Source organism: Cannabis sativa, chromosome 1, assembly GCF_029168945.1.
Source record: "Cannabis sativa cultivar Pink pepper isolate KNU-18-1 chromosome 1, ASM2916894v1, whole genome shotgun sequence".
NCBI classification, from domain to species: domain Eukaryota; kingdom Viridiplantae; phylum Streptophyta; class Magnoliopsida; order Rosales; family Cannabaceae; genus Cannabis; species Cannabis sativa.
Window position 1 is genome coordinate 45,902,484 of NC_083601.1, and position 138,892 is coordinate 46,041,375.

General features: G+C 30.5%; 13 protein-coding genes, 1 long non-coding RNA gene and 1 other non-coding gene across 24 annotated transcripts; 9 read left to right on the plus strand and 6 right to left on the minus strand.

Moving 5' to 3' along the window:
* The first annotated feature begins 2,265 nt into the window (after window positions 1-2,265).
* LOC115705264 (protein MLN51 homolog) lies at window positions 2,266-7,654 on the plus strand. Of its 3 annotated transcripts, none has more exons than XR_009688539.1 (11): window positions 2,266-3,261; window positions 3,551-3,653; window positions 3,760-3,983; window positions 4,141-4,979; window positions 5,172-5,289; window positions 5,470-5,580; window positions 6,158-6,213; window positions 6,289-6,334; window positions 6,447-6,667; window positions 6,950-7,038; window positions 7,155-7,654. XR_009688539.1 is itself a non-coding variant. In XM_061117739.1 (9 exons), the coding sequence occupies exons 1-9, from the start codon at window positions 2,708-2,710 to the stop codon at window positions 6,472-6,474; spliced, it is 2,079 nt and encodes a 692-aa protein (XP_060973722.1). In that variant the 5' UTR covers window positions 2,273-2,707; the 3' UTR covers window positions 6,475-6,776. The 3 variants fall into 3 exon arrangements, 1 of the variants encoding a protein (XP_060973722.1); XR_009688540.1 differs by having other exon boundaries at window positions 2,273-3,261; window positions 7,180-7,654; XM_061117739.1 differs by lacking the exons at window positions 6,950-7,038; window positions 7,155-7,654 and having other exon boundaries at window positions 2,273-3,261; window positions 6,447-6,776.
* A 1,137-nt stretch (window positions 7,655-8,791) lies between these two features.
* Window positions 8,792-12,729, plus strand: LOC115705265 (uncharacterized). 2 transcript variants are annotated; one of them, XM_030632548.2, is made up of 7 exons: window positions 8,792-9,318; window positions 9,431-9,496; window positions 9,810-10,859; window positions 11,125-11,667; window positions 11,757-11,995; window positions 12,106-12,162; window positions 12,270-12,729. In XM_030632548.2, exons 3-7 carry the CDS (start codon window positions 9,896-9,898, stop codon window positions 12,513-12,515), a joined length of 2,049 nt encoding a protein of 682 aa, XP_030488408.2. In that variant the 5' UTR covers window positions 8,792-9,318; window positions 9,431-9,496; window positions 9,810-9,895; the 3' UTR covers window positions 12,516-12,729. The 2 variants fall into 2 exon arrangements, with proteins under 2 accessions (XP_030488408.2, XP_060973737.1); XM_061117754.1 differs by lacking the exon at window positions 9,431-9,496 and having other exon boundaries at window positions 8,865-9,318.
* Window positions 12,730-12,861: 132 nt separating this feature from the next.
* LOC115705250 (probable disease resistance protein At5g63020) lies at window positions 12,862-16,486 on the plus strand. Its single transcript, XM_030632531.2, has 2 exons — window positions 12,862-13,417; window positions 13,500-16,486. Exon 2 carries the CDS (start codon window positions 13,652-13,654, stop codon window positions 16,370-16,372), a length of 2,721 nt encoding a protein of 906 aa, XP_030488391.2. The 5' UTR covers window positions 12,862-13,417; window positions 13,500-13,651; the 3' UTR covers window positions 16,373-16,486.
* A 1,277-nt stretch (window positions 16,487-17,763) lies between these two features.
* Window positions 17,764-19,313, minus strand: LOC115704626 (F-box/kelch-repeat protein At1g80440). The gene has a single exon (XM_030631828.2). The coding sequence runs from the start codon at window positions 19,162-19,164 to the stop codon at window positions 18,094-18,096; it is 1,071 nt and encodes a 356-aa protein (XP_030487688.1). The 5' UTR covers window positions 19,165-19,313; the 3' UTR covers window positions 17,764-18,093.
* Window positions 19,314-32,456: 13,143 nt separating this feature from the next.
* LOC133033556 (uncharacterized) lies at window positions 32,457-35,883 on the plus strand. The gene is made up of 2 exons (XR_009685689.1): window positions 32,457-32,936; window positions 33,098-35,883. It is a non-coding gene; the product is annotated as an uncharacterized LOC133033556 (long non-coding RNA).
* Window positions 35,884-38,231: 2,348 nt separating this feature from the next.
* LOC115705259 (centromere protein C) lies at window positions 38,232-42,442 on the minus strand. 2 transcript variants are annotated; one of them, XM_030632539.2, is made up of 12 exons: window positions 41,973-42,442; window positions 41,509-41,699; window positions 41,339-41,430; window positions 41,151-41,253; window positions 40,869-41,035; window positions 39,977-40,704; window positions 39,633-39,893; window positions 39,445-39,544; window positions 39,216-39,301; window positions 38,936-39,050; window positions 38,711-38,818; window positions 38,232-38,572 (listed from the first exon to the last, which is right to left on the minus strand). In XM_030632539.2, exons 1-12 carry the CDS (start codon window positions 42,129-42,131, stop codon window positions 38,445-38,447), a joined length of 2,238 nt encoding a protein of 745 aa, XP_030488399.2. In that variant the 5' UTR covers window positions 42,132-42,442; the 3' UTR covers window positions 38,232-38,444. The 2 variants fall into 2 exon arrangements, with proteins under 2 accessions (XP_030488399.2, XP_030488400.2); XM_030632540.2 differs by having other exon boundaries at window positions 39,633-39,887; window positions 41,973-42,438.
* Window positions 42,443-46,997: 4,555 nt separating this feature from the next.
* Window positions 46,998-47,079, minus strand: TRNAS-AGA (transfer RNA serine (anticodon AGA)). Its single transcript has one exon. It is a non-coding gene; the product is annotated as a tRNA-Ser (tRNA).
* A 59-nt stretch (window positions 47,080-47,138) lies between these two features.
* LOC115705294 (DNA-repair protein XRCC1) lies at window positions 47,139-50,195 on the plus strand. Of its 2 annotated transcripts, none has more exons than XM_030632597.2 (8): window positions 47,139-47,309; window positions 47,548-47,966; window positions 48,071-48,259; window positions 48,557-48,668; window positions 48,993-49,075; window positions 49,164-49,274; window positions 49,347-49,433; window positions 49,727-50,195. In XM_030632597.2, exons 2-8 carry the CDS (start codon window positions 47,721-47,723, stop codon window positions 50,051-50,053), a joined length of 1,155 nt encoding a protein of 384 aa, XP_030488457.2. In that variant the 5' UTR covers window positions 47,139-47,309; window positions 47,548-47,720; the 3' UTR covers window positions 50,054-50,195. The 2 variants fall into 2 exon arrangements, with proteins under 2 accessions (XP_030488457.2, XP_060973750.1); XM_061117767.1 differs by having other exon boundaries at window positions 47,158-47,309; window positions 47,712-47,966.
* A 1,639-nt stretch (window positions 50,196-51,834) lies between these two features.
* Window positions 51,835-61,668, plus strand: LOC115705251 (N-terminal acetyltransferase A complex auxiliary subunit NAA15). Its single transcript, XM_030632532.2, has 26 exons — window positions 51,835-52,064; window positions 53,108-53,186; window positions 53,542-53,624; window positions 53,714-53,863; window positions 54,117-54,232; window positions 54,915-55,020; window positions 55,468-55,539; window positions 55,627-55,742; window positions 55,836-55,968; window positions 56,535-56,612; window positions 56,689-56,742; window positions 56,844-56,914; window positions 57,644-57,698; window positions 57,792-57,887; window positions 58,432-58,560; window positions 58,675-58,757; window positions 58,853-59,083; window positions 59,444-59,576; window positions 59,656-59,763; window positions 59,877-60,008; window positions 60,117-60,173; window positions 60,279-60,376; window positions 60,461-60,519; window positions 60,613-60,724; window positions 60,787-60,887; window positions 60,969-61,668. Exons 1-26 carry the CDS (start codon window positions 52,014-52,016, stop codon window positions 61,163-61,165), a joined length of 2,700 nt encoding a protein of 899 aa, XP_030488392.2. The 5' UTR covers window positions 51,835-52,013; the 3' UTR covers window positions 61,166-61,668.
* Window positions 61,669-61,970: 302 nt separating this feature from the next.
* On the minus strand, window positions 61,971-65,350 carry LOC115705287 (E3 ubiquitin-protein ligase At1g63170). Of its 2 annotated transcripts, none has more exons than XM_030632590.2 (5): window positions 65,117-65,350; window positions 63,488-64,367; window positions 63,258-63,383; window positions 62,890-63,181; window positions 61,971-62,650 (listed from the first exon to the last, which is right to left on the minus strand). In XM_030632590.2, the coding sequence occupies exons 2-5, from the start codon at window positions 64,159-64,161 to the stop codon at window positions 62,468-62,470; spliced, it is 1,275 nt and encodes a 424-aa protein (XP_030488450.2). In that variant the 5' UTR covers window positions 64,162-64,367; window positions 65,117-65,350; the 3' UTR covers window positions 61,971-62,467. The 2 variants fall into 2 exon arrangements, with proteins under 2 accessions (XP_030488450.2, XP_030488451.2); XM_030632591.2 differs by having other exon boundaries at window positions 63,488-64,328; window positions 65,117-65,315.
* A 6,034-nt stretch (window positions 65,351-71,384) lies between these two features.
* Window positions 71,385-73,948, plus strand: LOC115705304 (palmitoyl-acyl carrier protein thioesterase, chloroplastic). 2 transcript variants are annotated; one of them, XR_009683439.1, is made up of 8 exons: window positions 71,385-71,586; window positions 71,669-71,868; window positions 71,980-72,113; window positions 72,228-72,341; window positions 73,133-73,304; window positions 73,389-73,457; window positions 73,546-73,808; window positions 73,896-73,948. XR_009683439.1 is itself a non-coding variant. In XM_030632608.2 (7 exons), the coding sequence occupies exons 1-7, from the start codon at window positions 71,451-71,453 to the stop codon at window positions 73,753-73,755; spliced, it is 1,035 nt and encodes a 344-aa protein (XP_030488468.2). In that variant the 5' UTR covers window positions 71,385-71,450; the 3' UTR covers window positions 73,756-73,948. The 2 variants fall into 2 exon arrangements, 1 of the variants encoding a protein (XP_030488468.2); XM_030632608.2 differs by having other exon boundaries at window positions 73,546-73,948.
* Window positions 73,949-83,672: 9,724 nt separating this feature from the next.
* LOC115705334 (auxin-induced protein IAA6) lies at window positions 83,673-86,336 on the plus strand. Its single transcript, XM_030632647.2, has 3 exons — window positions 83,673-84,218; window positions 84,663-84,756; window positions 85,946-86,336. Exons 1-3 carry the CDS (start codon window positions 83,795-83,797, stop codon window positions 86,067-86,069), a joined length of 642 nt encoding a protein of 213 aa, XP_030488507.2. The 5' UTR covers window positions 83,673-83,794; the 3' UTR covers window positions 86,070-86,336.
* Window positions 86,337-104,734: 18,398 nt separating this feature from the next.
* LOC115705343 (auxin-responsive protein IAA17) lies at window positions 104,735-107,903 on the plus strand. Its single transcript, XM_030632660.2, has 6 exons — window positions 104,735-105,009; window positions 105,100-105,284; window positions 105,389-105,500; window positions 105,611-105,673; window positions 105,861-107,623; window positions 107,698-107,903. The coding sequence occupies exons 1-5, from the start codon at window positions 104,816-104,818 to the stop codon at window positions 105,901-105,903; spliced, it is 597 nt and encodes a 198-aa protein (XP_030488520.1). The 5' UTR covers window positions 104,735-104,815; the 3' UTR covers window positions 105,904-107,623; window positions 107,698-107,903.
* On the minus strand, window positions 107,862-111,630 carry LOC115705285 (D-glycerate 3-kinase, chloroplastic). Of its 2 annotated transcripts, none has more exons than XM_030632588.2 (12): window positions 111,220-111,630; window positions 110,301-110,686; window positions 110,026-110,105; window positions 109,890-109,941; window positions 109,769-109,810; window positions 109,595-109,673; window positions 109,331-109,362; window positions 109,186-109,254; window positions 108,903-108,977; window positions 108,701-108,817; window positions 108,570-108,620; window positions 107,862-108,468 (listed from the first exon to the last, which is right to left on the minus strand). In XM_030632588.2, the coding sequence occupies exons 1-12, from the start codon at window positions 111,359-111,361 to the stop codon at window positions 108,325-108,327; spliced, it is 1,269 nt and encodes a 422-aa protein (XP_030488448.2). In that variant the 5' UTR covers window positions 111,362-111,630; the 3' UTR covers window positions 107,862-108,324. The 2 variants fall into 2 exon arrangements, with proteins under 2 accessions (XP_030488448.2, XP_030488447.2); XM_030632587.2 differs by having other exon boundaries at window positions 110,301-110,698.
* A 4,208-nt stretch (window positions 111,631-115,838) lies between these two features.
* Window positions 115,839-120,279, minus strand: LOC115705277 (cyclin-A2-3). 2 transcript variants are annotated; one of them, XM_030632572.2, is made up of 12 exons: window positions 120,035-120,279; window positions 118,947-119,279; window positions 118,468-118,729; window positions 118,114-118,259; window positions 117,886-117,978; window positions 117,607-117,740; window positions 117,346-117,421; window positions 117,017-117,093; window positions 116,890-116,923; window positions 116,646-116,795; window positions 116,422-116,556; window positions 115,839-116,336 (listed from the first exon to the last, which is right to left on the minus strand). In XM_030632572.2, the coding sequence occupies exons 2-12, from the start codon at window positions 119,226-119,228 to the stop codon at window positions 116,280-116,282; spliced, it is 1,446 nt and encodes a 481-aa protein (XP_030488432.2). In that variant the 5' UTR covers window positions 119,229-119,279; window positions 120,035-120,279; the 3' UTR covers window positions 115,839-116,279. The 2 variants fall into 2 exon arrangements, with proteins under 2 accessions (XP_030488432.2, XP_030488433.2); XM_030632573.2 differs by having other exon boundaries at window positions 115,839-116,333; window positions 120,035-120,278.
* Window positions 120,280-138,892: the final 18,613 nt, after the last annotated feature.

Genomic DNA, 138,892 nt, shown 5'->3' on the forward strand with positions numbered 1-138,892 from the left:
AGAAAAATTAAAAATTTATAATATAGAAAGTAATATTTAAATAAGGGTTTTTTCATTTACATTTCAAAGAAGTATTTTTTACATTTTTACAGAAATCCACTTAGCAACCAATAAAGCAGCTTAAATCACAATATAAATTCACATAGCAACCATTAGAGCAACCTAAACTGTAAAAATAATAACAATAAAAAAAAAATTAGAAAATAGTATATGAGATGATTATCGTTTGAACAATCTATTTCACATGCGTATAAAATAAAAGAATTACGCGTTCAATAAACTTTTTGAACTTTGTTTTCAGCGTGCTACATTGTTGCCAAGAAACCACTACCAGACACCGTCTATGTCAACATATCTTTTATTGTTTTATTATTTTGTTTTGTAATAAGAAAATAACTTTTCATAAAAATAAAATAAATGTGTTTATAGACTACCCATTTCAATTGTTGTGCTTTCTTAAATTGCATACCTATACAAGGGTGCAAGTTTTGATCGATATTTGTGGAGTGGATTATCCTCTCAAAAACAAAAATTTGAAGTGATCTATAATTTATTAAGTACTCGGTATAACTCACAAACGTGTACAAACTAGTGCAAACGAAGTAACACGAATATCTCTGGTAGTCAATCTATTTCATCAGCTGGCCAGTGAGAGCAAGAAGTTTGGGATATGTTTGGCATTGCTTCCATCAATCATCTAGACTTACGCCATATATCAACATATTACGGTTTCGAGGGTTATCTATTGCGAGAAGACTTTCCTCTTAGTAGATATGTGAAAGTACATTATGGTGATTAAGAGAAACGTGTGGTTTCTGAATCTATTGAGATGACCTACAAAATTTGCTATTTCAATTTTGCTAGTCCAGAACAACATAACAACAGACAATTAGATAATTTAATAAGAATATGTTCGGGGACAAATCAATAGAAAATGCTATTTGCTTTGGTTGAAGGCCATAAATGGAATGAAATGAAAGAGTTTCACGAGAATTGTCTTGATCGTTGGATATCATTGAGAAATAGGAAGAAGTGTTATCAAATGATTTTTTGCAATTCTTTCCAGCATGGAATTGGTAAAGTACGACAGTCAGCAATCCTGTGATTCGTATGGAGAAATACCAGGTAATTTGTGTAATTTCACGTCGTTTGAGGAAGGTCAAATGTAATAATTTTGAGATTGTATAGGTATGAGACTAAACAATTGAAGAACAACAAGGTACATTTTATTTTCTGGTAGCCCATCACAAAACAACTCCACAATTAAGAGCATCTCCAATGGTAAAACTTTAGAGGATGTTTGGTGAGGTAGAAATATTATGTGGCAAAATATTAAGATGCTATATCATTGGAGAGAAAATAATGTCATTCTAAAAATTTACATGGGTGATATGTTGTGTCATTGATGCTATTCATATTTTTAAATAAAAAATTGAAGCTAAAAAATTATTGTAGTTAAAAATTAAAATATATATTAAATTATAATGTGTAAGATCATAATTATAACATTTTTAGAGAGTGTTATACATTGAAGTATTTTTTAAAGTAAGAGTATCAAAAATAACGTGAAAGAGAGATAAAATAAAATGTTATATTTTTAGATTACATGTAAATTTTTAGCATCCTTGAAAAATATTAACATTGGAAATGCTCTAGCATGCTTGACCTTAATAATTTCAAAATAAATAATTTTAAAACTAAAAGTTAAATTTAATTATTTAAACTTAACTTTTAAATTTAAATTAAATTTATTTAACATTTAATTATTTAAATAACCACTTGGGGCTAGCTCAAGTGGCCATAGGTGGGTGTGTGAGTGTTGGAGGTCCTGGGTTCGAGTCTCAGGTGAAACATGATGTAATATATAAACGCTTGAATCAAAAAAAAATTTAATTATTTAAACAATTAAATTACTTTTTATTTTACTTTTCATAATTTTTAGGATTGTCTACTAGAACAAATTTTAAAAAATAATACATATTTTTTTTCTGTGATGTGTAGTTTTGACATACTACTTTGAGTATGCTGACGTGGCAAATACAATTTGATTGGTTGGCCATTGTTGGACCGTCAGATTAAAATCGAATCACAGACTGAGATTCATTCGAAAATCTCACGTGCCGAGTCCCCCAAAATGGCAAAACCAAGACTAAAATCTAATCTCTCACGTGTTAAAACATGACCAATCCCCAACTCCAATATCTGGCCTTAATTTCCCATAATACCCCTATAAAACTAGATAACTCTGTTTCAACCTTCTAAATTAAATAATAAATTTCCAAGTCATTACCAATACCATCGGATTTCCATTTCTATATTTGATGACGACGCTCCCATAATCTCTCTTCATTAAAAATCTAGGGTTTTTTTTCGCCACGGACTATCCCTAGATCCCAGTTTCATTTGATAAAGCCCTCTAATTGATTCAATTTTCGGTGTGCTTTAGGGTTTTGATTTTGAGTAATATTCTAATTTTGGCTTGCGGAAATTTCGGGTTATTCGTTACGGTATATTTTTTTTCCCTTAATTGGTCGAATTGGGAGTTTGCTTCGCGAGCAAGTTTTGGTTTTGGTTTTGATTGTGAGATTTGGGGCTTGTTGATTTTTAGGTAATTGGCGTGTTGGGATTTAGGGTTTTTGTTATTGGCATTGGTTTGTTGGGGTTTTGAATTGAAGGATTGGGGATTTAGGGTTTTTGTTGTTGGGAGATGGCGACAGTTGGTGGTGCGGAAGAGGTTGAGTATGACAGTGATCCAGAGGAGGCGAAGCGATCCCTTGCGATGCGGAGGAGGGAAGCGAGCGATGATGAGGAAGGAGAGGGAGAGGGTAGTAGTGAAAAGTTGAGGGTTGATCGTAGGGCTGTTATTCATTCTGATGAATCCGATGGGCAGGGTGGGGCAGCCGAGTATGATGACGATGATGATGAAGAAGAATTGGGCTTGGTAGATGATGAAGAGGATGAGGGTGGTGAGATTGACGAAGAGGAAGAATTTGATGAAGAAGAGGTTTATGAAGCGAGTTCCCATGAGCGTGATGGCAGGGTTCCGGCTTCGATATCTGCAATTCCAAAGGAACATGTTGGTGATGTTAGGAGGCCTGTGGAAGAATCAGAAGACGCCCAATTGGGGAGTCAGGCCGAGGGAGAGGTGGAGGGGGAGGGAGAGGAGGAGAAGAAAGAGAACGAACCTTTTGCTGTGCCTACGGCAGGAGCTTTTTACATGCATGATGACAGGTTTAGGGACAATAACGGTGGCCGACACAGGTATGGGATTTTTTTTCTGAATGAGTTGGGATGACATTGTCGAATTAAAAAATCTTAATGAAATAAAAATGTGTATTTTTTTTGTTAATTATTAATTACATTCATTATGACTCGTACACTTCTTATTCTGTTGTGAGAGTTTTGATGATGATTTTTCACTTCCCACATCGTATTTAAGTCAGTTTCCTAATAAAGATGTTTGCTTTAAACTTCTTTTGGAAAGGAAGTGCAATTTTACTTTTTTTGATGACTAATGAGATACAGTGATAATTTATTTCTGTTTATGTAGGCGAACTCAAGGGGGGAGGAAGTTGTGGGAGTCCAAGGATGAGAGAAAGTGGGGCCATGACAAGTTTGAAGAGATAACTTTCCAGGACAGGCATTATCAGGAGGTAATACTGTTTTAATATGTACTGTCAGTTTATGAAACTTGCTCAAGTGTTTATATCTGCACGCCTTTCTTTCTGTTTTGGTTTTTATACCCTATGTAATTTTCAGGGAAGGAGATCATCTAGGAGCAATTATAGAGGCCGGGGTCGAAATTCAAATCGTGGTGTTGACCGTAGTGTTGACCATGGGTATGGTAGAGGGAACAGACCTAAAGCATACAACAACAGTACTAATCAGGGCCATGTACCGAAAGGTGTGAGGGGAAAGGGGCTCAGGAAGTATGAACCTGCTACAAGGAACAACAGTCAGTCACCATCAATGTCAAACAAACAGTGAGTGCAACCTTTTTATGAGCAATCAATTATCGATTGGATAATCGTTTTTTGCTGAAAAGTAGTTTAGATTATGAAAATAATTAATTATTTTTTCTGTATGAAGTTTCCAATATTAATGCTTATGGATTGGTATTCTCTTTGTTGACCTTTGTAGATCTGGGAGGCCTTTTGAGAAACCTTCAAATTCTAATTCAGCCAGAGCTTTCACCCCTGCATCTAATGCTGAATTTGATCAGGTTGCGTCTAGGAAAAATGTCTTCGCATCGAGCTTGAATTCAGCTTCCCCTCCTTTTTACCCTTCAGGATCCTCCAATAAAGAGATCAACCTTACACAGAAAAGGGATGTTCAAACTGGAAATACCAACAGGAATCTTCGCCCATCCAGTGTGGACAGTGCTGTGCTCCGAGGAAAGAATATACCTGAGTCTGTCGGCATGGACAAACTCAACATTGATGATTCGTCCAGTTCAGTTGCTGGGAAGACAGTGAGTAATATTAGTACGCAAATGTCACCTTCAGGAGCGGTGTTGCCTAATACTGTTAATACTGCTCATTCTTCTCAGTCAAGGATTCACGGTAGGGCTGTCATTCCTGGACAGATGGCTTATCAACCAAGTCCTCATAACCAGGCCATAAGAGGTTCCTTATCAGCACAACCACATGCTGCTCAGCGAAGTCCAGTTCAAGGTCGAGGACAAACTTTTGTGCAAGTTTCTGCACAGCAAGTAGGACAGCGTCCTGGTAGTGGTTCTCAATCTTCCTCTCCACCAAACACAGCTCTGTCGGTAAATTCCTTTGAAACTGGTGAAGTGGTTTCATCTTCAGAGGTAAATAAATCTAAAACAGCTCTGGTTGCTAAGGGAAAAGGTGTTATTCAAGGTAATGGAAGGGGCTCTGTTATGTATGGTGGGGCCCAGGTCATTGGGGCCACGGGTAGCATGGGTGTAAGTCATGGAGATCAGAACTTCCCTGGTGCTCCGACCTTTCTTCCAGGTATTGCATCTTGGGCTCATGTGAAAGAAAAATAATTAGTTATTTTTTCATGGTCTCTACTGTCGAGATGGTAGTTTACGTTTGTTAAAACATACTATTATCTGATCCTTTTGAACAGAATTTGAGTTATTAATTCTAACTTTTTGCAAAGAATTTGCAAGACTTACATGGATATTGTTGCTTGTTGGGCAGTCATGCAATTTGGAGGTCAGCATCCTGGTGGTATTGGGGTTCCTGCTGTAGGGATGGCATTTCCTGGATATGTTGCTCAGCCACAGGGTCTTGGTCTTGGAAATTCTGAGATGACATGGTATGTAGCTTTTTTAATATATAACTGCTAGTCTACTGCTACACGGTTGTCTTTTTATAACATAGATGCTGTCCATCTAATAAATTTGAGACTTACATTATATACTGATTTTTATATTTGAAAATATTCAGTAGCTATTTTCTATAATCTACTTTCTGATAGGAAAGTTAATTGTTTCAGGTTACCAGTTCTGGCCGGTGCTGCAGGAGCCTACTGTTCACCGTATCTTGCTGTTGATGGTTCTTACCATGCTCGCCCATCTGGACAGTCATCTTCTGGAGGTGCTGCAAGGTTGGTTGCATGTTGAAAACTGGTTTTGCTGTTAAACCCTGCTTTATTCATTGTCTGCTACTTTTGTTGTTTTTGATGGTGAATTTGTTCATTTTTGTATCTGAAGACTGAAGCTACTAATTAGTGTTATATCTCTAGCCTCTAGATTAATGTGTACGAATAATATGGTCTTGAACTGGGTTAAGGAATTTGTTGTCATGATGTTATGATTCATAATTATTATGTATATGGAAAATGATCTTCTTTGTTGTTATTTGCTGTGTTGTTTTTTCTTATCTACTGCATGCTTATGATATAAAGCTCATTCTTCTTCTTTCCCTTACTTCAAAGAACATTTAACGCAGCGCTTTCTACTTGCAAGTGTTTTTAAAGGGTTGTTTCCCTTCCAGCATTTTTTTTTTTGGCTTATGTTCTTTCATCTTCTATGTTGCTGCTGCTCATATAAGAAAATGTGGCTAATTTTTCGCATCTTTTTTTCTTGTGTTAGAATTTTTGAACTGCAAGCTTTGCATCTTATCTTTTGTGAAATCTTAATTTGATTTGATCGATAACTTTTTGTATCTGTTCTGTTTCTCAGCAAAGAAGATATTGCAAACAAAACCAGTAATGAATGGAAGTCTCCACAAAAGCCTGGTAATCATATCACATCCTTAGCCTCTTTTTTACATTTTTAAATTATTGGATATTGACCAGTTGTTCTGTATCCAGACTCAGTGAATGATGAATTTGGACAGCGTCAAAATAAGCCTCGCAGGCAAGTTATCTTCTCCATCTTATTTTGGAGAACATTTGTGAAAGAGGGCTCTGGTGAAAGAGCATATGCTATGTTTTTTGTATTTTAACATATGTTTGCCCTTAAATTGCAGATATTCAGAGATGAACTTTGGTCAATGAAGTACTTAAATAGGGTGAAGCTTGTTTGAATAAGCAGATAAAAGTTTTGCTTGAATAAAACTGTCTTTACTTTGGGCATCGGAAACTTCTGAGTTGTGAGAAACTGGTATCTCATGCCTTCCTCTAGGTCCTCTGTGTTTTCCGGCTTTATTCTGGGGCACTTTGGGCCGCAATGTGTTACAACATATGTTAGGTATTTATACCAATGCTTTTTTCTTTATTCTTTGGTGTAAATTAATCACTTTAGAGTTGGTACTCTTCAAGTTAAAATAAAACCTTTTTGTCATTGTTTTTTATTTCAATATTTTGTTGTTGAAAAATACTCTATGGGTACTTGTTATCTGATTTTATGTACTGTTATTTGTAATGGTATGGCATGTCCAAATATCCTTTTGTTGCTTTGATAGAAAGGTGGTTTAACAAATTTTACTCTGTACATTCTTCTCACCATTCCGTCCCGTTGTTATTCTTGCAGTTTTGTATGGCAAACGCCTCTCAATGCTGCATTCAGTTTAAGATCAATATTGCAGCTTGACAGGTGGCAGTTCCTCATTAAAATGTGCGGTAGGGATTCTATTCTTACCAAAGATTGTGGTCATTTTTAATGTGGATATTTGAATGAGGCAGATCATCTTTAGGTGAATTCTTACCATCTTTTGGCATTTATCCTTTTTTTTCAGGTTTTCTTGTTGCTTGTTTTTCTAGGTGAAGCTTGTGAGAAATTTAGGCGGGCTTCTCTTTGATCCGTATACCCAAAAAAAGGAAAAATAAGAAAAAAAAAATAAGGAAAAAAAATAGGGCAAGAATGATTGTGCAGAGCTGCTGTTACCTTGGTGAAGCTTTTTCTGTTTCTGAATAATCTTTAGTATAAATGGTGCATATTGTTTTCTTATTCATTTTAGCCTACTTTTGCTGGTTTTGAAATTGAAAGAACTTTTTCTATTTGGGTTGGTGACTGAAAACTTCTATGCTGGGGATTATAAGGAATGGTGGTTAAGAGTGTTCATGTGATGAGGGAACTTTTATAATTTGTTTTGCTGTGATGAGTGAGTTGATGTTTTCATATGAAAGACTTGTGTTTTTTTTTATGCAAATGCAAAGGTTTGGCTATCATGATTGTGGTTGCTCAAAATATATGGAGTAGTACTCTTTATGAATTTAATGAAACTCTCATTATTTATATTCTCTTATCTAACATTACTAACCTTATGTTGTGGAATATGGACCCTTTGATTATAAAAGAATAAAAATAAAAAAGCTAGTAATGGTTTACCTATCTTCTCAACAACCTTTTTAGGTTTTTATTTAATATTTATTTAATAGGATTTGGTGTATATACTTGCCACACATAATAATTGAGGGCGTCATGTGCTTGGAAAAAGGGGTCATACTAGTTGCTGTTTTAAATTGGATCTTTTGTTTATTTTTGGAAGTTGTAACTGTAACAATGACCCCTTTAATTGTAAAAGCAGGTTACAAATTATAGAAAAATCTATATGTACAGACAATTTATACAAACTGAGCAATATTGATTTTCAGAAGTTTAGGCTAAAGTGGTTTTAGGGTGCATTTGGGATCAGCCGTGTAATTCTTAGGTATTGTAATTACTTAAGTAGTAATTTTACCCTATTTTAAAATATGTGTGTTTGGATATGGGTAATTGGATATAAATTGTTATTTTTATGTTTGATAAATTAGAGCATTTCCAATGACATTTTTTATTTTTTAGACAAATTTTATTTAAATAGCTAAATTGTTAAGATAGTGAGGTATAATTTTTCTTCATGTTACTCTTATTTTAATAGTTTGTATGTAATGTGAATTTATTAAATATAAATTAATAAAATAATAAAAATGTAGGAGTGCTTTTTTATTAAAATATTATTAAAAATATTTAGAAAAAAGTAGGAGAGAGTTCCCTATAGATTGTTTATTATAGGGAGTTACTTTTTATATTAATTAAAGAGTATTTAAAGAGTATGGTTGTAGACGATGTTAGTAATTACACAGTTTAATGATATTAATCAGCTAAAAATAGAAATATTTTATAATTATATAGTGTAATTATGCTTAATTTTTACAATTACTTTAAATTATACTCAATTTAAATTGCATAGTAATTTTCGAGGCAAACCATTAATTTTCTTCTCCATAAAGGAGAGAAGTCTGGAGTGGTCAAAAAGCAATTTTTACATTTCTTTTTAGTAAATATGAAATTGGTGCTTAAGAAGCAATTAATAACAATACTTTTTAAAAATTATTATATTAAATTATAAGAGATTTTATATTTATAGCAATGACATAATCCCTTAGATAGCATTTCTCATTAATAAATTGTAAAAGGTGATTAAAAATCCAATGGCAGGGATCAAGTGCCGAGAACCACCGACGGTACAGTAATCTTTAATGCAAATATTAATAAGGTGATGAAGTCTTCATTAAACAACAACACTCTCCACGTGTCGTGACTGTCGTTGACCGCAAGAAAAGGAATCATTGGTCATTGGCGAGAACAGCGTGTTCTTCGGTAGTCAGCGCCGTAGGAGACCACTACCACTACCCTATCTCATCTTTCATTTGCTTTGGTGTAATAAAACTCTGTCTGCACGAGTTGACTCTTGGCACGTGCGAATATATCATTTCCCATTGAAATCAGCAACAGCAACACAAAACTCACTCTCTATTCAATTTCGTTCTTTCATGAACAAAAAAGCTTCTTAATTGTACAGAAGAAACAAACTTTCCCCAAAACCACCCTCTCTCGCTTCAGATCTCACTCTCTCCTTCTTCCTAAACATCTTTCTTAGATTCGCTGAGCTGGTGTCGCTCTTTTGGATTGGAACTGTGAGTTTTTCTCCATCGAATTCTTTGAATCTCTTACTTGTTTAGTTAGAGTGATTATTTATGTTAACCGCGGAGGATGGATGACCTTTGTTTTTTGTTCTGTTTTGATCAGTTCTTGCATTGACTTTCTTATCTGTTTGGTTACTGGAAAAATGCCGGAAAACGATTTGTACTAGTTGTAAGTTCTTGATACTTGTAGTTTATAGCTAATTTATTCTGTTCCATGAGTGTTTTCCGAACTGGTAGTTATGTTGATTATTTAGCTCAATTCTGTTGATTGAATTTGAATGTGGTATTTGCTTCGTTACTTAAATTTTGTTAATGCAAGAAAAAATTTGTTTGCCAAATGCTGAATGCCGATTTAAATCTGAGTAAAATCTCAAATGCTGAATGCTGATTTAAATTAATTTTAGATTTAAGTTAAAATTTCAAACAAAGTTTCAATGTTGATGCTACAAAATCAAAAATATGAAGCTTCTTGTTTCGTGCAGGACTGGAAACTTTGGGGGAGCTGTTAGAGAATTAACATGGAAAGTAGATGAAACTCAACAAGGCAATGTAATATAGTTGTGCAAAGATGGAAGAAGGAAACAATTTAGGTGAGCTTAAGTCATTGAGGATAGGGGGTAGTTTTAAGTCTTCATTGTCTGGTAGATCAACTCCTAGAAGTTCTCCATCCTTTCGAAAAACACATTCGGGCCGCACTCCTCGAAGAGAAGGGAGGGGTAGTGTGAGTGGGGTACAGTGGTTCCGTAGCAATCGGTTATTGTTTTGGTTGTTGTTGATTACTCTCTGGGCGTATCTTGGATTTTTTGTTCAATCCAGGTGGGCTCATGACAATGAAGATAAGCATAACTTTTTGGGATTTGGTAAAAAACCAAACAATGGGAACTCAGAAACTGAGCAAAATCAACGACGAGAATTGAGTGCCACTGATATTTCTGTGGCAGTTAAGAATGAGACTGTTGAAAATCAGGCTACAGATGATAAGAGGATGGATGTAGTTTTGGCCATGAAAGAGAATGAAGTTTCATCACATCGAAAGATAAATTCGAAGAGGAAGAAAGGTAAAAGAAGTGGTAAAATGCGTGGTAAGCAGAAGGCCAACACTGAAGTTAAAAGCCTAGATATAGAGGAACAGGAACCTGATATTCCCAAGACAAATAGCTCTTATGGAATGTTAGTTGGTCCATTTGGTTCATTAGAAGACAGAATTTTGGAATGGAGTCCTGAGAAACGTACTGGAACTTGTAATAGGAGAGGGGACTTTGCACGACTTGTTTGGTCTCGGAGATTTGTGCTAATATTCCATGAACTTTCAATGACTGGTGCTCCTCTTTCAATGATGGAATTGGCAACAGAGCTTTTGAGTTGTGGAGCAACTGTTTCTGCTGTAGCTCTTAGCAAAAGGGGAGGATTGATGACAGAGCTTTCTAGGAGGAAAATCAAGATGCTCGACGACAAAGGCGAGCTCAGTTTCAAAACTGCAATGAAGTCTGATCTTGTTATTGCTGGATCAGCAGTCTGTGCATCCTGGATCGGTGAGAAGCAATCGAAAAGCAGTTAATTTAAGTTATTGAATGTCTTGATATTACTATAGTTACATAGTTGGCCGCTCAAAATGCATTGTTTACTCTCTCTTGAAATTTGTATTCTAAAAGTAAAAGTCATGCATCTATAATGTACATTACTGTCTTTCATTCTGAAATTCTACATTCTTTCAGCTGAAGGAGAAGCTTCTAAGCTTCCTTTTGAGGTTTGAAATGTTATTGAATTCATCATATTAACAAGCCAACTTTGTTTCAGATAAATATATTGATCGTTTTCCAGCCGGTGCAAGCCAAATTGCTTGGTGGATAATGGAAAACCGCCGAGAATATTTTGACAGGGCAAAAGTTGTTCTTAACAGAGTGAAGATGGTAGCTTTTCTATCAGAATCACAGTCAAAGCAATGGCTAAACTGGTCTGAAGAAGAAAATATTAAGCTGAGGTCTCGTCCCATTGTTGTTCCATTGTCTATTAATGATGAGCTGGCTTTTGTTGCTGGCATTGCTTCTACCCTTAATTCTCCATCTTTCAGTACCGAGAAGATGATGGAGAAGAAGCAATTGTTAAGAGAATCAGTTAGAAAGGAGATTGGCTTGAAAGATAACGATATGCTTGTGATATCTCTGAGTAGTATAAACCCTGGAAAGGGTCAGCTATTGCTTCTTGAATCAGCACATTTGGCGACACAGAAAAAGCAAGATGATCCTAAGATTAAAATTCCTGTGAATAAAGGCCGAAACCAGCCTCGTTTGGCGAAAAAGGGTCGTTTGAGAGCTTTATTCAGAAATTCAAATGCCACTGGTGAATTATCAAATTCCTTGCAACATATAATTATTAACTGAATCTCAAAGAAAATAATTCAGTCTAATTACTTTTTGTTTATGATGTAGGGTCTTTGGGCTCCGATGGTGTTAATAAGAAGTTGGATAATAAAGGAATGCAAGAGCAGTCTGTTAAAATTCTTGTAGGCTCAGTTGGATCTAAGAGCAATAAGGTACCCTACGTCAAAGAGCTTCTAGGATTCTTATCTGAGCATTCAAACTTTTCAAAATCAGTTTTATGGACTCCAGCAACTACACGAGTTGCTGCACTTTATTCTGCTGCAGATGTCTATGTCATTAATTCCCAGGTAAGCTAACTTTTTAAAGTTTACAAAGTGTGATCACACTATTTATCTGTTCACTCTAATTCTTGTATGAAAACGGCATATGTTAATTTTGAAAGGGTTTCACTTTTCAGGGAGTAGGAGAAACATTTGGGAGGGTGACAGTTGAAGCCATGGCATTTGGTCTTCCGGTATGACATTTTAATTTTATTCCGCTAATTAAACAAGTTCTCCTAAACACTGATGGATTTGACATTGACAATACAAGCTCTTACTTTCTCTGTATTAAACAAAACAGGTGCTTGGAACAGATGCTGGAGGGACAAAAGAGATTGTTGAGAACAATGTAACAGGTCTTCTTCATCCTACAGGAAGGTCTGGTGCGCCAGTCCTTGCCGAGAACCTTCGGTTCTTGCTTAAGAACCCAATAACAAGGAAGCAAATGGGGATGAAAGGTAGAGAAAAAGTGGAGAGGATGTACTTAAAGCAGCACATGTACAAGAAATTTGTAGACGTTGTAACCAAGTGCATGAAAACCAAATAAGGCTTGTCATTGTGTCATTCTCATTCTTTGATTGCTTCTAAAGTTTTAGGGGGCCGCCGCCGGTACTGTGAATATTGAAACCGATTATTGATCCGATTATTGATAACCCTATGTTTAATTTGCTTTTCTTTCTTTAGGAAATGAAATCCCCTTTTTAGTTGAATTTTGTTCAAACAATTCACTCATTTGGGGTAGCTTGAAAGTTCTTAGAGTACAGAGAAGTTTTTTATCTTTCTTCAAAAATGCTTAAATATTGTATTGCATTACAAATTTGACCGGATACGTTTTGAGATTACAAATTAAGGAATTGGGTACCAAAAATGAATTAGAGTTAATATTAGGTTGGATTGGAGATGATGAAGTTATATGTGCTAGTAATTTTTTCACATGGCGAAGACTAACTGAAGACATAGAAAAAGTGTGGATTAACTCCAAATTCCAATGTTTACTACTTACTACTGTTCAATTTATTTGACGTCTTAGCTTTTTTTTTCTTTTTTCATATTAGGTTATTGTCTTTGATTTGACTGGTATTTTTTTATTTACAAATAAATCATTGATAATAATTAGAGAATGAAAAAGCTGTCGGTGGTGAGAACTGAGATTTGATAAAATTACAACTTTGGATCTTTACTCATAATCTCAGCCGACGCATGCTAACTATAAAAAGTTAAAAATTAAAAATTAAAAATAAACAAGTGAAATCAGAGAATGAAAATTGTGTAGAAATACACACACACAGCTAATTCATGTTGTTTGATTGGTATTTTGTTTTTGTCTTTAGTAAGTAAAGCTATGTTTTATTATTAATTTATTGTGTTTGAGCTTCGGTGGTAGATAGCACCAAACAAATATTGACTCCAATCGAATTGTCTGTCCAATGGAAGCTTCAAGTTTCTGTGGTAATTGATTGCATGGATAAGTAAACCCAACCAAATTCAATGATATTAACTTCTTTTTAACCTAATTTTGTTTAAATTGCAGAGCTCCTGACTCCTGAGGTAGCTGACATGAGATTGATTGAAAGCTTAACAACCTTTCGTTAGAGCTAAAAGAGAAAGAAAAAAGGTTTGTTTTTTGTTTATGGTAAAAGCAAAGTGAATCAACCAGGATTATTATTATTTTGTAATCTCATCATGGATTGCGTGAGCTGCGGGGGTCCATTATTGGACATTGGTATTCGTTTGTGGGATTGCTCGACCAAGAGTATGGATTATTTTCATGAACTTGAAGACAATACTGAGTCCTTAAGTGATGCCATGAACGATCTCAGGAACCTAAGCCAAGATGTTAAAAAAAGAGTTGAATTTGCTGAGAGACAAAGTTTGCAGTGTACAAATCAAGTAAAAGGGTGGTTGGAAAAGGTGGAAACTTTGGAAGAAGATGTGAACCTAATTCTGTTAAAAGCTCGAGAACAACTCCGAACCCGAAACCACAAATGTCTTGGTGGTTCTTCCTGTTTTAGCCACAAGCTTGGAAAGTCTGTAGCTAGAAGACTAGATACTGTGAGAAGGCTACTGGAAAGTGGACAATTTGATGCTGTTTCTGACAAGTTGCCGTGCCTTATGGTGGATGAGATGCCTATAGAGAGAACAGTGGGGTTGGACTTGACATTGGGTGAGGTTTGGAGTAGCATCGAGGACAAAAGTGTGGGAATTATTGGGTTGTATGGCATGGGCGGCGTTGGAAAGACTACCCTTTTGAAAAGGATCAACAATGAGTTGTTTGGTTCAAGAAATGATTTTGATGTAATCATTTGGGTTTTGGTATCCAAAGAAGCAAGTATAACAAGAATTCAGGAAGTTTTTCGTTATAAATTACAGATTCCGGATGAGATATGGAATGCCAATGCAGCAGGAGACAGATCCATTGAGATACACCAGATTTTAAGAGGTAAAAAATTTGTAATTTTGCTTGATGATGTTTGGAAAAGGTTTGATCTTTTAAAATATGGTATTCCTATTCCAAATGATGATAATGGGTCTAAAGTAATATTTACTACTCGTTCCAAGGAAGTGTGTGGCCATATGGAGGCTGATAGGTGCATTAGAGTTGAGTGTTTGACACAAGAGAAAGCCTTGGATTTGTTTTTGGAGAAAGTGGGAACAGAAGCTCTGAATTCTCATCCAGATATACCACATCTTGCCAAGGATTTTGCTAAAGCGTGCCAAGGCTTGCCACTTGCTTTGATTACCATAGGGCGTTCCATGGCTAGCAGGAAAAAACTAGAGGATTGGAAACGCGGGATTGAGTTGTTAAGGAACTCCTTATCAAACTTCACAGGGGTTGTTGATTATGTTTATCTTCTTCTCGAGTTTAGCTATGACAGCCTGCCTAGTACAACTCTTCGGTCTTGTTTTCTGTACTGTTCCTTGTTTCCAAAGGGCTCTAGTGTTGTGAAGAACAGGCTTATTGATATGTGGGTTGGGGAGGGTTTTTTTGATGAGTTTGATGACATACATGATGAACGTAGACAAGCTGAAGAAGCCATCGAAACTTTGAAGTTAGCATGTTTGTTGGAAGAGGGTGAATCAGAACAATCTGTGAAGATGCATGATGTAATCCGCGAAATGGCCTTGTGGTTAGCTTGTGATCGAGGCCAGACGAAGAACAAGTTTCTGGTGAAAGAAAGTGTAAGGCCGGACAAATTTGCGAAATGGAAAGATGCAGAAAGAATATCATTATGGGGTCCTGAAATTAAAGATCTTTCTGGAGTTAAGGTTTCTCCCAACCTTATAACATTGCTTATAACTAGTACCTCCATAATAACATTTCCATGTGAATTATATGAAGCCATTCATGCCTTGAGAGTACTTGATCTGTCAGGTAATCATAGCTTAGATTTGTTACCTGAAGGAATTTCTAGCTTAATAAATCTGCAGTATCTTAATTTGTCTAGAACTACATTGAGAACTTTGCCTGTTGGGATTAAGAATCTCAAGAGATTGAGGTGCTTCTTACTAAATGATACTTATAATCTGATTGATATTCCAAGGGATGTTATATCAAGTCTTTCACATTTGCAAGTGTTTAGTAAATTACAAAGCCCAGATCAAATGCATTACTGTCCAATGTATGATGAAATAGTCTTGTTGGAGGAGTTAGAGAGCTTGGAACACATGGATGACATATGCATCACCATATTTGAAACACTTTCTGTCCAAAAACTATTGAGCAGTACTAAGCTACAAAGGTGTACAAGAAATCTTACAATTATGTGGTCTTTTACTTCACTCAACTTATCAACTTCAGTTCTAAGAAGACTCAAGTATTTGGAGGTTCTTGAGATATGGAATGCTGATACTCTCAGAATTTATCCCGAAAAGCAAAGGATTCAAGGTTCTTTATCAGTTGAAAGACTGCACAGCCTTCGAGTTTTGGTGATTGTTCGGTGTGAAATGCCTGATATGAATTGGCTGGTTTATGCTCCATGCCTTGAGTTTCTTAAAGTGAAAGACTGTTCATCAATTAAACAACTATTGAATGAAGATTTTGGTGATGAAAATGCATTCTCATGTCTCACAATGCTACATTTGCAAGACCTTCCGGAGCTGGAGAGCATCATAAGTCCACAGCAAGCCTTGGCATTTCCTGTTTTGAAGGAGATTGAAGTGTTGAATTGCTCAAGTCTAATGAAGCTCCCTTTTGATTCCAACAGTGCAAAGGAAAGTTTGATTAGAATTAAAGGACAAAGGGAATGGTGGGAAAAGCTGGTTTGGGATGACAATTATGTTGAGAGCTTCTTAAGTTCAAAATTTGTGTCATTGGATGGTATTGCCACTGGCACTGAATATGAATGCCTTCCAAAACTCTCACTTCCTTCAGATATTTATACACTACCATCCTTATCTCCCTAAAATTCATATTCTTGAAATTTATAGAGTTCCCAAGTTAGAACTCATGTAAGATAATTTGAAAATGTATTGAATTGATTAACTTCATTTTGTTTTATTTTTTCTTTTCCTTTTTCACTTTTGTCCCTACAAATCCAGCTCTTTCCAGCCATATTTCTCTTGCCCCATCACATAAACACTCTTGAGTATTCACATGATTTTAAAGACAATCCACAAATTCTAATTACTTGAATATACTACACCTTTTCAATGTTTATTAAACTTTTGGGAAAAAAAAAATAATAAATTTATAAAATATAGAGGGGTATAACCGTAATTACAGAGATTATTTTTCTATTAATAAAAAAATTATTCCAAACTGTTACATAACTATTATAAATAGAATTTTTTTTTTCTTAATAAAAAATGAACAAAAGTTATTGAAAACAACTAGTAAAGATGCTTAAGTTAATCCGTGATATATGGTGTTGTTAACTTAATCATAATTATGATTTGTTTAGCTTGAGAAAAAGGTAAAGAACAAAAGTTATGGATAAAAGAGAAAAGTGTTAAGCCAGCTGAGCTGAGGTGGTGTTCTTACCAATTTGAAAAAGTTGCAAATTGTGGGTTTGTGGTGACCCACAATGTCACAAGAAATTACAACAATCTTAGCTTGAGTGGTAAAGTAAGTGCTGTCCTCATCTCCTAAATTCATATCATCATTTATTGCCTTTATCTTTTTCTTTTCCTTTTTATCTCTCTATAAAACATTTAATTCTATTTCTGTGTTTTTCATGTCAATAGTTTGAATCTATGGAAATGGGATGATGATGCCTTAAGGATTGAGGAATGAATACCATTGGCCTTGTCTTTTTTCTATATTGTTTTTTATTTAAAGAAATACTAAAAGTATCACCGAATCTACCACTCTCTTATTTAATATTATTATTGGTTTAATTAAGTATCGAGTCCTATATAGTTGAGCATTATTATTAGGTACTAGTAGTATTTAGTACTACGTGTCAATATTTAATTACACTAATAGTAATATAACACTGAGGATGATACTAAGTATCAATAATATCTTTTAACAACTTTTAATAAATTTAATATAATAATTTTTAAAAAATAATACAAACTAATCTTCAACACAATATTTTTAGAAGTTAAGCACTTTTGGCCAATAGCAATAAAATGATAATTCACATGAATTAATTATTGTGGTGACTTGGTCTGTCTTTTTTTCCTTACACGCGAGGAAAAAAGAGCCCATATTTTGTTTTTTCTTACATACATTGATGAGGGATTTCAGCTCCAACATGAAACATGCCACGAGAAAACGACAATGGGCCCAAAATGGACGGCCCATAGTATTGATTCCCCCCATAATCATCCAACGACTATCACTGAACGCCTTTCTTTTCTTTTTTGACTTTTTGAATTACTTGTATTAATTCTTATTACTTGTATTTATTCACTACCACCAAAAGTCATTAGTAATAGTTACCAAATTAGAAACAAATAAATGTGTTATGTACTCAAGATCGAGAAGTATTAATTTATAGTTGAATTAAATGCTTTTTTGAAAGCTAAAATTGAACAACTATTATTCAGTTCAAAACAAAATTCTTCGTATGTACACATAAAAAAAAGAAAAAGAAAAAAAAAACTCACAAACTTCAAATGTCAACAACTAAAAACATGTTACATTCTAAAAACCATTTTCTTTTTTCTTTTTTTATTCTTTAAAGCTCTAAACAACACCCTGATTGAACATGAGTCGAGTATTCTTCGGGCACAGCTGTTTTTGTCCACGTGTAATTCTTCGTGTCAAACACGTAAGCAATGTGGGGCTCACCGAAACTCGGGGAGCCAATCACCAGTAGCTTATCTTGCCAGGTAACCACATAAGCGATTTCTCGCATCTCATTAGGCAAACTGCCAATCACTTTCCACGTGTCGTTCTCTAACGCCGCCACCTCACCAGTACGACACATGTACAAGAGTCCGTTGTTACCACCCGAGACACATGTCCTGGGGCATGAGCTGGCTTCCAAGAAGTCTTCGCAGACTGGGTCCCACTTCCACGTGGAAACATCAAAAACTTCAGCACTGCTCTCAAATTGCCCTTGCATCTCGGTTCGGTACCCTCCGATGACGTGGACTTTGCCACGGTGGAACACTCCTTTGCACTCGTCACGCTCTCTTGCCATGTCAGGCATCAAAAACCACTCATCTTTCGCCACGTCATACGCCATCGCTGATTTCAACGCATTTTTCTGATCATCGTGTCCACCCGCAACGAAGACCATGGATTCAGAAGCCACGCAACCAAAGAACGATCTCGGTACACCTGGCATGTCAGTGCCACGTCGCCACTGAGCCTGGACAAAATCGTAAATATACACAGCGGTAGAAGCAGTCCAAGTCCTCGGATCCCACCCGCCCATTATAACAACATCCGATCCGACCCGAACCAGCTGGCAAAACAGAGGAAGACCTTCGGTTAACCCGAACCCAGGTTTCAACTCCGACCAAAGACCCGTCTCCGGTTCAAAAACCGTAAGCCTATAAGTGGGAGTAGCCAAATACTTAGATGCAGAACCCGATTCGCGTCCGGGTTGGACCCGAGCTTGAGCCATAACGATTAGATTCTGGCTTAATCCGACGGCCTTCCTTGTTTGGAAAAACTCCGGGTGTTGAATCTGGGCCATCCAAGCTCGGCATGTGGAAGCTATTGTGGGAAAATCTTGATGTTTGGCTCTAATCAAACACTCACGGGCTATATCATCTGGAAGCCCAGGAATGATTTCCATGATTGATTAAGGATTTGAATGAAATTGAAAAGAGTGAAAGGTGTGTATAAATACTAAATAGGGCTAAGTTTGGCCAGAAAACCTGGAAAAGAAAAAGAGAGAGGGAAAGAGAAGAGGGTATGATATTCTAGAAGCAATTTTTGATATATGAGAAGAGATTGGGTTGTGGTGGGAAACATATATAGGGATTAGGGAGGGGACCCCATTACGAAACAAAAATGTAAAAAGTAGAGATGGAGAGAGAGTGGTGTAGTATTACATTACTACTTGCTAGTAGTGCTTGTTATGATAAGATCCAACTTCATTCAATTCAACCTTCTAGAAGCTTTAGTATTGCACACAATATTACCCTATTCAGATTTAATCATTATTTAATTAATTTATTATTTAACTAAACCTGTTTGAAACGGCGTGTTGTTTTTTATTTTTCTTGGCTTTATTGACGTAACTGCTTTTAAAGTTTTCCTTCTTTTTTAGCTCTAATTAATTAATAATTTTTTAAATTATTTGTTAAATTAAAATATGTAAGATCTATTTTTATCACTAAGTATATATTAATTATTAAAAAAAATTATAATTAAATATGTATTCTTTTTATATAAATTTAATCACATTAAATAATATATTTACTCAATTATTAAAATTCAATTATAAGACTACTAATATAATATAAATCTTCTAAATCATTATGCATTAATAATGTAGAATAGAACACACATATTTTAATTTTTTTTATATAATTATTAAAAAATATACATATTGAAATTTAATTAATTTACAAAATACAAGATTGTAACTATGTAGAAATAGACCTCTATTCGATCTACAAAATAACAAGAAGCTTTTAAAAACAATTATATTATTGGATTTAGGTTGGTACGTCGGTCGATTTTGTCAGATTATGGTACATTTATTCAACTTAATATAAAAATTGAGTTACAAAAATCTAAGCGCAACCGGTCTAATTAAGAAAAAAAAATAGTAACTCGCTCAATAAAATTAGTCAGTTTGTTCGCGTATACCACAATCTCTTTTTATTTTTACAATTGTTATATTTTAATTAATTATGATGATAAAGTAAATATATAGACTGAATTTAAAATTTAAATCAAGCACAATAATAAAATATATTAATTTTAATTTTATATTTTTTAAATAATCATATAAATTATATGATATATAAATATATATAATAAAAATATCATCTTAATTGGATTGGTCAGATTAGTTCAGGTTAATTGTACAAGTTGATATTATTTTTATCTTGCCCAATCTTTATTATATTTTCATCAAGTTTTTTAATTTGTATTTTTTGTCAAATTATTTAATTTGGTTTGGAGAAATTATTTAATTTGAGTGATTTATAAAAATTTATGTAAACCCTAGTACCAAAAACAATTATTGTACCAAAAGGCCTAAAAAGTAAAAGTAAAGAAAAAAAAAACATATATATATTTATCAACAAAAAAATGAATTAGCTGTTTAAACCTTGTGTGTGGGACCACCGGCGTGGCTCGAGAGAGGAATTTTTATTCTTTTTAGAAAGAATATTATTATATATGGCAAAGCCAAACTATATGTGAATCATGAATAGTATGTATAGTATAGTGTGGGTCATGTGCCCATACACATACAAAGTATTCTAAATTTGGACACCCCTTTTTGAAATATATATTGATCAATTAAAACATATTCACAAATTGTTCATTCATGTATGATGTTGTTTATTATTATTATTATTATAACACTTCTTTGGTATCTTCTTATAATTAATATAATTATTATATATAATCCATTTTTCTTTCTCTTCTTAATCATCTTAGTCCTTAATTTAAGTTGGGTTTCAAATGACCAGGGAACAAGAAAAGAAACCACTAAGAAGAAAGAAGAAAAGAGTTTAACAATTGGCTAGAAGCAATTAATTAAACCATAAACCATATTAAAAGCATATATATCTATAGGGATATATTTATGTACCAATCACACCGACTTTTGGCTTGAGTTGATGGAGTTTCACTAAATATAAAATAATTAGAAAAAGACATCTTATTTATAAATATATATTTAAATTAGTTGCTAAGGTCTAGAAATAGATGTGATGAGTCATCAAATTGGTCCCAACATTCTAGAAGCATTTGTTAGATTTTTATGATGAAATTTCAATTTATTTTTAAAGCAAGTTATGGGTATTGTGTATATATGGATGGTATAAATACTATATAAGTGGCTTTGATGAGTCCGTCTCTTTCTCTCTCTCCATTATAATTGATGATATATATGTTCGTCCAAATCGTTTAAGCTAAAGTTTGGATATGTATATATATATATGATATGATATGATCACATTATATAGTGAATATTATTTATTAACTCAATTTAAATTTCTTCCCTCCCACACAGCCCAACTTTATTGACTATTATTTAAATAGTACAGATAGTGACAATACATATATACACAATAAATTTTATATTTTTATCCATATTGAAGTAAAATGAAAGTGACCCACAACTTGTGTTGTGGTGTCATTTTTTTATATGGAAGTTACACTGTCACAAAATGGTCCAATTGGCCATGTTACAATATATGATTGGATTGAATTGTAAGAAAAATCAGGATCCAATCTAATCAGCTGTAGAGTAACCTGAGGTGTTAATTTCTTAATTACAGCGAGTTTAATAAAATCAATTCATTAAAAGTGTCATTATATATAGATATTAAATAACAAAAATTTAGCTTTACGTGTAAACTTAAGGATGATTATTATGGAGTTCGGATTTAATCCGAATTTAATGTCATTTTTTATAATAAGATTTGGAAATCAATAATTTGATAAGGGAAAATAATAAGATATAAGAAGATAGAATATAATATTGTTTGACATTTTAAAGTTATATTACAATAATTACAAGTAATGGCTCACGCATAAGTTAATTAATTTTTAATATCGTTTATTTTTTGCTTAGCTTTTGTTTGTCTGGCTAATATTATTATATTATATATCTATGCACTATGCACATATATAATAATAAGATTAATATATCTATAAATATATATTTATTGACAAAAGGGACAAGTTGAAGAGGGTTAAGATGCATGTTAACATGCATGATTCTTTGATGAAAAGAAACATTTATAAATTATAAATTAAATATATTATATTTATATAATATATGGTGACACCCAAAAGCACATGGATTTGAGATGTGAAATATATGTGAGAAAAACAAGGGATACAATAAATTAAAAATATCAATTATAATAAATTGGGGAATTAATTAAGGACTTCGATAAGAATGAGGCAAGTGATTATTAATGTATTATATATTAATTAAAAAAACAAATTAAATAAACCAATTAGAGTAAAGCATCGCAATTCTTTATTCTAAATTCTTATCTTATATACTAATTGCGAATGTCGAGTTTACGGCCATGAAGTAAGCAAAGATTTTAGAGTTTTATTTTTTATGTACATAATTCCACAACCATTGATTGATTTATTTGTTTTTATATGTGGAAAATAAATAATTATTCATATATAGTCCAATAAATTTGTGACTAATATATATATATATGGCTAGAGAGAATTATTTGATGTGTAAAGGGACAAGAATACTTTTCATATATATGTTTCAATTCATTATGTGTAAGAGGGACACAAATGTATAAATTAAAAGGTTAAATATTATTTTGAATTTTAATTTATAAAAATTATTAATAAGATTTTTTATTTTGTTAAATAATAATAGGAAGTTTTTACATTATATATTAAAATTTTTAATTTTTTTATATTTTTACTGTGGGGTGGAATTTTTTTTGAAAATACTGTGTAAGTTTTATTTGTGTACTGTGTTAAGTTTTTACGGTTCTTCCACGATTGTTTTTAGTTATTTCACTGTTGTTTTAATTGTTCTATTTTGTACGGTTATTTTACATAAAGACAATATTTTTGTAAAAATTCCGTATGGGAAAAAGATTATAAATGGAAAAAATAAGAGAGTAAATGTCCCTTGCTATAATTAACTAATCCAATATATCAAATTACTCAAAACAATTTACTTGTAATTTTCAAAAAGACTATAAAACACAATCATGTTATTATATTAGTTGTTGTCGAAAAAAACTTAGTTTTATTATTATATATATCCTTGCTTTATTTCCTATCTACTCAAAACAATTTACTTCTTGTAATTTTCAAAAGACTATACAAAACAGTCATGTTATTATATTAATTGTTGTCAAAAGGAAATGTTATTATTATTATCACTATTATTATGTTTGCTTTGTTTTTTTCCTAGCTAGTAGTGTTCTAACTATATATTCGAAACGGGATCATGGAACCCAACCAAACTGTAGGAATTTATTAAATAAAATTGAGAAATTTGATTGAACAATGTGACAGTTAGTAGTCCCGTGATCCGTAAGGGGAAACACGGGTAAGCTGTGCAATCCCACACTGTCTGGGGAAGGTCAAGTGGGATGATTCTGAGACTGTGTAGGTATAGGACTACACAGTTGAAGAGGGCTTAAATGGATTGATTGGTACTACCTATATCAACAAGGTGCATCTTGTTTTTCGGTAGCCCATCTCGAAAGAACTCCACAGTTAAGCGTGCTTGGCCTGGAGCAATTTCAAGGATGGGTGACCTCCTGGGAAGTTTTCCCAGGAAACGTGTGAGTGAGGACAAAGCATGTTGGAAACACTTGTGTTGGTCTGTAGGGTCAGTCATCAATCCATGAAGCAGCTAGAGTGACGTACTCGTGTATAAGAGCCATTCATTCCGTGGGTGTAAGGGCCCAATGGAGGCTTGAAGCGGGGACGTTACAAATGGTATCAGAGCCTTGACCCAGCCGGAAGTATGGTCGACGAGGACGTCGGACCCCGTAAGGGGGAGGGTGATTGTGACAGTCAGTAGTCCTGTGATCCGTAAGGGAAAACACCGGGTAAGCTGTGCAATCCCACACCGCCTGGGGAAGGTCAAGTGGGATGATTCTGAGACTGTGTAGGTATGGGACTACACAGTTGAAGAGGGCTTAAATAGATTGATTGGTACTACCTATATCAACAAGGTGCATCTTGTTTTTCGGTAGCCCATCTCGAAAGAACTCCACAGTTAAGCGTGCTTGGCCTGGAGTAATTTCAAGGATGGGTGACCTCTTGGGAAGTTTTCCCAGGAAGCGTGTGAGTGAGGACAAAGCATGCTGGAAACACTTGTGTTGGTCTGTAGGGTCAGTCATCAATCCATGAAATAGCCAGAGTGACGTACTCGTGTATAAGAGCCATTCATTCCATGGGAGTAAGGGCCCAATGAAGACTTGAAGCGGGGACGTTACAAACAATTTATGTAGGGAAAATTAGTTCAACACCTAACCAAATAATTTTGCAAGAGTTTCTAGATCAAATTGGTCATATATCTAATCATATATAACATGTGAATGAAAAAAAAATGTTTTGTTTGCTATCTATATACATACCTATATTTCTTCCTAACATTTAATGTAGAATAGTTCTATAAAAATTAAAAAAAAAAATTATAACTAATTATAAATTATCATTCTTATATTATTATTAAATAATTAGTGGCTAAATATATTAGTTATAAAAATTAAATTTATTGCGATAAAATGTGTTTTTTAGTCACAAAACTAAACTAATAATAACTTGCTGTTGCGAAAATTATTAAACACTACGCAAGTATACGCAATCAAGTAGTAAACTCACACAGGTGAGGTCGAACCACAGGGAATTGGACTAATTACTACTAAATTATACTATTGATTCTATCTGGTAAAAGAATACTTTTATGAATTAAATAAGACAATTCAAAAAATTAAAAATAACAAAGGAAGATTAATCAAGATAAGAAAATAGGGAGACGAATCCTGTTGTTAAGTTACCAATGTTAATGTCTAAATGTTATCCTTCTCTTGAAGTGAATGACAGATTATGAATTAACCTAGCTCTTTTCAGATCTTCTAGGTTCTAAATCTCATGCTCTCTAATTAATCTCTTAATTAAACTAACATGAAATCAGCATTAAGCAATAATCTAAATATCACAAAGGCTATGTAAATACTTTCGTTTCACATCAAAACCTAGACTATCCAATTTTAGCATTCTCAATTCTCACTTTTCAGATTTCGAATTGAGATCATAAAACATGTAAAAGGTGATCAATCTTGCACATGGAAATTAAACACAAATATGAATAGTATTCACAATCAAGATGGAGGAATGGCAATTAATCATTAACTAGGAAAAGCTTAAACAACATTCATCATTCTCCCTAAATAGGAGTTTAGTTCAAAACATCCATAATCAAATCCATAATTAATATTGAAATAGAAAAGAACATAGAAAAATTAAAGAGAAGAGAAAGAACTAGTTGAAGCAATTGATTCGGGTCGCCACAAGCCGCTCTTCTAGCCTCCTCCTTTGTTTCTAGGGTTCCAATTCTGAATAATCCCTAATTTTCACGAACTCTATCTATTTAAACCAAGTCTCATCCTTAAAATTCGCGAAATTATGAAACTGCCCAAAAATCCCGTCACTGGGTCCCCGTCGCGACTAGCAAAGCCCCCGTCGCGACGGGGTTAAGCAGCGAATTCTTGAAAATCTTTCTGCCAGTTCCCGTCGCGACTGGGATATTGCCCGTCGCGACGGGATTTGGCAGCAACATATTTTTTTTTTATTTTTCTTCTCAATTCTTTCACCACTTGTCCTCAATTCTTGTAAATACTTTCTTTAAACACCCGAGGACCTGAAACAAAAGAATCAAGCGTAAAATAGTCCTAAAACTAGAAACAAAGAGTGAAAACTAACCGAAAATACGACCCGAAACTTAGACTAATTTTAGCCTAACAAATTCCCCCAAACTAGATTCTTACTCGCCCTCGAGTAAGATAAATGCTACTAACTACTAATCTACTAACTGCGCTATAAGATAATCACAATACTACTGCTCATGTGTTGTTCTCTTCCATTGCTCAAACTAGAATTTCAATTCCACCAACTCTAACAATTAATTTAGATGCTCAGTTTTTCACATGCTGCACAAACACAAGATGACTTCACAATCGAAACAATGTTATAATGGTTTTACTCTTTCCAACCATTCCACTACCCGATAACTCATATGCTTGCATGCTTACCTCTCTCCACTAATGTTGACAACATCCTTTCGGAATCAATAGGGCTTTTTGAGGTTTAGAAAGTATGGCTTAGATATTTGAAAAATGAAAAACAAGTTTGGCTAAAGATATCATAAGCACAAAAATAACCCATAAGCTTCTTCTAATTTCAAATTTCCCAAAGTGTTCCCACAACTAACCAAGATTGAGGATTTTTTTTTTTCTTTTCCCAACATCACTGAATTTTATTATTTTTTTTCTTGAATAATTTTTTTTTCTTTCATTATTTTCTTCTTTTTTCTTTTTTTTTTTTTCATTATTTTTCAATGATATTGATCTTACTAAATATCTAAATTTTTTTTCTCAATCTTACCAGTTTTTTCTATCTTCTCTCACACCATGCATTTTGCTCCCCCAGACTAATTATATAGCTTATGATATCATTGATAAAATAGTGAGAACAAAATTAACAGTGTGGATACATATTTCGATTCGACAGGTGAAGAATAAAACAAGTTTAGGCTCAAGAGGGTTAACTAAGGATAATCATTTCATGGTAGGCTTGAAAGGCTCAAACTATCCAACAAATGCCTAAATCATATTCCTATTGAATGTTGTCAAGGATTTCGCCTCAAAAGAATAAGACATGCAAGTTCTAAGCTATTCAGTCAAGCTTACCACAAACCATAGTAAAACAATTATAACATATTTCACAGATCATCAAATTGCATTCTTACACATGTTATACGAGCATCCAAACTAATCCAAAGAGTTAACAGAATTAAGCACACAGTTATTTTGCAATTTTAGAGCACATCACACTAATCAGCAGCACACAATTATCTTCTAGCTTATTGTCATTCCTTAACTAAAACAAAAAAACTAAAACAGATAATTAAAATGCAGAATTTAAAAATTTTAAGTCTCTCCCCCCAAACTAAATATGACATTGTCCCCAATGTGACATTAAAGAAAAAGGAAAGGAAACTTACCTGAGCGCCACATCAACAAGCGGTTGACGCCCGTAATAAGCATCATGTTGGACAACTTGAAAGTTGTTTTTAAAAATGCCCTCAAGCTTGGCATGTAATGAGTTTGAACCAAAAACCACACCAATAACACAAGACTTTCGATGATGAGCTTGGGGAGAAGCCTTTCGAAGCTCGTAGAGGATATAATATGGTGTTGATGAAATATATGGATCCATTGGTGGTTTGTTTGTCAATATCATTGATGCAGTTGAATCAATGATGTCATGTTCTTCCTCATCCTCCAATGTCACAGTTTCAACACTTTCATCTAACAACCCTTCTTCTTGTTGCTCACTCTTCACTTGGCTATCCATACCCTCACTTATGATTTCATATTCAATGATTTCCTTTTCACAAGGATCTTGATCTTCAACTGTAGGCTCATTATCTTCCTTGTATTCAAATAATGACCCTTCTTCATTGTACCAACAACTCTCATAACTTTCATCATTGGAGTTATTACATTCTGAATCATGAGTCATTGAATTATCACATAAAGATCTCACCATGTCAGTTAAGCGATTAATCTCTCCTGGAAGTGATTGTAGAAGTGATAGTAGTTGCTCCTCTTTTTCTGTTTGTTGGGATGAATTTGGGCAATAAGGTGGGTATTGGTGACTCCAACCCTGAAGTGATGGATTCCAATGCCAATCGTAATCAAAATCTGCCATATCATTCAACAAATTTATTACGTCATAGCCTCTCATTAATAAAGGCGCTCCCGTTGCCTCTGCTCCATAATCAACCCAGCTTCTTGTTTCATCGTTAAGTCCATTATACAAGAGCCATGTAAAACATCCACTTGAGAAAGTGGGATAACATCTCTCTCCAAGCTCTTTAAATCTCCTCCAAGCAGAATAGAATGGTTCATTGTGTTGTTGGACAAAATCATCAAGATATAGCATCTGGATTTATCTTGCAGTTCAAACTCATAAGTAAAACATTAGTAAAATTAAAAAATAAAACTAAATTAGTACTAAAAAGATAAAAAAAAAAAAAAATTGAAACAACAAAATTAATACTAAAACTAAAAAGAAAAACCAAATTAGAAAAAAAATTTAATTTTTAATAATATTACAAAATTTAATCTAAAAGAAACAAATTAGAAATAAGCAAAAGAATTAACCAAAGTAGAAGTTAGTATAATTTTATGTAATATTAATCTTTAAACAATTTCCCGGCAACGGCGCCAAAAACTTGTTGCGAAAATTATTAAACACTACGCAAGTATACGCAATCAAGTAGTAAACTCACACGGGTGAGGTCGAACCACAGGGAATTGGACTAATTACTACTAAATTATACTATTGATTCTATCTGGTAAAAGAATACTTTTATGAATTAAATAAGACAATTCAAAAAATTAAAAATAACAAAGGAAGATTAATCAAGATAAGAAAATAGGGAGACGAATCCTGTTGTTAAGTTACCAATGTTAATGTCTAAATGTTATCCTTCTCTTGAAGTGAATAACAGATTATGAATTAACCTAGCTCTTTTCAGATCTTCTAGGTTCTAAATCTCATGCTCTCTAATTAATCTCTTAATTAAACTAACATGAAATCAGCATTAAGCAATAATCTAAATGTCACAAAGGCTATGTAAATACTTTCGTTTCACATCAAAACCTAGACTATCCAATTTTAGCATTCTCAATTCTCACTTTTCAGATTTCGAATTGAGATCATAAAACATGTAAAAGGTGATCAATCTTGCACATGGAAATTAAACACAAATATGAATAGTATTCACAATCAAGATGGAGGAATGGCAATTAATCATTAACTAGGAAAAGCTTAAACAACATTCATCATTCTCCCTAAATAGGAGTTTAGTTCAAAACATCCATAATCAAATCCATAATTAATATTGAAATAGAAAAGAACATAGAAAAATTAAAGAGAAGAGAAAGAACTAGTTGAAGCAATTGATTCGGGTCGCCACAAGCCGCTCTTCTAGCCTCCTCCTTTGTTTCTAGGGTTCCAATTCTGAATAATCCCTAATTTTCACGAACTCTATCTATTTAAACCAAGTCTCATCCTTAAAATTTGCGAAATTACGAAACTGCCCAAAAATCCCGTCACTGGGTCCCCGTCGCGACTAGCAAAGCCCCCGTCGCGACGGGGTTAAGCAGCGAATTCTTGAAAATCTTTCTGCCAGTTCCCGTCGCGACTGGGATATTGCCCGTCGCGACGGGATTTGGCAGCAACATATTTTTTTTTTATTTTTCTTCTCAATTCTTTCACCACTTGTCCTCAATTCTTGTAAATACTTTCTTTAAACACCCGAGGACCTGAAACAAAAGAATCAAGCGTAAAATAGTCCTAAAACTAGAAACAAAGAGTGAAAACTAACCGAAAATACGACCCGAAACTTAGACTAATTTTAGCCTAACACTTGCATTCAAATATTATGTTTTAGTCACAAATAAATTTTAATTGTCTCATGATCATATATATAATCTAAAGATTAATTTTATTGGGTGGTTCTACACTACACTTCTAATGTATTGATGTACCTTTTATTTGTTTTGAAAAAAATTTTAGTTTAATTTTTTTTTTTCATATATATTATGGTTATTTAAGATATCCTAAAAATTTGAAAAAATTTAGAATAATTTACCATATAAAAAAATAATGTTTAAATAGTTATTTTATACGCGTTTAAAATAAAATTGCGCATGTAAATAATATTTTCTGCGAGTTAAATTTTTTCGAATTTTTTAAAATTTTGCATGATGTCTTAAATAACTATAATTTACATGATTATGAGAAAAAATTTAACTAAAAAATTATTTTAGATACTAAAAATATATTGCATTATAGAATTTTCTAATTTTTTTCTTAGAGTAAATAATATTTCTATAAATAAAATATAAAAATCTCATACCGGAATATAAAAAATTATCATTCCTAATAAAACATTTTCAAACTTCTTATTTTTGTAAGGAATTTTTTAATTTCTTTTAGTTTGCGGACCATAGTAATTACCAACTATCAATATTTTCCGTTCAGGAGATTTGGTAGTGTTTTGAAAAGGAAGGATTTGTTAATTACCTTCTAAACTTAATTAATAGTGATTCAACTAAACATTTTTCTTTTGAAAAAATGACTTATACTAATTAATAACACACTTAGTCAAACTATTACACTTTTGATCCTGAACGATCGAAGGACCTGAAAGCTCTACAATCTTCTCAATTATATTCTCATAGAATTAATACCTAAAATACCGGTTTGAAAGTTCCATTTTATCAAAATTAAAAACAATTTATCATGGTGATAAGAATTAGTCTTATGACGTGTACAAACAATGACACGTGTCTTTAAATGTTAAGCCAATAAATTTAACATTTTTTAATTATTATTATTTATTTATTCAAGAGAAAGAAAAGATGTTTTTGAATAATATTAATTTGTAATGGAGTGCTATAGTGTTTGTGTAAATTATTGATTTTTTTTAAAAAAAATTACATATAATAAATATTATTATAAAAAATTAAAAAAATATATATTTCAACATGTAATTTTAGGTGTAAAAATTATTTAAAAAATTTTAATAAGAAATCATAATTAGCATGAATAATTTTATTTTATTTATTTGTTTATCTTTAAAAGAAAAAGGCTAATAATTTTGGAGACAAAGAAAGTGTTGAAATCTGTCAATGCGATTTTGGTTCAAAAGATATTAATTATTAAAAGAACGACAGCTACGATTATTTCGAATTTCAATAATTCAACTTCATTTTTTCTACAAAACTAATTAATAATGCTTATGATATATAAATTATTTATATTTTTCAAAATCAATAGCCAACTAAATTAATGTCTTCAAGAGACGAGACGACGACGTTTGTGTCTATCTATTCTATTCTTTATTTAGAGAGACACGTATCACTAAATCTGTTTTTGGTATTTAAATTGATCAAAATAACTGAAACTAATCATTTATTTATTTATTTATTTTATCATGCTCTCAAAGTTCAGGGCATATAGCTTTCATTAATAAACATTTAGTCAAATTTAGTTATATGTTTATTTATACTGAATTAAAGTATCAGCTGTTTCATTATGTGGAATATTAATTACATTGTTTGAAACTTTGAACATGAAATAATTTATAGACCATCATCTTTGCCTAACATGGAATAACAGTAGTTGCTAAAGAAAATTACTCTGACATCATGTCTAAAATATATACTTTTTTTCCTTGGGGCTAATTTTAATTAACATGAAAATTTTAGTTAAAATAGTCTAAACAAATATATCCTTGCTTTGAATGTTATATATTTATTATAATTATGTGTTTTTTCTCGAATTCCAAGTCTAGTCATATTATAGATATAAATATATAAATGTGTAAAAAAAAGCTACTGGAAGAAGAAAACGTGCGTAGTCATATATAAAAATCATATCATATTTACCATCACTTCACTATGATAATTTATATACAATGTTAATCCAAATATGAATATGTATTCATCACAATGACAAACTTTAGCTACAGTTTTTGATTATATATGACATTATTGTATTTGTTCATCACATAATTATGTACTAGCTGCTATTAAAACCTGCAAAGTGTCAGCTCAAAAAAGTTCAGCTATTTTGTTTTAAGTTGAAAATGCTAGACTATTATTGACATAAATTATGTGACCTCAAACTACTGACTTTTCACCTACATAATATATTTAATTTCTTCTCGAAACTTTAAAGCAACGAATGTTGTAGATAGTCTTATTTACTTTTAGACCATATGAAATTAACTTTTCATTTTAAATGTTTCAACAAATAAAGGAACTTGAAAAGAATTATTTGTGACTTGAAATTGTGTTCATATAATTTATCAGAAAAAACAAACCGCTCTCTTTCAACTCAACACAATCCCTTTGATTAAGCAAAGTTGAGATCTTGTACCATATATGTTTTAAAAAAAACAAATTTCCATTTAAAAGATAAATACAATAAAACAAAAATGTGGAACTCCAGTGACTACCCGATACAGGAAATTCAGTTAGATTACAATTTCTTTTAAAATAATTGGTACTATTTTTTTTTCTTAAAAAAAAACCCAAAGAAAACGACAAAACGGTCAATTAACGGCATGTAAAATAAAAATAATATATATATCTTTCTTTATATATTAAAAGTGCCTATCTAACGGCATTTCTTGGTTTAACAGAATATACTTTACAAATAAAAGAATATTCTGTTAAATTTAACCCCAAAAGCTTTTAACGCCGTTAACTTTAACTTTAACTTTAACGCCATTCCGTTAACCATTCTTCTCTTTCACGCTATTTTCAATTGGTCCCAATTAGAATTTTACTCTCAATTCCAATCGAGTTAAACTCAGAATCTGGCGATCGATTAAACTCAGAATTTTACCTTTTTTTTCTATTTTTATGCATCTTTTTCTCACTACTGGCACTATCAACCCACTATTTTATCGTCCTCCTCCATAGGCGGCAACTTTATTGATTTCGGCACCAATAACTTTCTTGGAAGGGTTTCGCGAGTCGATCACCTTGCCTATGGCTGAGATTTCGACAACCGGTCAACCGGCGCCCACCGACCGGTTGTTAAATGGAAGAATCCCGGTTGATTATTTTGGTGAGTTGATAGTCTCTTGATTATTTTCTATTTAGTTAGTGAGAATAATGGTAAAAAAATGTTAATTTTTATCTATCAGAAACGATGCATTTTTCTTCTTTTTTTTTGCTATTTCTTTTTCTCTTCAATAATATATGTCCCTTATAAATTCAATGTTGCAGAAGGATGGTTCTCTGAAGCTTCTATAAACAGGCAGGATAATATATATCATATATAATTGTATATGAAGAATTTAGATAAATGGGTTTATTTAAAATTCCATTAGGTAGATAGTGAGGTTTTGAGAGCTTCCATCTTGGGCAATGGCACCTTTAGATTTCACTCATAATGCGATTCTTAACTATCTTAAGCACATAAGAAGAAACTGGCTTGAAGAACATTCCCGCCTCTCGCCACCCGCAACTATCTTTCTCTACACATTATGCATTTTAAATTAACATGTTTTGACATAATTTTAGAGTTTATAATTGAGAAAACAATGAATCTTGGCATCCATACAATATATGTGTGTTTGTTTGTATTTATGTCATGCAACAACTCTATCGTTTCACTGTTTGCTTACCCTTTTTATTTGGTAAGTGATCTCAGTTCTAGCTTTTCCTCTCTCATTCCATTTGTTTGTTACTTTACTAGCTTCTTATCTTGTGGCTTTGGTATCATTTATAGTGGAGTCAAAGTCCTAGAAAGAGTGTTCTTATTTTGATTCAAACAGTGACTAATTGCTTGTTGCAAGTGAAAGAAAAGATATTGCAACTTGGACAACCATGGTTGCTCTGCTCGGTGTGCTTTCCTTTGTAATGGGTCCTGTTCAAATCATTAAGCTATTTATAGGGCTGCTTTTTCTTTTCTTTATGGTTAATACAGTTGCTTTTACTTTGGATGAAAATTTCTCTTGTTTTTCAATTCTGATACCTTCCAAATACAAATTTGTCATGTGGTTGGACTTGGTCACTTACTTGCATTACTATGTGGCCACGAGGACAAACTTCCATGGTTATTGAAAATGAATACACATACATAAATAATATACATTTTGTTTTAGTACTAAACTACCTCTCTGATTATCAATGTGTTGCTTAGGTACTTAGGTTTATTAATTTTTTGTTTAAGCAAAAAACAGTTATATATGTTGTAGGTGGTATATGATTTCCATTAGTATAATATAAATAGTCAATCAATATGAATATATAAATTTTTACTACTGCTAATTTTATCTAAGTTCAATCTAAACAATAAAAAATGTTGAGCAATTCAATCGATTCTTTCAACTGAGGTTAAAAAAAAAAAGGTAGAGTGAAATGTAGCAGAGGAAAAGGGATGGTGTTGGCCCATTCAATGGGTAAGATGCCTTTGGTAATATCTTAACTTTCACTTTGTTATTTAGTATTTATAGGTATTATATTGCTTTTTTTCTTTTTTGTTCTAAAAATCTCAACTTAATGCTCGATTTGAGTTTGTTAGTGAAAAGGCTTATTTCCTTAATCTAATTTCTTAACTTCTCTTAATTTAGTTGACGATTCACTCAAATGGTTGTTTTTATGTGTTTCTTAATTTGTATTGACTTTGAACTAAACATAACATCACTTACAAATTGTATCATTTCTTAACTGTGAATTAGGGAGTGACTACTTACTGATTGTTTTTGAGTTATTATCAATTGTCACTCTGTAGATAGCCACTGGTTGAGATTCCATTATATCTTAGATATAGTTTTTAATATCTTTATTGAATTAATGCTTCGTAATCACTCCCACTTGTTGCGGAAATGGGTCCAAGAGCTTTCTTATTGATGAAAAAGTATAATCTTATTTTTCTTATAAGCATCTCAACGATTATACCAAGTTTTATAAAAAGAATTTAAAATACATACATTTGAACTATTTTTGGTTCTTAATTTTCATCTTTATTTTTTATTACTTATCTTTATTTTTGATACTGGGTGAAATTTTGTTAGTTTAGATCTCCATCTCTGTGTACTACTCTGTATTCTTTGATTAAGAATGTGAAAGTACATTTGATTTAATTCATCTATTATTCTTTTGCTGAGAAATTCAATTAATCTATTATTGCTTTTACTTTTATTTTTTATTGTTTGAAAATTTAAGGTTTTAATTTCATTGTAGAAGTTAAAGAGATGATAAAACGAAGAATATGCAAAGAATGAGGACCTTCAAAAGATTAAACTGACATCATCATCGCTATTTTTGGGACACTGTAAGTTTGAAATAACCCACTTGGATTTGGTCATGATTTTGATTACTGCCTTTTTGGAATCCCATATCTGATACAAATTTCAATTGACTTTCTAAGTGATTATTATTTGGCTCTTGAGTAAATTTTTAGTGGCAAGTGGTCCGAGAAGGCAAGTGTTTATAGTTTTAGAATTCTTGTCTTTTAAGTAGTATGTGGAAGAAAGAACAATTCTTCCAATAAAAGTCCAAACCCCTGTTGTGCGTATGGTAAGCTCTTTGTTTCAAACATAGGTTAAAGACGGTCATAAATAATGTGATAAAGACCATTATGTAAAGGTTTGGAGCCATTATGGAAGCAGTACACTTGGTGAATTAGTTGATCCAAGCCTAGGAGGTAATTTTCAAGCTGAGGAGCATCTTGGTTGCTCCAAATTGGGCTAATTAGTGTACAAGCCTCTGCTGAGCTACGACCATGCATTTGTTGTGGATCTGCTCACCGAAAATCATGAGATTCCGTAGCCAACACAACCACCTTTTTCTGAGCTCAATCTCCACAGAAATTGGCCATGGCATCTCTTCTAACTAATACTATTCTTCTAGGCGTGAATCTAACACGCAGTCTTCTGGGAACAAGATGAAATGATCATTTATTTTCTTTTTTCTGAATCACTTTGTGTATTGCTTCCACATTCTATACATACAAGGCTCCATTGGCTTTTATTCGAGATGTCCCTTTACTAATCTTTTGATTCTTTCTTATGGTTTAAAATGTTCCTACCTTCTTGTCACCCTTATATGTCTCTTTGCTGTTGCATCAGTATTTATATAATAAAAAAGTTATATAATATTAAATATTTAACATACATAACTCATAACATTGATCACGTATATAAACTTAAATAAATATCAATAATTTTTTTTTTATGATATAATATTGAATTTTTTAACATACGTAACTCATATATTAAAATGATATTAAAAAATCTCAATCAAGCTTTCTATTACATGTTATGATTCATGTAATACAAAAATTATATTCTACAATGACAATGAAGAAAATGAATGTGAGAATCCAAATTGCAGAAAAAGATATTTTCTTACACCACGGTAAAAGCATTATATTTAAATTGACATTTGAACTTAAGTTACATTCATACCAACGTTTACATATTCTGTATGGATCATTAGTGCAAAGATATATGTTCAACTCAACAATGGTACTGAAAAACTAGATGTTGTGATGTTCGGAGATGTTGCAGAAAATATATTATCATGTATTGCAGTTCAATTAAAGTCGTATTCAACTAAGGTATATTTTCATATTTAGTATATCATATATTTTTATATATATATAAATGTGTAATATTTTTTCTGCAATTACAAGCCTACTGAAACTTATCTTAATAATCATAAAAGTAATATTTAAATTAAATTTTGCAGATGCATCGCTTGTTTCTCTAAAAAAAAACTACGGAGAGATTATCAGTCATTAAATGAAAAATTCAGTTGTATGTAGATCCAAAACGACGGATGAGCTCAAAGTACAATCAATTCACCATTTAAACTGCTGAGCCCATAGAAAATTAAGATAACGTTTCATTATGCTTAGTTTTATTTTTCATAAGGTTTTCTATATTGAAACTTTAACTAATAATTCTTTTTCTTTATTTTAAGATGACATTTTTTCATTCATTTCATTACATAATATTTTCTTTAAATTTTCCAAAATACATATATTGATCCTTTTAATTTTCTCGAAACCAAGAGTAAATGTTAAAGTCATGTGTTGATATGACTTATCATAAATTATTTCATCACATTAAGGATAATTATTATATGAGTATGAATATATTGAGATAAATTTACTGGTTATTATTAATAACAATGTGTATATCATATGTTTATATACACAATTATGGCATTCTTAACAACCTTACTTTTATAAAACAAATCGTTTAAAAAATAATTTACAATTAGTTACCGAATTCTTAAACAAAAACCACTAGATCTTAAATAAAACTAATATTTACGTGGCTCGCCACGTAACTTTCATCTAGTATATATCTTTATATATTAAAAGTGTCTCAATTCTTGGTTTAACAGAATATACCTAGAATATTCTGTTAAATTTAACGATTAGGTTTGCTCTCCCGTTAATAAATAAACCCAATAATTAAACCCAAAAAATTAAACAATCTTTTAAATATTAATAATCTCTTTTTAAATTAAAAAAAAAATCATCTTAGCCACATATCTCTCTAACAAACCTAGAATATTAATATTTTTTTTATTTATTTTTTAAAAAAGAAAATTTTTTATATATTATCTAATGTTTTCTCTGGATAAGCATAGGAAGCAGAAATACCACTTATCTTTGTGTGATTGCAGATATACCACTTCTGTCATTGACCCACTTTTTAGCTTTATAAATGGAGATGTTCATATAATATTAACACTTTACAGAATATTTATAGATATAAACTTACATTACAATGCTATGTTAAAAAAAAAACTAAATAGAATAATCTACTACTCCAATAATAAATTTATTTACAATTTTATAATTACACTAATATTATTTTTAATACATTATTAAATAATATTTCAAATATAAATATTTAATTTTTTCAAACAAAAAATTTGTAATCTTTAAAAATAAAATACATTCAAAATCTTAAAAAGACCAGAATCTTAAATAAAACTAGCAATACGTGGCTCGGCACGTACATTCACCTAATATATATATATATATATATATATATATATATATAAAAAAATCATCACAAAGTCGGTAAAGAAAGAGCCAAAAGAAAATGCTCTTGTAACCCCAAAAACCTTGGCTTTTTTTCTTTTTCTTTTCTGAATTTGAGTACACATAATAAAGGAAGTTCTATAAAAAAACATTGAAGAAGTTTTGGTAGGAACAAAAGATGGCGAGAGGCCAAATTGAGACTACGATCGTTGCCAAGAAATAAGTAACGGTACACCATGACTAAATATGCATTTCGAGACTTGCATTTGTTTCCTTTTATTTTCTGGTAAATATAAATGAAAGATCAAGAAAAAGTAGATTTGCTATGCTAGTAAGGAAATGAGTCAATAATTGTAAAAGAAAGAATTTATCTTTTCCCATTTGACACAGTAGTACAGTACACTTTACATTAAGGAAAAGCATGAGTAAAATTAACATCATGGTTCTTAGTAAAAACAAGTTTGGAATTGAGACTAAATTCCACTTGATGAGGATTAGTTATAAAACATGAAACTGTTCAATAGATTTGGTACTCATCTCCTCTAATAATGCAACTCATAAATCCTAATGCAGAGCAGCCAGCTCAAGAAGCTCTTTGTATTCATCAGAGACATAAGACCTAACCTTAAGAGCGAGCTTTCCGTTGCCCTTATCTGGGGAAGAATACTTCAACCCAATAACAGTTGGAAGACCTGAAACATTATACAACAACTTAATTTCTTTTACCTATTAATTTCAGTATTTCTTTTCCTATTTCCAAATAAAACTGAATTTGTAATCTATCTCATAGCATGTAACAAATTTGCTCACACTAAAAAGTGAATACTCACTCTTATGTACACGTCCATATAATAATCTCTCCCCTTTCCAGAACTCCAAAGGTCTGCACCTGATTCTGGTGCTTCGCCTTAACCCAGATTCCCACTTTGTACCAGCCCCTAAGAAGACAACATATGTGCAAAATTATAAACAAAACAATTTTATTGTAATGGCAACAAAAACAGAAGCTGCAATAGAGACATAAGGATATTCTGAATGTGCACAGGTATACATACCTGCAAGGCTTTTCCTCCCAGTTACAGAAATCTCTCTTCTCTTTTTCACGTTCTGTAAATCTGACTTTTCCTTGCGTTTCTTAGCCAATGGAATCCTGGAAGTTTCTTCAACCATCTGTTTCACAAGACAAGTTGAGATTTAATCAGCAAAATAGCAAGTTCAGAAGAGAAAATTCACTTGGGGTGAAGGTCTTACATTAAATATCTTTTTTGAAATGAATGAAATAAAATGAACAATATGCATGTGGGTGTGTGATTAGATTAGTACGGAGGAAACAACCTCAGTATGCTGTTCTGAACCATTATCAGGAACTCCGGAGTGCATATCTGTTGATCTGCCGTCAGCTGAAGCTGGTCTTTGTTCATCTATCACAGAACAAAAATGCATTCAAACATTGAAACAGAATATAATGTATAGTGAAAGAAACTGATACTATTGTTCACTTATAATTGATACATGCACACAGATTGAGTATACTAGCAAAAGAAGCACTAGATAAACCTTATACCTAAATGACTCTGAATCGCGTTCAAATTATCCGGAGTTGATTCCCCAAGGTGAAGACCGGAATTTGTGGAAACTACAGTTTCCTGCTGTAAGTCTTCGACCTGTATCTTTCAAGAAACATATAAGATTAAGAAGTCAAACATTCACGAACAATTAAAGCTACACCTGGAAAACCAGAAGATAACTCACCTCGTCACCAACATCAGCTCCACTTGCTTGGGCATCCCTATCAGCATCAAGCCCGCATAAGTTTCCATTCATAGCACTGTTATCCAGATAACAGTCCGTTATGTTATCATTCATAGTAACTTGAGATGCACTGGAGCCCACATCAGTTACCCCATCTAATTTACTTCTAGCAGCGTTTGGTGATCCAATGTTAGAATCTTCAACATTCTCATTTCCTTCAAACAAACGTGACTTCATTCCACACTGTGTCACTGCCTGCATCTTCCAAAAAAACACATAATATTAAGAAGTCAAACATTCATGAACCCTAAAGGCGAGATCTAAACAAGCAGAAGGTAACTCACATTCTCATCGACATTAGCTCCACTTGCCTGGGCATCCCCATCTTCGTTTATAAAACTATCCAGTATGTTATCATCCACGGGAACTTGAGATGCACTCAAGCCCACATCAATTACCCCATCTAGTTCACTTCTATCATCATTTCTGAATTTATCAGGTGTTGTACTGTTAAAAACTCTGATAGAAGCTTCTGGTGATCCAGGATTAGAATCTTCAAGATTCTCGTCTCTTTCAAATAAAGGTGACTTCATACCAGACTGTGCTGTATTCTTGTTACGTTCAATAGTTGGAGGATTTGGAGATGGAGAATCATCAATGTCATGAGATGAAAATGGATCCTTTAGTGAATTTGGATGTGAGAGTCTCTGTTTTAGCACTGACAATGATGCAAGTGGACTCTTTGATGGGGTGGGAGAAGCAACATGATGAAGAGGACTTTCAGCCCCCTGCCTGAGCTGCATAGGTCTTTTGCTACTTAGCCCTTTTAACATATTATCTATGTTTGATAAGACATGACTACGCTTTGGCAACTTTCCACCTCTAGAAGACTTCAAATCCACTTTTGGGATATCTTGGAAATCTGGAAGGCGTAACTTCCCTAGCTCAATTGGTTTTATTTGTAAGTGCTCTTGTAAGAAGTTTATTGTACGATTTCCATCAAGTTCTTCACTATTGCAATATAGTAGTTGATCCAAAATCCTATCATTGCCTTCTTCATTTTGTTTTGAACCTATTTAGATTACAATTAATTATGATATGAGACATATATAAGAAAAGGAATGCGAACAGCAAATTTTAGTGCATAAAAAGGGCATAAAGAGAGGAAAATATGGCATAAATAAAATATATATATATATATGCGTGTAGAAGATTTGTTTTCTTATAAGCTCTTACCCGTTAATTCTGTTTCCTCAGACATAAAATTATTAGCACTTTCTGGTTCAGAGATGTGATGATTTGGACTGCAAACACTAGAATCAACAGTCACTTGTGAGGGCATAACATTCTTATTGGTCTCAGAAATCTCCGATGAATAAAGATGCTTGTATTTAACTGATCTCCTGTGTTATGAGTAGTAAGACCGAATTAGATAAAAAAGAGGTGAAAAAGGGAGGGAGTACAGTATGAAAAAGCCATAATGTAGTAGTGATTATGATACATAAATCATTTCTATACCTGAGCATCCCTGGTCGACGTGATCGCCCAATCTTAGATGGATTCTCCTCATCTGAGTCTGACTGAGTGCTCCCCATCTGCTTACGTATTTCTTTTTTGGCATCTACGCAAGAGTCAAAACACAGTTAAAACTAACTTGGTAAAACCATGTTAGGGAAAAGTCAAGATAAGATAAACCTGAGACTTACTTTCATGTCTTTCATAAGCCATGAAAAACTCTTCTGGGTCTTTCAGGTTCTTTAAGTCCAACTTTGGTTGCTCAAGACTCTTAGCAGGCTGACTGTAAATGAGTATAGAGCATTAATCAAATGGTTATTGAAGAAAGACTCCACGAAATAATATGGAATCAAAATTTTACCTGGAATTGGGCTTCAACGAAAACCGGGCTCGTTTACGACCCAAAGCTGGCCTTCTTTCTCGGGGATTACCCTCAGCCATGCCAGGAACGATGTTATTACTGTCCATCGCAACTTTAGAGTTCAAAGATTTGGAATTACCATCAACAATGACCTTTGCCTGGTCTCTTAACTTATGGGGACTCCGTAATGCCTGAATAACATTGTTTGAGATGAACAACAATCAATATCTTATAATCAAATTGATGAGCTTTAAAACATAAATTCTTCGTTTTTACTAAAATTAAACAAACCCAAAGTCGTTCTAATCACAAAACTGTACACAATTAGTCAGCTACCCGCACAAGAAAATGAAGCGCGGAAAGTTACATCGATTTTCTCGGTCACCAAACAAAATACGCAAGTAAAGTAATGACATTGAAAAGAACCCTAGAAAGCTTAAAATCTAAAAAAGTGAGAGGAGTACCGCGGAATTGAGGTTGTTGTGGATGACTTGAAGTTCGCGGTCGAAGTCGTATGGCTCGGAAGATTCTGGCAAAAAATCAAAGTTATGGGAGAAGAGAGCAAAACCTGAGTATTCCTGAAGCGGATCAACAAGATCGGAGGCCAGTTCACCGGTCACCATTTTCTCATTCTAGGTTTCCTGAATCGAGTTCTGACCAAACCCTAGAACTGGTAGAGTAGAGCGAATTCGAAAAAGAGAGAACGAGCGGGAGAGCAATGTATTTTGATTGCAGATGTGCCCCTCAAATGTTCCATTATTACTTTTATCGGCTGTTTAAGTCCAATTATTTAATTATTTAATTTTTTATTTTTTGAAAAGAAGGGTGTCCAAAATTTGATTTTGATCCGTTGCCGTTTCGACTAGATTTCCTTTTTGTTTTTTTCTTGAAAAACATCCATGCTTCTTTTTTAGAATAATAAATATTGACCAAGAAGGATAATTTTATTTGCATTCTAAAATTTTATAAAAGCAATCTATTTTAAATTTTTTAACTTTATAAAAAAAAATACCATTAATTTATACTAATCTTTTACCTTTTTTCTTTCTTGTTATCTTCTTAAAAGATATAAAACTTTATTATATAGACAGTTTCGTCAAAAAATTGATTGAAACTATTATTTTAACGAGAGATTGTTGTCGTGTAAGAGATGGTTGAGATAACTTCGTCAAATGATGAGTAATATAAGTTTTATGAGATTCTGACTCAAAAAGAAATCTTTAGGTAAAAAGTGAAGCAGTTTTGGTTGAAAGAGAGTGATGAGAATAGTCGTTATTTCCATGCGATAGCGAATGCTCGTAAAAAGGCAAATTATATTACTAAACTACAAGATGATAGTGGCGCATGGTTTACATGGGATGATGGGCTTCCTCAGTTGGTAAAGGGTTATTTCCAAGATCTTTTTACTACCTTGGATGTCGAGTAGAGTAACCTGCTTGGTGATATTCACTCTTTGGTTTCAGCTTCTTAAAATGATGATTTGGTGCAATATGTTTCGAAAGAGAAAGTACGTAAGGTCTTGTTTCAAATGCATCCAGAGAAGGCTTGATTCCTTATGGGATGAGTTTTGGGTTTTATCATAAGTTTTGGCATATTATGGGGGAAGATGTGGTGAAGTTGGTACAACAAGTTCTCTTTGAGTGAGTTTCCAATTGATATCAACGACACCAATATTGTTCTTATTCAAAAAAAATAAGAAACATGTGAAGATTGGGGATTTAAGGTTAATTTCTTTTGTGTAATGTGGTCTACAATATTATTTTTAAGGTTATGGCCAACCTATTTAAAGTGGTGCTGCCACTAGTAATTTCTGACACACAAAATGTTTTTATGCCGAGTCGATAATTTCCTATAATATATCATGGTGTAATTTAAAATGGGAAATTTGATTTTATATACTTAAAAAATTAAAAAATTTATTATTAAACCAAAAATTTAAACCCTAAAAAAACTATACATTTTTTTTCAAAACCCCAAAAATACCCCCCTCACAATTCTCTCTCTCTGCATCATCTCTCTCTCTATCTCACCCCAACCGCCCACCCTCACCACCACCTCCGACCTCCATCGTCCGACCTCCGACCCTCACCGCCACCTCCGACCACCCGCACCAACACCCCGACCCAGCCCTACTCTCTCGGACCGCCCAAAAGTCGCACCCCGAAAACCCACTCTCTATTCCTCTCTCTCTGAAATCGCAGAAAAAAAAAAATTGCTCCAGGTCCGATGGTCGGACCATGGGTCCGACCAATCGGACCCATGGTCCGACCATCGGACCTGGGACAAATTCTCTCCGAAAATGCAAAAAAAAAAAAAAAAAATTGCTCTAGGTCCGACCATCGGACCTGGGACAATTTTTCTCTCTGAAAACGCAAAAAAAAAAAAAAAATTGCTCCCAGGTCCGATGGTCGGACCATGGGTCCGATGGGTCCGATTGGTCCGACCATCGGACCTGGAGCAATTTTTTTTTCTGCGATTTCAGAGAGAGAGGAAGAGAGAGTGGGTTTTCGGGGTGCGACTTTTGGGCGGTCCGAGAGAGCTGGCCGGGCTCGGGTGTCGTGCGTGGTCTGAGGTGGCTGAGGGCCTGAGGCCTGAGGTTCCTGAGGATGGAGGTCCTGGAGGTGGTGGTGAGGGTGGGCTGGGATGTGAGAGAGAGAGAGAGAGAGAGAGAGAGAGAGAGAGAGAGAGAGAGAGAGAGAGAGAGAGAGAGAATTGTGAGGGGGTATTTTTGAGGTTTTGAAAAAAAATGTATAGTTTTTTTATGGTTTAAGTTTTTGGTTTAATAATAAATTTTTTTAATTTTTTAAGTATATAAAATCAAAATTCCCTTTAAAATTATACACTACTTTAAACGTAAGGTTTCTAAGAATTGATACGAGTAAAGTGTATAATAGGGTGGAATCAAGTTTATATTTAAAAGCCGAAACTTAATTCTCGTCTCAAAAAAGCAGCACAACTATCAAAAAAGCATCACAACTAGTCTCAAAATACCCCAGAAACAAAACTCCGAGCTCACATACTCCATAACAGCCACAAAACACAAAGTCATATAAAATCTAAAACTTTTCCCATGGAATAAAAGAACTAATCCATACCTTAGCTTTCTCTTCAAGTGACTTACTCCTATTTGTTATCGAGGAGCCGTTGGACAGAAAGAAATCAAGAAAACAATAGTTCCTTGGCTTGGTTTGGTTTGATCGAGAAATAAGACAAGGGTTTGTGATTTTGTCGTAATCTATGTTTATCTAAACATACATATTAGTTTATAAATAATAATAAAATAATTAATTTAATTTAATAATTAAACAAATTATTTTATCTATTTTTTTGGCCACTAAGAAAACTCTAATCCTGAAGTATTTGGTCAATCCTAAGCACTTCGAAATATCCTGATAAACCTAACACCAAATTATCTCAATAATCCCATTAAAATACTAATTAAAATTGTTGTGACATTTTTGGTCTTTTATCGGGTCTACAAGGTCGCCAAATCTAAAAATATTTTTATTCCATAAATAACTCACATTAAACCCACATATTCTAAATAAATCCCCATAATTAATAAATTACACTTGTTTATCCACTTATGAAAAAATTCATAATTTACTCTGAATTAGATTAGCATGGTCATAATCCTACTCATCCCTTTCTAATTAACCCATTATACATAATAAATCTTAATTATTCATAATTAGGTTTCTGGAATATTACAACATTCAATATTTTTAGGCCTATTCAGATTCGATCTAATTATATATTGGATGTTAAATTTTACCATCAGATCTGACCCAATTAATTGCAGTCATCCAATTGATTCAGCATCCAATGGATGTTGGATTAGATCGGTTATATCCAACAAATGTATTTCATGTATATTTATTGGTTTGAATTGGATTTATTTAATATTTTATAACTAGTATTTATTGAATTAGATTGAATCTATCTAATATTTTAGATCCAATATCTATTAGATTGAATTAAATTCATCCAATAGAAAAATAATGTTAATTTTCATATATACATGTATTTTTTACGTATAACAACATAAAATCTAATCACTCATTCAAACTAAATGAAAATATTATTTAGTTCGATTGGATGTATTAGATTTTTGGACACCTCATCAAAAATCGGATCCGATCCAATTGGATATTAAAAAATAACATTCAATCCAATCCGATCAGAATTGGATGTCCAATATTTGGGGTTAGTTGTCATTGGATTGGATTGATTTATGCATACCCCTAATCGAAAGGGTAATGTCAACGGGGAGATTGTAGCATTTTGGCATAAGTTTTGGGAATTAAAACTTTCTCTAAAGGTAAAAAATTGTGTATGGAGGGCGGTTAGTAGGTGTCTTCCTACGAGAGTTCAGTTGAAGACTAAATATGTGGATGTTTATTTGTTGTGTTCGGTTTGCCATGGGGCAGGTGGATCAACTTTGTACTGTTTAGTTGTCTGTGATTTTGCGCAAAATTGTTGGCAGGTAGTGAGTATGGCTATGATTTTAATTGATGCAAGGTCGTTTGGGGACTGGTTTCTTTACTTGTTCTCATGACTGGGTGAGAAACAAAGTGTTAAGGCAGTAATGTTGGTTTGGGCGATTTGATTCGCACGAAATCAACTCTTGTGAAGGGTAAAAAAAGTCAGGTGGAGTTCGTTGTCAATTTGGCTCGTATCACTCTTCACCAGTGGAGAAAAGCTCAAGAAAGAAGTTTGTTTCCTTCGTTTAATACTTGGTATCTTTCAAATAGGGTTGAGATATGGTCTAAACCAGATTATGAAAAACTCAAAGTGAATATTGATGTTGCATTGTTTGACGGGGAGGGAAGACATAGTTTTGATGGGGTTGTTCGAGATCACTAGGGTTGAGTAGTGACTAGGATTTCTGGACTACAAATTGGACAAGTTCTTTCAGAGATTGAACTGGACTTGTTCTATTGTGTTGCATATTAAAGTTATTTTTTCGGATTCTTTATCGCTGGTTATGACATTGAATAGCTCCAATGTGTACAATACCAAGTTGTTATATTTTTCTAACATTAAAATTTTGTTGTCTAAATTTTCAGAGGCCTTTCTTTCTTATTTTAGTCGTAATTTTAATGTTGCGACTCGTGAATTGGCTGAACATGCTCTTTGATTAGATAATGAGCTTTATTGGTAGGAAGAAACTCTTTCTTCTATTTGTAACTAGTTTTCAAAGCACGTTTAATACATATTATTGACAAGAAAAAAATACTTCCTTATTCAAACAAGAAAAAAAAAAGGGAATAACATCTTGATAAACCTTGTTTAAAATTTTCAATAATAAATATCACTAAACTATATAAAAAAAATCACCCATATACTATTTTTTAATATTTTTTTTTATATTTACCGTTTGTGTTGCTCCAGTAATTTCTATGTGAGTTGCTATATGAATTAACATGAGAATAATAAAGTAATAATTAAGAATTACATCCTATTTTCAATCTTGCACAAATAAAAAACGTGGACGGCAGGATTCGAACCTGCGCGGGCAAAGCCCACATGATTTCTAGTCATGCCCGATAACCACTCCGGCACGTCCACTTAATTGTTACCTTAACGCAACATATACTATTAATCAACTAAATTAATAAACATTATAAACATTAACCGCTTCGGCGTTGGCAACCAGAGATGTAAATGAAAGCTCAGCAAAAACCCCAAACAAAGTAAAACCCAGATTCTTCACTTTCTACTGGTTTCCTTTACGGCTTCACAATATACAAACCTAAGCTTTTCTCAGTTTTTCATTCTTCAACAACTATAATAATAAGGTTCATTCGCTTCCCTATTTCATTTTTCTTTGTTTGATTCGACTTTTTCCTATTTATTTCTCTTTATTTGGATTATAACTGTTATTTTGAATGTACTGGTTACGCTTGTTGACGAAATTTATAGCATGAGTTACATGCATATTTAATTATATTCCGTTCAGATTTTTTGCATTTGATTGCTTGGTTTGACAATCTGAGTGCCGTTTTATAATTTTTTTCCACCAAAATTTATGATCAGGTTGTACATTTCACTTGGGTAGCTTTCTGTTTTAGCGTTGGTTGAAGGGTTTTTGGAGTAAGAGTTCTTATCATTGTGTCAAAATGGGGATTATTTCTGCAATTCTTTTAAGAATTGATTAGAATTTAGAAGCATTTTTTGAATGGTTTTGACTTTTGGGGTAGTCTTTTGACATGTCTGGGTCAAATCCAAACCAAGATGATGTTGGGAAGAGAAGCCTCCCTTCATGGATGAATAAGGATGATACTTCTGTAAAGAAACCAGCTGGGGTTGGTGGAAGTGAGGAAAGTAGTGAAAGGGAAAGATCAAAGCAAGTCAAAGGGCATAATAGTAAGAGAGGTTCGGGTGCCAATGACATGGAGACCAACAAGAAATCTTCTGCCTCGAGTTCTGGAACTGGAAAATTCTCCAAACTTTTGGTACTCTATTGTGAATCTGGTTTATTAGCTTGCCTTTTTTTTTTTTTTTTGCTTATTTGAAATTGACAAAAACTAATTTGGTATTACAATTGTGTTTTTGACAGGAAGGGGTAGTGTTTGTGCTATCTGGGTTTGTGAATCCTGAGCGTGGCATTTTGCGATCGCAGGCTTTGGAGATGGGAGCTGAGTTCCGGCCTGACTGGAACTCAGGCTGCACACTCTTAGTTTGTGCATTTTCTAATACCCCGAAGTTTCGACAAGTTCAGGCTGATTGTGGGACTATTGTTTCAAAGGTTTATTTTATTCATCTTACTTCCAAAGTCCACATTTGTTTGTTTTTTATTTTGTTCATGCATTGTGTTATATACTGTCAACGGTTTAAAATCCATTGATTTTGTAGAAAGACTTTTCAGTATGTTTTGGCTACTCTAACCTCCAGATGAAAATTATAGGAAGATCTGGCAACATAGTCTTTTCTTTGTGCTCCATTCATAATCTAAAAAAATTCCTTAAAATATTAGATAGATCTTACTTATTGGGAGCATCATTAGATTATTTGTTTCTAAAATTTCTCCATTTGTTCATGTTAGGAATGGATATCAGAATGTCATTCGCAGAAGAAACTTGTGGACATTGAAAGTTACCTCATGCATGCTGGGAAACCATGGCGTAGAAGCAGTGTTGCACCTGAAACCAGTGCCGGTAATATAATCATTTGTACATAATTAGCTTAAATTGATTGGTGATCATGGTGATTTTGGTAATTTATTATAATTTGGAATTGCTAAGGACTGATTAAAAGTTTTGACATGTTGAGCTGAGGTGAGCTTGTAGCTTATTTACATAAGTGTTTAAACTTTCACAAGATTGTATCTTTGTTGGGATATTTGTGTTGTTGCTTATCGAAAGTGTGAAGGCCTATTAAATTTACTGTATTCTTCAAGGTATTGCGGACCTTGTGTTTTAATCCTATCGTACGCTCGACGAATGACTAAATCACGCTGTGAATTTCAACTGTGCATGCAGAATTAAAAGAGTCCCCGCCTAGAAGATTTCAGAAGAAAGATGGAGGATCACACTCTAAAGCAACTACGTCAGCTATTTCGAAGGTACATTTTTAGAACATAGTTTGGTATTGGTGCAATTAACTTCTCTCTGGTCTGTTCTGAGTGTTTTCCCTATCCCCGTACATAACAGAACAGAGATTCTAATCGTGCCAAAACACACTTATCTCCTTCCAAAGTGAAGAATTGGGCAATTGATGATTTGGACAATACAATTTCCTGGCTGGAGAGTCAAGAAGAAAAAGTAAGTCACCGAGTTATCTACGTAATGCAGTTTGTGACTCAGAAAGTTTATCTTTGCCCTCTTCTTTTACAGCCAGAGCCGAGTGAGATAAAGAAAATAGCTGTCGAAGGGGTTCTAACGTGTCTGCAAGATGCCATTGATGCTCTTGAACAAAAGCAGGTACCATTGCAAATAACCCACATTGCTTGTGTTAATGTAAAGCGGAGGAGAAAATTTTAAAGAGAGGAAAAATAACAAGTAATTGATTCAGTGTCATGTATAATTGTCGAAAAAATGAAGTTTCGTTCTGAGTAGTTAACAGTTACTAGTATATGCATGTAGAACTTTAATTTGGACCCCAACAGTGTACAAAATCCATTCTCTTCTTTATTATATCCTCTATAGTTAGAGTGCTAGAGTGCTATCAAAAACATTGATTTAATTTATTTTCTAAATCATTATGTTATTAACAGGAGGTAGGGAAAATAATTGAAGAATGGAAATTCGTCCCTCGTGTGGTGAAGGAGCTAGCGAAACTTGAGGGAATGGGAGACAATGACTCCTTGATATCAAATGAAGATCTTTACAAGCAAGCTATGGAGTGCAAAAGGGCATATGAGAAGGAATTTGGTAGTTTAGAAGATGATGATTCGACGGAGAAGAAGAAAAAGCCCAAGACTAATGAACAAAAGAGAGGTGAAAGAGGGACTGGGTATGACAGTGATGAAACTATAGAGATGACACCAGAGGAAATAGATCTTGCATACAATGCTGTATCTTCTAAGCTCCATAAATACTAACTCAGTTACTGGACTCTCTCATCTCGAGGAAGAAAGTCTGTATGTTTGTTCAATTTCCCTTGTCGTTTTTTTAGTTTTTGAATGAATATATTGTCGTTTTAGTTTTTTTTTGGTTTAATGCATATATTGTCGTTTTCTTGTCCTTTGAAGTTTTGGTAAGGATAAGGCTAATTTAAGACCAATAACATTGTCGTTAAACACTTTAAGCAATCGGAAGTTATATACCCAATTGAGAAAGACAATCAAGTAAAGTATTGTCACCAAAGGAGGAAGACCCACTTGTAAAGAATTATTATTTGAATAATTTAAATTAGAATGCAAGTTATCTACATTAAATGACACAATCCACTTTATTACCAAATTTATGAGCATTTAAACTATGTGAACTTGCATCACTATAAAGATAGGGTTAAGTACATTAATAAAGAAAAGCTATACGCTAGCTTGATTATTAACCCTAACAAGATAATTGTGAATTATAGTTTATTTTTATTATACTTTTTTTTGAGTACAAAATGCTGACAAGTACTATCAAATTTTATATATTTTAATTTAATAATTATTATAGAAAATTATTATTCATTTATAAAATGCTACCTTAAATGATGTTGTTGGGCACAATGCCTAATAACAATACTTTTTCATTTTATTTTTTTTTACTAATAGTTGAGATATCACTTGATTATAGACACCAATCCCAATAACAATATTTTCTCAGCTAAGTTAATAGTAGGTGTGTTCATCAAATCGCCTACACTCAGGGCCGGCCCTGAAATGTAGTGGGCTATAAGGTAAAAATTATTTTTTGGGCCCTTATTTAGAAAAAAAATGGTATTTTTCAAAATCAGCAAAAAAATTGTGTAATTTTAAAAGGGCAAAATTTTTTTTTTGGGCCCCTGGACTAGGTGGGCCCTAGGCACAGGCCTAGCCCGCCTATGCCCAGGGCCGGCCCTGCCTACACTGCATGAAAAATGTAGTTTAAAATTCTTTATAGTGTGATTGTGGTTTTTATTTTGCCAAGTCACGCAGTGCGGTGCAATTTACGATTTTAAATTTAATAATTACAATTTAAATTACACTGTACTACAAAGTTACCAATTTTTACAGTATAATTTTTATTGTATTTTTTCATATAAAGACAAATACATATAGTATATGTGTATATTATATTATTTTTTAGAGACAAGTTACTATAATGACTTAATAATTAGTATGTATGATATGATATTAATATTTTAAGACGATTTTTTTTATATTGTTAAAATTTTATTAGATTGACTTTAAAATTATAACATGATAATATGATGATAGTGTAAATTGCTCAAATTGAATTGCACAATACTACAATACTGCATTTTTGCAGTGTTATTGTTGCGGGTTTAAGATTTCGGATACGATTACAGTTTAAAAAATTACAAAAATCACATATGCAAAAATCACATATGCAGTTTGATTTGAAAAAAATATTACTACCCACACCACTCACAATATTTGGGATTAAAATATTTTTTTGAAAGAAAAATTCACTTTGGCTGCTTTTACAAAATCAATTGTTCACCAACTACTTTTTTTTTTCCTCTAGTCACCAAATATTCAAAAGGTACTCAAGTGACACGTCGTTTCAAAATAAACGACAAACAATACATAAAAAGTCATAAACCCTAGAGAGAAAGAAACTACAATAAAAGTTTCACAAAAGGTAAAACTCGCGGTCGTTTCGTAGTAACTACAATACAATACAATTTATATTTTGATTTTTATTTTTAATTTTGAGATATAAATATAAATAATATATTTTTGTTCGTTTATTTATTTTTTAGCGTCTTCTTCTTCGGCTTCTTCTTCCTCACAGTAGGGTTGGGTTGCAGTAGATAAACGCCACCACTCCTTTTCATCATCATCGTAACCCTCTCAACACCACACCTTCGTTCTTTACTACTCTCACTTCCCCTCTGCAACAATGGGTGCCTCTCTCCCTCCCAAGGAGGCCAACCTCTTCAAACTCATCGTCGTAAGCTTCGATTCCCTACTATTCTCATTTTTATTTTTTTTTATTTTCTTTCAATCGCTACAAGATCGAACTGTGTTTTTTCTATCTTTTTCACTGCTTAAATAGAATCAAAACCCTAGTTTATTTATTTATATGTCTTTTATTTTGATTTCGTTTGTTTGATTGTTTCACTCGTGTTGTGTTGTTTGAATGCTGGATGAATTGACAGGCATGTAAAAGTTTTGATATTTATGATCGCTTTTGTGTTTTTATTACAAAATGAATGATTGAATCAATTGGGTATGGTTTATTTTGGCGAATTGTATATAGTTTGGTTTGTTACGGCGGAAGAGCATAGTGGGGCAGGGATCGTAATGTTCAAATTTTTGATTTTTCTTCTTTCTTATATTAGTTAAGTTTTGAACTTTGTTATTGGATCAATTGTAAGAATTGTTTGTTTGACTAGAAGAATGTAGAGAAGTTGAAATGAGAACTGGTTGGTGGTTAAAATAGAATTTTTTAATGTTAAATTTCATTTTCAGTAGTTGATGCAATGTAGTAGATAGATTACAAAACTGGAGAGTGTCTACTATCTACTATCAAGTTAACCTGATAGAGACTGAAGAAGTCAGACTTGTGGCGTTATCTTGCTGATGTCGTTTTCTTTTATTATCCATTTGAGTCTGTTTCAAGTTTAGATTTTATGAATGTCTGAAAACGTAGCTATGGGCTCTCCAATGGGATTGATTGTTTCTATTATCTTAATTTAAATTCTTTTATGGCGTTATCCTCTCTGTGAACGTGGTTATTTGTGTGTATGAGGAAGAATTCGTTTGAAGGAATATTCCACGAACAAATTCATTTAGGATTGATGAAAAATGGCTGCTGCTGTAAGCTGCCAGTTTATTTGCAATATAGTCGTGCTATTATCTTATTGTGCTGGTTTATGTAGTTAATTTTCTTTTTTTTTTTTAAAAAAAACTGGCAATTTAATTTACATAATCCAGTTGACACCCTCTTCTTTTCTTGCCATAGTGTTTATCAAATCTCATATTTTGTTTCAGAAATCTTATGAGACAAAACAGTATAAGAAGGGGTTGAAGGCTGCGGACTCCATCTTGAAAAAGTTTCCAGACCATGGAGGTATTTTCTGTTTCATGCAATATGTACTTTGGTACTCCACAATTAGCTGATCTAGCTATCATTTTATTCAGTTTTGTTTCCTCTGTTTGTGTTCTTTGCTTTTGCCTACACATGTATATATGTTTTTTTTGTATTACTTTTTCTGTATTGGAGAATTGACAATTTCAGCATTCATTTTTTTGGTAAGTTTTATTAATTATTCTTATGCATGCACCTCATGCTTATGGGATCTATTGTTGTGTTTCTTGAAGATTTACTTATCATTATCTTGCTATTTTATACTTATTATTTTCATTGGGATCAATTTCAAACTAAATTAACTCCACTTACATTTCCTTTGTGTTTTTTTGGTTAGAAACTTTATCAATGAAGGGGCTGACACTAAATTGCATGGACCGTAAATCTGAAGCATATGAGCTTGTTCGGCAAGGATTAAAGGTGAGAGTGTTGTCTTAAAATTTTAATGTTAATTTTGTCTCAAAGTCAGTAGGTCTTATGTTCTGTAACGCTTTTTTGTCTCTTTGCAGAATGATCTGAAAAGTCATGTATGCTGGCATGTTTATGGTCTTCTTTATCGGTCCGATAGAGAATACAGGGAGGCAATCAAATGCTACAGAAATGCACTGAGGATAGATCCAGACAATATTGAAATTTTGCGGGACCTGTCACTGTTACAGGTATGTTTTTGATGTTAATTTTCTTCTTTTAGAGACTTATGCTCTGTTGGTAACTTGAAGAAAATATTGAAATCGAGCATTTTTGTTTTCTGTTTCAAAGTTAATTGGAGTACATGACTCTTGTTAAATATTCCTGCTAACATCATGCTTATTTATTACATCAGTTATGTGATCGTTTTTACAACAAACATTTTGTTGCTTAGTTCCTTGATTTGATATAGGTAATGATGGCTCTTTATATTTTGTGTTACAGGCGCAGATGCGAGATTTGGCAGGTTTTGTTCAGACAAGACAACAACTCTTGTCTCTAAAATCAAATCATCGTATGAATTGGATTGGTTTTGCTGTTGCTCATCATTTAAATTCAAAGTATGAATTTAATCTTAATTATTAATATTTTATCTTTGTAGTACTGGCCATCATTTACAGTGGCCAACTTAAATTATTTTTCTTGTTGGTCCCACTTACCATTGTTACCCTACTATATAATTGAAGTTTCTAGAAACTCAACCGAGAAGTTTCTAAACTTATGTTCCCTCATCCATAATCCAAATAGAATTTTTCTTTATACACAACTGGAAATTTGTAGAATGAATTTCTGGTTATAGATTATAGATCTATTGACTTCATGTTCAAACTGTGCTTTTGACATTGGTCATTCTGCTGTTGAGTTTTGCTGATGCCTAGTCATGGTTCATGTAGCTGTTCTTAGTAAAAAATTACACCTGTGAATCAGGTTCTAAGGTTCTTGTCAGAAAGTCAGTTACATAAAGTAATGCAAGCTGAACTTTTAAAAAAATCTAGATCTAAAATGGAAATTAAATTCATTCTGTGCTTTAAGAAATTCTTCCTCTCTTTTGTTTATGTTTTTAAGTATTATGTATGTATACAATCATACTATTATTTTTTTTTCTTCTCTATGAAGCATACACAAATATGTAAGGATAAGCATCTTTACTTTTTTTGGTGAATTAATTCTTCTTGGTTGTGCCTTTGGGTTATTAAGTTTGACTAAGTTTTGGTCTACTAAACTTTTTTGTTTTCGTGTTAGTGCTTTAAAAGCAGTTGAAATTCTTGAAGCATATGAAGGGACGCTAGAAGATGACTTTCCTCCTGAAAATGAACGTTGTGAGCATGGGGAGATGCTTTTATACAAGGTATTCTAAGTGGTAGCTTCCTTGTATTATGTTATATGTTATTGTAGATCTTATGGGTGATTAGTTTGTCTATTGTGCTGGTGTGACTGTTACTATCTATTTATGTCTCAGGTTTTCCCTACTTATCTCTCTTCTTTTTTCAAGGTTCTCTTGATTTTGTAAATGTATGCACAGCTCTTACGTTATCTGACTTTTTTTAAAAAGCTGCTTCTGTATGGTAAATAGGTATACATATATATAAAAATATGTTTATTATTTTTTAAGAGATAAATACTTATGTTTATGAATGCAGTAATTTACTTTTTCTTGTTAGTTACGATTCTTCTAGTTTGGTGCGCTTTGAATCAATGGGCTCTACGTTTCACACTTCAAATGAAACAACTTGTTAACGTCTTATGGTCCCATGCAATGGTTCTAATGGCGATCTTTATCAATTTTATTTTTCAGATTTCTTTGCTAGAAGAATCTGGTTCCATCGAGAGAGCTCTTGACGAGTTGCGCAAAAAAGAGCCAAAAATAGTAAGTTTCAACTGCTATATTTCTTGAGCTTTATGTCTTGAGCGTGCATATCTCAAGTGCTTACCATTTATTATTATGTCTTTCAAGGTTGATAAATTGGGTGTTAAAGAACAAGAGGCTTCTCTTTTAGTAAAGCTTGGTCGCTTTGAGGAAGGTGCTACTTTGTTCAGGGTTCTACTTTCTATGAATCCAGACAACTACGGGTATTTATGATGCTTGATTTTATTTTATTTTTATCAATTCCTTGGGGAGATTTGCTTCATGTTTTGTTATTGATTTTTTGAGTTCATTTTCAGATACTATGAAGGTCTTCATAAGTGTGTTGGACTCTATTCTGAAAATGGTCAGTATTCACCTGATCAAATCGAACAGCTGGATTCATTGTACAATTCCCTTAGGCAGCAATACAATTGGTCTTCTGCTGTCAAGGTAAAAAGTTGTTTGATTTTATTTGAACTTTGCTCTGCTTTCCATGCAATGGTCACCTTTTTGTCTTTGCTATGAAGCCTTTTGCACAAACTTGTAAGAACACTGGGCTTTATTCTATTCAATAGTGTGTACTGCTGTGATGGAGTTGTTTGTAATCTCTTTAAGTTTGAGGTTCTTTGGTTGCTGTAATTTTGTAAACTAGATTCTGTGTTCTGCACTAGTTAATTTTTAAATTTGTACACTAGATTATTTTTGGTAAATGATTATTAATAAACTGCTGTTAAATTAGTTTCAAGGGGCTGGCCTTTTGATTTACTATTAATTTCTAAATTTCTTCATGGTATAGATACCATTGTTCCATTTCAGACACGATTTTGTGTCACATTTACTTACTTTTAGAAATGCTCGGCTACAACTTCCTCAAGTGATTTAAGTGGTTAATGCAATTAAATTAGCGTGTAGCTACTATGTTTTTCCAGCATTAGAATGACCATGAGCATTATTTTTTTAATGCTCTTGTTGTTTCTGGACTTATCACTGAATCTTTGTTGGGTTGGGTGTTTCAGAGAATACCGCTCGACTTTCTGCAAGGTGACAGATTTCGAGAAGAAGCAGACAATTATATTAAGCCCCTCCTTACTAAGGTATCTACGGTTCCTTTCTTATTACTCTAACTGGTTTTTTATACTTTATGGCAGCTTATATTCTTCATGCTTTCAGGGAGTCCCGTCATTGTTCACTGATCTTTCTCCATTGTATGATCATCCTGGCAAGGTTGCTCCTCATTCTTCTTGATTCCTTCCATTTTTTTTAGAAGCAAAGAAAAAGTATGTTCTGTAGGTTTAAGTTATGCCTTTGTCACAACTCTTTTCCAGGCAGATATTCTTGAGGAACTTATTATTGAACTGGAGCATGCAGTTAGAACAACTGGTCAATTCCCCGGGAGGTAAGCTGTGTCAGCAATTATTTGCATTATTGCAGTTCACGTTGAAACATTCATTGACTTCACTTAAGCCTATTTGGAAATAGTTAACAAGTATATTTTCTAGTAATTTAATGCTATTTCCATAATATGGAATTGCATAAGAGTTGTCTTCTGGATGTGGCTTAGTTGATTAGCGGATTGGGTTATTGAGGTTGCAGTTTTCTTCCTCCACCTCCATTCTCATCTTTGTATTTCCTTTCATTGATTCACTCTGGTTCTGTGATATTTTTTCTCGGTTGAGAATCTTGATTTTTGGGAAGTATAATGTTCATTCAATAAAAAGTTACATATTTCCAAATGAAATAAAATGTTTATAGTTTATAGTTTTCTGTATTTGTTTAGCTTTGTTTTGTGTTGTCTGATTTGGTGGAATAAATTTGACTTATCTTTTTCATGCTCTCTTTATATACTAAATTAACAGCCAATCGTATTTCTGTCATACTCAATCTGATGATGTAAGCAATATGCTTTTAGATTTGGGGTCAGTGAGTGTGTCACGGTATTATTATAAAATTATCTCTATGCTTAAAGATTTTAGTTGTTAATGGAGAATGCTCTATTTTGCTCAAAACTTTCATCTTGCAAGTGCCTTTTTTGTTAAGCAGCATGATTTTGTGGCCAGAGGCATCCATTTGGTAATTCTTATTGATGATGCCTTTTTTTTCTTCTTAATATTTACTTCAAATGCAGGTCAGAGAAAGAACCTCCTTCAACTCTTATGTGGACCTTATTCCTATTAGCACAGGTTTGCCACCTTTAATTCTGTTCCCTTTGCTTCCCCTTTATATTTTTGCTTGGGTATTTTTTTTTTTTGCTTAGAATTTCTGTCTGGATCCAGCATTACGACAGACGGGGACAATATGAAATTGCTCTTTCTAAAATTGATGAGGCCATTGAGCACACCCCAACTGCGATTGATTTATACTCTGGCAAGGTTTGTTAAGATTCTCAAGGAAACATTTTTTTAATGTAAATTTTTCTTGACATGTTTTAAGGATTTTTTGTCCATACAAAGTTTTAATTTTTACCCCTTCTCAATCTTATAGCATAGAATTTTTACTGTTGAAATCAATGTTAGTCGACAAGTTATAGGAGTTTGTGCACGTTAGTGTATCTGTAGATACACATGTGACATGAGGATATATTTTGAAATGATCATTCCTGGTGATTCTTGTCTTGAGGAGATTTAATATTGTTGGCTAGAGGTTTTTCACATGCGTTTACCCTAGAGTTTGTACGATTTACTTTTGTGAATTGGTTTAGCTTAATTGTAAAGGGTATCCTTTGGATCGTCCAAATAAGAACTTAACTGGAGTTGTATCTTTAGCTGTGTTGCCCAGGGAAATAGGATTTGATCCTCTCTCGTGCACAGTCCTCTTCTTTTCAATGTTATTGAGCTTATAAAATTTTTGAGTTAGCAGGATTGTTAATTATTTTTTTTCTTCCTTTAAAATTTGAAATTTTGTCTTTTATTACAGAGCCGAATTTTGAAGCATGCTGGTGATTTGGCTGCTGCTGCTGCATTGGCAGATGAAGCTAGATGTATGGATCTTGCTGACCGCTACATCAACAGTGAATGTGTTAAGCGTATGCTTCAGGCTGATCAGGTACTGAAACTGTCCTTTCCACCAATGATCATTTGAACTTATTATGAATTGTTCGTTCTTTCTGTGGCTTTAGATGTTTTGCATGTGCTTCATGTTGCATTTTCTATTTCGCAGGTGACTTTAGCTGAGAGAACTGCTGTGTTATTCACTAAAGATGGAGATCAGCATACCAATTTGCATGACATGCAGTGCATGTGGTATGTCTCTATTCACGGCTCGATCTATTTACTTGTTGAAGCAATTTATGTTGGTTGTTGCTTCTAAGTATTTACTGTTGTATTGCACTTTGAAGGTATGAGCTGGAATCTGGTGAAAGTTACTTCCGTCAAAGTGATCTTGGTCGGGCTTTAAAAAAATTTCTAGCTGTAGAGAAGCACTATGCTGATATCACCGAAGATCAATTTGACTTCCATTCTTATTGTTTGAGAAAAATGACTTTACGTACATACGTTGAAATGCTTAAATTTCAAGACCGATTGCATTCACATCCATATTTTCATAAAGCAGCAGTTGGTGCAATTAGGTGAAGTATTTTTATTGGGTTCCACGTTCGATTTCTCATGATGTACTATAAATTTTTCCTTGATTGATTTTGTTAACTTGACAATAAATGTTACTTTTTTAATTGGAAATTAAAGTTGGTTAGTTGAAAAAAAGAGCACGTGCAGTTGCGGAATTAAGACCTCTCTAGAGAGGACTGAATGAGTTTGCAGGAATGAATTGACAATTAATATGGATTAGACATCTGACCATTGGTTTATTTCTAGGGCTAAAATTCAATTTGGTATATTGCCAGTTATGCTGGGCTGTATTGTATTATTCTTGCAAAATTTTTATTTTTTGCTCTGTATTTATATGTTGGTTGTGGGTTTTCATCTACCAGATGCTATATAAAGTTGTATGATTCCCCTCCAAAGTCAACCACTGAGGAAGATGATGAGATGTCCAAGTTGGCTCCTTCCCAGAAAAAGAAAATGAGGCAAAAATTGAGAAAAGCAGAAGCTCGGGCGAAGAAAGTAATGTTTCTGACTTCTGTAGCTTTTCTGACCATTCTTCTACAATTCATTTCCATCCTAACGTTGAGCATTCTTTCAGGAGGCCGAAGTTAAAAATGAAGAATCCAATGCTAATAGTGTCTCAAAGACTGGGAAACGAAATGTGAAACCTGTTGATCCAGATCCCCATGGGGAGAAATTGTTGCAGGTTCTGTGTGACTTTATTTATTTATTAGCTTCCTGAACCGTCTTTTCCATTTTTCGTTATTGTACATCTCTAGGAAGAGTGTTTCCCTGTCTGATATTTATGTGTTTATTCAGGTGGAAGATCCACTTTCAGAAGCTACAAAGTACTTGAAGTTGCTTCAAAAGAACTCTCCTAACTCGTTAGAAACTCACTTGCTTTCTTTTGAAGTTAATGTGAGAAAACAAAAGATTTTGCTTGCTTTTCAGGTAAGCTTTTTTTTAAGCATGCAGCTGAGAAGCTTGCATTTTGACTCCTCTTTTTCTCTTGAGGTGCATAAAAGGTCAATTGATGATTAATTTGTCTTTGGACTGTAGGCTGTAAAGCAACTACTGAGGTTGAATGCCGAACACCCAGATACACATCGCTGTTTAGTATGTATCTCTGTTATATATGGCCATGGTGTTTGTACATGTCCTTATCAGTTTTTGATGATTTGTTTATTCCCTTGAACTTATTGTTAAACTGCTTGAATATAGATTAAATTCTTCCATAAAGTGGACTCGATGCCCACTCCTGTTACAGATGCTGAAAAACTCATTTCAAGTGTCTTGGAAGCAGAACGCCCGACAATAAGGTTCTTTCTCTACTCTATACTTTCTCTTTTTTGTGCCTATACATATTTAATATTAAATTAACTGTTTATTTTCTTTTTTAATAGTGGTTTGCATGAGAAATCTCTGATCGAGGCCAACAAGATTTTCTTAGAGAAACATAAAGGTGGATTGTCGTCAAACTTATTCAATTTAATTCAGTGCATAGTTCATCATGTCTAGTGCTGTTTTGGCTAAACTTTTCCCCGGCTTCCTGCAGATTCCTTAATGCATAGAGCTGCTGCTGCCGAACTACTGTATACTTTACAGCCTGACAAGAAAGCTGAGGCTGTTAAGCTAATTGAAGAGGCAACAAACAATCCGGTGCCAAGGTAATAAATGTTGTATGTTGCTTTGAGGAGTTTCATTTTTGCTTGACATGTATTCATTGCAGAAATGGAGCACTTGGGCCTATTGGGGAATGGACACTTGAAGATTGTGTCAGAGTCCACAAACTCCTAGAAACAGTTCTTCCTGACCATGATGCTGCTTCGAGTGAGTACCAAAAAGCTCACAATTGACACATGGAAAATTGTGTTGATGGTGCCTAACTTACATACACTTGTTTTCTTGTAGGATGGAAGGAGCAATGTGCCAAGTACTTTCCATACTCCACATACTTGGGGGGCAGACTCAGCTCTGCCATGCCCAATTCTGTGTACAACCAAAGTAACAACTCAGAAAACGGAAACCATTTGGTAGCTGGGAAAACTGCAGATTCTTCTCTTGCGTTAAATGGAAAGCTAGAGGCATTTAAAGATCTCACCATCTGACTCTGATATTGAGGCTAAAAGTTCAGTTCAAACATTTTTAGAGTTGCGCTTTCCGGGGGGTACTGTCATGGACCTAACCAAGCTGAGAAACAATCATCCAGTGTTGGGTGTTGCAGCTCATTCGGAGTGGACTGCGCGAACGAGTTACTGGTGATTCCAGTTTTACCAATGCTCTTCAGATTAGTTTTTCTTTAAACCCCAGTTCTACCTCGTCAACTGTGAAAATGTATTCCTTCCGCAAATGTGTATAAATACTTATTTTATTGTGCTTCTAGAGTTGGAATTTTCTGTCATTTTCTCAAAATTTTATCACTTTTCATCTTAGACGGGATGATTCTCGGGTTTTTGGGTTTGCTTAGGATGAGCTGAATTTTTTCTTCTTAATTTATTTTTATGGTTCTAGATCCGGTCAGCGTGTTGTATTTTGCCCATTTTATTGACTTAATTGGTATGTACAAACAGCTTATTATGTCAAACAATTTTGCCATGGAACTTTTAAATTAGCCAATTTGCAGCTTTTTTATTTTGAATAATTTGCAATTTTGCTATGGTTTTATATAATCCATCATGGCTGTTTATCTAAACCTTTTTATTCGAAAAATACAATCCACTTTTCTACCCTTGGTAATCATAGTGAGTCATTTCATGTAAATCAACTAAAAAGGAAAAGGAATAAGGTAACTCTTTTATAAGACGGGCATTTGGCTACGGAGACTTAGCCAAAACTTGGTTTAAGCCATAAGCATCAACAGAGGAAGCTTTATGTACAAATTTTCAGTAATAAATCACTTGGTTCAACAGAAAATAAATTGCAAGGACTTGACTTCATTTTCACCCATAATAATAATATTATATAATACATTTGCAACTTACAAGGATCAAAAGTTCATCCAACCACGACAGGATTAAAGATGTAGCAGTGGAAAGACAGCAACATGTGAAAACGTGTTCCCTGTCAATTTTCACAAAGCTCTATAAATGTCAAAATGGAGAGAGTTGAGGAGAAACTCAACTTCTTTAACAATATAGGAAAAGCTTAGATACAACTGTTCTTTCTGCATACCCCCCCTGTTTTATTCTGGGCCCAAGCTTATTAGAATCAGAGACAGCCTTTCTCATCTATCTCACTGTATTGCCTCTGCAATACAGTATCAGGGATTTCCAGGAAATTTGCATTTGTTGTACCTAATCCCTGACTTTCAGTTCCTACAGAGATCGAGAATATCGGGACTAAAATCCATGCTTTTTTTTTTTAATGTTTAAACCGAAGGTGACCCATTGCCCATCTTTTCCTCCCTATTGCTAGCTGGAGTCTCTTGCCACCGGTGAAGTTGGGAGGAGCTCAGTAAGCTCTGCTTTACATAGAGGGCATGATGCATTGATTTTTAACCATTTGTCCACGCATTCAATATGGAAAACATGGGTACATGTTAGTTCTCGCAGCTCGTCGTTATCTGCATATCTTGCCAAGCATATACAGCAAACCTGCAGTACATTGACAGAGAAGACACAAGAACATCTCAGTTGGCAATTGCAGAGACAAATGCAAATAAGGAATTAAGAGGAGAAAAAGTTTGTAATAATCTAAATTGCTATTCATTAGGATATTAGTCTTACTCGAATACAGTTAACTGATATTAGCATAACCTAAATTAGATTTTGATAAGATAAACTTAATTTTGATTACGTAGTGATTTTCACCGTTGAGTAGCATATTGACTTACCGCATCTTCCCCAGAAATTTCACGCTCCTTTTCTGTACCTGCCGCCAAGATCCCACCTTCACCAACTCCAGAATCAAGCTCATCTTCATTACCATCTTCATGCTTCTTTAACTTGAACTTGTAGGTTGGCAGGGCATTAATCGTTTCAACGGTGGCTCCCCTTGTTTGAGAAAGATCCTCCCGAATGCCCAGCACAGAAATTATGCAAGGTAAGCAGCAACATATTGTTGCGCACAATATGAAAGGCATAGCATATCCTATGCAACTAAAGGTAAGGAACACTATGCACAACCTGTATAGCACACAATGCATAGTTAACTCAATCATTCTTTCCAGTAAAAACAAAGAGTAAAGTTTTCAATAAGTACCTATACAATTTAGGAGCATCAGCGGGGGAGGAGTGTCCTCCAAAAATCCACACATTGCCCACCACAAACCAGACAGCGAAAAAGCAATCCAATGCCATTTTGAAATGGTCCACAAAGCCATTAAATCTACAGAATAAGAATTATAATTAGTTTATGGTTTATCATAATCCCAGAAAGGATAGAAAAGTACAAACCATGATCAAATAATCAACCAAAATGAATTCAAGTACCGTGTACTTAAGGATCCTCCTGTTTGGTTATTCCTTGTGGGTGATTCAGGGGCTTGATTATTGCCTACGTCTGATGGTTGATTAACAAAAATAGCTGTATAAGATGCCAGTTCAGGAGGATTACTATGTGAAGAGCCTTGTTCGGGTCGAGTAGAATCTTGTTGAGTACTACGATTGCGGTTACGAAAACGCCAGTAAAGGATAGGAAGCATTGCAACACAGCCAGATGCATAACCAACAACCCATGCAAACAATGGGGCTTGTGGGTTCTCATCTCTTGATAACGATAAAACAACTACAGATGCTATAATCTGACTCACAGTGACAAATAGCTCCACTGAAATCCATAATGCAGAATTCAAGGGGCTCCTTCGACGACGACCATATCCGTCACCTCTCCTCATAAACGAAGAACTCCTTGTGTTTAATCGGTTTGTGGAGGAGGAAGTAGCTTGATAAGTGGAGACATTTGTACTGCTAGATGGTCTGTCAACATGCGGAGCTGTATCCATTGTTGGATGATGATCATCATGAGATGAGCTCGATGAAGCATCATCATTTCTAGTTATGTCAATTGTGTGCTCACGACTTGTATGACTTTCCATTCGCTCCGGTAACAAAGGGAATTGATCAGTTTCAGTCGCACTATTAGGATCCAGAGAGGAAACGTCCATCTAAGTCCACCACCAAATTAGAAGGCGAGAAAGCATAGATTGAGAACCTCAAATTTTCCAACTTCTCAACTTATCCCCTAATTCACTCTCTTAATATATAGATTGAGAAATCTTATCTTTATATGCACATTGAGTTACACCATATACCTGATCACACACCAAACAATCTGAAAGGTCCAACAAACTCTTTACTTTTCATATACAAGCTGTGAAAGAACAAAACAAGAATTAACTCTTCTGATTCCTTCAAAATCCAAACCATGAAAGAGACATAAATTTACTCAAAACAAGTTCTTGTTTTTTTCTGATACGTACCAATCACATTGCATACTGCAAGGGAGTAAAAAGGCTTTTGTATAACATAGAAAACAGAAATGGGCAGTTACTTTTTCACTTTGTTGGCATACATACTAAGGAAATCACATAAGAGTTGCTAAGTAAAAACGGAAAATACTTGAAAACAATGAAAGATTAGAGATCCACATGCTAATTTCACAAAGGCGAAATAAGAAATATGAATAAATTATCCACATTTACTTAACCCCAAATTTCTGAAAAATGTAAGAGATGGGTTGTGATCAAATTTGCATACTTGAAACCAAACCACATGTCATTATGAAGCTCTGAAAGAAAAAGTCAATGCCCAACAGCCTCAAAACACATAAACGCACCAAGTGAAGATACGAAATTCAAAGTACAATTCCACAAAATAAAATCATACGCAAAAACCCAGATGGTCAAAAAATAATCGAAACCCACTAAAAAGTCTCCACCACCAAACCAATCGAACCAACCAATGACAAAAATCACTCAAATACTGCAAACCCACTAAAAAGTTTTGAAATTGAGCAACAAAACAGAAAAGATCACATGGAAATCCAAACCCTTAACACAAATTTGAAAACACACCCCAAATGACACAAATTTAGTGAAAATTACGAAAGAAAGTTCGCACCGTATTCAAATTGGATACCACAATAGAGTATCGACGAATCCCAACTGACTTTCTTCGCCTTTCTCTTATAAATTCTCGGTTAGAAAAGGGGGAAATAAAAATCAACAGCGTCAGCTTTTGTGCTCCATTGCTCACGCAAGCTCGTTTGGAAAGAGACGAGTAAAACATTCAGATCATATGAGCTGTGGCAGTGATTACCAGATGATCTATACCGTTCGATTATGAAGTTTGATACGATCAAAATGATCGAACGGCTATCGCTAACTTTATTTGGTTTGAGAAATTAGGAGTTTGCACTTTAATTTTATCTTGTGGGTCCTAGTTACTTACTGTTGAGATGGTTTATAACCGTCGGATCTTCATGGATATTCCTTTCAATTGGTAGAGAGGTTTGTTTAGGTATTTGATCCGACGCTTCATATTGATTTTTGTGAAAATTCAATTTGGCTTTTAAGCTTTTCTAGTCGTTGATTTTGGGCCGTTGATCATAGTTGTCCAAGTAACGATACGATTGGGTCAGGACAAAACTACAAACAAATAACAAGTTGTCGTTTTCAAAACGCAACAAAAGTTTGAAGTTTGAACGACGAGTCGTTTTTATACATAAACGACGACGAAAACATGAGAATGTGTTTGTTTATTCAAACAAACGACTATTAAATTAAAAATCAATAAAACTAGTTGGGCCGAAATGTTATTTGTAAATTTGTAATGACTTTTGTTTTGAGGAAATTACACTCTATATCTTTTGGGAATTTTACAAAAATACTGTTTTTGGACCAAAACTTTACAATTATACTGGGACACGGCAAAAATAACATTTTTACTGCCCCAGCCCAATTTCATTACTTTTGTATCAGCTTCAAGCCCAACAAAGATAACATTTATGCCGGTGTGTGTGGGGAAACAACGTTCTTCGTGTGTGGGGAGACACGAGACGGAAATCACCAAGAAAAAACCATTAAACCTAACAAGAATAAACAAAAGCGATAAAATCGACGTCAATAAATAATCATGGCAAAACAATAGTAAAACAACAGTAAAACAACACTAAAACAATCAAAAAAAACAAAAAGAAAAATGATTAAAAAAAACAAACAATCTGGCTGCACAACCTCAACAATTGGATGCAAAATCAACTATATTTGCGAGCCTATTCCTAGAAAATTATAAAAAAAACTACTAAAACAACACTGAAACAACACAAAAACAAATGAAGCAAATTTAACTACTTAGAAAAATATAAAAGAAACACACACCTCCATCTTCCACACTCACAGACATAACCATCACAACAACACGAGAACACCCAGAAAATACCTATTAATTCAAATAAATAAATCATGAAAAACAACAGTAAAACAATACTAAAACAATACTAAAACAAAAAAAAACAATAAAAAAATGATCAAAAATTAACTATGTTGTGCACATCCTCAATACTAAATGCACTATATTTGCAAGAAAAGTTCTAGAAAATTAGAACAAAAAAAAACCACACTAAATCTTATATTTTAAAAAAACGTAACTAAGAACTTCAAAAAATTAAAAAAAAAAAAAAAGAAAGAAAAGAAAAGAAGATGAAGAAAAAGAAGAACTGAACATGAAAAAAAAAATAAAAATCATGAAAAACAACAGTAAAACAATACTAAAACAATACTAAAACAAATAAAACAATAAGAAGAGAGAATAACCACAAACCTTTGTAAACCAGAGAAGTGTAATCAGCTGCAGATTCAGTAAGTGGGACAAAGCTCAAAAATTGTTAGGATTGGAAGAATGAAGAGGATGAGAAGAGAAAAGGGTCTAGTGGGAAAACCCATTTGGGGTTTGGAGAAAAAAAAATGAACTTTTTTTGAAAGATCAAATCATGACAGTTTTTTTTGGAGATTTTAGTTGATTTTCAGAGATGGGTTTTGGTTTGAACAGAGGAAAAAGAAAGAACTCAATAGAGATTTTTGTGATGTTATAACCCTATTGTGTTTTATCAAAGGGTTTTTAGTGCTGGCTGTCGTGGTGAATGTATTTTTTTATTATTTATTATTTTATTTATTTATTTACTTTTTAATTTTTAGTGTGGCCTACCGGAGATGCGCATAGTGGTGAGGCATCTTTTTATTTATTTATTATTATTTGCATAATTTTAAATAAATAAAAAAATTTATTTCTTGAAGAAAGGGATTGATGAGTAGAGTGTATTTGCGAGGAAAGGGATTGACAGTGAGAGATGGATAAATAAATAATATATTTTTAAATTTATAGAGTATATCACTATTTTAATAAGAAGCTCAAGGATCGAGGGGTACTATGGCTTAACATTTTAAAAAAGAAAAAAAAAAGATTGATGGGAAAGGACCCCATAATTGCCAAAAAAAAAAAAAAAAAAGACAAGACAAAAAAAAAAAAAAAAGACAGTACAAAAGTTGTATTTTCCGTGCAACAGTAATAATGTAATAAATGGGGAAAAAACAGTAGTGGGTGTAAATTTCCCTATCTTTTTTATATTGTTCTCTTTTATTTTTACCCTCTTTTTTAAAGTCTATCATTTTTACCTCTTTTTTTAAATATTGTACCAATTTTGCCCCTGTCACTTCAAGATACTTTCCATGTGACTCTCTTATGTCAGGGTATTTTGGGTACAATACATATAAAAAGAGGTATGTTTCAAATAAATATAAAATTAAAGGCAAATTTGGTTAATTGATTAATAAAAGAGGCATTTTTTAACTTACCCCATTTTATTTTTACTTTTACAAAAATAATTAATATTATTAAATTATATGTAAGTAATTTGGAGTATAAATAAATAAATACTTAAATTTAATTTTGATGCTAAAAGTACTTAAATTATTATATATTTATTAGTATGTTAATATTAAGTCAATACTTACACGTGATATTTTTTGATTAGTTGTGTTCATTAAACTAAAATATTTACACTATAAATTACTAATTATATATTTATTTCTTTGTTTGTTTCTTTATTAACAGATTGTACAATAGAGGATGATCTAAACAACAACATAATCAATTAAGCCGATTACATTGATAGACAAAACTAATTCCTAACAATGAATTATATATAAAAAAAAATAGTAAATAAGGGTTCATAAAAATCTTAGAATTAAGCGATAGTGGTCCAAGTAGGCAAATTAGAGGAGTGGTCATATAAAATGGGCAAAAACCTAAAGTCTATCGCAATTACTATTATTACAATAATAAAAACAAACAAAAACAGAAAGCAAACTATAAAATCAAACCAAATAAATCTGAAAGAACATCACCACTACAATCTCACTTCTCTCTCTCTCTCTCTCTCTCTCTCTCTCTCTCTCTCTCTCTCTCTCTCTCTCTCTCTCTCTCTCTCTCTATATATATATATATATATAATATAATTTATATATATATAGAGATATGCTAGTTCCATTGGCCTGTCTAGATTCATATATTATATGAATATATATCCGACTTGAAGACTAACATCTTTCATCTCAATAAAAAGAAAATATGACAAATTGAGAGAATAATAAAGACAACATCAATTAAAATACAAAGCAACATATATATTAAAAAAATATCATTAATTAAAAGAGGATAAAAATCATGTGTAGCATGACTACAAAAATCTATCTTATTATATATATGTATCTACCCTACGTAAATGCGATTACGTATATACATAAATAAATGATGGAAAGCTTTAACTGCTATGGCCGGTTTTATTATAGTTAAAATATATATGACAAAATATCATCTCAAAAATATATATATTACAATATAAATATATATATTATAATAATTAATATTTTTGCTATTAAATTTTTTATACTATTAAGTTGCACTGTTATAGTATACAACTCATAAATAGAGATGGAAATTGGTCAGTTAATGTACGGAGAATGCAATCCTCGCCCCCATCCCCGCTACTTATTTATACCCCCATCCCCGCCCCATCCCCGTCTAATAACCAACGGACTCGGGGTAGGGGAATACCCATCGGGTATCCATTAAGGTAAAATGAAAAAACAAATTAATTTAAAATAGTTGAAAAAAATAAGTTAAACCAATATTCTCACAAATATTTATTATGCATTCATAATAATTCATAGAAGATAAAAAATAAACTTACTTAAAAAAAGCATAACCTAATAGAAAATAAAAACTAAATATGTGTCAAAGTTTGAAAAAAAAACAAAAAAATTATATATATATATCTATATCGAGGTCGGATATGGTGCGGATAGTATTATCCCCGCCCCTACCCCATCTCCGCTTCGGTTATTGAAATTGTCCCCCACCACCGCCCCATTAACCACTAAGATCGGAATCCCCACCGCATTAGGGGCGGGTCCCCGCGGTATAAATTTCCATCTCTACTCATAAATAAGATTTCTCCAAATATAATTTTTACAATAACATAATTCTTTTATAGTAAAAAGAGTAACTGATAAATACATATAAATTAATTAATACATTTCACCCTTAAATCTATAAATATAAATTAATTAATACATTTCACCCTTAAATTTAAAAATATAAATATAAATTATTAAAAAAATATTTTATTCTATTATTCTTGTAAAAAGGGTGAATATTTAATTTATACATATTTATCAACTATCATCTATCATTTTACTCATTTTATGATAAAATTAAATAAATTATAGTTCAATAACTGTGTTAATATAAAATTATATTTCAAAGAGTATTAATAATGAACCATATACTATAAGGGCATATAACTTTATAGTGTAAAAAGTTTAATTAGTATCAAAAATATTAAGTAGAATTATCCCATATACTATTTTTTTAACTTTTTTTTTTTTTTAAAATTTACGGTTTGGGTTTCTAAAGTAGTTTTTTCGGTGATTTCTATGTGGGTTGCTATACGATTTAGGTTGCTTCGTAATATGCGTTTCTATGTAAAATTCCGTAAAAATACAAAACAAAAATATTTTAAAGTGTAAAAATAAAAAATCTCAAATATTCATTATTTAATGGGTTCATATATATATATATATTATTATCAAGTCAACAAGTTTGAGATGTACAATATACAAAAACTGCTACAAAAAGTAGCAACATAATTATATTATTAATAAACACTATATATTACATGTAATTATTATTAATTTAGCTGTATATATAAACTATATGATTAATTAACGACATATGGATAATTATGCTTTGCCTCTTAACTCTTGTCACATGAAACTACAGTCGAAACTATATAATTTACAGCGTGACATATATATATGATCAATTGTACGTTCAACACTTTTTTTTTTTCTTACAATTAATAAAATCAAATTGCTGTGTGTAGGCTTTCATCATGATTTTTTATTTACAAAATTTATATTTTGACCTTTGACCTAGATCATGAACTCAATAATTTCAGATTCCATTGCAGGTTAAATTTTTTCACTAATTTGCAATTTCATATTTATTAATAACCTAAACGATTTGTTCATATAATGGTTCTTTTTCGGCAAAACAATTATGAATACGATCGAAATAAAATAAAGAGATCGAACATATAAATCCCATTATAATATGTAGTTTTTGGTATAGACTTTCCAAGCTCTTATTAGCTCTTTGATGCTAATATATTGACCAATTGATACCTATGAGACCTTCCATATAAAAGTCTCGCACATTTGAGATTTAATTAATTAGGATATATAATTTGGGTAACTGAACTAAATAAAATTGGTAACAAAAATAAAATATTAACAATATAATAAGAATATGAGTCAATCAATCATAATATTGAATTAATCTGTTAGAAATTTCAATATTACATAAATATTCCAACATATTTGTATTATGGTCTCAAAACTATTTACTTATAATAATAACCTCTAATTTTCAATATTTTATACACTACTTTTATATCTATTTTTAACGGTATATATATTTTACATTTTTGAAAAATATTATACTTTTTAATTATTGCTTTCTTATATAATTTCTCTGAGAGTGTCGTTATCACACATCAAACATTTTCTCTTGTGTCCTATTTTGCATGATTAATTATATAGATACATCTTGGAGACTAAGGACATGGAGATCCATCCTCATGATGTATAATTATTAATTCAATTTTGTTTTTATTTACATGTCTACCTATATATTCCTTTATTCTTTCAAAAAATTAATCATTATTATTATAACTCATAACATATAATTCTATCTATTATATACTTTTAAACTATATATTTCTTATAATTAATGATCGGAAAGAATTTAGTCAAGTTTGTCATAAAAAGAGAATATTATTGATTTTTAATTTTATTATATATCATAATTAATATTATATATATACTTGATCATCATGAATATTCACTTGGCTACTCCGATACCTAATTTCTTCCCAAGCTTCCAAATATTCAACAAACTAACCATAATTAGTAGTGGAATTATTAATCCAAATCATTTCAGGTTCAAATTTAATGTTGTCAAAAACAAAGGTACGTACCTATACATAATATATATATCAATTAATATTGAATCTTAATTAATGTTAATTAATATAATCTTTAATTTTTGCAGCCACAGGGGATGAAAGACCAAGTGGGAAATTATCAGTTAAAGAGAATAGTAGTTGTTATCATAATAATAATGATGATGATTTATTCAGTGGAAAATTGGTGCAGGGGAAGCATGTTTTCCAGCAAAACTTCTCGATTAGATCATATGAGGTAGGCCCTGATTCTAAAATCACCATTGGAGCCTTAACTAATCTTTTACAGGTAAAGATATATATCATGCTATTATATTATAAGTTATAAGAAACATGTTAAATTAATTAATGTGTTGGGGTTGGTTGTGTGAAAATGAAATGAATATATATTATATATAAGGAATCAGCAGTGAACCATTTGATAAGGGGTGGGGTGATGGTGGAAGGTTTGGGTTGGACGCCGGCCATGTGCCTCAAAAATCTGATTTGGGTTGTCTACAACATCCACATTCTCATTGACACCTACCCTTCATGGTAATTAATCTAATTAAATTATTATAATTAATTACACCTTCATATTAAATGATCTAGCTAGATAATTAGTTGTAGTACTAATTAACAAATAATTATACATGTATAAATTAATAGGAGTGATGTTGTTGAAGTAGAGACATGGACTTGTGCATCAGGAAGAAATGGTATGCGTCGTGACTGGCTAGGCCGTGATTACAACACACGAAAAACTCTCTTTACAGCTGTCAGGTTATCTATCTAATAATTATATAAAATCATCACTATATATAGTATTAATGAAGTAGAAGAATTAGGATTTTTGTCTCCTAATTTTTTACTCAATCAATTAAGTTATACTCTTTATAATATACGATTCTATCATTTGAAATACAATTTTTTTATTAATATATATGGTTCTTCAATTATATTTTATTTAATTTTATTGTAAAATAAGTTACATAATAAATAATAATTGATAGATGAATACAAATTAAGTAAATGCTTTTCACCCTTTTTACATTAATAATTAAAAAACAAAAAATAGAAGTATAACTTATTTTAGGGAAATTACCTCATGTATCGTTTTTTATTATTTTTTTTCTTTCAAATTTATAGTTTGGGTTGCTCCGGTAGTTTCTATGTGGGTTGTTATGTGAATTTTAGTTGCAATTTATGTTACTTTGTTAGTTACTATGTGTATTTCTGTTGGTTGCTACGTGAGTTGCAATATTATTTTTATAAAATACTACATAGCAATATAGGTTGATCGAACTGTCGGTTGTTATGTGGGCCACTCATTTTACGATCAAATTAAATAAATTGTGATAAAAATATATAGAATATGTTACTGTATAAAAGTTATATTTTGAAGAGTATTATTAAAAAGCTGTATACTATAAGGGACATAACTTAATAATATAAATAGTTTAGGGAGCAAAAATGTGAGGTATTGAATATTTATTGGTTTGATGATGAGTTGAGTTTTTATGGTAAAATAAATTGATAGTTTTGTTGTTGTAATTGGGGGAATGGAAAACAAGTGTGTATGTGATGATGAATAAGAAGACAAGGAAATTATCCAAGTTCATTGAGGAAACTAGACAAGAAACCAAGCCTTTATTTATGGACTACTGTGATCCAATAATCAACGATGCCACAAAGTTAAGGGACTTGGATTTTGACACTGCTCATTATGTTATTAAAGATTTATCGGTATGCATCATATATAATTTGGTTGATTAAATTAATTAATTAATTAATTAACAGTAATATAAATACACTAATTCATTTTTGCAGCCTAAATGGACTGATTTGGATGTTAATCAACATGTGAACCATGTCAAGTATATCAACTGGATCCTCCAGGTATTTAACACAATCATAATTAATAATATCATTATAATCTTTATCAAATAAAATTAATTATATTAAATATATAATGTGTTCATATCAGAGTGCTCCTGAGTCAATATTGGAGACTCAAAAGTTATGCTCTTTGAAATTGGAATTTCGAAAGGAGTGTGGAAAGAACAGTTTGCTTCATTCTTTATCTGCCATCTCCAAAAAATCTGATCAAGGCTTTGAGTTAGAACACACTCTTCGTCTTCAAAATGGCTTAACAATTTTGAGGGGAAGGACTGTTTGGATACCAAGAAACTACTGAGAAACTCATATTTTCCATTTTTTTTAATTATTATTATTTTTTAGAAACTGATAGTGGTTCACATCAAATTTTAGAATAATCGGTTATTCAATGTAGAATTAGTTTCTATTTTCTTTTCTTTTTTTTTTTCTTTAATATAGTTGGTGGTAACTGGTTACCATCATATCACTAATAGAATAAAAAATTCATAGTAGTAACTAATTCTATATTGGTACCTACACATTTATTACAAAAAAAAATATTTGGGTGGAATTTTTTTTTATCATATTTATAAAAAATAAGTTTACGATTTTCTTTTGTACATAAATTTACCATTTATCATCAACCTGTTAAAAGCAAATGGTAGATATCTAAACTACTTTAGCTTACACTTTTGGATCTACGTACTAAGCCCAACAATTTGGCCCAGCCCAGGCCCATCGTGGCTTTAAAAAACTCATAATTATGACTGGTCTTTAGTTATAATTTTTTTTTTTTTTGAATAATTTAGTTATAATTTTTTGATGACATAAATACTTAAGTTTTTAACTTTAAATTGTAATAAGTATTTGAGTTTAAATTGTAATAATTGTTATTAACTTGACATTAGTTATCTAGGTACGAAAGTTTCAAAATTATTATCTAAAAATTTAAATTTACTTATTTATTTATAACTGAACTTAAATATTTATACCACAAATTACTTTAATTTTTATTTAATAAAAATTACACTATGTATAGATTTTTTTTTTTGTTTCTTAATTTTTTTATTAGAAATTTTAATATGTTGTAGTATGAAACGTAATTTATACGTAAGACTTTAAAATTTCGGGTACGGTAAACAAAAATTTAAAATATGGTTAAGTCAAATGCTATAGGATGATTCTATAATGGATCCTTCAAAATGAGGTTCACTGATGTATTTTTTATTTATTTCGATATTTACACTATGTTTGGTAGGAGGGGGAGAGGGGCGCATGGAAAGAGGTGGAAGGAGAGACTAAATCACTTGTTTAGCAAGAGAAAGATGGAGGGAGACATTCTCCCTTCAAACCTTTAAAATTTAATCCCTCCAAATTTGGAAGGATTGTAAAAAAAGACAATATATTTTGCATAATACAATAACTACTCTTAAAAAAATAATAAAATTTTATTTTTAAATGAAAAGACAATTTTGTAATTTTGTTAATTAATTTTTTCTCCATCCTTTCCACCTCACACCTAATATCAAACAATACAAAGGAGATTAACTATCTATCCCTCTTACTCCCCATCCTCTCTTTCACCTCTCCATCCATCCTACTCTCCCTCCCTCCCACCAAACATAAGCTTAGGAAAATATTTTAGTTTAATTTTTTTTATAGTTTAATTATATTATTCAAGAAATTTTATAAAATTTTGAGAAATTTTGAATAATTTACAATATAAAAAATAGTGTTTTCCCACGCATATAAAATAAAACGCATGTAATTATATTTTTTACGTGTTAAATTTTTTTGAAAATTTTATATGATACTTTTTTTTTTGAAACATATATGATATTGGGTGATTCTACAATGCACCCCTTAAAAGGGATGTACTGATGCACCCTTAACTTGTTTCGGCATCCAGAAAATTTTTTTAGTCTAATTTTTTTTTTCATATTCATACTATTTAAGATATCCTACAAAATTTTGAAAAATTCGAAATAATTTACAATATAGAAAACAATGTTAAAACAGTCTATTTTATACGCGTATAAAATAAAATAGTCACGCGTGCAATACACTGTGTGAATATAATTTTCGGTGTGTTAAATTTTTTACAAATTTCTTAAAATTTTGCCGGATGTCTTAAATAACTATAACGTACATGACCATGAGAAAAAATTTGACTAAAAAATTATTTCAGATGCTAAAATAGATAGAGGTGCATCAATATATCCATTTTGAGGTGATACATTGTAGAATTTTCCTACGATACTTTAATTAAATACAACGTACAATAAATAATAGTGCTCTGATACACCTTTTTAGAAGAGTCTGTTGTATAAAATTATTAACTATCAAAAAATGAAAGAAAAAACCCCAATCATTTTACACTATCACAGATTAAGTTCCTCTATATATGTTATTATTTGTTATTCCAAGATTTTTTGAGCGCAGGGGCCGGAGTTATTGAATCTATTATCTTGATTGTTTTCCTTGAGATGATTTATAATTATCATGGAATATAATCTCTATATATATAGATTCTGTCAATTATTTTTTTTTACTTACAATCTTCATCAATCCGATCGATATATGTATATATTTTTTTATTAATTTCAATGACCAGTCATCTCAGCAAAAAAATATCGTGAAAAACGATTTGAAAATTTAACACATATATATATATATGCAGCGAATATATTTCTCCGAGTCCGAAGCACATATATAAGAATATAAATACGCGTTAGAAAAGAAAAACAAAATGTACATTTATATATAAGTTGTTGGAAAAAGATCGACATGCAAAAGTTATGTTTTTTAATATTATTTTAAAAAATAAAAATAAATAGTTTGAAATAAAGGAAATAATACATATATTTGTTAAACGCGTTGAACAGAGTAAAGACTGTATAGTATATATTATATAGAAGAAACAACCAAAATATGTGTGTCTTTGTGGTGAAATCACAAACCATAGATTAATTATTATCTGCAACAAGACATGATATATATATAGTACTACCAGTCGTACTACTGTCACTACTGGGTCTCTCTCTGTCTATTACTCACTATTTCACTACCATTGAAAATTGAAATATATATATATATATATATGTATATGGCAAGAGGTGTCGTGTGTGGGTGGGTGCATGAGAGGGACTCATCCTCATGCATATTATTATATAAAGATTCAGAGATATATACATGGCCCTAGCTACGTACGTACATAAACTGTTGCTACAAATTAATTTATTTAACCAAGTAACACAATGTTTAATGGTCTGCCATATGGGCTCTTTGAATAAGGTTTATCTTTTTACAAAATTGCCCCTCATTAAGTCGTGTAATTTAGTTATATCCAAAATCACATATATTATTATTTCAATTTGATAAATTATAACTCCTATGATTATATATGTATATGGTGGTGGTGTTAAGTTGTATATACAGATACGTAATGAAAATGCTCACTTAATGAAGAAATTAATTTAATGTTATTAATCAGGGAATTAATTAATAAGAAGAGAAAGTTATGTGCATGGCGGAGACAAGTACGTACGACTCCATGTCATATATGATATGGTATTACATATTACTAATGTTGTTCGGTTGGAAACAAACATATATTTCCTTTTTCTATTATAAATCATAAAATAATTATACATTTATACTATTAACTATATATATATATTATTAATTGATCCCAAAATCAAAAAATATAAAATTCGATCGAATATTTCATTTATATATGTAAGGAAGAATAAAATCAAAGTATATGTAAGGAGTGTTTGATCATACATCCAATATCTTTAGGCATATTCATATTCGATCTAATTATATATTAGATATTAAATTTTACTATTCGATCCGATCTAATTAATTTCAATCATTTAATCGATCTAATATTCATTAGATATTAAATTGGATCGATTTTATCATTGGATGTATTTTATTTATATTTATTGGTTTAATTTAGATTTATCCAATATTTTAGACCTACTATTTTTTGAATCGAATTAGATCAATCCAATATTTTAAGTCCAGTATGTATTGGGTTGGACTGATCTATATCCAATCCAAAAAAAAAAGTAAAATTTTAATGCTAATTTTTATATATACATATAGATTTAATTTACGTATAATAATATAAAATCTAATTACTCATCTAAGCTAAATGAAAATACTATAATTAGTTCGATTGGATGTTTAATGTATTAGATTTTTAGACACTTCATCTACTATTCAATTCAATGCAATTAGATATTTAAAAACAACATCTAATTCGATCCGATCACAATTGGATATCTAATATTTGACTGTCAGTTGCAATTTGATCAGTCGAATTTTATTGAATTAGATCGATTTATACACACCCCTATATGAAACTATTAGGGATAATAATTACATATAAAACACTATTTTTTTTTGTAAATTTTTTATATTTTTACGTTTAAAGATTTTTTTTTTTATTATTTTTACATTTTTACGATTAATAATAGAAACAACAAGAAAACTATATAAAAGTAACAAAAAAATAACATTCAAGCAATATCAAAATAACAACAAAAAATAACATATAAATAACAAAAATTCATAAAAATCGTAAATATATTTAAATTCTGTACAACCGTATTTTTGTAATTTTTTTTATTATTTTTATGTATTTGTAAAATAATCCCTAACTATTATTAATTGAATTTAATTTTTGGGATATTATTAATTGTGTTCATAGCAGGATATATGAGAGATCATGTAGATAGCTAATCAGTTCGATAAAACTTTAAGGTCAATTTTATTATGATTAATGATTTATATATATATATATATCTATATAAGAAAATTATCAAGGGGATTTATACAATACCTCACTTACAATAGAGATTTCACATCCTTCATATAGGACAATTTTATTTTTACTGTAGATTAGGTTACTTTTTGACCTTTTGACCTTGAATAACCGGTTATATAACTGGGAGTTGCACTAAAAATATTTAAATAATATTTCAAATTTTAGTTGTTCCTTATTTTATACTATTACTATACTGTTGAGGGTCAATAAAGTAATTTTGCAATTCATGAAATTTTTTGTTTACTTGTATTTACTTCAAAATAAAAAGTATTTTATAGGAAGGAGAGTTGTATTTTGCAATTGGATAAAAAACTATGAAGAGGATTTTTATGAATTTATTTTTATAAGAGAAAAGTTTAGGATGTAAGAAAAGTTAGATTTTAGCCTTTGCAAATGTATCTTTGGTTTAGAAACTTTAATCTCTTTGCCATGATGAGTTTGAGTAAAATTTGGTAAAAGTTACTTTACCGGCAACATTAAGAGTAAATTTGTCTTTTAAAAATGGCTGACATGTCTGTGTTATGTATTTAGAGATCACCAATGTAGATAGCTAATCAGTTCGATAAAACTTTAAGGTCAATTTTATTATGATTAATGATTTATATATATATATAAGAAAATATATAAGAAAATTATCAATATCAACCACGTAAACATATATATATATATAAATATAAATAATGCTTTATCTACAAAGGTAAAGAAAACAATATTTGAGCTTAAATCGAAAGTATTTAAAACAAACTATATATTGTAGAAAATTATATAATATAATATAATATTTTCTTCCATAAACTTTTAACATATAATTGATCACTATGCTTTTTAAAATATATAGTTTGTTAAAAAAAATTTCTAAAATATAACAGTTGCATGTCCATGCAAGTTCTCATTTTTTTACCGTTAAAAATTAACAGTTTTACTTCCTAAAATTTGAGTCCTATGTTGTCGAAATTAGAATATATAAAATTTATGAACTATTTAACTCATTGCCAATTAATTTTTTTTTTTTTAAGATGAAAATAGCCACTCTCATGCTAAATTCTAACAAGTCTTATATATTGTTGCTTTAATTATTTTGGAAGAATTTACTATATATATGGAGAATTATTTTTTTTATATATTTATTACTGTTTGCTAATATATATATATATTGAAAGATAATATATATCTATTTCTATTTTTATATTACTATAGTGCTAGTGCTACTATATATGGCATGAAGATCCTGAATTGGAATATTGATATTTACATATATATATCTCCCCTTTTTGGGGCAGTAGAGTATGTAGTACTAAAAAATAATATGAAGACATTTGATAAAGTTGTGTATGAATATTGAAACTTGAAATGCAATGACATTTCCCTTTTGGCTTCCCATGATCTAATGTCTCTTCTTATATATCCATATTCCTTTAATTCCCACACACATATATACTTTCAAAATTCAAAACTACTTTATTTATTAGTTTTTAACACATTATATTATAAAAATAATACATAATGTTTTTAACTTTTTATTGGGCCCCGTACGTATAGAAATAATAATATCTACTATTATATATTATTTAATTTATCTTTTTCTGAGGAGATTTAATTAATCTTTTTACTTACTGCTTAATAAACCCCTCTCAAAAAAGAAAAAGTCCATAAAAAATTAATAATAATATTATAATAATAAGATATAGACATGTGCAGAAATTACAAGCATATATAGTTATAGAAACCTAACCATAAGATGCTGTCTTAATTATGATACGTTTTAAGTTCAACAATATACACATATCAATCTTTTTACAATATATAAACATACCCATTATATATATTAAGTCTCTTTCATTATTTTTGGTTTTATATACTAAAAATAAAATAACAATACTATATATATACATACATATAATGTAATCATATCAACTTAATTAATAATTAATAGTATAATAAGATGCTTAAGCACATGGGACTATATATATGAAAGCATATATTCATGTGGCGACTAAGTAAAAGGTCAGTTTTATCATTGTGTACCCTTATTTGGTCAAACATATACCATTTTTTTAACATTAACATTAATTAATTAATTAATTAATAATGTTACGAGTTTGAAACTGATCACTATATTAGTTTGGAAAGAAGATAAAGCATATAGTATGATTAATGCATATAAATGGAAATCGAGAGAGACTAGATATTTTGATTATTAATATTAATTAATTATATTTGATATTATTAATTAGGTATATGTTTTATTCACTAAAACAGGGAGCTGTTATAAGAACAGGTGACTGAAATAAATATTAAAGTTCCTTTAGATATTGTTGTAAACATTTCTTGATTGCCATCTATAATTAATTGATCTTAATTATAGCCAGTTTAATTATTTGAGGTTCTTCAACACTTAATTTATTAACGAATAAAGTTTATTTTTTAATTATCCATAATTCGGTGATATATATATATATATATAGTGTCTACTTTGATTTATGTTGTAGAATTTTGACACATGATATCAAATAATTGTAGTTCATCATAAACATATATATATTCAAATTATAAATACTGATTATATCCGTATCAGTTTCAATTGTATATATTTGATTAATTATTATTAATTCATCTCAAAATAATTAAACCAAAAATTAAGACGTGTAAGGTTTTGATCAATTATTGTTTATTTGCTTTATATTACTTAAAATTAAATTTGTTTTTCATTGATTTAGAACTTCATTACTGTTAAAGACCCCATAAATATATCATCGTGATAATAATTATAAATTTTTATAGAGGCGTCACAATATTTATCTTGTCGCCTATAATAATGTACAATTAAAAAAAAATGTTAATAATTGAAACACCAATGTAGCGTTTATAAATATTATATTATTATTAGTGTAATTAAATATATAACAAATTGCTCACTATTGGCAAAGCATGCAACATGTAAATATTGTGCATTACTAGTAGTGTACCACCTAATTATATCAATACTTTAAGTATCAAAATTGAATTATTACTAAGGAACAAGGAAATACACTTCATGATTTTTGATTCGTGTTATTTCAAATCACGAAATATTTTCAATGAGTAGTACTATATATAATTTTAAATGTTGATTTTTCCACAAATAGGGTAGTCCCTTAAAACACACTTTATGTATATATATTTTTATAAATCCATTCCCCCAAAAATAAAATAAAAATGAAGTGAGAGACCAAAAGTCATGACAATTGATTTGGGTCCCTTAGTTGAGCTCTGAAAATGTATGTCCAAACTCTTTAAAAACAGCATCACCCCAACTTGCGCGTTGTGTAGCCCCCAAACACATTACAAATAATTTAATTAACCTACCAACTTGGCCTATATTAATGTCTACACTTTATTTTATTTTTAATAAATATATATAACTAAAATTAAATTAAAATTCTCTATATTATGTATGGATAATGCAAAAGGACTCATGCGAGAGGAAAGTATATTTATTTTACTTATTATTTATTTTTCCCAAATTAATTTTTTATTCTATATGCTACTTTTTCTTTATTTTGTTCGTACTAACCAAAATATTAAAACATGGAGGATCATGAGGACAAGAATAATAATTAAGACTACATTAGGAAAAACAATAAATGTTTATATCAATATTTTCAAACATGGGAATGTACGTACAAAATGAAAAATTCAATTAATTAGGATATATATCATGGTGAGATGGGTTGATTTCCAGATTTGTGAAATTTATATGGTTTGATTTATAGTGACGTTCGTACTATATATCTAATTATTAATAATTAATCTCATCTATCGTTTTCACTATATGCAAAATAATATGAAACACATTTAAAAGGACATTTGCACAACCACGAGCTCTGTCTCATACTTCCAAAAAAAGATATGCATGCAAGAATAATAGAAGAGATAATAATCCATATATATAGTTGAGCAATTACTTACGATTCTCTAGAAAAAATTATAACAAAAAATATATAGTTATATATATACGAATTAATTAATGTACTATATATCAATAGTTAATTAATCATGCATGTACGTATCATCTTTCATTTATATTGTTTGTGACAAACCTACATGGCTATGCTAATATTTCCTAACCATTATATATTATCATTGTCAATATAATATAATCGTGATTAATTATGACATCATCGTATACTTTTCCGTTTTTTTTTAATTATACCGATATATATAGTTAACAATTAATAGTTACTAATTGATGATGAGAAAAAATATTATTATATGTACATAATCTTATATTATCAAGCTGGCTTGGCTTAGGTATTTATAGTCATCTATTTTACGTGGAATATATACATGTAACTACGTTATAAATATATAATAAATTAATATATATCTGGCCCCCAAAAACAGAATACGATATCGATCGATGGGTGCACTGATCAAGGTTTTAGAATTTATATAAGTACATTTTGTTGATTCGATCGCAATGTATATGAAGGGGCTTTCGTGGGGTCCATTACTATTATTATTATTATTATTATTATTATTATTATTATTATTATTATTATTATTATTATTATTAGAATTAACGAGTATTTCACTGAATCCAGAAAAAAAATTAATTTTAACTCTAGAATATTAATTAGAAGGGTTTATTCCCTATACAATTGGTTTCCTATGATCAGCAATGCATTTCACAATATAAAATTATATAAATGAGAAAATATATATGATTTATATAAATAATGTATAATTATATATAATAATTATAACAAGCAATCATGATCAAGATATAAAATTATATATGGGAAACAGAGAGATCCATCATATATAATGCCTCCCCACCCACGTACCCCACGATAAATAGTGAAAGTACATATATAGTGTTACATATATATTCATACATGTGTATATAGTTCATTCATACACACAAATTATATATATATATCTATATATATATATATATGCGCATCACATACTAGACTACCGTGTTGGCAAGGGTACACTAAGATAAGCCCTGGCCAGCAACGTTATTACTATATATATAATTTGAATATATGTATGTATACATATATAACATATAAATAAATGTATCCCCCACAATAAGGCAAAATCACATGGCATGTACCATTAATATTAGTCAGTTAATCGGAGGGTGTAGATAAAATCTGACCCAATCAGAAATAGAACACAGCCTTAGGATCTGTCCCCATATCCAACTTATGGTGCCGGCCTTTATTAGTGTTTTTTATTTTATTTTTGATTTTTGGGGCAAATAGTCCCTACATTTGCCTCTCATGTGACCGACCACTAAACCATATTTGACCTGTAATTGCTCACACTTTGTCCTCTCTCTCTCTCTCTCTCTCTCTCTCTCTCTCTCTCTCTATTCTCCAATATATATGACTCTAACTACAAACCCTTTTTCTCAATTTCATTCATATTACTATTATTATTATTACTCATCTCTCAAGTTCTCAACACACACAAAATTGAAAAAAAGGAACTTAATATAACAAAACTATCTATATTATTTGTGATCAACAATATGGGAGAAGAAGATCAAGGTCTAGGGCTTGAAATAACTGAGTTGAGACTAGGTCTCCCGGGAGCGATGAGGGCGGGGTCGAATAAGAGGGTGTTTTCGGAGATGGTGGGCGAAGGAGGAGGAGGATCAGAATTAGAGGAGAAGAAGATAAGAGATGGTGATGAGGAAAAGAACAAGAAGAAGAAGATGATGATGATGATGATGAAAGTGGAAGAAGATCATCAAGTGAGTGGTGGTGTTGTGGGGTGGCCTCCAGTGTGTTCTTATAGGAAGAAGAATAATAATAATTGTGTAGTGAACGTGAAAGTGAGCATGGATGGTGCTCCTTTTCTTCGTAAATTAGATTTGAGTACCATGCATAACAAGGGTGGTTATTCTCATCTTGCCCTTGCCTTGGAAAATCTCTTTGGCTGTTTTGGCATAGGTAATTATTAATTACTAATATTAATCTATTAATAATTTTCTTTAATATATATATCTTAATTAATTGTTATTAAGTAGTCGATCATGGATATATATAAACATTAATTATGTATGAACATGTTAAATTTCATACGAGATGTATGTATATATAGTAAATTTCAGGTGTTAGACACTAATTTTAGTTTAATAATTAATTAATAATTTATATATATAGCAAATGATATGTCTATTAATTGCATATATGCGTTTGAACGGAAGAAATTAATTAATTAATTGTCTAATATATAATATATTATTCTGTTTAATTATATATAAATATATTATATGTAAGGAATTTCCTTGAAGAATTTAACACAATTCTAGCTATATAGTTTCATCAATCATTTTTAAGAAAATTAATTAAAAAAATTTATATTGGAAATTAAATAATTGATTAATTGAGCAGGAGAGGGGTTGAAGGATGGAGAGAGCTGTGAATTTGTGCCAATTTATGAAGACAAAGATGGAGACTGGATGCTAGTGGGAGATGTTCCCTGGGAGTAAGTCTCTTTCCATTCCACCAACCTCTTCTTTATTATTCTTTATATCTTTCAACACCACTACCAATGCCATAACACCTCAAAATTAAACTGTTTAATTTTAGGGGAGTTAGCCATATAGTATTTTATTTTTATTTTTATAATAATTTAGGTAGTTTTGGTGGTGGTTATATAGTATGTTATGTAAATTTGGATTGTGATTTAACTTGCTCTATTAGTTGCTATAGACTTTATAATTTTTTTTTATTTTTAGTCACAACAAAACTGATAACTAAAAATAAAAAAATTGTAAGTACTAATTATAAATTATTATTTTTATGTTGTGACTAAAAAGTCTGTGGCTAAAAGTATTAATTACAAAAATTATAATTTGTTGTGATTAAATGTATTTTTAGTCACAATACGTTATATTTAAGTTACGTTTTAATTCTGAAAAAATTATATTATGACTAAAAAATTGTTACTAAAAATAGTAGTTTTTCTTTTATAATGAGATGTAAATATGAAAAAACTCTAATTTTTTTGCACATATATATAGTAACTGTACATTATTTGTGCTTTAGGTCAATTTAATTAGAGCAAAATATTGAGATCATTAATTGTGTGTAGAGAGAAAATATATATTCAAATTCATTTATTGAGCAAGCTGGCCATTGACCCTGGTCAACGGACCCAACTGAGTCAAACATTCTTGAGGCGTGTTCACTAAGACTTGACAAATAGACATAAAAAGATCATAAAGTTAAACACAACAATCATAACCACTTACTAATTGTGTAAAACGTGGCATCTTAACATTAATTAATATTAGGTCAACAAGACTAATTACAAATTAGTCAGACTAATTACAAATTAGTCTAATAAATTCTGCTCCCTAGTTCAATACTATTAATCATTATTATTCTTAATTTTCCTAGTTAATAATTTAATTTCTTAATCAACATAAATCTTTTTAATTCTTTCGGTTTTATATATGTTGTTGGACCACTTATTATATATATTATACCCCAGACATGAGAAAATTCGTACCATACTAGTGTCGGTAGGCATACAAAACCAAATTATTGCTTTTCTTTTTAAAAATATACTTTGCTTAATATTGATCATATTATAGATAATTTACAAAATAATTATTTTGGGTATAATTAATTAATATTAATTTATTTTATTTATGTATTAATTTTTTCAGGATGTTTGTTGAGTCCTGTAAGAGACTGAGGATCATGAAGAAATCTGATGCCATGGGATTTGGTCTGGAGCCTAATAATAAGAGTTTCCTTCTCAAGGGAAGCTTAAAAAATGAGACCAAATAATTAAGCTGTAATAATTATTAATATATAGAGAGATCAACGGTCATGATCATCAGATCTCATCTACTGGTTTCCCTCAAATTCAATCACGTCCGTCCATTCCTCAATCGTTCAGACACTACAATATTTTTCATTATAACTATTAATTAATTATATATATATAATGTTTCTTTTATTTCTTAAGAAGACGTACGGTTTATATATTATAATCTCCTTTCATCATGATGCATGATCATCGATTATATTAGTTAATTACAAATTAATGTGAAAGTGTTGTCTTTAATTACTAATATATATTGTTTAATTAATACCAAAAATTAGATATATGGAAGACAATTTATTTTATTTTTTTTCACCCAAATGTTGTGATCATGGGTGTTTAATTTTTTTTTTTTCAAACAAGGAATGTTGTTTGATTTATATTTTTAATTTCTGATCAATGTCTCTCTTATATATATAACTATATAAATTCTTTAAATTTCCAAAGATATATTAGAATTTCCTGAATCAATAGTTAATTATATATATACGAATAAATATTTATTGGAGATGTTCAATAATATGCATTAATACCATTCAAAATAAATAATATGCATTAATAATGTAACGCATTATACCATATATTAATTAATTATGAGCTATAGTTATATTATATTAAAAGAATAATATTTTGTTTAATTTTAATGTCTCAAAGTCATGGCGGAATTAATTAATTCTTCACATATTTGTTGATTGCTTATATAGCAAAGGCATGGCATGTTGAGTTTTTCTAAGTTGAAAGTGTATGTTAAATTGTTATGATTTGTTGGTCTCTTTAACGAACTTGAAATATGTGACAAAGTAAAAGTTCTGTTGCTAATATGGTATGGTGGCTGCAACGTTGTCTTATTTTATATGGAATAGGATGCACATAGAAATTTAGCAAACACATTAGCTTCTTGCTAGTGTTAGTGTAGAGTATTGATCAGTTTCGAGTGTTATATACGATTAAAGTTAATATGTATATACATCTGTCATTTTTAGACCTAACTTTTATAGGATTGGATGGTTTGCTCGTAACTATTATGGTACTGTCCTCTATCATTCTTTGAAACTATACCTTGTCGTGTTCAACTGGTGTTGGCCGAGGCGATTGGATTGAAGAAAGCACTAAGTTGGATCAAACAACAAGAATACTCTCAAATTGTGATTGAATCGGATTGTAAAAGCGTTATTGATGCTCTTCATAGTTCAACTCAAATTTTATCCTCTTTGAGTTTAATTATTTTAGATTGTCATACTATAATTTCAGTGATCAACAATATTTTTCTTGTATTTTTGTTAAACGATTAATTATTTAATGATTACTGCAAGTTGTAGTTATGGTAGAGACTAGAGAGCTTGTTTCTACTACTTCAAACAATTATTTTAGAAGATTTGTCAATTATACATTACAACTTTTGTCAAAGAAAAGAAAACAAAAATATTAAATATATAAATTAATTTTATATTCATTAATTTATCAATTATTGCAACATTTATATTTATTAAATAAATAAAATTAAATTGAGAAGCCTAATTACGATATAAATATTAATGTAAGTCTAATATATAATTATAGTAAAAAAGACAAAACAAAATATGTGCAAAAAGTACTTTGCCCATAGTCCATACATGCTTTCGCTGGGCATAGTCTTAATCTATCCTCTTCTTTTGTAATTTTTTTTTTTACTTATTTTATAAAATTTTATGGTTTTTTTTTGAAACAAAGAAAATTATTATTAGGCAATGGCCAAAATAAATCTAAATTTGGTAACCCCACTACTAATTTTTTTTACATAAAGTTGGGAAATAAAATCTTAGAAACATTAAGATTCCTATACAAGTCAAATAAATATCACTTAAAAACAGAGCCATAAATCGTCATACAAGACTTTTTTTTGTTCAAAAGCTTTGTAACAACTTGTCAATCTATCTCTACTTCAATTTGAATACAAAGCTTATTGGTTATATATATTATAATCTATTATAAATTAACAGAAATGGGATTGCAAAATTCTGTTGATTAATAAGAAATATATTATGTTTTATATAGCAAAAGTTTGCAAAAATATAACTTTTTTTCTTTCTTTCAAAATGGTTATTTTAGGAGAAAGAATGAATAAAAAAAAATTAAACAAAATATGAGAAAAATAGTATAAGGTAAGTGACCACTTTGATAATTAGTCACCCTATATTTTTTTTTTTGCATACTTTTTTATCTTATTTTTTTTATAAAAGATATGAATCTTTTTTGCACATATTATCTCATAAAATGTGTGATTTCCATAATTTAAAATAGTATGACACTCTCAAAATTAATTTTCTATTGTTACCTAACCTTATTTGCTGATATAGATTGATGAAAGACTTAAACAGAAATATTATGCAATAAGAGTAATAACTAAATTAATAATCTTCAGATAATGAATTATAAGAAGATATTAAATAGATACAAAATTGTAATTTTAATAATTGACATAAGATAATTAATTTTTTATAATTAATTTTTTTTAATATTATGTGCAATACATATATACTAATTAATTAGTTATATTTTTAATTTTTATTTTAGTAATGTAGAATTTTAGTTTGTATAATTAGTTTTTTTTTTTTTAAGTTATTCAATAAAAATGCTTTTTTTATTAAAAATATTTAATTTAAGTATTATTTATAGAGAAAAATATAGTAATATTTAATTTAATTGTTAATTATAATTTTAGTTTAACCACGTAATAGTTTTAATTTTATAATATTTTTTACTTTTTTTTAGAAACAACACACTTTTTCTATATTTTAAAAAAATATTAATTAAAATATATATTTTTTTTAGTAAGTGTTATATATATTTAACGGTATTACAATAGTGATTCTTTAAAAAGATATAAATAATTTTTCAATTTTAATAATAAAAGAATAATAATAGAAAGATTATTTTAGATATGTGGATTAAAAAAATGATAATAGAAAAATATTTTAAGATATGTGCAATTTTAAATTTTGAATTGCAATGTTAAAAAAAATATTTTACATTATATATATCTATATTTAAATAAAATAAAATAAATATGTGTTGTGAGTTTAAATTTAAATTGTAATGTTTAAAAAAAATAACAATAATCATATTTACTTCAAAAATAATAATTTATTTTTTATTCATTATTTCTGAATTGTTAATGAACATAGAATAAAACATTGAAAATTAAAATAGAAGATTTGGATCAAATATAATTACTCCACCACTAGCGCGCTATATATATATTATTTGTGAAATAAGTGTAAACATTGAAATAATGTTTGTAAAAGATAAAAGATAAACGATAAAGGCAGTGTTTAACTATTAGGAATATATATATATGGCAACATATTATATATATGGTATATATATATGTAATGATATAGTATAGGAATATATGATAATTAAGTGTAAGTGAGAATGAAAATAATGAATGTGGCCCCATCATGTCCTACCCTCCATGCCATAACATAACCCATCCCATCTTGTTATTATGAATATTACAGCTCGATCGATCGATCATCAGTACTTATATATAAATATATATATAAAGATTTATATGATAGAGATGACTACTGGAATCTGGTCACCACTGGACCATAAACAGTGGTGTTATCTTTGAATGTATACGAAGGCAAAGGAACACACTACAATTCTTATTGTCCATCCACCCCATATCAAACCACCTACAATTAATATATATATTTATATGGAAATTCTTTTCTAAAGTTTTTTAGTTTTAGTATACCGAGAAATGTAGGTAATAAATTTTAAATAATTTACTGTGTGGAAAATATAAGTCAAAAGTTGTGCGTATTTGTATATTGTATGAGTACAACTAATTGAAATTATTTAGAATTGTCAAAAAATGAATGATATGACTATATTATAACTACAACGTATAAAATATAAAAATATAACTTATTTAAATACCAAAACGCTCTCTTGCAGTAAATATAAATAAAATAAATTAAAATGATGCTTATGCACATATATATGAATAAATTAAAAAATTTCACTCTCAACTATTACCACATTCAAATCTTGCTCTCTAAACATTTTATGTTGTAAAAAGTCCCCAAAAATTATTCGTACATATTTATTCTAGATATATTTGTATTGAATTGATTTTTTAGGTATTCACTACAAATATAATTGTTCTCTTTTGAATAAGCAAATTAAATTATTTACAAAATCATTGTTCTCTTTTAATTAAAAAAATCTAATTGTTGCTACTTGTTAAACCCTAGCTAATTCCGTTTTGAATTATATATTACCGAATAGCTAGATCGAAATCTATATATAATACTAATTTTTATTATGAAGATTAAACATTAATTGAACTTATTTGAACCAATATACAGTAGAATCTCTATTCAAGAATACACTTGGGACCAAAAAAATAATATTCTAATTAAGAGGTTATAACTAAATAGAGTTACACTTGAAAAAAAAATCAAAATATCAAAAAATATCAATGTAAAAAAAATACCAATAAACAATTCTTAATACTATATTATATTAAAATTATTTTCGCATACATATAATATTTATACATGTACTATAATTTGAAATAAAATTATTAATTTTACATAAGTAAATTTATAAAATATATGTATATATTTATTTAAGATCTAATTATTCTTACATAGAGGTATATTTTATTAATAGGGACTTAAAAAATGTATAACTAATTACAATATAGAAGTTATTCTTATTTATAACTGGCCCAAATTGGGACTTCATTTTTTTATAACAAATTAGAGGTTATTCTTGAATAGAATTCTTGAATAGAGGTTCTACTGTATATATAGAATAGAAGTATAGATCACAAATCATTAGTCTCAAGAATGACAATAAAACTAATTACAAAATCAAGAAATCGATCAAAGATCAATATTATAATTACACTTTCGTATGAGAAAATGTATATAATATAGCTAGATTAATTAACGCTTGACATCCCAATTAACTCAATAACTTTATTAGTTTCTAAAATAATCCCTATATTTACAAATATATAAGTGGAGGGATTTCATAATGTTAATTTTAATCTTATGTTTTGTTCGATTAACAACAATTCATTTCTATTGACAGAAGTTTGATTCTGGCGAGAAAATAAAATATAAGAAATAAAAAAAAAATCTCATGTTGATCGGTATATGGTAAAAAACATATATTATTATTATTATTATTATTATTATTATTATTATTATTATTATTATTAGTAGTAAGTAATTAAGTAAGTAAGTAATCTGATTAATACCAAATTAAGAACAAACAATACAAAACTTAGGGAAAGCACCCCTACAAGCACAACAAAAAAAATGTACATGGCAAAGCCAAAAACCAGCATCAATACATGATTTGAAGACCACAAAACCAATCAACAAATATATATATCTACAGCTTTATTATATATAGTTTTCAAAGGAATGTATTTACTTATTATAATTCTACGTACGTATTAATTATATTTAACAGTTTTAACAATGATGTATCTCTTCTTAGGGGCTTTTTGCTCCCAAAAAACATGTTATATATATATATATACCGTCTTGCAAATCATATACAAAGCTGCCAAAATCACAGCTAGCAGAGAAGACTACTTGTTTTTTGAACCGACACAACTTACACTGAGTCGCCCATCTCATAAGCTGAAGCATATTATTTATTTATTTATTTCCACCAAAATTCAACTTCCAAACATAATTATTACATTGAAAAAAAAAACTCTATAAATATATAAAATAAGTATATAAGTGGAATTTCTTCCATCTAAGCTAATTAAAATGACTCATTAATTCATGATGATTTTAATTGATGATTTTTTGGCCAACATAGAATAGAGATCGATATTATAATGATCTCGACTCTACAAAAGATAATTTATATAATATAAATAAAATGTATGGAGTCCGATAAATTAAGAAACTTGAACCAGAAATCCTGATAAAAAGATCAGTAAATATATATATATGACTGATCATAATGTACTACCTTATAAAGAAATTAAGATATGTGATGTATTATGAGTGACATAATTAAATTATGTAAACATATATATATATATAAATTTATGTTGATGATTTATATATAATAATAACGTATAATCCAATATATATTAGAGAAATAATTAGTATTTGTTAACTGAATCCGGAAGGTCAAATTAATACCTTCTTTCATTGAACAAAAATAATATAATATTTATTTAAGGCTCAAAAAAAGAAGACTCATTAATAATTGTATTAAAAAATTATTATATTATAGGCAAACTGAGGAACTCAAAAGAACAAGCCCCACGTTCTGATCATATATGTATTCTCAGTGGGATACATGTATTTTATATATATATATTCCATTTGTCCATATCATCATTAACTTATAATGATCCATTAATTAATATTATTAATATTTAATTCATCACTTCCTTAACGTACAAAGAATCTAATTTACACTTGTTCCCCATGGATATAACTATGATTCTAGCTTATTAATTAATTTCTCAAGTTTCAAAAATGTGTATATATATATATACTAACTAAACTAATAATTGTCTTTTGATAATTAATTTTCAATTGTAGATTATATATCATGATTTGTTAATATTGTTTAGGTTTATTGATATAAGTAGTACTAGTACTACATGCATGTACATGTATAAATTATGTTATATTATTTATAATAATATAATATATAGATTAAATATGTGTAATAAACTAATAATATGTAACATATGACAATGTATATTAGTTGTCATCTTTTGTAACATTTGGGAGTTACTTGTTACTATGAGTAACCTCCACCATCATCACCAACATTAAGAGTGTAAAAAGATGTTACACCTCTTAATTTGAAATTCTTAATGCTATAGGAGTTATGGTGTGTGTAGGAGTTACATTTGAGTCCATAACATCTATGGGGTTATGAGTTTGAATTTCAAATGGTGATGATATCCTAAACACTATATAAAGAGGTCTAAGGTGCTCATTTTGGAGAAAAAGTTTTCTATCAAGAAAGCACTTTGCTAGAAAACCCTAAAAGGCTTGATAATTCCTAAAGCTATTTCCTAGAGAGTTCCCTTAGTGCTTAGAGATAGGAGGAAATAAGCTTTTGGACAAAGGTGTAATACCTTGTTCAAGTCATGGTGATCCTCACTAATCTACACTCAAGGTTGTGAGTGAGTGTTTATATATATTATTCTCTTGTTATATATATACATATATTATATTACATGTGTTGTAATCATCTTCTTCTACATTTTTTATATATAATATATATAGTGTATATATATTGTATATTATGTTGTTATAACATTTATTTAATCTCTTTGTTGGTCCTTGTATTGTATTATTACAATAGAGTTGTAATATCTTGATTTTCTTCCATTGTAATAAAATCTCTAACAATCAAAAGCTTATCCATTTTCAATGGAAGAGGAGATAAATCAAGATTGTGAGAATACAAGGATAAGAGATTTTATGTAAAAACCATTCATGTGTGAGCATGGTGGTATATAATGTGATTTACTATTTTATATGATAGTAATATATATGATATATATGAGTTATATATATGTGACATATATGTGATTATGTGTTTGTATCATATTAATATATATAGTAGTATATAATATGATATTTGAATTTTATATCATGTTATTGTATGTATATATATGTGAGATATATAATATATAGCATGTCTATATATGAGTAATATATATTATATATATGTAGAGCATGGGATATAATATATATTAGTGAGATTAAATATGTAGAAATAATTATTTTTATGTATTTGTATGAGACATGCATGTATAATATATGTTATATATATATATGTATATAATATATATTATGTATATTAATGTGTATATATATGTTATATATGTGTGAGGTATGTAACATATATAGTTGTGTAATTAATGTATATATTATGTGTATATGATATATATGTATATTATAGTATGTATGTTATATATATATATGAGATATGTAACATATATATTGTGAATTTAATATTGATATTATGTGTATGTTACATATGAGATGTTAATTAGTAAAATACATATTATATTAATATATGAGTTATATATAATATGATAATAATGTTGATAGTAATATAATATTATTTATTGCTATTGATGTGAAGATTATTATCATCTATATTGTGAATAAAGTGAATATTTGGAATTCCTTTTCCAATATTGATTTTGAGAAAAGAAATTGTAACTTGTGAGAAGTTACATTTTTCAGAATTTAAAGTGATAATTATCTCATTTTATGAGATAAAAAAGTGAACTATGAGAGTTACACTTATGAGAATTGTCTTCTCATGCAAGAGCAAATGGATCAAAAGTGGATCCAAACTTGTGAAATGAGCCATAAATTGAAAGAGTAATTTTAGACTCAAACAAAGTGAATCAATGTGGATTCAAAAATTATGAAAAGATTTCAAAATTAGAGAAGCAATTTTGAATCTTAAATTATCAAAGTAGTGAACAAAATTGATGAGAATTTTGTTAACCTTAGTGTAATATTTGGGTTAATCTCATTGAAGAGATAACTTTAAAATAATGGATAAATAATCACATTATTTTGTAAGAGGTGATGTGAGTTTGATATTTTAGTTTTGGTGAGAAAACTAAAAATATCAAATGGTATTTTAAAAATGACCTTAAAAAGTCAATTCAAGAGGAAATACACAAAAGTGATATTTTATATACACTTTATGCTAGAAATGTGGGGGTGAACCACAAATTTAATCAAAATGTGTTGAGACATTGTTGATTAATTTATTTGATTTTGAATTCAAATTCTAAATCAAGTTGGCTATGTGCATAAGTGAAAATATTGACATATTTGGTGTTTTTGGTAAAAATAATTTCAAGAAGGAAATTAATTTTTTTTTTTAAAAAAAAATTATAGAGACAAAGTGGTCTTCTATATTTTAAAATCAATATATTGTCTTGATAATGAAATGTGAAAGTGTGGGGTGTATACTCCAATATGAGGAAATTTGACATACTTGGTGTCTAAAAATAAAATATGAGAATTTAGACATGTTTGGTGTCTAAATTGGTGTATTTTTGATATGTTTGGTATCAAAATTATTGAGAATTTGAGTTGTGTGAAAATTAATCTTATATGATTGAATTTTCAAAGCTTAAGTACTTAAGGAGAAAAGTGGTCACAAAGTGAACACTATATTTTGGCATGCATGATTCACATGGAATCAATAGTGAGAGGTTATAACAAATCGCTTAATCTCCGTACAAGATTAAAGCATGAATTTTCGAGGGATGGGACCTAAACTCCCTTAGTGTTTCTCTCATTGGTGGTAACCTATCTTAACACTAGTAAACATCTAGTCTTAAGTTCAATAGGTAATAACAAGTCAATAGAGTAAATATGGTACTCAATTGTCTCATCTATGAATGAGTACATGTGGTGAAAATTGAGGGTTAAAACCGAAAGGTTTTTTAATGGAGCTTAAGCTTAAGAAACTCACTTAAGCTTAAGAAGTGTCTAAAGAGTGGTGAGACATTAAAACTCCACCTATATGGACTAGAGGTGGTGCCGCCTCTTATGAGAATTGGGAGTTATTCTCTAGAGAGTCCATGAATTGGAATTTTGCACATGGCCATTAACGGTGCAAGAGCGAGACATGCGGTCTCAAGTGAGCATTAGCGAGGGTGTGTGTGTTATCACCGGTTTGTATTAAAGGAATAATGGTTCAATGCTACGGCAACCAAAATTTCATCAAACTTTGTGGTAATTACACTAAAATAAAATTCAAGTCGAAAGACATTTTATCTAATGCACCTAAGCAAGACTTCTTAAAAGTGTGTATTTAGTCAATCAAAGTGGGGGAATGTTATATTTTGATATAATATTTTTGATTGATTAAATAAATGTTACAAAAGTTACAAGTTTGTTACTAAAGAGATAATATTTAATCTAGTGGGGGATTGTTATATTATTTATAATAATATAATATATAGATTAAATATGTGTAATAAACTAATAATATGTAACATATGACAATGTATATTAGTTGTCATCTTTTTGTAACATTTGGGAGTTACTTGTTACTATGAGTAACCTCCACCATCATCACCAACATTAAGAGTGTAAAAAGATGTTACACCTCTTAATTTGAAATTCTTAATGCTATAGGAGTTATGGTGTGTGTAGGAGTTACATTTGAGTCCATAACATCTATGGGGTTATGAGTTTGAATTTCAAATGGTGATGATATCCTAAACACTATATAAAGAGGTCTAAGGTGCTCATTTTGGAGAAAAAGTTTTCTATCAAGAAAGCACTTTGCTAGAAAACCCTAAAAGGCTTGATAATTCCTAAAGTTATTTCCTAGAGAGTTCCCTTAGTGCTTAGAGATAGGAAGAAATAAGCTTTTGGACAAAGGTGTAATACCTTGTTCAAGTCATGGTGATCCTCACTAATCTACACTCAAGGTTGTGAGTGAGTGTTTATATATATTATTCTCTTGTTATATATATACATATATTATATTACATGTGTTGTAATCATCTTCTTCTACATTTCTTATATATAATATATATAGTGTATATATATTGTATATTATGTTGTTATAACATTTATTTAATCTCTTTGTTGGTCCTTGTATTGTATTATTACAATAAAGTTGTAATATCTTGATTTTCTTCCATTGTAATAAAATCTCTAACAAATTAACTAATTAATCAGATAATTATAATATAACATAACATACTATATATTAACTAAACATGATAGTAATTGGATTAATAAAATTATTAATGGATACGTATGCATGTACATACACTATAAAATTTTTACTTATATATCACAATAAAACTTGTGAGCACTAAAAATAAACATATTATAACTAATTATAAATTATCATTTTTATGCTGTGATTAAAAAGTACATGGATATAAGTATTAATTAGTATTGTAATTAAATGTATTTTTAACTAATCACAATACTTGTTATGACTAAAATTAAATTAATGACAATTTAATTTAATTACTATATTTTAGTTATAAGTGATAACTATTTGTTACAACTAAAACTCACATTTAAACACAAAAAATTTAGGTTGTGACATGATATAAATCATGTTTATACGTATAGATCAAGTTGAAGTACTTTTGGAATTCAAATCAAGCCCACTATATATCAAATATTACAGTTAATTAAGTGTTTAATTTTTATTTTTTTTTGAAACGGCATTGTTTTTCGTTAACGTACAGTTAATTAACCTCTTTTTATCATTGTTTTATTTTTTATTTTTTTTCAAATTTTTTCTCTTGTCATTATCGCGTCATTAATTAATGTGACGAATAGGGGCTGTTTGGAATAGGTTAATGCTAGTAAGGTAATGGTAATGTGAAACATTACCTTGTTTGTTTTGAGGATTTAGCTTTAGAATGTTATTCCCCTAGTAATATAACTACCCTTAAGGAGGGTAATGTCCATACCTTAAAAAAGGGTAGGATTGAATTATTACCTTCCATTATATTAATTTGAATAGCATTTTTTGAATTAATAAACAAATTTAATTAATAATAATATTATGATTTATTATAAATAAAATATTACAATATATATATTTAGTCTGTGAGATCGTTTTTTTTTAATTGAGTTATTTTTATATTATTAGCAATAACATATATATATATTTATTATACATAAATTTTATACGGATGGTGTACATAAATGACATAGCGAACAAAAATAAATAACATAGTGATAAAATATATAGAAATGTTCATTTTAATTAATAAAAAATACAATAAAATTTAGGTTTTTTTTTTATTATTTTTACACTTTAAAATAGTTTTTTTTTTTCTTTTTTGCATTTTTACGGAAGTCTACATAGAAACCCCTATTGCAATTAGCGCTGCAACCTAAATTGCAACAAAAAATCGTATAGAAACCCTTATTGCAACTAGCGCTTCAACCACTTTAGAAACCCAAACCATAAATTTGAAAAAAAAAAGTTAAAAAAATATGGGGTAATTTCCCTAAAATTTAATGTTTACTAATTAATAAATATATTTCTTTAATAAATTATTTTATAATAGATATAATAAAAAAATATTTTTTATTTTAATTTTTTAAAATAATATATAAGATTCATGTACTCAACCAAACAGTGTAATTTAATTAACAGTAATATGATTACATATTACCCTACACTGCCAAACACAGTTTACACATTTCCCTATAATCATATTCTCCTTCATAATATTCCCTATAATCAAATTATTTTGAACACCTCATACCAAACACCCCCAATCATATAAATCAACAAATAAATAGCAACACTAGTTTATTGGAAGCAGGATCGATCTTATTCTTGATTATATTATTAACCTTTTTATTTTTATTTTTTTTAAAAAAAGGAACCTTTTTATCAATAACATATAAATATATATAAACCATATTATATATTAATATCAAAAACAAAAAAAATATATATATTTATACATAGAAATGCGATTTTACTTATTTGGTTATTAGATACAAATATATATTTGAGATGTGATACATGAAATATATTAGGAATCTTTAGCTACAAACAAGGCTAATTGTATTTGTCGGACTGTCTACTTGCAATATATATAGATATAAATATAAGATCATGTTGATATATATATATATATATATAAATATAAAAACATATATATAGATACATTAAAATACACAGAAGTATATTTAACTATATGCCTTAAAAAGAAAAAAAATATGGACAAAATAACTTAACTAGCTTGACCTTTACAATTCGTTGCACGAGGTCAATTTTATTTATATTAATTAATTAATCAATTAGTTAATTAAGAGCTTTTATATATACCAAATTGGACTTATAATTGCAGAAGCAGTAACATCAGTTTAGAGTAAGGTTTCAGCAACACAATATATATATATATATGAAAAATATTATATAACAAATAATGTTACTTTCGCGATGCTTTAAACATACATTTATTATATTGATGAATTTAATTAGTCAAATCAATAATATATTACTTATAATTTAAAAATTAATTAGCAGAAAAAAATATGAGTCCGTCATCGATCTTTAAACGATTTTAGCTTCTAAGTTGTTGGTGAGATCGATCAGTTTATTAGTTTCATATATTTATGATATTTTATATATAGAAGAGATCTGTTAATTAATTATTAATTATATATATATAGTATATCAACCATATTCATGAACCTCAATCAATTATTATTAATATATATTACAAAACATTAATTAATTAATTAATTCTGATGTTCTCATTAATTAAATCATGTATATATTTATATGTATACAGTATACATATCAATTGACTGTCTGCTTCTTGTTGTTATATATAAAAATACATGCGTTAGAAAACTGAAACTGATAATATTAAAATTAAATTGATAATCTTTTTTTTTTAAATAATAGTAATAATAATGTGATGTGACCCTACATGAAAACCAAATTATAATTTATGTACGTATAAGAAACACTATACTGAACCTATATAATTAGTTTTGAAATGAAATCATAATCTAGCTTATAAATATTCTTAATTAGCATTATATTTCTTGCGTAATAATTTTAATTATTTAATAGTACGTATAAATCCAAAAATATATATGATATAATGTTCCCAAATAATGAAAACAACAATCATGATGTTTTATACATCAAATGACCAAAACAAAAGCACATATAAATTAATTATTGATCAGGATGAGTTACATTGAATTTATATATATGCATTATTTGACAATTAATATAGCAGCATAATTTGAAATGTCCTCTCGATCATTTTGTGAAAAATTTCTATATAATAAAATAAACCACACTAATTAATTAATATTTAAGATCGACTTTGAGCATGTATATATGTGCGTTAAAACATAGGGGAAAAATAAGCAAAAATAAATTTACATATAATATTATATATTCTTTTTGTAGACTGATATTGGTCCATATAATCATACCACTATATAATAATATACATATATACTTGTCACATGGAATATGTCTAACATACATATATGTAATAAGTACCAGACAGTACTTGGGTGCTACCCTTTTTTCTATTATTATTATTATTATTATTATTATTATTATCTATATTACTTTCTTTTTCGAGAAAATACTCTATACATATCTGGATGGCTTCTATTTTTCATATTATATATTTTTTTTTTTACTTTAATCGAAAAAAAATCAATTTAAAAATTATAAACGTACATAGCTTGGTTTGAATTAACGTAAGCTTAGAATAGAATTACTAATAGATGTGTAACTATGCTATATAGCTAGGCCCTTTCTTAATTCTCAATCCTATAACTCATCACAAAAATTATATATATATTATATTTGCATTATTCAACCAAAAATACACCAGTATATATTTCAGTATATTTAAATTTATTAACTAGGGTTGTAAAGTATAGTTTCCTAACTTGTATTTTTTTTTTTTTCATTACAGAAAATTAAGTTATAAATTAATTATTAGTAGTTTTAATTAATGTTAATATATATGATCAATTTCATCATGCATGCTATATACATTTTCTGTACTTTTTTTTCTTGGTATATTATCTCCTGAATTATGGTCAATAATGATGACCATGACATTATTATGTGTGCGTACCCAAATAATTATTTACTATAATATACTATAATTAAAATCGATATGTATAATTTAATCAAATACCTCACGTAATAATGGAAGAAAAGTTAATACATGATAATTTATACCTGTTATAGCTGTATTTTAAAATAAAATAAATGCTTGACCCACAGTTTGTTCACAATTACGTACGTGTCGAATGGGACTTGGGTTGGGATATAGTTAATGATAAAATTAAGCTGAATATATAAATATTAATAACTTAACTATGATGATCATGAAGGCACTGATATATATATATAATCCATGTAATTGATTATTGTGAGTTTATTGATTATTGTATTAAATTCAAATAAAAAAATAGTTTAATTAAACAATTACTAAAATATTTTTTAAAATAATTAGATGTGAAAATTAAAGCACTAGTTTTGCACGTTGTTTAAACTCTGTATTTTAAAAATAAAATCAATTTAGTTATAGAGTTAATTTTTGTAGTATATTACCTTATAAGAAAAATTCGTCGACACAAAATATTTTGGTTATATCTCTAAAATTAATTATTTGATAAAAATTATACCTAAAATATTTTAAAAATATAAAATTCTACAACTCCCTTAAAAAATGATGTACTGATACACCCCTATCAATTTTAGTATCTGAAATAATTTTTTAGTCAATTTTTTTTTCTCATAGTCATGTATATGATATAGTTGTTTAAGAAATCTTATAAAATTTTAAAAAATTCAGAAAATTTAACACGCTAAAAACAAGGTTAAAATATATAGTATGTTGCACGCGTGATTATTTTATTTTATACGCGTGTAAAATAAACTATTTGAACACAGTTTTCTATATTATAAACTAGTTTAAATTTTTCAAAATTTTATAAAATATCTTAAATAACTGTAACGTACATGAATATTAAAAAAATTGACTAAAAGAATTTTCTAAATCCCGAAATAAGTATAGGGCGCATCAATGCATCCCTTTTAAATGTGTGCATCAGTGCATTCCTTTTAAAAGAGTGCATTGTAGAAGCTTACTATATTTTTAAAAGTTATTAGATATGTATATAATATAGAAATCAATATTCAATTAGTATATTTCACACGCGTATAAAATAAAATGGTCACAAGTGCAACAAACAGTTTGAACCCTATTTTCATATGTTAATTTTTTTTTTAATTTTAAAATTTTAAAGAATATCTTAAATAAGTATAATGTACACGATTATAAAAAAAAATTAAAAAATTCTTTTATACTAAAATAGATAAAGATGTGTATTGTAAAATTTTCATTTGAACATTATTATTGAGTATCAATATTGTGCATATTCTGTAAGTGTAAGTATAATATTATTACGATTAGTTATTGATATTTTTAAAAATTAATTTTGTAAATTATGTGTATTTAACATTTAATTATATTAATAATATTATTAAAGTGGTTGGTCCGTTTTAGAGCTTCTCCAAGGAAGCGGCATTTTATATAAATGTCGTTCCTTTTTGTTCCAAGGAGGCACCATTAAACACAGCATTTTGAGGTTAATGCTACAGTGCACGGCATATATGCTGTGCACTGTAGACACGGTATATGTTTTTTTTTTAAAAAAAAAAATAATATTTATATTATTTGATTTATTTATTAAATTAAAATTTTAATTTTGAGAAAATCTACAATACACCTTTTTAAATGTAATATATTGTTTCGGCACCTCACAAATTTTTTTAGTCTAACATTTTTATAGTCGTGCATATTATAATTATTTAAGACATTTTGTAAAATTTTGAAAAATTCAAAAAAATTTAACATGTTAAAAATAATGTATCCTTTTAAAAGTGGTGCATTGATATACTCCTACCTATTTTCGCATTCAAGACACCTATTTTAGAGTAAATATAATTTCATACATGTAATATAATTTAAAATAAAATTATTAATTTTACATAAAAATAAATTTAAATTTTTAATTATTATTTTTATAGTTATTAAATATAATTTTAGCCGAAAATAAAATTCAAACTATGTGTTGTATGCATCACTTTTTCATTTAGAGGGATACATTGTTGTGATTTTAGTTAATTAATATGATATTAATTTTTTTAATTTTATTAAAAAAATAATATAATAATAAAAAATATTTTTTTAATATAATTTTTGGTGTTGTAATTAGAGTGGTAATACTTTATGACACTAAATTTGATGATAGTGTAACACTAAATTTAACGGGTTCTTAGAGATCTCTTAGCATTTGCCATTTGGTTTTGGGTAATTAGAAGAAGTAAGGAGACAAGAGGCGGAAATCCCGGGAATTAACTGACTAACAACGGTAAACCGCGAGCGAAAACGGGTGGAGTCCACCACGTGTCAGTCAGTCTGTCAATTAAAATAATAAATTATTTTTTCTTTTTTAATAAAAAAAGGAAGATTCTTGTTTTCATTACAAAACCCGACAAACCAACAGGATCACATGGTAGAAGGTGAAATAGGTCCCCACGTTTTTTAATTTATTGACTTTCTCTCTCTTTTTATGTTGACTTCTAATAACACACGTGGGTCCCACTTCTCTTAACACACACGAGCAACTCATCTCACTTTATTACTTTCTTTATTCCTCCACACGTAACAAAACAACAATAATTAACAAAATTCCTACCAATTCTAATTTTCCTTCCTTAAATAAATTATTAATGGAATTTTTTTTGCATACTCTATTCTGAATATTTTTCCACCTTAAAAATTCCTCCCCAATTTCTATATTTTAAATTTTGTTAAAAGTTTTATTTTATGTAGTTAACAAAATATATTGATGTAATTAAAATGTTATTTTTATATCCTCACCGCACATGTAAATATAAATTTAAAAAGAATTATTCTTATTAATTATCAATAAATAAAAAATTATTTTTCAAAAACATTTTTTTTTATTAATTACAGATAAGAAAATAAATTTCTTTATAAATCTTAAATGAATTTTATTCAAATAAAACTTGTGGAGCTTATGTGGTACCATAAAACAAAAATAATTTATTTTAACAATATTATAAATATAAATAGTTTAGATGAAATTTTTAATAAATAAAAAGTTTCTATGAGCGCGATATTATAGATTCTAAATAGTCATCAATTTATTATTAGAAATAATCTTATATTTTTAATGCGTAGAAAGATAATATCATATATAAAATATATGAGCTTACTCTTTTTGTTGTCAATTAGTTTAAAAATGCATAAAACTTTATGTATCTTTATCCTAAATTCTAATATATTATCAATGAAACGTTTATGTTTCATTCTCAAATTTTTCACCATGTATACCCACAAATTTCAAGATTTAATTTTGTAAGATTCCTTCAAAATGTCATGTTTTGACCCTCTCGTTATCTCTTAAAAGTCGATTATTGTACTCACACTTTCAAGCTCAAATGTGAGAATAGTGTATCATAACTCACATTAACATATATAAAATGTATGAATTACTACTTTAATTATCAATTAATTTTAAAATAAACCCTACCTTAATGATCATATACTCACCTTCTTCCTTCTTCCTAAAATTTAACATTTTTTAAATTAAGAAAATATTAAGGATGAAAGGATTTGATTATACCAATATTATTATTACAGCATAGGGAAGTACTAATTGTGAATACAAATTAAAATTATTTAAAATTGTAATGAATATATAAGAGAAATACTACTAGTGGTATTTTTAAGTATCGTTATCACATATATATATTTTGACAATATTTATTTTATTTTGTGAATTAATGGTTGATATATTAATGTCATTAAAAAGAAACAATTAATGAGTGATAAAACAAGGAAAGAAAGGCCGACAGAGGGCCCAAACTCTGAAGCACTGAAATCAGACACACGCGCTTCTTTCACATATATTGTCTGTTTCTTACGTGGACGATGACTCAACACGTGTCACGAATCCATTCGTTGAAATTAATATCTCTCCTTCTTTAACTTGCCAATATATAATAGCTCACAACACAAACCCACCAACAGTTAAGTCACCTCCAAACAAAACTCTTTTATTATAATTCCCAAAAATCTCTGCAAACCCCAAAAATGTCAGCCGGAAACGGAAACCAGTCGTCGGAATCAGAATCCGTCGAGCTCAATTTCGAAGAGACCAAACTAACCTTGGGATTGCCTGGCGATACACGTGGCACCAAACGTGGATTCTCAGAAACCATTGATCTTAATCTTGATGAAGATGAAGGTGATGAATCAAGCTCTGTTTCAAAACCTCCACCACCAAAGTAAGATCGATTAATCATTATACAAAATTCCTTACATATATATATGTATTGTATGGGTGATTAATTAATTAATGAATTGAAATTATATAGGGCACAAATGGTGGGGTGGCCACCTGTGAGAGGATCAAGAATGAATGTTATGAAGAAATGTAAATTGGTAAAGGTGGGATTAGATGGAGCTCCATATCTGAGGAAAGTGGATCTTCAGATCTATCAGAGCTATCATCATCTTTTAATTGCTCTTCAGGGCATGTTTTCTAGCTGTTTGACCATTCGTAAGTTTTTTTTTTTTTTTTTGTTTTAATTAGTTATAGGTTCATTATAATTAAGCAAACTTAAATGAAGTTAATGATTTTGATTTAATTATTGTTTATTACAGGTAATTATGTGAATGAGAGAAAACTAATGGACCCTGTTAGTGGAATGGAGTATGTACCAACTTATGAGGACAAAGATGGTGATTGGATGCTTGTTGGAGATGTTCCATGGAAGTAAGTCATCACAAAAATTATATATATATATATATATTTATATCATGTGTATATATATATATATAGGAATGTGTAACTAATTTTAATTTTAATTTTTTTTTTCTGAGCAGAATGTTTGTTGACTCATGCAAACGACTAAGGTTGATGAAAAGCTCAGAAGCAATTGGACTAAGGTAGAATAATATAATCTTTTATTTATATATTTAATTTCTAGACAATTTTTACATATTTGTAAATATTTATTACAAAAAATACATAATAATAATAATCATTAATTTTAATATAAATGCAAAAAAAAAAAAAAATCTGAAAAATCATATCAAATGTAATTTTTGCTGATTTTGCGTTTGGTTTTTGCAGTTCGAAAGAGATAGATCTTCAAAATTTAGAAGGCCGGAGTTGAATTGATATAATATTATAAGAAGAAAAAGAATGATCAAGCTATATCAAATTAAATCACAAGATGATCATGTACAGACACGGCTTTTTTTGTTTTGATGGTTTTTTTTATTATTATTTTTTATTAATACTAAATATTAAATATATATATAAATACCACTCAATCTATTGATTTGGGTTGGAGGAGAGTTTTGTTATTTTTTTTTTTTCATTATTAATTAGGACCAAATAAATAAGAGAAGCTTTGGTGTAATTGTTGTTTGTTGTCCCCATTAATCATGAATCATGATCAATGGGATTTAACCCATTTTGTTATTTTATTCGTTGTTTGACTTGGATTGAAATTGTATTGTAATACTTGCTCTTCATACTCAACAAGATATACATGGAACAAGAAATTTTTTTATTTTTATTTTTATTTTTTGAGAGGATGAAATTATTTTTTCTTAATTAATTTCATTTTGGTAAAATGTGATAATATTCATTAGAAAAAATAATCTTTGCAGTTGCAGCCCATAGAAATGCTTTCTCCAGCCCAACTTGGGCCCATGACAAGTTGGCTTTATGTGTTAAAGATCTCACCTCTTTATTTTTTTTTTTCTTTTTTGTCTAATACATATGAGCTGTAAAGTAAAACGTAGAACAAACTTAAAGTTGGCAATTTTCACACTTTATAAAAATAAGGAAGGAATTTCTTTCCTTTATATTTCTCCACTTTGAACGAAAATTAAAAAAAAAAAAAATAGAAAGACGTACTTTTAAAAATTTATATTAAAATAAGGTATAAATACAAAAAGTTACATAAAGGAACCAGCAAATGTAACTTAATGAGAAACTAAAAGTTACTGAGTATACTGTGATTTGGGAAAATAATCTTTATATTATGTTTTCAGTAATTTAAGTTCGTGTGTATAACAAATTAATGAGAAAATAAAACAATGTTTTGCAATATTTTTTTAAGAAAAGAAAAATAAAGAAATTTAATTAACATGTTACATATTAAAATGTATAACAAATTCAAAAATGCAAGGTTAAAATTGTTGCTAGGAGTGTTTGGTAAAATATATATATTTTTTTAAGAAAAAAAAATGTTGTTATTTTCATTTTCGCAAAATTGTCAAGACAAATTCTTAATACTTTGTTACTATTATTTATATATTCAAGAAGTTCATTGCTAAGGATTTTTTTTTTTTTAAATTAACCAATGCCATTTTATGATTTTCTGCTTATACTATTCACCATACCATTTCATAATATGATGATGATGATATATATAATGGCTCAATCAGCCATGTTCGAACATTAAAAGCAAACATGTGACAGTTCCATTCCACCTGCATATGTGTACCAAAGTTGGGCAATTATTTAATACACTTTGTTGGATAGTAAAGAGAAGAGAGGAAACACATTAGAATTTAATGAAAAAGAAACCTTCCTACTAACCACCAAAATTTAATGAGGAGACATCCATTGCCATCTCACAGCTGTTTTTCATTTTCTGAAAATTTACAATTGAAGCAAAAGGATTTCACTTTCCCAACAATATATATGATCACTAAATAGTTGCAGAACACAGAATGAACCATAAGAAGAAAAAGAAAAAAGACTTAAAAGAAAGAGATGGATAGAGTTAGTGCACCACAACTACCACCACCCCAGCAAAAGATGTCATTCAGTGATCATGTCAAGAAACGACAACAGGAAAAAGGGTGTCTCTCTGCCTGGTAATATATATACATTTTCATATAATTTAAAGCTGTAGAGTTCCATGAAAAAACAACTCTTTATTCTGATGCAGGCTGTTTGTGCTGTCTTGTGGTTGTTGCTGTGAGTGTTGTTATTGCTGCTGCTGTCATTAAGATATATAATTGCTGCTTCAAGCTATCACAGTTGGAAAGAACAAAGGTTTCTTATTCCTGTAATAAGTCTGTATTTGATTTCATTCTTTAGTGAGATGTCAAATAATAAGAAAAAACATCATATATATAAATTACAAGTTGTTTATATATTCTGATCTGACTACAAGGTACTAATTATGTATAAAACACTAGAAAAATATAACAATATATATATATTATTTCCATTCCCATCACAGTACATTTACAGACTTTCCCCACAATGAATTTCAAATAAGAAATTTGAAACATCAGACTCTCCCCATCTTCTAGCTTGAGGATCCTCCAAGTCATGCTTGAAGATCCTCAATTACTTGAAAATTTTCAAAGTGAATGTATATCATGAAATGGGACTCCTGCACAATTGTAAAATAAATGTCTAAAAAAAAGAGTAAGTTGGGTCTGTTCTCCAACTGAGAGGACGTTTTCATATTTATTCCCTCTTCAACTACACCAGCCTCTCCTGCAAACTTCATCAGCAGAAAATAAAAAAAATTGGATCTTGATTTGAAGTTAAGCATTATGTATTACTAGTTGCCAAGGATTGGGTTTCTCCCTTCATCAATTTCAATGAGGATATAATGTTTTGGATCTGATCCACTTGGTCCTTCAGAGTAAAGGGTGGGAAGATAAGCATAATATGCTGGAAGATACCGCGAAACAAAATCTTTAACCTGCCAAATTATCCTTAAAATACTTCAGTTTCCATTGTTAAGGCTTTCTAACAATCATCAGATAAACATAAATGTTTGTGTGTGTCAAAAAACTATCCCACCTCTTCATCAGACATTCCTGGTTTTCCTGCATCTCTCATGGCGATCTCTGCCTGTGAGTTCCAAAATTTATAGGTGAGAATTGTGATGAGTAAAATGCAAATAAATATAGTATGTCAGGACGAATTCCGACCTGCAAACGCCACTGAAAGACGCACGTTGGATCTTTAATCTTGATAACTATCCATGCCCCTATGAACTTGTCCCAAGCATCATAATATGCTTCAAGATTTTTGTTCACTGTCTCCAGCTGCAGAATCCAAATTCAGATTATGAATCAGTAATGGACACAGAAATAGCAACAGCAAACCCTCAAACATTTGATTTTCAATTACCTGAGGATCAACAGCCTTAACTGTTTCCACTGGAAGAGGCTTGAAACCAAGCATCCAACCTTCAAACAGGACAACCTAAATCACAGCCAAAGCACAAAAGAAACTTTAAATCCTTTTGAGGATTTCAAAAGTGGTAACAAAAACTAATGGTAGTGATAACACTTGGACTGTTGGACAAGTGCACTACTAACATTCACATGATCATTTCTCTAGATGAGTAAAATTGTCATGAGAATAAAAGAATTTGATATTGCTCTTAAAGTTTAAACTGAAATACTCGTACCGAAAGTGGCCCCTCAATCTCAGGCCATGTTGAAGGATCAGCTCTGTCCCCCTTCCCACTATATGCAGACTGCAAAAGAATTTTTGATCAGCAACTTTAGATTTCATTTTGTTCAAGAAACAACAATCGAACTCTGTTGCCTAACCTTGTCATATCTAGGCAGCTTCATCTTTGTACCTGAATACCAATAATAAGACAAAATATTAGACATGCATCCTTTAAGAAAAATACTTATTCTATTTCAATCTCTAAGCTTTCATGTTCTGTTTATAATCCAGTTTACCCAATTAATAAAAGGACGAACCTAATCAAGAATATGAACCATAATAGAACTAATGATTATATATCGATCACAAGAATACCAGCACTTCAACGAAAACTGAACTGTAAATTTATGAGAACAACTCACCCTCTTTGTTCAATTTTTTCAGAGCTGTCAATGTTTCAACAGAGAAAGGAAGATCATGGCTGCCAGCATTTCCACGAAACTAAAATATGAAGGATTAGATTATAGAAATTTAGTATGTTATCAGTGAACTCCGTTTCTCCATAAATAGAATAAAAAGAAAGTGTAGATTACTACCTCTAGAAGAGCATTTCCAGGATTCTCTTCTCTTAGTTTAGCCTACATTCAACACAAACTCGAATAAGAAAATAAAAACACAAAATCTTGGAAGTGCAAATATCCTGAGAGATATATTTACCTGGCCCTCTGCTGTCAAATAAAAGTCATCAATAGATATTGTGGCAGATCTCCTGAGATTTGAAAACTACTTCAGCAGTCCCACTATCAAATTTATTAGAACTGTACACAAAAGCTATTATAATTCTATGTCTTACCTGCCAGTAATTTTAAAAAGATAATCAAGAGCAAAAACTAGTGTTGTCTTTCCACAACCTTGTGGTGCACTGAAACCAATCTGCAACACAGACAAATTTTCAGCAAGCATATCATTAATTTTAGCACATAAAGCAATAATAACAATGATGGGACTCCCTAGCATTACTTTGAAAGTCTTTCAAAAAATGTACAAGCAGAATGGGACCCAAAAAAGCAATACTCAGAACAAGAAAAAAGGTAGTACTAGTAAGACCTACAATATAAAAAGCCTTACCACTAAAGGAGGTATATCTTCTCCCTCCTTATACCCAGACATGTGTTGGGAAATTTGATCTTCACACCATAAAAACACAGGTATATAATAATGATAAAACCTCACTTTCTGAGGAATATTAAGTTCAAATTCACCGAGCTGAAATAATCGACACAGGTGCAAACCATAAGCCAACCACTTATCAACAGACTCAGCTACTGATTCAGGTGTAAAACCCATTTTTTCTAGCAAAGGACCTGAGCATATAAACTCATAAAGGTCCTGCACAGAAGATACTTGTGCAGGTTTTGTGGGGAACACAGAATATACAATGCCCCGCCGCCTGTCATTGGCAGCAGCGGCGTTGAAACATGTGGAGCTTCCTTGCATCCATGAACATCCACTGCCTGCAATAGTCCCTGAAATATAGAAAGATCAGATCATGTTTTTAAAGAAGGCAACTTCTTTTCAATAGTAACACTAACTATTCAATAATTTGAGCCTATTAAAAAATACATGTCTCAAGATCTTGAGATTACTCATGGTTGACCAATGTCATTGTAAACCTCACATTTGAAGCTTTCCTAAAAAGAAATTAAAAAAAAAAAAAAAAGCACCTTTCATAGACACCTTATACAAGTGGGAAAATGTCACTCTTATACCATACTCTAAATTTAAAACACACATTTTACTACTTTAAGCCATGGGTTTTATCTGACCAGTACAAACATGTATGTGAGAATAGACTGATAATCAAACAGAGCATAATTCATTACAACTTCAATAAGCCAATTAACTTCCATATATGAAAAATGAAATTAGGTTTCATAGTTAGAGGATCCTACTCAAATTTTCTCAACTTATCATGAGTTCTACTTGAAATTTATTCAAAACCCATCAGAGTATAGGATTGAATTGAAAAGAAAAATGGAGAATTTACCAGATTTGGATAGTTGCTTAGCCACCGAAGACAAAGTTGGCTTATTGGGTACATAGAGAGGCCCGTTATCAAAAGAGTTCTTGATTTTAAAATTAAGAAAGGAAGAAGTGGGTGGCTGGGATATGATATTGAGGGCCGCCATTGTTGTGCTTCACGAAGCTGAATTGCGGATAGAATTGGTGGCAAATGGTGGTTACGGTTGAAATTAAGTTTGAAAGAAAAGAAAAAAAAAATCTAGAGGATTTTGTGAAAAGAGTGTTGTCTAATCCATACATAAAAAAAATATTTACAACACAACATTTGTGTGTTTGTTCATAAATATAGATAAACTGTAGCCATAAGAAATGAAACAAAAACTTACTCCCCATTTTAACAGATTGAAATTAAAATAATTTTTGAATAAAAAAAAGAAAAATAAATGAGGGAATTTAGTGGTATTCATTTATTGTGTAGTTCTTGTTGCTTATCCATCAGGACCATCATCACCATGTTCTAAATAACTGTATGTAACGATACACCTGTAATTTTTTATTTATCTATTTCAGACAATAAGGATAGGAAATTTTACTAATTTTTTTTTTATTTGAAATGATAAAATAGATATTATATTTTTTAAAATTTTAATTTTTAATAATTTCTTTTAATATAATTAACTTGAAGACAATTTTATGCAAAAATAATTGTAGAAAGCGTAATTAAATATAATGTACAATTTATCATTTAACAAAATAAAAAATTTAAACAGTAATTTTTATAAAATACAAGATCTAAAATATTATTTAACTTAAATATAATAGGTGTGAGCAATTTAACATCAAAGAGTTTTTTCTTATATATAAGATAAGCTATTTATTAATAACAAGTATAGTTTAAAACAACAACAACAATGATAAGAAAATAAACTTTCAATCATTATGGTGCATGTACAATAAATTTATAAACGACTTTACTAACTAAGAACATCTCTAAAAAACTATAAAACAAACTAGTAATATTAAGAATTTTAATTCATTACATAACGAGACACTTTAAAAAACCAGAGATTTAAGCTACACAATCAAACTTAACAGAATGAAGAGGAAGTCCAAGCATAAGAAACCAATTTAACAGTACCTCAAAACTATTATTTATGCTTGAATGACGGTGAAACTCTCTACAAGGATAACAAAAAATAATTTTTTGTGATCCAAAAATATAGAAGAAAATTAGATAAAAATATAGAAATTATAGAACAAAGGGATGTATCTCCCTCCCATTAACATAACTTTACAATGACAAAATTGTACTAGAGAAGTAGTCATTTTTTAAATGAAATTGTAATTTTATTAAATTAGCATTCGGAATACATTAGAGTCTGAAGATCAGAAGGAATATTCTACCAAAAATACTACGATCAAATAAATATCGAGCCTACTAGAGAAGTAGTTAATTGATACAATTATCAGATAATCCCAATTGCTAGTCATCCTAATTATAGACCTTCTTTTGGATAATGGAAGATAAGTACTACTCTGAATGAAATCAGCAACTTTCTTCAAATTTCTTCACCGATAGTTTATGCACTAGCTAGATCTGTTAAAAACATTTCTAAATCAACACTGGGATCTTTGAGAAGATGAACATACAAATATTTGTTGCAATTATACATAATACATTATGTAATACGAAATTGGTGATCAATATGATGAAACCATGGTTGTGTAAATAGAAAAAGATATATCAACTACTTGAAACTAATCTTATTATTAAAGATGGTGGGAGTATTAGAGAGAAAAAGTGATACCAACAACAAATATAGTGCAGTATTGGAATCGCCCTTAGAATCCAAAGCCACGGTGCTAATCACAGTAATCTTTTGCCCATCATGAATTCCATCAATACAATAAAACAATAACCAATTGTGAAAATCACCATAAAATATAAAAAACAACAGCACAAGATGAACTAATCAATTATTGTGTCATATTTTGATGAATATTTTAGATAAACCATATATGATCATTACTCAAATTATAACAAAGCGTTGGAATCAAGCTACGTTGGTCAAAAAGATGATAAACTTAATCATGTGTATGTCTCACGCACGTTGTTCAACATCTCATTTCATTTCTTCATTTTATAAAATAACAAGACTTTTTTACTTTAGAAATACAATATTGAATTCCCAACACACCACTTTGGATACAACTTTATCATTAATTAATTTCTTCTTCTTTAACCATTTTTTTGAAACTTTCTTTTTTACCTGTTTCTCAAAGTATGTGAGCATCTCTTGTGTTGTTGCAGCATCAAAACTTTATATGTAACGCTCTTCACTCTTTTCATAATTAACTCTGTTCATAACAACAAATTTTATTACCTGCAAATTATAATATAATTAGTTTCTCAAATAACATAAAAAGTTAAACTTACATACATATAACAAAAAATATTAATATGTATTACAACAATCATTATCTATTTATTTATGATGAGATATCATGTTTTCACTTTTAACCAGAGCAGCTATGAATAATGAAAATATAACGGGAAACGGGGGAGTGAGAGGTCTACCATGTTCCATCTCCGTCCCTGCTCCTCATGTTAAATTTTCTACCCTATCCCATCTACTTTTTATGGTACGGGAATTATATAAGGTTGAGGCACCTTAGTTATCATCTTAGTGATTAAACTACATTAAAAAAATATGTATGTATGTGTAATATATAAATTTCTTAAAAAAGAAAATCCAACTAAGAAAGAATCGAGATGAGGAATATCAGTCCAACCCCACTCTAACCCAATATGTTTGGTTTGAGCTTTTAGTAACCTTGGGAAAAGTTTTAGCTTCTTAAGAAGACTCTTTCTGAAAAACTATTAAAATTAATTTATATTAAAATAATTTTTTAGAGCTAAAAGTCAGCAACATAAATATTCTTGTAAAAAAAAAAGAAAAATTTCACATATGCTTAAGAAAATCTTTATACTAAGTGAATGATAATATAGTAATAATAATAATAAAAATGGATGTGTATCTCATTTACATTCAATTATTTACAGTAAAAATGGCATTTTTTAAAATTTGATATTGAGGCAAAATTTATGAGCATTGTTATTAGGCATCAGTAGTGCCTAGCACCTCTAGACATGTTGTCTTGCGATTGTTAACAATACTACCTAAAAGTTATTATATAGGACCCAATACTTAATTGGACCAATATCAATAATGACATATTGAAAAGAACTAAGCATCACTCATACTTTTTAGCATTTCTCAAAACTTATATGATAAAAACAAATAAAATTAGCTTTTTCTTGAGAAAGAAAATTTATCTTCGCATTTGTAACATTTAATATTTTATTCACACATTTATGTATGAGAATTTGCGCAAATAGGAATTGTCATCCTAAATCCTAGTTCTTGTGCAATTTCACACCCTTTTTTTTCCCATTTTTTAATGATAAAAGATCTCCCAATTTATTACAATCCCTTTTCTTAAAGAGTTTGCTATAATCAACTTAACTAAAAGTTAGCAAAAATTAAATATTATTGGTACTAATCATAATTCTAAGAATGTAAATATATTTTTTAAAATTTATTATCATACTACTATTATGCAAGTACTTTTTTACCTGTACTATCACAACAGTGTAATATCCACAAACTGTAAAAATAAAAGTTAAATACAATTCAAGCAAATTTACAATAATTATTATGATCAGTGAAGATTTCCACAATACATGAAAAAATCTAAGAAAAATATATCATTGGTCCTAAGAAATTAAAAGATAAACATGCATTCAAATAATACATTATGAACTCAATCACTGTCACTCATATCTCAAATTTTTCTAACATTACTCTTATTTTTTTTGTGACTTTCCACCTGATGTCATAATTATTAAGGCACCTACCTAAACCTAAGTTGTGTTTATTTTATTTTTTTCTTTCTTAGACAAACTTTTTTTTTTTTGAAATGATAAACTTTCATGTCTTGGGCACTTAATTATATTTTGAAATTGATAAAAGTGAAAAATTTCACATGTAAAATAGAAATTGAAATTGATAGGTTCCATCATGAGATGATACTAACATTATGTTTGGTAGAATGGAAAAAGTAAAAACATAGTTTGGAGAAAGAAAAAAAATTGGTTGGTTGAGAAAAAAAAAGTGAATGAAACAGAACAATGGGAAAAAAAAATAATGGGGTCTACCAATATTTTATTCTCCAAAAGTGGAGAAAAAGGTGAGGACAGATTTTTACAATACACATTTAAATTAAAAGAAAAGAAAAAGTTTACCTTTGTTTTTTTATATAAAATTGTTAAATTATAAATTTATAATTGTACCAAATTTTATTTATTTAATAGCAATATTTTCTTTCCTAGCACTAGTAGCACCTCTATTTTCTATCCCACTATTTTTCTCCCTTTCCAACCAAACATAGTGTAATAATTTTAGCCGTGGAATGAAATGAAATGAAGTTTTGACAAAAGAATATTAGGATGAAATGGTAATGAATCACAATTCCAACAATAAATCTCATCATTCTGATTATAAAAGTAATAAGTTATTTAGTATATACTTAATAAATGGTCCTTCTATTGAGAAATATGACTAATTAATTTACAAAGTAGCCTACTCCTTCCAACCAAAGCTTACCATTAAAAATCATCAAGAACATGACCACTTATGCAATTACAAGGCATATGACATGACCACTATATATAAAGATAGTGGCAATTAAATAGTGTTATTTAACTTCTGAGCTACAATGATATAGTTCTGATCTCTCTCGAAAATTTACAACTCAAGAGGAACTAATTCTATGTGCTGTCTAAAACCAAACAATTTTTTTTTTCTTTTTTACAAGTTTTTAAATCCCAACTTAGTGAACCCTATCCTAAATTTGACAGACAGAAGGTCAGTGAACCTAAACTAAATTGGGAAAAATGAATGGAGTTGAAAAGTGGAGAGAACTAAAATTAGACATTTAAGCACTAGCTCAACGTGTAAAAGACGACAGCCAGTGGAAACACACACCTATCTTGTTAGCAGTCATTGCATAATCCATCTCTCTTCAGAAAAGCGTTTCAAGTAGTTCTGGAGAAGATAACACTGCGATCGATTTATACTGCTAAGAACGAAATTCATTGTATTAGATACTTGGAATGAAAAATAAGAACTAAAGATTCTTTCTCATCACAAATGTGATTTGATACCTCTTCTTGTCTATATTTTGTTCGTGTAGCACTTAGAGGACAACCGTTGGAGTTTCGTTGTAATGATTGTAAAGCAACAACAGCAGTTTTCAAATCTGATGCCTTGTACGAGGTGTAGTGTTCTAGTGTTGGATTCTGATAGATATTAAGAAAGTTAAACTTCTACTGAATTATATGGAACTCACAACAAAAGAAAGGAAAAAAGATAAGGAGTAAAGGCTCACCCATGGATGGCTAGTCTGATCTAATGTCCATCGGGAGAGAAATATGGCCGATGCAGCAATGACAGAAGGAAGGAAACTCAAGAAGCCATAATCTATCAGCGTTAATTCTGTTAAATAACTGGCCAAGTACTCCAGTTCAAGACTAGGATTCTGTAAATATATAATTACACATGGTAAGAATCTAACTAAAACTCTGGAGTATCCTGCTAGCTACACTAAACAACTTAGCTCTGCATTATCTTACCTTATATGATGCTTGAGCTGCTCGAAGAAATCTCCTGGAGAAAAGAAAAAGAAAGAAAACAAGAAATTGAGAACATGCATAAAGCAAACAATTAGTTTTGAAGTGACTCGTTTACATGCTTAAGTACCTGAGGAAAGTTTTTGCCGTGGGCGCAAACAGTTGAAATTTGAAGTACTTCAACACTTGAATTTCCATTTCCAAGACCTGCCATTTACTAAATTCAGGAATGGAAACGAAAAACATAATTTGATGGGAAGAGTAAAAACTATGTGGTGAGTGCAAAAATTAAAGATGTGGCAATATATAACATCCTTGTGAGCTCATTTCCCGATAAAGACAAAATTTACAACGACCTGACTTGCTTGCAATGCATGAAGAAGTATCATGGTTGGGAAACAAGATCAAATTATTTATATAAACTCTGAAGCCTGAAAAGATTTAACCAAAGAAAGGTACCTCCTCTCTCGTATAGGTATTGTCCGTGATAAAGCAAAAATCCTCTATACGTGGTGCACAAACTTCTTCGTACTTCCTTCAATCAAAAAAACAAAACCATATTCACTTACATGTCAAAATAAAGACAGATACCGCTCAAGGTAAAGTGAAGTCCACTCAAAATATAAGGTATTTATTGATGTATTATTATTTTTATCATACATTCATAATATAAGCCACGTAAACTCATGCAAAAACTTTGTTATTAAAATGAAAGCTTACGAGGATATTAGCATGCAAGTGATGCCAATAAGTTGAAGTCTCTGTCTCTCTATGTAATTTTCGGAGAGATATCGATCAATCAGATATACTGTGAGGTAAAGTGTATCTGGCTCCAATTTATATTCTACTGATACCTGAAAACAAGATAATCATGATCAACTGCTGTGTCTTGAATATCCAATAGAAGACTTAAAGCATCAAAAGCTATATGAAACAAAACTTAGAAATGACAATGAGATGCAAGCATTATATATATGACAGGCTAAAAAAATAGCTGACCTCCACAAGCCAATCAACCAAAATACCACGCATACATCGAGTGATATCTTGCTGTGTTGTGTCCATAAAATTAGAACATGGCCTCTGCGAAAGCTGTAAGGAAGAACAAAGTAATTTGAATTTTAAATCAGCTCCTCACTCAAATAAACAGAGCAAAGAAAGGCGAACAAATTATGTTAATTAAATCTCACTCTAAAGGAGCACAAACAGAATATTAGATGCACAAACCTCTGAAACACGCAAATTGTCATAGATATCAGGAGCATAGGTGGAACACAATTGAGGGTCCTTGTTATTTGCATCAACATCAACAATGTCTGGTTTAATTGATGTAGTGAAGTTCTCAACAGAATAATGTTTCTCATCCTTATCTTCTGAAATAAAAATGAAAGTCAACAGTTAATGAAATTCAACCATACAATCTATTCTTCACCGAAAGATATTATTGTACTCGCTTAAATAGAACTGAACAAGTTAATACTAATACTATGTTAGTCAAAGTACAAGCTTTAAACACCACAGGATTCCAAAGAGACTCAACAAAGTCAAACAAACATGTCACATTTTCTCATCTTAGCTAACCTTCCTTTGAAGGACTTTCGTGTTCTGAAGTAAGTTCAGATGTTTGACTTCCAAACAGGTCCTCATGTTTGCCAAACCCATTTGAGCTAGTGAACCAATGAGGCATGCTCTCTGTCAAAATTTCTGAAGATACAACCCCTTCAGTTTTAAATTCTGTGTTGTCTTTCAAATCAGCTCTCAAAGAAAGGACATCAGTGGAAACTGAAGGGGTCACTTTGTTCACCTTAGCCTGACCCCTTTTAGCAGGGTTTTCGTTCTTAGCCTAATAACCACCAAAATTATGCAAAAGTCAGACCTTTCATAAGAGCAAGATTGATCTATCCGTTACTTTTTCAAACAAGTAGACACCATGACACAGATATGACGATCCACACAATGATAAATGTAAATCAACACGACTATAAGAGTAAGAGAAAAAAAAAAAACTAATTTGATAATACAACTTTCAAATAAGATTTGATATCTAGTGAAAACAATACCTGAATTTTAGTTTTGTTGAAAAAATTTCGATCACAGAAAACATTAGTCACGTCCTGAAGCATAACCCTCTTCTTCTTCTTACATTGAAGATGAGGATTGTCAACATTGTTGTTATTCTCATCCATATTTAGATTTGTAGGCGAAGCCCTCTTCTTGGTCTGTTTAATAGGTGCTTTGGAAGGGGGCAGCTGTCCTGATACTACCAAGGCCGCTGTTCGAGAACGTGTTATTCTACCCGGAAATTCTCTAGCCTTAGTATTTACCAAGCTCCCCCTTTTCATCTTTTCTGGTTAAGAAAAGTAAGCTTCAAATTCGTAGGTTGTTTCTCAAACCTGGTAAGTGAAAGTGAATTTGAATCAGCAAATCAACAAGCCAATACATGAAATGGGGAAAAAAAAGACAGCAAAAACTACATAAAACATCTGAAAACTTAAACCATTGAAATGTGCAGTATGAATTGATTCGGTAATTTATGCATAATATGCATCGAGCGTAATATTTTTGTAAGAAACCAAAATCAGGTCATAATGTTGGGCCAAAACCATTACCAATTTTGAATCTTTACATGTAAGTCAGTAATTTTGTTTAGAAATTTTCCAATTTGGGTTTAAAAATTAAGCTAATTTCTCTTTCTTTTCCAAAAAAGAAAGCTCAGCTCCAGTAAAGATTTTAAAGAAGTAAAGTTTATGTGGACAAGAATTGTTCTGATGAAATAAGTTCTGATTCTTCGGACCAAAAACGTAACATGATGAAGAAGAAGAAGAAGAAGAAGAAGAGAAAGAAAGTGTTCGACACATTACTATCCAAAATCGTCGAACTTTAGTGTTCTTTCCCTTTCCCCTTTTCCTCTCGATTACGCTAACGATGAAATACACCACAAGTCAAACACCATACAAACACGATCCCCAATCTTTTAACAAAAAATCATTACAATCTAACTATCAAAAACTCACTAAACCCTAATCGATTTTTTCCCAGATAAATAATATAATTACCAAAATCCAAAATTGGAAAGATCAATAAACAGATACATTAGAGTTTCATCGTAAATGTATAATATTGATTCGTCAAAAACAAAAATATTGACCTGAAACTCTCCTCTTCTAAGCTCCAAGTCCTCCATAGACCAAATGGAAAAGCTTGAAGATATAGAGAGAGAAAGTCTGAGAATGAGCGGGATGTTAGGAATTTGAAAAAGAAAGAAAAAAAAAATCTGAGAATGAATAAGAAGGGGCAGTAGGTTTAATATTAAAAAAAATTATTAAACAAAAGAGAAGCTTTTATATAATACAAAAATCTTCCCAACAGTTTTTTAGGTTGACTGTTTGACTGCCCAGAAAATACAGCTAATTAACTATTTTATTTATTAAAAAAGATATTCTTTTTTATCTTTTTTATCTAAAAAAAAATTAAAATTTTTCACCCAAAATTTTATATACTATCAAATTGTATTCTTTATACTATAATTTATCATATTCTATTCATTTACTATTTATCATATTATACATTATATTCTATTTTAATATAAAACAAGTAATAATAGTTAATAAATAAATGTAAAAATTGAAAGATAAAAATATTAATTATTTTTTTTATCAAAATAAATAAATAAAAAATAAAAATGTGTGTGAGTTACAGTTAACCGAGTGCGATTAATCCTAACTTTATTTATTTATAATAATATTTTTTTTATTATTTATTTAAGTTAATTTTTGCTACTCAGAGCTCACTCAGCTCAGCTCAGCTTCTTCTTTTTTATTATTAATTTATTATGTGATCCGGTACACTAAAAGACAACCATTCTGACAAGTGGACAAATCTCTGATTGCCATGTGGAAATAAATCAATAATATAAGTATATTCTGTTACCCTGTTGTTGGGTGTGAAATTATAATAATAATTAAGGTATAAAATTTTGATCATAAGGCTAGTTATACGATTGTACTTTGATTAGTGTTAAATCAGAGCTATGTATTTTTTTATATATTTTATTATTATAGCTGTCAGAAAATGTAATAAGTATTGCTATTTGCCACTAGAGAATATGATTTATTATTATACTAATTATCATTATCAGTCTATGACTAACAATCCAATATCCATTAAAAATTAATTAACAAGTTTTTTAATTTAATTTTTTTTAAAAAAAAATAAATATATATTCAGTTTTTCCCTATTTTTAATCAGGTTTGATTTCAAATTTATTCAACTTGATGAACAATTGTAGGTTAATTAAAACGGGTAGTTGTATGACTAATTATCCATAAATGCAGATAATTATCTTTAATTATTTACTTTATTACAGGTGTATATAACGTCCTAACTGTTACAATTTATTAAAAAACTAACAGTTATAATTTTGGAAAGATACATATATTTTTGGAAATATGGAGAGGATCAGAAAATTAAAAGTTGTTGTATTAAATATATCCAATTACTTATCATTCAATAATTTTTTGTAATTATTTTTTATTTTTAAATTAAAATATAATCAGATGTAGTTCTAACTAATAATCTAATTAAGAAAGACAAAATAATCCGTACATACAAAAAAATGTATATTAATTATTCTTTTATTTTTTTCACACAGAACAGATTTATAAATAAATACTGACAATATATTACATACAGTGTGTGGTGTAATAATTTGGTACTCAAACTTAATAATAAGATAACAAAAATAACAAAGTGATATAATGATCAGTGCATGCTCACCCCCAAAATAAATGATCATGAATCTAAGATTGAAGAAATATGATCTTATGATAGTAATTATTAATGTAATAAGTAGTCAACGAAAATGATAATATATATTTATTTTCAAAGGGGTAGCTAATTAATTAATAATTAAAATGATAATATTAAAAACTGTATACAAGATATACATGATAATAAATAATTATAAAAAACGTGTTTTACACAATTGAATTTGAAAAAACGGTCCCTAATTAATGTTGTCACGTCTACATTTAGTTTAATTAATTTTTCCAATCTAGGATATACAAAAAAAATATAGCTAGAATAGATAATTGAGTATTCTATTATAAAAATTTACACACAAACACATCACTTATTTTTCAAAAAAGTTTATAATTAATTACAGAAACACCCTCCTTTACTTAAATTTTACTTTTGAAAGTTTGACCATTAAATGCTTCAATATTTTTATACGCACAACAAAACAAACAAAGACAAGTAGAGATAGGTCTGTGAGTGAAGTCATTTTGTATAATTAATTTAAAAGGCAGTGGAGGGAGGGAGAATATTACTTTTTTTGTTAGAGTAATTTGAAAGTTAAAGAGTGTAATTTTTTTATTAATTGTGTTTTACCCGAGGAGTAACTACAATTAATTAATTAATTTGAAAAACATATATATATAGTGTGTGTGAGTGAGTGAGTGAGTGAGTGGTGTGTATTTGAAAACTTTATTTTGAAAGTGAAAAAGAGTGGGAAGATAATAAGAGAAGAGAGGATTGATTATATATGAAATGTGTGTATGTATTTATTTTGTATTTGAAAAAAGGGTTGAATTTGGATTTGGAATTGGAATACAAGAATAAACACGTGATCTCTCAGCTTTATCATTCACTCACATCGTAAGCGTATGGTTGTGGAAGTGATGAGCTGGACCCCACATGATGGGAACAACTAACTACTATACCCATACTATTTATTCTTCAACCTAAATAATTTCTCCTTTTTTTTTTTTGAGGTCAGTCTTAATAATTATTTTCTAGAGAGTACTACCAATAACATCTTCTTTATCATCTCCTATTTCCAATGTATTTTATCTTAATATTTGTGTAAAATTAGCTCCAAAAAATGATTTAGCTTCAAGTTTTACCTATAAATGAATAAAGAAAGAGTTACAAAGATGCAAATTAGTATAGACAGTGTAGTTACTTCGTGGTGAAAGAACAATAAAAGTATTATATTTAGCACATATTTTGCGTGACTTTTCATAAATGTCATTTTGTGAAAATATGTGGTAGAGCAATATGTACAACACTTTATTGGAAATACTTTTTGTAATAGTAAGTATATCATCATTGATACAATTTGGTAGTCGTGTATATTTTTATTTTTCTTCTTTTCGCAATGTGAATAACATTCAAAATAACAAGACTGAGCTACCACAAAGGGACCCCTAGCAAAGGTTCTGCGAAGTCTTAGAAGTGAGTGACCATTTTGTAATTGAATCAACAATGTCAGATTTTGTATTTTCCAAATGAAAACTAAAAAAGAATAATGTATGAGATCGATATTTATTTGCACTATATAAAGTATTGCACAAACATTTAATTGCATGTTAATTGTTAATAGAATATAAAAGCAGCAGAGTATATATGTAGTTATAAGCATAACTTAGTATTTCACATATCTTTTCACAAAAGAAAAATACAAATTCTAATTCTAATTCTAATTCACTTATCTCCAATATTGAAAGATGTATATATATTAATTGGGGAATAGATTGGCGGTTTTTATGATTTTTATATGTTAGTATTAGTGTTACTGTTACCTTTTGATCGGTAGAGAAGAAAGAAAAGAAATGAGATGCAGAGTTAAATTGAGTTGTTGGTGAGAAAAAAAAATAGTAAGGAAACCCACTAATATTTTTTCCTCTCTATTTTGAAAAGAAAATGTTAGATTAATGGTTGGTCATTCTGTTAAGTTTAACAGTCGACAGTTAAGTTCGTTAACTGTCCATTTTGACACCAAATGACAAAGCTATAAATAGCTTTGTCCAACTACTTTGTAACTAGTTTTTCAGTTAGACACATATTGTAAATACAAGAATATTGATTCAATAATAGAGCATCACTGCTCACAGTTTTTCCAAGTGTTCGAATAGGTTTGTAATTGTTCTAAGATCAGTGTGTTGGATTGCATAGGAATCGACTAATTCCTTACAAACTGGTATCAGAGCTGGACGGGTTCTTGAGTCTTGAAGAGACAAGCTCAGCGTGATCAAACGTGAAGAACATCCAGGGCAACAATGGGGAATGCGAAGTTCGATTTGGAGAAGTTTACAGGCAAGAATGATTTCGGATTGTGGAGGGTGAAGATGAGAGCTTTGTTAGTGCAGCAAGGGATTCAGGAGGCTTTACTTGGTGAAGAAAACATCAAGGAACGAACAGAGAAGGAGAAGACTGAGATTCTTGATAAGGCACACAGTGCCATTATACTCTGTTTGGGTGACAAAGTCCTGAGAGAAGTGTCGAAGGAGACGACTGCTGCTGGCCTATGGAACAAGCTGGAAAGTCTGTACATGACAAAGTCCCTAGCCAATCGACTGTTCTTGAAACAAAAGCTGTATGCATTTAAGATGCAATCTGGAAAATCAGTTGAAGATCATATGGATGATTTCAACAAGATAATCCTCGATCTTGAAAACATAGGCATCAAGATTGAAAATGAGGATCAAGCCATAATTGTCTTGAATTCTTTACCTTCAGATAACTATGAACATTTCGTTGATACGATGATGTTTGGGAGAGACTCTCTGACATTGGAAGAAGTGCAAAGTGCTTTGATGTCCAAGGAGTTGAAGAAGAAACAAGAACTGAAGGAAGAGAATTCTGCAGATGGCTTACTGGTATCTCGAGGAAGATTTGATCAAAGAGAGAACAAGAACCATGGGAACATGCACAAGGGAAAGACTCAGTCAAAATTCAAGAAAAGATGTTACATATGCCACAAAACTTCTCATCTAAAGAAAGATTGTCCAGAATTGAAAAAGGGAGATCACAGAAGGTATGGAAATGCAGATGTGGCTTCAGATGAAGGGTATGAAAGTGCTGATGTAATGGTGGTAACCAATGACTCTGTGAAGTCAAATTGGGTGATCGATTCTGGATGCTCTTTCCATATATGTCCAGATAAAGAACATTTCCTTAATTACAAGGAAATTGATGGTGGAACTGTGAGGCTTGGGGATAATAGATCATGCTCAATAGTTGGGATTGGATCTGTACAATTGCAACTATCAGGGGGAGCCACTATGAAAATTCATCAAGTCAGACATGTGCCAGACATTAAGAGAAATTTGATTTCTGTGGCAATGTTAGACAAAGAAGGGTGTTCTATAAGGGTTGAAGGTGGAATTCTCAAGGTATTAAGAGGATCAATGGTAATGATGAAGGGTTCAATGATCAATGGAGTGTATGTACTACAAGGAATCACCTCAAGCAATCTGGCTTCAGTAGCTTCAAAGGAAATAACCAATTCAATGTCCCTATGGCATAAAAGACTAGGACATGTCAGCTTGAAGGGATTGGAAGTGTTGAATAAGAAAGGACTGTTGGGAAAAGATGCCCTACAAGATCTGGATTTCTGTGAGCAGTGCATTTTGGGTAAGTCTACCAAGGTTAAGTTTGGGAAAGGGAGACATACAACAAAGGGCACTCTAGACTATGTTCATTCAGATCTTTGGGGAGCTTCCAGAATTGTGTCTCGAGGTGGAGCCAGGTACTTTCTAACCATAATTGATGATTATTCTAGATATGTTTGGGTATCAATTCTGAAACATAAACATGAAGCCTTGAGTACATTTAAAGAATGGAAGATACTGGTAGAAACTCAAACAGGGAAGAAAGTTAAAAAGCTCAGAACAGATAATGGACTTGAGTATTGTTCTGAGTTGTTTAACTCATTCTGCAAACAAAGTGGGATTGCTAGACACAAAACTGTGCCAAGAAACCCACAGCAGAATGGTCTAGCTGAAAGACTAAACAGGACCATCTTGGAAAGAGTAAGATGCATGTTAATCTACTCTGGTGTGCCTAAAAATTTTTGGGCTGAAGCTGTTGTGACAGCCTGTTACTTGATTAACAGATGTCCTTCAGCTGCAATCCAAGCAAACACACCAATAGAATTATGGTCTGGACACCCTGCAAACTATGGGAACCTAAGGACATTTGGTTGCATAGCCTATGCACATGTTAAACAAGGAAAACTAGATCCCAGGGCAAAGAAATGTATCCTTTTGGGTTATCCTGAGGGTGTAAAAGGGTACAAGCTATGGTGTATTGAAGCTGGAAACCTGGATAGATACATCATAAGCAGGGATGTAGTGTTTGAGGAAGACAAGGTGTATAGAGATGTCATGAAAACCCAACCAAAACCTACCAGTGATGAATCTGAGAATGAATTGGAGTTTGAGGTGGAGCCTGCTGGGGAAACTCACAGAGAAAATCAAACACCAGTGACTCGAGAGGGCATTTTTGATGAAGAAGATGAAGAAGAACAACAAGAATTGACTGAAGAAAGAACTACAGAACCTCAGGGATATCAACTGACAAGAGATAGACAGAGAAGACAAATTAAACCTCCTGTGAGATTTGGTTTTGCAGACATTATACACTATGCTCTTAACATTGAGCAGTGTAATAATGAACCAAGAACCTATGCTGAAGCAATGAAGTCAGTTGATAGAGAGAAGTGGAATGCTGCAATGGATGATGAGATTTTATCTCTTAAAAAGAATAAGACCTGGATTTTGATTAAGAAACTGCTAGGACAAAGAATAATCGGGTGCAAATGGGTATATAAACACAAAGATGGCAGGTACAAGGCTAGGCTAGTGGCAAAGGGGTATACACAGAGAGAAGGGGTTGACTACACTGAAATATTCTCTCCTGTGGTGAAGCATACCTCTATTAGATTGATCTTAGCCATGACAGCAATGCTTGATCTAGAACTTGAACAGATGGATGTCAAGACTGCATTTTTGCATGGAGAATTGGAGGAACAGATTCTGATGCAACAACCAGAAGGATATGTCGAAGAAGGAATGGAAGACAGAGTGTGTTTGCTTAAGAGGTCACTCTATGGCCTCAAGCAATCACCTAGGCAATGGTACAAGCGTTTTGATGATTTCATACACAAAACAGGGTTCAAAAGGAGTGTGTATGATAGTTGTGTCTATGTAAAATCATCAAAAACAAAGGCCACTGTTTATCTACTTTTGTATGTAGATGATATGCTAATTGCTAGTAAGGATATTCAAGAAATTACTCAAGTCAAGAGAATGCTTAGTGGGGAATTTGAAATGAAGGATCTTGGGCATGCTCGAAAGATTCTTGGCATGGAAATTCTCAGGGACAGGAAAGCAAAGACACTGAAGCTATCACAATCTGAATACATCCACAAAGTATTGAGCAATTTTGGCTTTTCTGATGCAAAACCAGTAAGCACACCTATTGCTCAACACTTTAAATTATCTAGCAATTTGTCTCCATTTAATGAACAAGAAGCCAAAGAAATGGAGAACATTCCTTACACAAACCTGGTTGGAAGCATTATGTACATTATGGTTTGCACTAGACCCGATTTAAGTCATGCAGTTAGTATTGTCAGCAGATACATGGGGAATCCAGGCATGGAGCATTGGAAGGCTGTTAAATGGTTAATGAGATATCTTAGAGGCACTACTGATGTTGGATTAATGTACAACCCTGATGGAAATGAACTTGCTGTGAATGGTTTTGTAGACTCTGACTATGCAGGTGACATCGATACAAGAAGGTCTCAGTCAGGCTGGGTTTTCAGAGTAAACAGTTGCACTATAAGCTGGAAAGCTAATCTCCAAACCATAGTGGCACTCTCAACTACAGAAGCAGAGTATATCTCTTGTACAGAAGCTGTAAAAGAAGCCATTTGGCTTAAGGGAATCACTAGAGAATTGGGGATAAATCAAGGAGCCATCACTATACTGTGTGACAGTCAAAGTGCCCTGCATTTGAGCAAAAACCAGATGTATCACGAGAGGACTAAACACATTGATGTAAGATTACATTTCATCAGAGATGTCCTAGCTGAAGGAAAGGTTAAATTGGCAAAAGTGCCAACTGCAGAGAATGCCTCAGACATGTTAACCAAGGCTCTTCCAACTGCTAAATTCAGACATTGTCTGAATCTTCTCAGGATTACAAACTAGAATAGTGATCCTTGTCAAGTGTCTGTAATCTAGTTTAAAGTTCTTTTTGTGTCTATTGTTTGTAATTAGAGTTAGCCTTACCAGAATTCCAACCAAGGTGGAGATTGTTAGATTAATGGTTGGTCATTCTGTTAAGTTTAACAGTCGACAGTTAAGTTCGTTAACTGTCCATTTTGACACCAAATGACAAAGCTATAAATAGCTTTGTCCAACTACTTTGTAACTAGTTTTTCAGTTAGACACATATTGTAAATACAAGAATATTGATTCAATAATAGAGCATCACTGCTCACAGTTTTTCCAAGTGTTCGAATAGGTTTGTAATTGTTCTAAGATCAGTGTGTTGGATTGCATAGGAATCGACTAATTCCTTACAGAAAATTAGAGACAAAACCTCTCATAAAGTGAAAAGACAAAATTATATTTTAAAAGAATAATTATATTAATAATTTTAGAGATAATATAGTAAGGCTAATTAGGATTTTTGCCCCCTGAACTTTGACATGTACCAATTCATGACTCCTGAACTTTTAAGGTCATTAAAAATGCCCCGTAAACTATTGAGATTTTTGGATTTAAGGACTTTTTTCCAATTTTTGTAAAAAAGTGTAACATGAATGAAAGTCCAGGGGCCATGATTTAGTATATGTCAAAGTTCGAGGGACATAATTTGGTAGATATCAAAGTCTGGGGAGCATGGTTTAATATTTAAACAATCACTGAAATAGTAAAATTAAATGAAATTAGACAAAAGTCCCTAAATCTAACAATCTCAATAGTTAACGACCTTAAAAGTTCAGAGGACATCATTTGGTACATGTCAAAGTTCAGAGGGCAAAAATCCTAATTAATCATATAGTAATATTACAATATAACAATTTTCTTTCCTTCCTACATACCAAGCAACTAGAAAAGAAAAGTATTTTCATTCCTTTCCTTCTAATTTTCTTTTCCTCTCATATTTTCTTTCACTTGTATTTTTCTCCCTTGGTACCAACCAAACATAGGGTTAGTGTAGAAGTGGTAATTAATTGTAAGTGGAAAAGGTCTAAACTACCCTTTCCTTATTAATAAATAAGAACATGTTCTGCCAATGATGGAAGTTTCCTAACAAGATCTATGATGATTTGGATCTGTTTTTGAATTTAAATTTTGAAGTAATCATAAATCACATTACAATTTTGTCATTTCATAAACGCATCATGATGACTCTCTTTCCTAAACAAAGTAACTACATTTTGTATAATTTAATGACAGTACTTCACAAACTAATTTTTTTGTGTTCAAATAGCAAATTAATGAATAATTATTTTTCTCCATATTTTTTAAGAGTAAATAATATTTTATATCTTGTTTTTATAAAAATTATTTATTGAACTATTTATTTTATTAAATAATAAAATAGACCGTATATTTTTTAAAATTATAAAAATAAGACTTTGAGTTTAATTTTTAATAATTTTTTTAATAACTAACTAGAAAATAATTTCTAACATGAAACCAGATTTATCAAAATACTTAGATCGGGTTATTATTAAGTTTTATTTTGAAAAAAAAAATTATTTTAGAATTTTATTTATTTTATTTTAAAAAATACAGACTCTATTTTATCATTTAACTAAACAAAAAATTTCAATTAATAACTTTTACAAAACAAAGATCTAAAATATCATTTATCCTTATTATAATCAAACTTTTTCTTTTTATTTCTCTCCCCTTTGGAGGGAGAAATATATAATGCATTTTATTGCACCAAAAGAAGATATTACTCACTTATTTTTCTCTTTTATATTTCTTTTTTGAGTTATGATATGCCTACTTAAATTACAAATCAAAATATTACAAAGAGAGATTGACTCTATTTTTAACAATTATCTAAAGTTCTCAATGTCACATTTTTGTAAGTTTATTAGTCATCTTTCTTATTAATCTGTTAGATACTAATAAAATACCACATGCTAATTTTTTATTATTCCAAATTATAATTTTAATTAAAACTAATTTAAAACTAAAATTATTATTTTAAAATCATAAAAAATACTTTTTTTTCTTCTTTGTCCTCTTCAAGCCTCATCTTCTCCCTCTCATTCCCATTTCACCAAGCTCGAAGACACCATCCACACAACTAATCACACAGCCAAACTAGGGATGACAATTATACTCACAGGTTTGGGTACCCGCCCCTAATGGGACGCGAGCGAGACGGGTATGAGTTTAAATTTTCATACTCGAGTCGAAAACAAGACGGAGAAATCCATTTTATTGTCGAGTAATTTTCGCTCTCCCATCACTTTAATTTAAACGGGTATTAGAACAGATATGTGGTGAATTTAAGAAGAAGGTATGGAGATGGGGGAGCAATCCCCGCACCCACCCCGCCCCGTTTACATCCATATGGCCAACTCCCAACCACAATGGTCCATTTTAACCGCAAAATCAACATAATTAGAAGAACAACTCTCTATAACCAAAAATTTACAAAATTATAAAAGATCTATAATTCACTAGGGTAATCTTGAGAGGACCTAAATAACTAATAAATCAGGAAAAAAAAAACCCCATAAAAGCAAAACCCAAATGCCAAATTTGACTTAATAACACTTCTAATCAACCAAAAAACAAGAACATCCAAATCAATTGTTAGGCTATTTTTAGCCTATGTTTTGGATCCAATTTATGTGCATTTTTAGCTGTGTTGGGACGGAATTACGCTTGTTTTCTATGTTTTCAGGTTCTTTGGAGTAAAAGAGGTCTCGGGTGCAGAAATTCATTGAAAGACGTGCTGAGCCGAAGAAAAACTTAATTTTTGAGTTTTTGCATATCTGGCCGCGGCGATGAAGAGGCTCGCCGCGGCGAGTTACGAGAAACAGAAAGCACCTAAAATTGGCAAATTCTCGCCGCGGCGAGAGGAAGCTTGGCCGCGGCGAGATCCCGTACGGACCAGGGGCATTTTCGTCCATCGAACCCTAAATTTCAAGTATAAATAGAAAACTGCGATTGGAAGTCAGGAGAGCGATTTGGAACCCTAAAACACAGCTGAGAGCGGCAGGAAGAGCATAGAGATTCAAGTGAAGATCCAGAATTCATCCTCAAACAGTTCTTTTCTTTATTCCTCTTTAATTTATTTATGTTGAATATTGCTATAGGAATGGTTATGGATTTGTTTCTGAACTAAACTTCCCATTTAGGGAGGATGATGATTGTTGTTTAATGTTTTCCTAGTTAATGTTTAATTACCATTCCTCAATTCTTGTGTGTGGAATTATCTTAATTTGTGTTTAATTTCATGTTTAAGATTGATCACCTTGTGCATGTTCTATGATCTCAATTCAAAATCTGAAAAGTGAGAATTGAGAATGCTAAAATTAAGATAATCAATGTTCTATGTGAAACGAAAGTATTCACATGACTTATGTGACGAGTAGGTTATTGCTTAATGCTGATTTCATGTTAGTTTAATTAAGGAATTAATTAGATAACATGTGATTTAGAATCTAGAAGATCTGAAAGGAGCTAGGTTATTTTATAATCTGTCATTCACTCCAAGAATAGGATAGTAATTAATCATTAACGATTTGGGTAAACAACAACAGGATTCTCCTCCCTATTGTCTCATCTTGCTCAACTTTAAACTGTGTTATTAAGTTTTCTGAATTTCTTTCAAATTTTACTGTTTTTAAACCGTAATTGCTTTTGATTTACCGAATAGAATCATAAGTATAATTTAGTGGTACTTAATCCAATTCCCTGTGGGATCGACCTCACCTGTGTGAGATTTACTACTTGATTGCGTATACTTGCGTAGCATTTATAAATATAGCAACATCAATCCCAAAAGGAAGAATCAACAAGTTAAATTAAGAAATCTCAACTCAACACACACAGTTACTCCAACACTTAGTTGGTTCGCAATAACCGTTCAACACCAAAGGTAGAAGAAGAATAAAGCATTAGAAGAAAAATGATCGAAAAGATTATAGAGCATGTTTGGTATTGTTTTCTGTTTTTTGTTTTAAAAAATTATTTTTAGAAATGAGAACAAAAAATAGTTTTTGAAGTTTTTAAAACACAAGTCACGTTTGGTTAGTGATTTTTAAAAGCAATATTGACCAAAAGTGAATTGGTTTTTAAAACAGAAAACAACATTTTGTTGTTTTCAAAATTCTTGTTTTTTGTAACTTTGTTTTCTGAAAACTGTTTTTAAAAAACAAGGCCAAACAAGTCAAATTGTTTTTAAAAATAATTTTCTGTTTTTAAAAACAAAAAACAGTTTTTTAGTTATGATGCCAAACATGCACTGTGATTTTGTTGAGTTTCGCTGGTTTTGTTCAACACCCGACTCAGACATTGATTTCTCTATTTCTCTTTACCTCTATCTTTAACGCCATTATTTGTCTCCCTCTCTTTCTCAATAATTTCATACTTACATATCTGAAAAAATAAATTGAACTAATTGATTGGGAAAAGTTAATTGGGTCTTCGGTTGTTCAAAAAACACTTACAAAATGACAAATACAATACACATAATTGACTCTTTAAAAGAGAAACCTTGAAGATATATGAATTGAATGCAATAGCTAGGTGGTTTTATACATGAAAAAAAGACTTATTAGAATATTATTAAGTATAGGGCTTTGATTATAGATATTATACATTTTAGAATTTTAATCGCACCCAAAATTCAAAATTCTCAAATCTAATATCAAAACTCGATCCAAAAATGCATCAAATTAGGCAGACTCTAATTTAGATTAAGTTTAGCTTCAACCGATCGATTAGCTTCTCAATGGTAGGAAGTAGGAGGTAATGTTTGAAAAATTATTACTATGACTATGAGTAGTTTCACATGAAATTTCCCAAGGAAACATAACATGCTTTATGGTACTCAAGAATAGGAGACTTGCTACACAAGTTTTGTTTATTAGAATGAAGACAAGTAGTAACCACTAGCCATTTTTTAAAACTATATACTATACGTACTAGACTATATAGTGAAGAAAGGCTTATTAAGCTATTCTTTCCTTATTAATGACCATGTTCTGCCAATGATGGAAGTTTCCTAACAAGATCTATATATGACGATTTAGATTTGTTTATAAATTTATAGATTTTGAACCTAATAATTATTACCTAATCATAAATCACATTACAATTTTGTTATTTTTTAAGACAATCATTCATAATGCTATATTATAATGCTGTTTTGTTTGTATGTTGTTTGATTCTTTACCGGTAGTATTACTGTTCTTCGATCAAAAGTTGAAACTTTTGTCTTGCTAACTAGACTAAATTGGGCTCATTTGTGTAGGATTCTCCTATATAAGCGGTTAAATCTGATTCTCTCTCTGTAGTTATGGCCATCAATAACAGGAAGGTATTCGCAAATGAGATGTGTGTGCTGTTAGAGGGTAACATAGCTTTATTGTTTAAATTTCTAATGACAGTTTTGTCTCATGTGTCCTGCAAAAATAACACTGCGACTCATGGTTTGGCTAATAAACATGTCCTTATGCAAGACAATGAGTTATGCTGATTTAAAAAAATTCCAACACTGATTGTTGAAGTCTTCTCAAAAATGTCCTAATATGATTCAGATCACGTTGTTTTTTTAAAAAAAAATCATAATGCTACATTTTGCATTAATTATTTATTAATAATATGTTGAGAAACTAAGAATAGTGAAGTTTTACAAAATTTAATTAAAATATTTTGAAATTTTTACATTGACGTTACAAAACGTTCATGTTTGTAACTTTTTTTGCTTTTTATAAGCTAATATAATGGCCAAACCTTTTATTTTCGGTTTTTCATTTTCTCTCTGCTGGAAGAATTTTTTATGCAATTCATTCCTAACCTGCCCCACTCCAAAAAAAAAAAAAATTAAAAGAGTAATAACATATGCACCTAAAAGTGTAAAAATACGTGTATATGTGTATATATTTATATAACAAAATATTACACACACTTTTTGTATTAGTAGCTCGTTTAATGAAAAATAAAAAAATAGATAGAAGCTTTTGATAGTCCATCACCACTCTTTCAAGAGGCGAAACCATAGTGATGTTACTTCGGATAACTTGGACAATTGAGAGACAATCGAACTCCAGTTCAATATACCATTCATGATCCTTAATCCAACTTAACGCCTTTTTAATGGCTAAAGCTTTAGCCATGTCTAGTACCATTATATCCCTACGATAGACTGTTTTGACCTCTTAAGATCCCTTTGCCACCAACTCAAAATCATATAATGAACTGTGGTCAAAAGTTGTTGCATCAACTGAGATTTTAAGTACATTTTTAATAAGCTTAACTTAAGAAACCGCCCATCACCTGTAATATTTGAAAGATAATGAGCAATGTTCAATTTATCTTGAACATTCTTCCATATAAAAATTTTAATATATATTTAACTGCATAAATTATCAATCATTAAAAAAGACTGCCACCTTTCATTAAAAATAAAATAATTATTTTTCTCAAGTTCTTATTAACTCAATCTCCAGATTCTAAAAAAAGAAGACTTTTTTTTTTTAAGAATATCCCAACCCCAACTTACATACAATGAATAATTGATAGTATATTCTGTGACGTATTTGTCCGAGCTCACTTGAGGTGACCTCCACTAATTAAATTCTCTTTGCATCAAATTATTTTCCTCATTAATTAAAGACTAAAATGATCTCTAAATACGCTCAACTTGAATTAATATAATTAAGCTCTTAATTTTAATTACTTTATTATACTAAATATATAGTCTGCAATTAATGTGTTTCTAGATATTGTTATATTATAATTAAGCAATTTGTGTATTTAATATTATTCTAAAGATGTTCGTTTACTAATTTGCATTTTCTAAATAATATTTGGGCACCACTTGTTCTAAATAATTTACATTATTCTAAAAATCTTTAAATATTTATAATATGAACAATAAGAGCAATATATAATACAAACACAAAAATACTAGACCTATATACCCAAAAAATCTGTATATATACATAATAAAAAAAACATAACAATAAAAGAATGGTCTTTCGTCTTCTCTGGGTGCCCTTGAGATGAGGGTTTTGTTTGGCTTTAAGAGCCCCAAAGAGCCAAGATTTGGGCTATAGCTCCGCCGAAATTACGACCCTGTAACATCCTCACTTCAAGCATTGGGCCCTTACACCCACGGACTCATGGCTCACACGAGTGTTTTCAGCGTGCTTTGTCCTCACTCACACGCATCCTGGGAAAACTTCCTAGGAGGTCACCCATCCTAAAATTGCTTCAGGTCAAGCACGCTTTACTGTGGAGTTCTTTTGAGATGGGCTACCGAAAAACAAGATGCACCTTGTTGACATAGGTAGTACCAATCAATCCATTTAAGCTCTCTTCAACTGTGTAGTCCCATACCTACACAGTCTCAGAATCATCCCACTTGACCTTCCCCAGGCGGTGTGAGATTGCACAGCTTACCCGGTGTTTCCCCTTACGGATCACGAGACTACTGACTGTCACAATAACAGATTCAAAATAATCCTCGAATAATACACTAAAAATATTAAAAAATCTACACAAAATAACTACAAATTTATAATTTTTTTTTTACAGATATGAGATCGCTCGCCTATGTTGAGAGCCCACTGAAGCTAAATCTGCAAAATAATAATAATAAATAAATAATGAAACCAGAGATAGATAGAGAGAGGGAAAGATACCTTCGAGTTCGAATCTATCGTGGGCCTCAACGAGACGAGATGAAGCGTTGGGTGGTCTTCGACAAGGAAAAGAGAAACGAGATGAAAGGGAGGAGGTGGGGTGGTCGTCGATGAGACGAGATGAAGCGGTGGGTGGTCTTCAACAAGAGGAAGATAGAGACGAGACGAGAGGGAGGTGGTGGGGTGGTCGTCAACGAAGCGAGAGAGTTGAGAGAGGGAGACAAGAGAGCGGAGATGGTGGTGGTTCGAGTCGTTGGGGACAATGGAGCTTCAATGGTGGTTCGAGTCATTGGGGATGGTGAGGCTTCGGTGGTGGTTCGCCTAAGAGAGAGAAAGAGAGAGGAGTGAGAGAGAGACCGAGATTGGAAATAAATACCACATTTAAAATTTTTGGGTTTTATATAACATGAGAATAAGGAACAGGCGACGATTTTTAAATGTCGGGTATACTATACTCGAGGGTTCTAAATCATCGATTATAGTATATTAATCATTTCAAAACTGTCGGGAATTCTTATTTGAAAGATCCTCATTTCAATTTTGTAAGTGTTTTAAACCATCGGATATTCTTAACGACTTTTTAAAATCGGCAGGTATTCTTGACTATAATTTTTAGTTTTAAATACTCACTTCATTTTATTACCGATGGTTCTCGAAAAAAAAAAAATTGATTTTAGGACTGATGATAATAGTATTTTTTAGTATTGAAGAAACATGTTTATTCTAGTTCAAATTATAACTTCAATGTGAACTAAGTCATACTCTAACTTGGAACACGATTTCAAATTTCTTTATTAACTAGCAATCAGAGTTGAGTATATATGGGTTCTTATTAGGGTTGAGCATTTTGAGCGGGTTTGACCCGAACCTGAGCAACCCGCCCGAACCCGAACTAGTGAACCCGCAAAAAAAAATTTTAAAAAAAGTTTCGGGCGGGTTGGGTTCAACCCGGTACCCTTTGGGTGGGTTGGCGGGTTGAGATTTTAGGGGTACCGGGTTTCGGGTTGAACCCGCCCACGAACCCGGTTTATAAATATATTATATATATTTCTTTTATTACTCTTTTTATATATATATAATATGGACTTTAGATTTTTATAGACTATGGATATTGGATATGGATGTATTTTGAAATATTTTAGTTTTCACTTTTATCATGATTCAAGAACATGAATATGAAGTTTGATTTGAATCTTTGATAAATAGGTTGTTTGTTTGTTGGTTGGATTAATTATGTATTTTTTTCTTCAATAATAGATACTATGAACAAATTGTTATATTATATATGCTTAATTTAATAAATAAAAAAATAAAAAATAATTATTTGAATAAAAAATTAATTTTTTTAAAGAGTTGACCGAGTTGACCGGGTCAACCCGCCAACCCGCTAAACCCGACCAACCCCAACCCGCCAACCCGTGACCCGCCAACCCATGCCCTATTCGGGTCCGGGTTCGGTTTTAATTTTTTGAACCCGAAACCCGCCAACCCAAAACCCGGTAAACCCGCCCGATATTCAGCCCTAGTTCTCATAACTGTTTTACTCTTATACTCTCGTGTATCTCATTACAAAATCCTTCTCCTTTAGAATCCCAAAATCTTTCATAGTGCTTCCTTTCTTAGAATTATGAAGATGACTTGGCCTTATATAGACAGGTTATAGTAAGTGGTTGAATCAAGAATGACGAGTTAGATCAATCTTGGATAATAACAGATGTAATTGAATCTATTATTACTATTAGTAATTTGGCAGGAATAAAACTCCATAGTGTGTTTTAAAGTAGTAATTTTAAACTTTTTAGGTTAAACCAAAATTAAGAAATTATAAAAAAGCATAAACTTGATATGAAATGCGTCAAATTCGATACTTGGTTCCATTTATGGCTTCGGGTATTGGGCAAATTGTGTAGGTGACGAAAGTGGGCTAGGCCCGCACCTAGAACCTATTCTACCCAAGAGCTTAAATAAATATTTTCTATTTAAAATTATAGGGTGATTCTACAATGCAACTCCTTAAAAAGGATGTACTGGTGCACTCTTAACTTGTTTTGGCATCTAGAAAAATTTTTTAGTCTAATTTTTTTTCATATTCATGTACGTTATAGCTATTTAAGATATCCTACAAAATTTTGAAAAATTTGGAATAATTTACAATATAGAAAACAATATTCAAACAGTCTATTTTACACGCGTATAAAATAAAATAGTAACGCGTGCAACACACTGTTTGAACATAATTTTCGGCATGTTAAACTTTTTCAAATTTCTTAAAATTTTGCAGGATGTCTTAAATATTTATAACGTACATGACCATGAAAAAAAATTTGACTAAAAAATTATTTCGGATGCTAAAATAGATAGGGGTGCATCAGTATATCCATTTAAGGGTGTGCATTGTAGAATTTTCCAATATATATTTTTAATAATTTTTAAAAATGTTATATTTTTTATATAAAGAGTTCAATAATTTTGTTTTTTTTTCTCCTAAGGTCGATCCAATTTTAGAAGTGACGTAATATCTCGGGCTTTGTGTGCAAGTCACTGCGAGAGTGGTTCCATCTCAACTTTTTTTTTTGATTCAAGCGTTTATATATTACATCATGTTTTACCTGGGACTCGAACCCAGGACCTCCAACACTCACACACCCACCTATGGCCACTTGAGCTAGCCCCAAGTGGTTGGTTCCATCTCAACTTAATTGAATGAATATTTGAACCAAGGAAAAATCTCACTTTGATGAAAAATGACACAGCGACATGTTTGGTGTAGGGGTTTGACTATTTTTTTCTTTTCATAAAAAAATCATATTTCGCACACATGGTATAAAAACCTATAAAATGTGTAACTTCCTATAAATTTTCATAAAAAAAAATCATATTTCGCACACATTGTATAAAAGCTTCTCTAATACTCATCTACAAATCTGAAAAAATAAAGGATAAATAAACGAGAATTTCACACTTTTTATATATATATTTTTTTTTTTGAAGTTTTTAGACTAAGAATTCTAAAAATAAAGTATAAAAATACGTTAATACGATTAACGGAGAAATTTTTATTTTTACAATTAACATTTTTTATTTACAAAAATATACTTCAGTAAAAATAATAAATTATTTTTTGATTGTTTTATAATTTATTTATAGTTGTATTATATTTTTAGTACCTTTATAGTTCATTTATAGTTTTGTAATTTTTTTTTGAAAAATAATTTTGTAATTTTGAAATTTTAAAATTGTATTTTTATAAATAAAAAGTTGGGGAATTACCCTATATACTATTTTTTTAATTTTTTTTTT

Excerpts from the sequence above, each read along its gene's own strand:
- LOC115705259 (XM_030632539.2), bottom strand. The coding sequence starts at position 42,131 with ATGGTGACCGGTGAACTGGCCTCCGATCTTGTTGATCCGCTTCAGGAA. Across the intron at positions 39,051-39,215 it reads GTTCAGAACAGCATACTGAG|ATGGTTGAAGAAACTTCCAG; the intron begins GTTGTTTCCTCC and ends CTTGTGAAACAG. Across the intron at positions 38,573-38,710 it reads ATATGGACGTGTACATAAGA|GTCTTCCAACTGTTATTGGG; the intron begins GTGAGTATTCAC and ends ATAATGTTTCAG.
- LOC115705287 (XM_030632590.2), bottom strand. The coding sequence starts at position 64,161 with ATGGACGTTTCCTCTCTGGATCCTAATAGTGCGACTGAAACTGATCAA. Across the intron at positions 63,182-63,257 it reads GATGCTCCTAAATTGTATAG|GTTGTGCATAGTGTTCCTTA; the intron begins GTACTTATTGAA and ends TGTGCTATACAG. Across the intron at positions 62,651-62,889 it reads AAATTTCTGGGGAAGATGCG|GTTTGCTGTATATGCTTGGC; the intron begins GTAAGTCAATAT and ends AATGTACTGCAG.
- LOC115705294 (XM_030632597.2), top strand. The coding sequence starts at position 47,721 with ATGTCTGGGTCAAATCCAAACCAAGATGATGTTGGGAAGAGAAGCCTC. Across the intron at positions 47,967-48,070 it reads GAAAATTCTCCAAACTTTTG|GAAGGGGTAGTGTTTGTGCT; the intron begins GTACTCTATTGT and ends TGTTTTTGACAG. Across the intron at positions 48,669-48,992 it reads TGCACCTGAAACCAGTGCCG|AATTAAAAGAGTCCCCGCCT; the intron begins GTAATATAATCA and ends CTGTGCATGCAG.
- LOC115705251 (XM_030632532.2), top strand. The coding sequence starts at position 52,014 with ATGGGTGCCTCTCTCCCTCCCAAGGAGGCCAACCTCTTCAAACTCATC. Across the intron at positions 55,540-55,626 it reads GCAAAAAAGAGCCAAAAATA|GTTGATAAATTGGGTGTTAA; the intron begins GTAAGTTTCAAC and ends ATGTCTTTCAAG. Across the intron at positions 56,915-57,643 it reads ACTGGTCAATTCCCCGGGAG|GTCAGAGAAAGAACCTCCTT; the intron begins GTAAGCTGTGTC and ends CTTCAAATGCAG.
- LOC115705285 (XM_030632587.2), bottom strand. The coding sequence starts at position 111,361 with ATGGCGGCCCTCAATATCATATCCCAGCCACCCACTTCTTCCTTTCTT. Across the intron at positions 109,811-109,889 it reads ATTTGACAGCAGAGGGCCAG|GCTAAACTAAGAGAAGAGAA; the intron begins GTAAATATATCT and ends TGTTGAATGTAG. Across the intron at positions 109,674-109,768 it reads CTGGAAATGCTCTTCTAGAG|TTTCGTGGAAATGCTGGCAG; the intron begins GTAGTAATCTAC and ends TTCATATTTTAG.
- LOC115705277 (XM_030632572.2), bottom strand. The coding sequence starts at position 119,228 with ATGAAAAGGGGGAGCTTGGTAAATACTAAGGCTAGAGAATTTCCGGGT. Across the intron at positions 116,924-117,016 it reads ACGGCAAAAACTTTCCTCAG|GAGATTTCTTCGAGCAGCTC; the intron begins GTACTTAAGCAT and ends TCTTTTCTCCAG. Across the intron at positions 116,557-116,645 it reads ATCAGACTAGCCATCCATGG|AATCCAACACTAGAACACTA; the intron begins GTGAGCCTTTAC and ends AATATCTATCAG.
- LOC115704626 (XM_030631828.2), bottom strand. The coding sequence starts at position 19,164 with ATGGAAATCATTCCTGGGCTTCCAGATGATATAGCCCGTGAGTGTTTG.
- LOC115705264 (XM_061117739.1), top strand. The coding sequence starts at position 2,708 with ATGGCGACAGTTGGTGGTGCGGAAGAGGTTGAGTATGACAGTGATCCA. Across the intron at positions 3,262-3,550 it reads AATAACGGTGGCCGACACAG|GCGAACTCAAGGGGGGAGGA; the intron begins GTATGGGATTTT and ends CTGTTTATGTAG. Across the intron at positions 6,214-6,288 it reads GAAGTCTCCACAAAAGCCTG|ACTCAGTGAATGATGAATTT; the intron begins GTAATCATATCA and ends TTCTGTATCCAG.
- LOC115705343 (XM_030632660.2), top strand. The coding sequence starts at position 104,816 with ATGTCAGCCGGAAACGGAAACCAGTCGTCGGAATCAGAATCCGTCGAG. Across the intron at positions 105,285-105,388 it reads TTCTAGCTGTTTGACCATTC|GTAATTATGTGAATGAGAGA; the intron begins GTAAGTTTTTTT and ends TGTTTATTACAG. Across the intron at positions 105,501-105,610 it reads GTTGGAGATGTTCCATGGAA|AATGTTTGTTGACTCATGCA; the intron begins GTAAGTCATCAC and ends TTTTCTGAGCAG.
- LOC115705304 (XM_030632608.2), top strand. The coding sequence starts at position 71,451 with ATGAATATTCACTTGGCTACTCCGATACCTAATTTCTTCCCAAGCTTC. Across the intron at positions 71,587-71,668 it reads TAATGTTGTCAAAAACAAAG|CCACAGGGGATGAAAGACCA; the intron begins GTACGTACCTAT and ends TAATTTTTGCAG. Across the intron at positions 73,458-73,545 it reads ATATCAACTGGATCCTCCAG|AGTGCTCCTGAGTCAATATT; the intron begins GTATTTAACACA and ends TGTTCATATCAG.
- LOC115705250 (XM_030632531.2), top strand. The coding sequence starts at position 13,652 with ATGGATTGCGTGAGCTGCGGGGGTCCATTATTGGACATTGGTATTCGT.
- LOC115705265 (XM_030632548.2), top strand. The coding sequence starts at position 9,896 with ATGGAAGAAGGAAACAATTTAGGTGAGCTTAAGTCATTGAGGATAGGG. Across the intron at positions 10,860-11,124 it reads AGTCTGTGCATCCTGGATCG|ATAAATATATTGATCGTTTT; the intron begins GTGAGAAGCAAT and ends ACTTTGTTTCAG. Across the intron at positions 12,163-12,269 it reads CCATGGCATTTGGTCTTCCG|GTGCTTGGAACAGATGCTGG; the intron begins GTATGACATTTT and ends TAAACAAAACAG.
- LOC115705334 (XM_030632647.2), top strand. The coding sequence starts at position 83,795 with ATGGGAGAAGAAGATCAAGGTCTAGGGCTTGAAATAACTGAGTTGAGA. Across the intron at positions 84,219-84,662 it reads CTTTGGCTGTTTTGGCATAG|GAGAGGGGTTGAAGGATGGA; the intron begins GTAATTATTAAT and ends TTAATTGAGCAG. Across the intron at positions 84,757-85,945 it reads GTGGGAGATGTTCCCTGGGA|GATGTTTGTTGAGTCCTGTA; the intron begins GTAAGTCTCTTT and ends TAATTTTTTCAG.